General features: G+C 35.9%; 1 protein-coding gene and 1 pseudogene across 2 annotated transcripts; both read right to left on the reverse strand.

Annotated features, from left to right (window-relative positions):
• Positions 1–26913: 26913 nt before the first annotated feature.
• On the reverse strand, positions 26914–121293 carry LOC149578446 (Regulator of chromosome condensation (RCC1) family protein). Of its 2 annotated transcripts, XM_089829177.1 has the most exons (5): positions 120965–121293; positions 120694–120894; positions 64768–64803; positions 64493–64620; positions 26914–28458 (listed from the first exon to the last, which is right to left on the reverse strand). In XM_089829177.1, exons 1-5 carry the CDS (start codon positions 121014–121016, stop codon positions 27031–27033), a joined length of 1845 nt encoding a protein of 614 aa, XP_089685303.1. In that variant the 5' UTR covers positions 121017–121293; the 3' UTR covers positions 26914–27030. The 2 variants fall into 2 exon arrangements, with proteins under 2 accessions (XP_089685303.1, XP_089685308.1); XM_089829182.1 differs by lacking the exon at positions 120694–120894 and having other exon boundaries at positions 120965–121196.
• LOC149578447 (pentatricopeptide repeat-containing protein At2g13600-like) lies at positions 84335–86860 on the reverse strand (annotated as a pseudogene).
• Positions 121294–135762: the final 14469 nt, after the last annotated feature.

Here is a 135762-nt window from a genome sequence, read left to right on the forward strand (position 1 = left end):
TCATTTAGGATTGTGCAAATGATTAGGGGATGGGTTAGGCTTGGGTTAGGATTAGATTAGGGATGTTAGAGATGTGCAAGTGGATGGTATTGATGAGGGTGGGTGAGTTAGTGGCTAAGCTTAGTTAATATGAGTGGATGGGGTGGATTAGGCCAAATGGAGGATTAAGGATAGGTTAGGGGCTATTAGATTTTGAGGGCTTTATTTATTGAATAGATTTATTTAATAAATGGGGATTCTTGGAATTAGATAGGAGAATAGGATTAATTGATAAATAATGGGTTATTTGATTTATCAATTAGGACTATAGGTGATTAATTAAATTAATCAGCTAGGGGATGGAAAAGGATTAATTAAATAAGAATTTAATTAATGATGCCTTTAGAGATAGCTAAATAGGATTACCGAAGTGGTGTAATCAGATTTAGGTGTCTACATTTTGCCCCTCTTTGACATAGTGTTGAGACAACACTATTTCAATCAAAGTTTGAATATAAATGACATGAGGAAGATGTTTTAGCAACAAAGTTACCCCAGTCTCAGATAAGAAGAGGAGAGACTAGACTATGAGATGCCCCCTCAAGAAGGCAGCGGAGAGAGAAGATGAGGCTAGATGGCTTCTTGAAAAGCAAAAGAATTTGAGACGAGCAGAGACGCAGATTGGCAAAGAGAAGGAGCTGAATTAGCTCAAACTCTCACTACAGGAGAATGATAACAGGAGGTTAGATTCACAAAAGGAAGCAAGCTTAAGAAATTCTAGGATTGGGGGGAGGATGAAGGAGTGGAGCACTATAAAAGGAAACCAAGAGGAGGGGATGGACGATGGGAAGATAAAGCTGATGCAATAGGATTTCAAAGAGTCGGATTGATGGAAGATGGGTTGCGGAGATCCCGAGGACTAGGATTATGGATCTTGAAAGATGAGGTGTGGTGGATTGATGGAAGAGGGATTTTGGAGATCCCTAGGACGAGGATTGTGGATCTTCGAAAGATGAGGCTTGATGGATTGATTTGATGGGTGGATCCATAAGACTAAGATTGTGGATCCCTAAAGCTAAGAGTGATGATTGATTCTGAGAGATAACTGATGCACAAGTGGGGGTGGGAGAGATGGATGTTGGATATGGATGGGGGATAATGGAGATGAAGGGAATCCATTGAAGCATTTTGAGCAGGGGGATACTTTAAAGAGAAGTACCACCACATAGTTGAGCGCTAGATTTAATATAGGAATGTTAGTTAATTGCCAGGTTACCAAGAACAGCAAGGCCTATTCACCAACTTTCTAGAGGACTGACGAACTGACTCAAAACAAACACACAAGGATTGCCTCAGCATCGCACACGAATCCCAAAGGAAGCAATGTGGAACTAACACTGGGTAACCCACAAGCAGAAAAGAAAAACAAACAAAAGACCTAATCAAGACCTTACACTCGAATTGCCCCATTCACAGCACACCATGATATAAAAGATCGTGGCGATTGTGAGGAGAGAACAACCCAAATCACTTGGAAGAGATACGTTAAGAACCAAACTTGAAATCTTGAATAGAAAATAAATTGAAAGAAAATGTAAATCCATAAAAAAGTTAACCTTTTTCCAAAGAGATCGATAGGACTGGATACTGACGGACCAAGATCAGATGAGAGGAAGGACGCATCCTACAAGGATCTATCAATAATATCAAGGACTAGGATGAGCTGGGCAAGTAGAACTCTTTAGGACAACATTTTGATGACAAGGGATCTCGTACAAGGATTCGCTAAAGCACTTAACCAAGAGAACTGCAATTTGTGATCAAGCAAGAACTAATGCAAAGAAATGAGAGGTATACAATGGGACCAAGATAAGGACCAATGGGAAAGGAATAGATAGCTGATAGATCCAAGGATGTACAAGGGATTATCGGACAAAAGCATAGCATGATAGGATAGCGACAGGAAAGATAAAGATGAAGAGATAGTGGATGAAAGATTTGGGATGAGAAGATAGTGGATAAAAAGCTCGAGAGGAGAATATAGAAGAAAAGTGTGGGATAAGGAGATAGAGGGGATGAAAAGCTCGAAAGGAGAAGATGGTTTGTGAAAGCTTAAGATAGTGGGAGTAAGAAGGCTTAGGATGAGAAGAGAGCAGATGAAAAGCTTAGGATGAGAGGATAGCGAATGGAAGCACAGGATGAGGGATAGCTGAGGGCTAGATACCAATGACAAGGGATGTACCAAGTGATGGAAAGATGGAGGCAATGTTGGGAGATGCAAGGATAGATGAAAAAGGGAACAATTGATAGAGGGATTTGGGTAGAGGAATGCAAAAAGATAAGGATTGATGGAAAGATGGACATGACACAATCTCCAAGGAATAGAGTGCCCCCAGTTATAATATGCTATTCAAGAGAATTTTTTATGAGGGATGCGGTAGGACTGAATATTGGTCAACAAGAGGATGAGGGAGATAGGATGGAAGCTAGGATGTGAAAGGTTAATGAGGTAGAGGATAAGGAGGATGGGTGGATTAGGGATAGGTGGATACAAACTTTGATGGAAAATGGATGTCAAAGGGATGACCAAAAGCATGTATCTAGTGGTGGACGTTATTTCTATCAAGATCCAAAGGAGGATGGTGGGTGAAATGGATAGTATGTGGTTGGTATGGTGGGATGAGATGAGGATGATGGGTGATGGAACGTGCCCCCAAGTGTATAGAGCATTTGGATGGAGGAATTACGCATGACACTTGTTTTCCAAGTTTTCATCATGGTACTTATCCATGGTGCTTGAATTGCCAAGTTTTCACCAATGGATTTTTTTTTTGTTTTTGTATTTTTTTTGACTTTTTTGATGCATTTTCACTCATAGATGTTGGTAGGATGGATGGAAAAGGATTGAATTGAACAAGTGGAATGGTGGGTGGGAGTTTGGCTGATAATGGATGGGAAGACATAAGATAGGTGGGTAAAAGGATGAGGAATTTGGAAAGATCATCATTGGCACACACCTTGAGAGGTGATAAAGTAGTGGGAAAGATCATCATTGGCACACACCTTGAGAGGTGATAAAGTAGTGGGAAAGATGGTATTGAACGAGGTTGAGGAGAAAATGGAGGAAGAGAAAGATAAGGACTAAAAGTAGAGTTGGAAGATGGAGGATGGGAAATTTAGGATAAGAAGTATATGGACTAAGAGTGGATTGGGGGGATGAAGGATGCATATATGGGGATTTGGATAAAGGTTAAATGGATGAGGCTTTTTGAGTAGCATGAATGGATGCCAATTGAGATTTTTCTTTGAGATGCATTTCTTTTATGAGCATCTTGGGTATCCACATGATTTTTGACTTTTTTAGCTTGGGATGTTGTGGCCTCTTGACCTTTTCTTGGATTTGGATCAAATGCTTCTCTTCTAGAACATGTATTTTAGAAGGGACATGTCGATACTTGGATTTTTGTGGATTTTTGGATTTATGATTTTTTATTTTGGCATCCAATATGCTTCTATTAGCCATGGGATGGGAACAAGAGCATGGAGGAGATGGAGGGATAATGGGTGGAGTGATAGGGTTTAAAGGTTGGAAGGGATTCAAGGGTGAGTGCCTTTGATGATCTAGTTGGTGGATTTGAGGGGATGGAAGGATAGATTGGAACATAGGACATGGATGGACATAATTGCACAAAATGGATGGAGGGAGTGAAGGATGTGGGCCCAAAATAGATGGAAACGGGGAAGGAGTAGGTCCCAAGATAGATGGAGGAGATAAAGGATTCATATTAGGTATATAGGGACCCAAAATGGATGGAAAGGGTTTGGGATGTAGATAAGGGATATATGGACCCAAAATGGATGGTTGAAAAGAAGTAGGATAAGGGGCCAAAATAGATGTAGAACAAGATGGATGGGAACTTTGGGGTGAAGATGGAAGAACTTGGGACCATGTAGGAATAGCGGGGATAACAACATCTAGAGATACACTTTTATTTCTTTCTTCAATATGATGTTCATTATTTGGAACACAAGATGTGAGTCCATTATTAGCTAAAGGAGTTGAAGCTTCATATATGATAGTTAGTTCTTCTTCAACGGATCTATCATCATGGATTATGGGAGATGTATGATCATGGAGTAGAGGGGATGGAAGGACATGATCTTGATTTGGATGGGTTGATGGAAATGGATCTTGAGATGGAGAAGGTGTGATGGTGGGATTCAGATATGGAGGGGATGGTAAAAGTGGATCATGTAGGGGAATAAGTGGGATGGTGGGATTTTCTATTATGTCAAGGGATATTTCAACATGCTTTTGGACAAGATTTTGACATGAATGGATGGGAGTAGATGGTATGCTAGGAGAAGTATGGATGGTCTTTTTAAGTGAGGTAGATGGATGGGTAGGAGTTTCTTCAATGGGGATGAGCTGATGGGGGAGGCACTCATTAGGTTCATTATATGGGATTTGGGTAATGCTAGGAGGAGGATATGTGGATGGGATTTGGAGGGATTAGATGGATGGGAGGTAGGAGATGGAAGGGGTTTGATAAGTGGGGTGGATGCGATAGGGATGGTAGCAATAGGACGAGGTAAGAGGAGTGATAGGGGTGGGAGAGGGAGTTGCTTTGGGCTTCCTTGTAAAATTCCTTGGAGACAAGTGTCTTGGACTAGGAGGAGCAAGGGGATTGAGGTGATGTGTTGTATTACTAGGATTGGTTGGAGGATTTGGAAAGGGGTTTTGGACTAGGGATGTAGCTACTAGAATTGTTCTGGAATGGTGGAGGTTGGGAGATGAAGGTAGAGGAAGATGGAGATATGACTGATGTATAAGAGGAATATGTGGGCTTGTAAGAGTCATTTATGGCTTTGTGGGAGCATTTATGGCTTGTTGGTTGGGATAGTTTGAGGGGATAGACTTTGGCTTGGCTTAGGAAAGTCTTCAACTCATTTAGGATTGTGCAAATGATTAGGGGATGGGTTAGGCTTGGGTTAGGATTAGATTAGGGATGTTAGAGATGTGCAAGTGGATGGTATTGATGAGGGTGGGTGAGTTAGTGGCTAAGCTTAGTTGGTATGTGTGGATGGGGTGGATTAGGCTAAATGGAGGATTAAGACTAGGTTAGGGGCTACTAGATTTTGAGGGCTTTATTTATTGAATAGATTTATTTAATAAATGGGGATTCTTGGAATTAGATAGGAGAATAGGATTAATTGATAAATAATGGGTTATTTGATTTATCAATTAGGACTATAGGTGATTAATTAAATTAATTAGCTAGAGGATGGAAAAGGATTAATTAAATAAGAATTTAATTAATGATGCCTTTAGAGATAGCTAAATAGGATTACTGAAGTGGTGTAATCAGATTTAGGTGTCTACAAAAGTCAATACTTTGGGGTTAGCAAAACCTTAGAACTAGTTCAAAGATTCTATTATTGGCCAAAAATAATCAAAGATGTAACTAAGTATGTTGAACAGTGCATGGTATGCATGAAAGCTAGAGGAGGGATGAGCAATGTAGGTCTTTATCATCCCTTACTAGTCCCTAATAGGCCATGGGAGTGTGTGAGAATAGGCTTCATAGTAGAACTTCCCAAGACCAAACAAGGCTATGATAGTATCTATGTGGTTGTTGATAGGTGCAACAAGATGGGGCACTTCATCCCATGTAAAACAACCAATGGTGCAAGCCATATTGTCCATTTTTTTCTTAAAAGAGGTTGTGAGGATTCATGGCCTTCCATTAAGCATAGTTTCAGATAGAGATGTGAAATTTATGAGTCACTTTTGGAAGACTTTGTGGGGTAGAATTGGCACAAATTTGTCATTTGGATCAGCATATCATCCTCAAATTGATGGTCACACTAAGGTGGTCAATAGGGTGCTAGGTAATCTCTTAAGATGCCTAACTAAGGAGTATGGGAAAACTTGGGATGTCATCATTCCCCAAGTAGAGTATGCCTACAATGAATAGGAATAGAACCACAGGTAGAAGCCCCTTTGAAATTTTCTATGGCATGCATCTTAGAGGTGTGTGTGAGTTGAGGGATCTAGGAGGAATGGAGCATAGGAGTGGACAAGCTAAGTATTTTTCCCAAACCATGAAAGAGATACAAGAACAAGTCAAAAATACTATTCAAGACAATACCCAAAAGCTAAAAGCCAAGGTAGATGAAAAGAGAAAGGACATACAATTCTCCATCGAGGATTATGTCATGGTACACTTAAACAAGACAAGGTTAAAAAAGGTGTACCCACTAAGTTGCAAAGGAAGAGAGTAGGACTTGCAAGATCATGGAAAAATGTAGAGCAAATGCATACAAGGTGGATTTACCATTAGATTTGGGCATATCTCCAGTTTTTAATGTGCAAGACTTGGTTCTATTTAAAGGAACATTGCCCATTGATGCTACCAATAGTCAAGCACTTCAAGATGACTTGGAACCTACAGTAGTGCCTTCCACCAACAAGTTGAATGTTGAAAAGATCTTAGCTGACTCAAGAGTCAAGAAATCTACTATAAACAAAGTGTACATGGAGCACCTTCTCAAGTGGAAAGGAAAACCAAACTTAAAAGCCACATGGATCCGGCTGGGGAAGATTTCAACAAGCTAGGCATCAGTAAAGACCTACTATCCATGGGAGTGACATGGTTTTTTTCTATGGGGGAGTATGGTCTAGGAGCACCTAGGTGGTTCCATGAAGAACTAGGGTTCCCTTTGATTTTATTTTCTTTTAGTGGTACTAGCTAGACCACTAGGTGAATAATAGGGTTTGTCTAGTCCTCAAGTGAGGTTGTCTAGGCTAAGTTTCTCATAGTTGCTAAATGTTGCTCAATTAGGCTATTTAGAGCATTTTTAGGTTTTGAAGGCTAGAATGGTCAAAAAGTGTTTGAGGGGCCTTATTATATGTTTTATAACCATTTAATCCCCAGTGCATAGTTTTACATCATTTGGAGAAAGTCTGAGAGTCAAATGCTCAAAATTGTCAATGTTGTCATTGACAACATTTTGACAACTTTTCTTGCAATTGAGCAAATTTTCAATTGGAGCCTTCTAACTGTCTAAAATTTAGGAGTGCTCATAGAAAGCCTATATGAGGCCATTCAAAAGCTATCTCATGAAATTAAATCAAATTGTATTCATGCTTCATGGACATGCAAATTGTCCCAAGACAAAAAATGCAACACAATCTCCACATCGCATCTCCTAATTTTAGAGTTTGATTTCATCCAAATATTACATTTAGTGGTCATTTTATAAATGCATTACATTTCCATGACTCACACACTACACAACATTAGATCATGTCCCAAGTGAACTTGTTTCAATGTAAATAAATCCATATTAGGGACACCTCGATGTTATTGAAATCAAGTATCCTAACAAAAACAAAACAAAACATTAGATTATTGATTTTTGTCAAACATGGTATTTTATATGTCAAACTCTACAAAAGAATATTGCAATATAGTGTAAAATATTTTAAAATCGATCAAAAAAGGGAAGATTTGAAGCCTACATACTATAAAATGTGAGCATGTGTAGATAGAAGTATTCTAAGTGGATATTAAATATGTACAAGGAGTTGAACAAAAGAGATGGGAAGCATACATGGTGAGTCTAAGCCAATTAAGGAGCTTTAAAAAGTATCTTGCCTAATAATGGAAAGATAATAATGAATTGCTAAAGGTCCCCTACAAGTGACTAATAAATGTCATGAAGATTGGAGTAGTACACTAAGAGATATTCTAGAGACTTTACTATTGATCTAACCAAGCCCTTGGATGCAATTGATGTGCTCTAATGTTACATTTTTATAGTTTTGTTTAAAATACATCCATAACACCTATCTAAACAACTAGAGGCAATCCTTTATCAAGGAAAACAATATCATTGAGTGCCTTTTTTATCCACACAAATATTAGGTCTACTAATCGTGATGCTTCATGGTCTACTTACAAAAAAAATATCAACAAATGTTCAATTTGATTGCAAATAAATAAATTATGAAGTTTATAAGTAAAAAGAAAATGTTCCATCGGGCATGTTAGAGATGTGAGATGTGAAATTGAATCTAAATGAAAGGACAACAAAAAAATACAATAGAAATCAAACTCCAAATGAACTCATAAACTCTTACCTTTTAATTGAGTTCAATGTCATTTATATCGAGGAAAAATGGAATTGTAGGTGTTTGATGTTCATTAACGTGGCATCTACTTGATCGATTTCATATACTAATAATGGAGTAATCTCCAATTTATAGAATTTTGAGAATAAAATTAAATGTTAGAAATTCAATCTTGGATCATGAGTAAGATTTACAAATGTTGGAAGTGACAAGTAGCAATCAACCTAAGAATCGAATAGAGGTAATTAGGTAGTTAACTCATTTGATTAGTGAGGTGATAATTATTTGATTTACTAATTAATTTATGATATTGGATTAGCTAACTCAATTAACTTGTCAATGGATTTGATTGCTGGGTTAAATAAATAAATTATTTAATTAACTACTCTAATTAGATAATCAAATCCACGAGAGATAATTTAAGATTCAAATTTATTTAACTTTGGATAATATTAAAACATTTAGTAGAAAATTATTATTTTAAGTCTAATTTTGAAAAAAAAATGTTACTAAATATAAGTGTGATAAAATAATGAGCTAAATTATTTTGATGGATTAAGAATTGGTAAGTGCATTAAATATTAACATGAGATGATATTATACAAATGAGTGTCCGCAATAGATTCAAAATTAGACTTTGATGGATTTTTTTTTGTGTTCAACCAATTAATAGATTCCCTCGTGTATTTGAAAACAACTATATCCGATGTTTTATTTGGGGTGAATGCATTTAGTCAATTCACACTTTAGTCGGGACAAATTCAATGGCCCACTACAAAACATGTGCTTTAATACATGAGGAACATAATTATTAATTGAGAAACATTGCTTTAATGTTATGTTGTCGTGTGGATTCAAAGTAGGTGATGTTAGTGCTAACAACATTTCAATTTTTCGTTTTAGCTTGCAGTCGAGTATGATATACATTGATTCACAAAGTAGCAACCATTAGTAATATAAAACATAGATAAAAACTATATATCTACTTTTGAGGTTGTTTGGCTTTGCAAGTCGATAAAAAAAATTTATTGACCACATACTGGATAAACGAAATTCCACTAACTCTATCAAAATATATTGTTTTGTGAACGAAATTCCACTAACTCTATCAAAATATATTGTTTTGTGATTGCTCCTAATGTATGCACATTTAGTATCATTTCTTCAAAGACAAAATTCATAAAATAGTAATACTTCTTCAATATGTCTATTGTATCATTAAGTTTTAGACTTAGTTTTTAATGTGCTCCCTCACATGATTAAGTTGTAGGCATTTAGTTCTCCAATATGTTGTTAAGTTGTAGGCATTTAGTTTTCCTATATGTTCCCTCAAATGGTTAAGTTCTAAGCATTTAATTCTTCAATATTTTTTCTTAAATGGTTTAGTTGTACACATTTAGTTCTCCAATATGTGAGACGAAGGAAGTTTATTGTGCTCAAAGAGAGACTTAGTTTCACATAAAACACGCCCTTTCTTTTGTAGAAACACACCTTCAAATAGAAAGGTTTAGCTTCTCGATTGTGTGTGTTGGTAGTTGTTCTCGTTTAGGTGGGTACTGAAAAACAACTTTAAAAAAAAAAATTAGTTAGGGAACTAATGTTTTCGCTAGGGGCACTTATTATTAATTTCAAATAGAAAAATTAATCATTTTATAAGGTTTGAAGATGTATTATTTTAGAAAGCTAATTTTGTTCAATAATTCCCATTTTTCTATTAGTCAATGGGCATTTTTCTGGGGGTAATTTTTTTTCCCTAATTGTGAAAAATCGAGAGAAGAAGGTAGCCAGATAAACTTTTTAATAAATAAACTAACAAGTGTCTGCCATAAACTATCCCATCCTTATGATCATTTATTGTATGTTTTTCCAGACTAATGTGATCAAATTTCTTTTGGGGTTGGTTGTTTGTAATGACATGAAGATGTGGCCAAAATCAAACAAAATTCCATGTAAAACATATAATGGACAAAGCGTTGTAGACTATATGATGTGTTCTCACTCATCCATCACCAAGGTAATTGATTTCAGGATTGAATGATGTCCTATGGAACTAAATTCAAACCATATGCCCCTCTTTATTAATAAATACAATGTGAGAGTTAGAAGGTTGAAACACGATCAGGTCCAAGATGACAGCACAAGAGGACATAAAGAGGGCAAAATTCTTATAAATGGTGAGAATAAAGAGTTATTTTGCATCGCCCTTGAATAGCCGATCCAATTGATCCATGACAACACGAATCACAATGTTGGCAAGGACAAGAAAGAACGCATCAGCGACAACTCAATGATCACCCTAATTCAAAGAAAATTAAAGGGTTGTAAGAGAACAAGAAAAAACAAGAGCACCTCAAGCACTTTTCCAACTAATCCATGGTATGACGAAGAATGCAAGGCTGCAAAAACAAACCTTAAAGGGAGAAAGGATAACAAGGCAAACAAAAGAGAATACAAATAGCTAATCGAATCCAAAAAAGATGAATATGTGATTAATCGAAGGAAGGAATTAATCTTGTTAGGAAAGCATAATCCTAAGGTTTTTTCGAGGAAGCTACAACAAGTTAGAAAACAATTAGAAAAAAAATTTACAGATTCTCAATGGCTGGAATACGCAAAAATATTATATAAGACCAGAGGACGAAATTTCACTTCCCACAATCAACAACTTGGTTGAATTATTTTCTGATGAAGACATTAACCTAGGGATAAGGAGGTTAGCGAGTGGCAAAGCTCAAAATATTGAGGGGTTGTGGGCTGAATTTTTTAAGTGGGGCGCAGATTTGTTGGCTCCGCACATCAAGAGCATCTTTAATAAGGTCACACAAGGTTGTTTTCCCGCTAATTGGACAACCAGCGTAGTTATCCCTCTTCATAGGAGTGGGGACATCAATCACCCTTCCAATTACCACACCATCATGGTGAACCCTCTTTTGGGCAAGGTTTGTAGGAGTATTTTAAAGCGTAGCATCAATGGTTGGGCAGAAAAAGAGGAAAAAAGAGCTAAAGGGTAGGCGGGTTTTATACCAAAACACTCCATTGATCATTGCACTACTCTAAGATATCTCATTGAGAGAGTGTTGGAGAAGCAAGGTGAGGAGGCTTTTTGTCGCTTTGTTGACTTTAAGAGACCTTTCAATACAATCCTTAGGGATAAACTATGGAATAGAATGGAAGAATTGGAAGTCCCAATGGAGTATAGGGTTGATGTTTATAAGCTTTATGAATAGCTTAAAGCAAAACTCAAAACCAAAATGGGCATCAGAGTGCTTTGGCAACAATGTGGGGGTCAAACAAGGTTGTTCGTTGTCCCCTACCTTGTTTGGCCTCTATAATGACAAGAAGGAGGATTGGCTAAACAAATGTTGGAAGTGACAAGTAGCAATCAACCTAAGAACCGAATAGAGGTGATTAGGTAATCAACTCATTTGATTAGTGAGGTGATAATTGTTTGATTTACTAATTAATTTAATCTTGGATTAGCCAACTTAATTAACTTGTCAATAGATTTGATTGGTGGGTTAACTAAATTAATTATTTAATTAACTGTTCTAATTAGATAATCAAATCCACGAGAGATACTTTAAGATTCAAATTTATTTAACTTTGGATAATATTAAAATGTTTGGTAGAAAATTATTATTTTAAGTCTAATTAAAAAATAAATATTACTAAACATAAGTGTGATAAAATAATGGACTAAATTATTTTGATAGATTAAGAAGTGGTAAGTGCATTAAATATTAACATGAAATGATATTATAGAAATGTTTGTCCATGATGGATTCAAAATTAGAGTTTGATGGAATTTTTTCTGTGCTCAACCAATTAATAGATTCCCTCATGTATTTGAAAACTACTCAATCTGATGTTTTCTTTGGGGTGAATGCATTTAGTCAATTCACACTTGAGTCGAGACAAATTCAATGCCCCACTATAAAACATGTGCTTTAATACATGAGCAACATATTTATTGACTGAGAAACATGTGCTTAAATGTTGTGTCACTATGTGGATTCAAAGTAGGCGATGGTAGTGCTAAGAACACTTCAGTTTTTTGTTTTAGCTTGGAGTCAAATATGATATATATTGATTCACAAAGTAGCATCCATTAGTTTTTGGGGGGAGCTACACTAAGTTAGAAAATGTGTTGAAAACAAATTTATGGATTCTCAATGGCTGGAATACACAAAAATACTATATGAGAGACCAGAGGGTGAAGTTTCACTTCCCACAATTAGCATCTCGGTTGAATTATTTTCTGATGAAGACATTAACCTAGGTGATAAGGAGGTTAGCGAGCAACAAAGCTCAAGATATTGATGGGTTGTGGGCTGAATTTTTTAAGTTGGGGGTAGATTTGTTGGCTTCGCACATCAAAAGCATCTTTAATAAGGTCACACAAGGTTGTTTTCCCACTGATTGGACCACCAATGTAGTTATCCCTCTTCATAAGAGTGGAGATGTCAACAAACCTTCCAATTACCGCACCATCAACAACCCTTCCAATTACCATACCATCATGGTGAACCCTCTTTTGGGCAAGCTTTACGGGAGTATGTTAGAGCGTAGAATTAGTGGTTGGGCAGAAAAAGAGGAAAAAAGAGCTAAAGGGTAGGCAAGTTTCAGACCAAAATACTCCACCATTGATCATTGCATTACTCTAAGATATATCATTGAGAGAGTGTGGGAAAAGTAGGGAGAGGAGGCTTTTTGTTGCTTTGTTGACTTTAAGAAAGCTTTTGATACCATCCCTAGAGATAAACTATGGAATAGAATGGAAGAATTGGAAGTCTCAATGGAGTATAGGGTTGTTGTTTATAAGCTTTATGAATAGGTTAAAGAAAAAGTCGGAACCAAAGAGGACATGTCAGAGTGCTTTGGCAGCAATGTGGGGGTCAAACAAGGTTGTTCATTATCCCCTACATTGTTTGGCCTCTATATTGACAAGCTAGAGGATTGGCTAAACAAAGCTAATGGAGAAGGAATTCAACTAACTAATTATGTGATTAGGTTGCTTCTTTATGATAATAACCTTATCCTCATTGCTAAAATGGCCCGTGGGCTAAGGGAACATTTGAGTAATTTAGAAACCTTTTGAACAGAAGTGGGGATGGAAGTCAACACCTCTAAGACTAAGATCATGGTCTTTTCCTTAAAGAAAAGAAAACAACAACTTACCTTCATATTTAAGGGCAACGCTTTAGAAATTGTAGAAGAATACAAGTATTTGGGGATCAATTTTCGTTATCGGCTAGGTTGGGAGACATGCAGATCAAAAAGAATACAGGGGGGTGGAAGGCCTCTTACCTTCTTCAGAATAGATGCAAGAAAACGGATTTATGGGATTGGAAGACTAGGAAAATCCTCTTTGAGTTCTCGTTGATTCCAGTTGTTTGTTACGACAACGAGTATGTGGGAGCAGCATATCAAACCACAAATGGTGACAAATAGAAAGAATACAAAAACATTTCATTTCCACTAACCTCAAAGTCAAGTCAACAATTCCCTACAAGATTTTTTTGGTGAAGGCAGGCATGTTCCCAGTGGAGGCCTCGACAATTATTCAAAAAAAGTGGGTAAAATGGATGCACATTGCTGGCCTGGAATGGTGGTTGACGAGGAGCTAGATCGTCAAAAGAGGACATGGAAGAAAAAAAACAACAAATGGTTCAACAAATGAAACGTTGATTACCAAGAGTGCTTGGAAACCAACTTAGAAATTTAAAAAAGGGTTGTAGAAAAAATCATGTTTGTCATGTGGACAAATCATATAGGTAGAAAAAAAGATTACCATGTCAAAGAATTTAACCCTGCATGCAAGCATGGTGACAAAGAATACTTAGGAGCCGAGATCAAAGGAAAGGCAAAAAATTTAATTGCCCAATTGAGGTTTGGTTCACACCATTTGAGATGTGAAACTAGCAGATGGAAAGTTCTTAAAGAAGAGTGGGAGGGCAGAATTTGTAGGTTTTGCAACAGGGAGTGGTGGAAACGGAATGGCATTATGTGAAAGATTGCACCACATTTGATGATATATGTAGCCAGTACAAGGAAGCTTTACAGGTGAACATCATAAAAGAGCTTTTTGAAGGGCTAAGATTTCACGAGGGGGTCATCTTACTTATGTAGATCCACAACAAAAGGGATAGTCTAGAGAAATCTCAGCAGATGGATTAATGGGTTTTCTTTTGGTCCCTTAGACCGTTGGTCTCGTGGACGTCATTAAAAATCTTTCATTTCATTCATAATGCAATTGCTATTGCGAGCAGACATCTCTAGTAATTTTCAAGGCCATTGCGGAGTTCAGAAGCCAAGCATTTGAATAGGAAGCACAGTAAAATGCAAGTTTCAACTTGTATTTACCTATTCAATATGGTTTTTACAATTTGTAAATATTTTGGTGGACGCCACTGCTTGCAATAAACAATCTTCCCAAATTTTTATAGAGGTTCTTATGGACTATTTCTTACAACTTTTGTTAAAGTCTAGGGTTTCCATCTGTAGAACCATTTTCCTTAACTAATTTTCATTTTATTTTCTTTGTCCATTTGAAGGGGTGGTAACCCTGTATAGAACCAATGGTCAATGCCATTCTCCATGTTTAATTTATTTGCAATGTTTAATTTATTTTATTCTCCATGAATTTAGTTTGCTTGGAACCATCCTAATATTGCTATTCTTCCATACAAAAATTGCAATGTATGTACACTACAATTTCTTCCTTGAGCTTTGACAAGGGCGAGCAGGTTGCCAATGGCAGCTTCATTATCTATTATCAACTGCAATAGTCTATTACAGAGATGGAGAATGGTTGGGTGTCCTGCAAACGTGTATCCATTTCAAAGCCATCGCTGGAGGGAAGAAAACCCACGCCCATATTCGCTATGTTGGAAGAAAGCGATGTGTTTGACAAAATGGCTAGCCTAGAACCACAATTCCTACATAATAGCTCTTTGGCAACACCCATATGCTTTGTCCCCAATTTTGACATTAGCAATTTTCTATTTCAGTTTATTAGTACATGAAGTAAAATACACAAAATAATGAAATAGCTTTGGAGTGAAGAGAGTTTTCCTTCTGAAACACATAAAATATCAAATCCTATTCATGAGATACGGTTTGTCCAAATTATCCAACAATTTGTGAACCCCAAAACCTTATTGACATGGCTAAAATTGTTGCTTTTACTGTCGAGAGAACCTGGCAAGTGTTCTACAGCCACTGAGATTCAAACTGTGACCGAGTAGATTAGGGTCACTTTCAAATTTCTAGCAGGGATTACCAATCTAATGGGTAGAGGACTTTAGGCTAAGGCAAGCATATATACATATATACATATTTTTGGTTTGTTGATGCAAATTGTGTTGCTCAAATCTAACCAGGGTTACAGTGTTCTTAGGGTGTAATTGCCGGTGCTTTTCTCCAGATTTCTTATGGTTTCTAAGGGGTAGGCATACCATTTCTGCACAGATTTTCTATTATCATTTTTTGATAGCCCATTGCTTATGGCAGGTTTGTAAGCAGTACTGCTGGAGATTGGCACAACAAGCAGGTGGGCAGGGTTGTTGATCTCAAATCATGTTACCCTAAGTTGTGAATTTGATTCCGTGTTCTATTATCAATACATACTTTTAAAAATGCCCCAGTGCCACAGTGACTACTCACAAGGCAAAGGAAACTAAAACTCAGGTTCAAGGGAACTTTGTACATGCAAGCTTCACACACATGTTGGGGTTGGGCACACTATATTAGTGTAATATAATTGGTCTAAATTCTTAACGTATTTCACTCCAGCAATTAGTTTTGACAGAAATCAATGTCTAGCTCTTTAATTTTATTAATGGCACTGCTAAACTTGAAAATGTGTTAGAATACACAATGTTGAACTTGTGTACATTTACGTTATGCTCTATTTCTACTAAAAAGCAGTTGTTGAAAACATGAAAACATTTCAACTTTAGTGGATTAATTGAATGTGTTTAATATATTCACCATTCAGTAACAACGATATCATAGAAAATATTTCATTTTGTACTTTCCAAACACTACGACATAACTAGCAAAACAGTATCTTGACTCTTCATTTCCTTATTCCATGCTAATTATTTCTGCTATTCATTACAAAGAATCTGTATGTATGCTATAAGACACAATAACCCCACTTTATATTCACCACAGAAGGCAAGGACTCAAGCTTAAACAGAGCTCTTGTTTTACTAGCTTTCTATGCATTCACAAAGCTCTTGTTTTACTAGCTTTCTATATATTCACCACAGAAGGCAGGGACTCAAGCTCAAACAGAACTCTTGTTTTACTAACTTTCTATATATTCATAGAAAATTTGAATTCATGAAAGAAATTTTTATTTTTTTTCAAAATAAACGCTTCACCTTTTGTTTTATATATTGTTTTTTCTACTACACTGTTGTAAGCCTAAAACATTAAATACCTATAAAAAAGATCTTGGGGGCATACATAAGTAACATAAATAATATAGAACATGGAATAAGAATGACTGGTGTAACATAGTTTCAATTTAGGAATGGTAATTTTCGTTTTGCTTTGCTCTTTTCATTTTGTGTTTTTCAATATTATGTGTTTGAAATTATTACTCAGTTTTGCTAATTTTTGACAAAAGTTGAGATTATTTTTCTGCAATACAATTGCTAACCATAGTCTGTACTTCAATAGGTATTTGTGATGAAAATTTATGACTTCAAGTTAAAAAGTGAACATGATCAATATGACTGCCCTGACTATTTGATAATGCAAGATTTTTTGCCAATGACATCGTGAGTGATGTGATCTGTTATATGATATGAATCATGGATATTGTATAAGAACATTTTGTCTGGATGAGTCTGTGGAATTTTACAGCTGTAGCTGCTTAAAGATCTAGCTAGGAAATGAAGAACAATACTTGAAAAATAAAAATATATAGAAGAAAACAAGAGCTGCACAAAACAAAAAAATTATTGATTTGTAATGTCCCCATCTTTTTAGCAACTCGGTGTAGTTCTTAGCCTTTACATTCTCCAAAGGCTAAGTGGAGAAATAAGGAGAAATTGATTAAATTAATTTCTTATAAAGTTGTTAAATAAATTTAAATTAAAGGGTGACTTTATATTTAATTAATTTAATTTTTTAGAAGCATAATTAATTATTGTATTGCAAGGGAGAAGCTTCTAGAAAGTGCATTGATTATTGGAAAGGGGGAAGCCTCTAGTAATTTAATTTTCTAAAAGCACAATTAATTATTGTATTGTAAGGGAGAATCTTGTAGAGGGTGCATTAATTATTGGAAAGGGGGAAGCTTTTAGATAATGCAATTAATTGATATTTCATTTCCTTCTAGAAAGGTGAAGGAAATGAATAAATAGGGGTGAGAGACTCATTGTTTGCATTGGATTATTGTGAATTGCATTTGATAAGAACTTGAATGTGTGAGTTATAAATTTGTTTTTGGCATTAGAGGATGTCTATCCTCTCTTGTGACATTCTATACGTCATTCCCATGGAGTTTGGCCTTTGGAATTCATTGCTATCAACTCATTAACACAGCTTGAATGCATTTACAGCTACAGGTAGATTGGGTGTAATTATTGGTTCAGTTTTTGGGCATTTCTAGGGTGCCCATTACAGTGGTATCAGAGCGATTTCCTGCCATCCTATAGGGTAGGAAAATATTAATTATTGTCAGATTTTCTATTGCATTTGGAGTGACTAGTACTCTAGTATTTTCTAGCCATGGACAAACATAGGAGGACTGATAGTTCTAGAAGTCGGTGGAGTAATGAGGAAATTGGTGTGAAGATGAATGCTTTGTAGGAGAGTATGGAGAAACTTCAGCTTCATCAACAGAAATTGAGGGAGAGCTTTTCGGATCTAGAGACAATTGAAAGTGCAGCGAGGTATATGGTTTCTACTTTTAGAAGGCGGAGATCGGTGTTGCAAGGAAGGAAGTTTGAGTTTTCCACAACAAGAGTCCCTGATGCAAATGTACCTATATTTAGTACGACACATGCTAGCCCCATCTGCAGTGTTGACAGTGGACTTACTTCACAAGGACATGCGGTTGTGTCAGTGGCAACAGAGGATAACGACACTAAGTTTCAACAGGTTGAGGTTCCCAGAGCTCTTGTAGAGATAGTTGATGTAGTTGCTTTTAGCTCTCTCGAGGACAAGATTATTATTGAAGATTTGTATGTGAGATCTCATGGTGTTTCTACAGTGCAGGAGGCAATTGCTTCTTCAGGTGGGATCAAGACAAGTATAGAGCCACCCAGCTATGATGTTGGTGATGTGGGTGTTTCATAGAGTAGATGTGGGTTTACGCTCTAGTATTATTGATTCACAATCTGGCATTGAGGTCAGGAGTCCACATATGAGGCTTTGTCAGGGGATGGCGATGCAGCAATAGTGGAATTAGGAGAATGTGAGGATATTGTCATATCAGTAGCCACTTTTATGTCAGTTTAACCATCCAACAAGGAGTTTAGCAGTATGCATGCAATTGTTGATGTGTGTTCTAATGATGGTGCACATATTGATGATTATGAGTTTTCATCAACTACAGATTCGGTTTAGTTTTCTATTGCGGCAGTTAGTGTTATTCCTATGTCCATATATTTTGATGTGCTACACCTATTGTTGATATAGTTAGCATGAATGCATATGGTTTACCTGTAGCTACATCTTTTTTAATGCATGTTAGTGATGATCAAAATTCATATCCAATATATATAATGTAGGTGGATACAGGGAAGAAGAGGTTTCATAGATCTTCTATGGAGTTGCCTTCTAGTGACATTCTGACTTCTACAACATCAGCACAAGTTTTGGGTGCTAGGTTGCAGGACATATGGTTGGTTCTGATGATGTTGGTTTGCAGTTCGTTTAATGTCCACATGAATTTCACATACTACTTCATTTGGGATCCGGGTGGAGGTTGAAGTTCATTGTATTGCTGGATTGCTTGAGGACAAGCAATTTCAAGGAGGGCAGACTGTAATTTCCCTATCTTTTTAGCAACTCAATGGAGTTATTAGCCTTTACATTCTCCAAAGACTAAGTGGAGAGATAAGGAGAAATTGATTAAATTAATTTCTTATAAAGTCATTAAATAAATTAAAATTAAAAGGTAACTTTATATTTAATTAATTTAATTTTCTAGAAGCACAATTAATTATTGTATTGCAAAGGAGATACTTCTAGAAAGTGCATTAATTATTGGAAAGGGGGAAGCTTCTAGAGAATGCAATTAATTAATATTTTATTTACCTCTAGAAGGGTGAAGGAAAAGAATAAATAGGGGTAAGAGCCTCATTGTTTAGCATCAGATTATTGTGATATTGCATTTGAGAAGAACTTGGATGTGTGAGTTACAGATTTGTTCTTGGCATTAGAGGATGTCTATCCTCTTTTGTGACATTCTAGACATTATTCCCTTGGGTTTTGGCCTTTGGGATTCATTGCTATCAACTCATTTAAAGGCAACTTGGACTCATTTCCAACTACAGGCAGATTGGGTGTAATTATTGGTTTAGTTCTTGGGCATTTCCAAGGTGCCCATTACATGATTACATTGTGCTCAATGATTCAAAACTTAGATTTACAATGAACAAATAATAAGAGGAGCATGAATTATACAATAAATGCATACAATTCCTGAAGAGAGCTCCATAGCTAGTGTAACATGCAACTGAATCATTACACCCTAATTAGCATGTGATTGTAGTCTCACCGTAATGGCCGCATAGTAACTTCAGAACTAAACTTGAGGTAACAACCTCCCTTGAATCTAAGGAAAGAAATAAACTAATGCAAGGAAAGAGGGAAAAATTGGTGGGAACAAAATCCCTAACTCTCGCCTTCCATCAATTTTCACTGATAGAGATGCAAAAGAAAGTCTTTTGTGACATAAAAATTGTGGACATTTGTTAAATGGTAAGTGCCACAATGTTGAATGAAAGAGATTCCTTTGAAATCAATATGAAGATTAGGATCAATGAACAGATGGCAAACAAAGGCAAAACATCTGACACTCGAAGATAGAAAAGAAAATAATCTACATATGCGCCCTCAAACAATGAATAGATGGCACACAAAGACAAAAGATCTACTAGTCAAGGATGCAAATGACAAATGAATTTGTACAAATAATCCCAACACTACTCAACTATGCAAGAACAAAATGCTAGTTGATAATATTAGTGTCAATTATCAAAGAAAAAATGATCAAATATGAAAACCAAGGAAGCATTAGCACAAAGAGGCACAGTCCACTAAGATAGTTGCCAAAAAGGAAGATAAGGCAAGGCACATAAGAGCATGACCTTGGTTTATTTGTGAGGTAGAATTTGGTAACCTTTATTGCCATGATTGATCGATACAAATGTCTACTTGTGAACTAAAGCAGAATCTATGGCTTCCACTCAAAATAATCATATGACATAAAAAGAGAAAAGGCACTCCATTCTTTACAGCTATGATCTTTTGTACCTACAAAAACTTTGATTGTGCCTCTACTTCCTAGCAACCTTACTTTGACACCATGTAGAATTTTGGAGTCGTAGCTGCTTAAAGATCTAGCTACGAATTGAAAAATAATACTTGCAAAATTTTAAAAATCAGAAGAAAAACAGAGCCGCACAAAAACAAAAATTATGTTGAGTACATTGTGCTCAATGATTCAAAACTTAGATTTACAATGAATAAATAATAATATTAGAAATTATGAAAATAAATGCATGAAATTCCTAAAGAGAGCTCCTTTGTAACATATAGCTGAATCATTACACACTGATTAGCATGCAATTACATTCTCACTATAAACAACGGTCAATCACACCTTAAGTAACTGCAGATTAAAGTTGTGCCAACAGATTCTTAGTTTTAGTTACTCCAATAATAAGAATAACATATTTTACGTTGACGACAATGTGTTTAAATAGCAGTAGTGATCTTCTCATTTTCATTATTTATTTGTAATGATTTCTAGATTAGATTGTGTTGAATTTTTTACCATCAATGTTTCGAATCACACTACATGATTCATCATCAGGATGAAAGAGTAAGAGCTGCAAACTAATAATGGGACAGTTGTATTGTAAATGGATGTTCTATACCACTTTAGAAGAAAATCAGAACAGTTTTAGATAGCATATGGGTGCAAATACATGTTACCCAGTTTTATCTTAAACAAATCGAATAGAATGACATAATGAATCTAGCTATAATGATATTTATGATATGATTCCTCAAGAGCACACGATGGGGGGGAGGGGGGGGGGGCTATGTGGGGTGAATCAGTATAACAACAATTTTGCCAATTTAAAACTTTAATCCAAACAATAACTTCAAATGCTGAAATAAACAATTATGCACATGAACACAATAACACAATGATTTACATGGAAACCCAATGCGGGAGAAAACTACAGCAAAATAATTGCTTTATATATAAATTGTTCTTTTACAATGATTTGTAGGCTCCAACTTACTAGAGGCTACAATCTCTATGTTTATGAGCATCAACTCACTACAAGCTCCAACTCCCACACATCTCAAGCACCAACCTACTGGAAGCTCCTACCCCTACTATCGTCTTCATGAGTACCAACCCATTATACACAAATTGTTTTCCCACCTTGGCAATGTTGCTTACTCAATTGGCGATGGACATTTTGCTTGCACAATTTCTCTTCTTTTAATCTACAATTTATATATCTATTAGATCCATACTCACATCTACAAAAGTTCTTCCTTATATTCTATTTAATAGAAAAATAACTTTCTTCATTTACTCTTGCATACATAACATATATATCAGATTTAATAAATCTGAATATATATTTTTTATTATTTCCTTATTTCTGATATATCTTTCTTACTATACTTTTTCTCCTAATTCACTTCTCACACATCTCTGTTCTTTTATTCTTAGTTTTACTCTTCTCTTTACTCTATTTACTCATCTTCACTTGAACTTTTTCTTATCACCGCTCATACACACCACTCTCAATTCTTCATTTCCCTTATATCATTGAAATGACATATTTTGTCTTCTCTTTATATCTTCAATTTCAAAGAGGTGTGATGTTTCAAAATGAAACTTTGTTTCTCTTGCTAATGATATTGATATATTCATAATAAATCTAATCATGCCTTTTTCATATTTTTATTATTATTTAAATGCTTATCATGCTCTTCTAACAATTTAACATCTTCCTTTGTGCACTCGGATACATTTGCCAGATTTATGTGGGTCTGTATTGACCATAAGTGTCACAGTCAAAGAGATTTTATTTTTTTGCCTACTTGGTATTTCCCGTCAGCTTCCTCCCATTATGCTATTCATCGTACCGAGGACGATGACCCATTTGTTGACCTTTACGAGACTATTTCTCAGTTTGCTGCTCTTGGTGACATTATTATTCTCAGGAATTTCAATGCGAGAACTAAGGAACTCCAGACTCCGCTTTATGATCGTAGCTTGGATCCCATTTGCTCCACTGAGATTGATCCGACTTCCTTTGAGCTTCTACAACATTCTGAGGATGCTCTTGGGCGGTTATCTATGTATAGCAGACATTTGTTGCAGCTTTGTGAGTCTTCCGGTCTAGTGATCTTGAACGGTCTTTCTTGCTTTTCTAGATTACTATTTTTCACTTGTTGGCCTCATGGTGGTGGTGCTAGTGTCGTTGATTATGTCCTCGCCTGTCCCTCTTTCATTTCTTGTATTCACAATGTCACCATTATGCGTTTTCCTCTTGCGGAACATGCTCTCCTCAGTATTCACCTTCGCCTCTCCCCTCGTCTTTCACCCACTCTCTCAGCCCCTCATCCTTCTTCTATCACTGCTCACTCACCCACTTGCTTTCATTTTCTCGAAGGTGATTGTGAGCATAGGCCTCTTCTCGCGCACGTTGTTGGTATGCATAGGCCTCTTCTCTGCTCAGTTCGATTGGGATTGATATTGGCTGCCTCCCCCACTTTCAATTCTCATTGGATGCCTCGATTCATCTTCTTCCCTCTTGACAGGAGTTGAATGAGCATGCTAGACTTGACATCTATAGACAGTACATTGCCTCTACTTGGGTTAACCTTCCTAGTGGGTTACACCCACGGATGTCCTTTTACGTGAAGCAATTTTTGGAGATGTTTGATGCTATTATTGTTCGTCCTAGCTACCTTTCCCGAAGGTGGTCTCATGCCCTGCATATCTTGTTGGGGTCCTTTAGAGTTGGTTCTCACCGTCTTTAGGTTCAAACTGACCATCATATTGATAGTGGAGAGCAAATCTGTAGGCTTTGTACTTTGAGTGAGGTGGAGACTAAGACTCACTTCATTTTTCGTTGCCCCATTTATTATGAGATCAAAGGGAGATTTTTCTATCTCTTCCGAGAGTGCTTCTCTCTCTATGATTTTTTCAGCTACTATAATCAATATTGTCTTGCACTTTATCTTCGAGAGGCCACTATGCTTCGTGACAGCACGATCCAGTCATTGCTTTTGTATAGGCACTCATCTACTCAGCTCATTACTACTTTTTTCACACCATTATCTCCTTTGCGTGGTGTGAAAAGGCCTTCTAGCTCCACTAGATCTACCAGGCATTCCAAATGCATCAAATCCCGGGACGGGCTCTTTACACCAGCAACACTCCTCTAGGAGTGGCCACAAACAGAGCAGGGCCTTTACTCATCGGCATGCATATCATTCAGTAACTGATTTCTTTTCGCTTAGAAAAGACTCTTAGTCTCTCTCATGGCCTCCTCTCTGGTTGTTTGTTTGCTTCTTCTTTTTTTTGTTTGTATTTATTTTCGGACACCTTTGTGTGCTCCTGATGTTATCAGACTCATTGGTGTAATCCTCCAGTCCCATAGACCTTTTATTGGTCTTTTGTTAGACATTAATATCATTATCTTATCTTATCTTATCTGATCTTTTGAATGTTAATCTTTCTCAACCAATCGAGTCTTTTAACCAACATAATTGCAACTCTATCCACAGTGATATACTTGTCTTAATTAAATTTTGACGTCTGACGTGGCTTAGGCTTGGACTTCATCACTTTGTTTCTTCCTGAGCCTTATACGTAGTGCACTCTGGTTTCTCGTTGTCCAAGTTGTAATCATAGCCTCATCGTCTTTGAAGAAAAGACAGATACAAACTCCTTGTTTATCACTGCTTTAAATCTCCATGTACTGGCCGCACAATCTCTGACATACAGTAGCTCATTATCTTTTTCTCATGTATAACTTTGTCGTTACTTGTGAATCCGCTTTTTGATATAGTCGACCATTTCATTGTGTTCTCTTTTCGCAGTTCTGTAAGTGGTTTGCTTATTTGTCCACTCTCCATTTATTTTTGGCTATGCGTATGCTGCTGACTCATTCATGAACTTTCTGCTTATGGTAATCGCCCCTTCATCATCTCGTTCAGACACATCTTCAATGTGATGTGAAATATGTGTTCAACAATTAATGTTGACGTGTTCGCTGCTGTTTATAAGACTGATGTGATCATCATCATTTGTTCGATGCCTGACAACTAATTTATAGGACCATCTTTTAATACTTAGCTCCATATGTTGCTATACACAATGTTGTTATGATATTATTCAAAATACTGTGTAGTTGCTGCTGTAAGAATATTGAACTGTAGGTGGACTTTGTATATACCCCTTTATTTTGATAAATTTCTTTAATTACTCCCGATGGCTCTTGTTACACCTCGACTTCTGCTGCAATACATACTTTGTTTCATTACATCTGCTTGAATGCTGCCCTCCGCAGATGCAATAAACCAATTATGTTAGCTTTCAGACTTTGAGCATTTGGTAGACAAATAAATTGCTGTATACAGTGTCTTCATTTCTTTGGGGATACCAATATCTCCACTGACATGCACAAATATATGCTTCCAGAAATTCACAACGCAGCAGACTTGCTCATATGCATAGTAGCACCAATATTACCATTCATCATATTATTGGGCTTGTTGCAGCATTTATAGACTTTCCATGTGGACTGTAACCATTGATCAACATATATCTTCAGACTTGTTTATCGCTGCATGCTGATATGTATTCATTTCATACTGACATGATTGTCACTCTGCCACTTATCCTTGCCATAAAACTCTAACACGCACATGTCTCCGTTTGTTTAATGTCACTGATAATAAATTCTGTGTGTTATTATGATATAAAATAAGTCACTAACTTCTGTAGGCTCGTTGCTTTGGTCACACTTTTGTCTTTGGCTTATATTGACTTCTTATTTATGTCTGTTATAGCTATACAACATCACTGCCATTTTTGAATTTTTCCCTTCAACACACAATTAGTCCATGCTTTCATATATATGTATTTTTTAATTAGTTCTTACTTGTTCTGTCATTATTGCCATTTCATATTCTCTTCTTATTATCATTTGATTTACTTATATCTTCGTAATACCTTTGACATTGATGATGTTGTCACTTGCAATTTGTTCAATTTTGTCCATGCTTCTGAAACCCTTTGACATCAATGACAATATTTTCATCAATTCCTTCAGTAGAGGCAATGCTAAGTTCATACGCCTACACCTCCAAATTTTATGTTTTCCTTGCTGATCTTCATGTCCCAGGACAAGAACAGCAGATAAATAATCATAGCGAGATGAATTTTTATTTTTGAGAATACATAGGTTTTGAGTAATTTCCTCATGACAGTTCTTATAAGAAGGCCATCATACGGATGGTGAAATCTCCTTGGCCATTTTTGGTTGCAAAATCATTATCAACCTGGATGGAAAGCATTAAATTTGCAGCATAGGAGACTAGGCAAAAACTCCATTTTATATATAATTAAAGTACATAAATGTATCTGTTGCAATCAAAGGTTATGTTTTTGTCTTAAAATAGTACATTAAAACAAGAGAATATGAGAAAACCCAAAAACTGACTTGAGATGGAAGCAACCAGGAATACAAGGAAATTATAAAAGAAACTCAAAAATAGTATAGTAAGGAGGTCATTCCGGAGTTCAGGGATAAACACTAAAAATAGATACCGTTAAACAAAGTGTCAGCATGCAGGGGCAAGGAAATATAGATGCAACCTCAGGGTAGGTATTCAGCATCATTTATATTTAAATTTGAACAGTTAAATCTCAGTTCTAGTTTTGAACTTTCACCTTTCAGTTGCAAATAGCTTTTTGATTTTGAAGGAAAATTCTAAGGAATCACTGAAAAACGGACAGCACATAGGTTTCGTAGTTATAAAGAATAAGCATGGTAAATTAAGGAGGCTCGTGTTTAATCACTTCCCTGTGTATTTTTTAAAAGAAGCTGATTAGGACATTTAAACAAATACATTCTCAATAGGTAATTTGATTGTTTAAAATCTTTGCATTCATTAAATGCCCTAATTATTGTAAAATTTCCGTGTAAGCAATGCAATTTGAATTTAGTATAAGAACATTTCATGATGAGAAAAAAGGCACTCAGAAACTTATTGTGGAAGGGCATAAAACATAATCACAATAAAAGCACTAAAAAGGCTCAGAACCATCAAGAATGGATGTCAAGGACATTTGAAAATTGCAGCGATGCTATGTAGAAGCCAGCTCTGAAGTATGAAAAGGTCACTGTTTACAAGGAAAAATCAAGGTTACTTCCAGATGGAAGGTATTGTATAAGTGAGAAGAAACACAAAATGTGAACGTATAAAGTAGACAAAATGGTAGAAATTAGAATGGTATGATATGGACGGTTTATAGGCAAGCAGCATGCTGTCCAATAAATAAATGAAAGAAAAGTAAATGTCTCATTGTCATTGGAAGATCTATATTAATACATTGCAAATAAGTATCATCCACTTTTCGATACAAGCACCATTCAAGCATGTTACAGTTCAGTATAGAATCAGAACGGTATGCTTTTGTTATTATCGGCTGACCCTGAGCTGAATGAATTCAAACATTGACGAGTCCACTCATTTATCTTCCTTTTCATTATGATATCTTTCACCTTGGAACGCATAGTCCTATAGAAAGCTTCCATGTGAATAAGCTCACTATTGCTAGCCAACTCCATGGTTTTATCCCATTCTTCCTGAATATCGAGTGCATTATGCTTATTGACCATCTGCATCATAATATGACCAGGGTGATGATTACCAAAAACAGAACAATGTAAAATGTTTGCATAGTGCTCCACTGTTCTTAGCTTATCCCTTAGAAACTGTACTTCCTCCTCTGCTAGAGACAATCTATTCCCCACTTCCATCAGCCTGAATTTAGCCAAATATGCATGTTCATCTAGGTCGGTGTCATCTTCTGTTTTTGTTAGCTTTTCCATCATCTCTTTTTCATCCCCCTCTATAAGCCCCTCATTGACATCCACTTTGTGCACTGCAGTTGGTGGTGGCCAGATAACCTCGCAAGGAACTAGACTATCCAGTGTGTTTCCTCTGCCTAAAATACCATTCTGTCCACGACCCCATGCCCAAAGCTTGAAACCATTATCTGAAAGTAGAACAGTATGAGCAGCACCACAACCCACTTCAACAGGAGCACATATTAACAAATTATCTGAGCTCTCATCTACTAGTTTCAAAGGATAAAGTGCATCTCCACCACCCACACCTGGTGGTCCAATGTTAGGGCAAAGACCAAGACCCCTCTCCATTCCCCAGACCCAACCATCACCTAGTTCTGAGAAGACACAGGTATGGAATAATCCACACTCAACCAGCTTGAGTGAGACAGGTTTTGGCAATCGATCAACATATTCAGGAAACAGCTTGTTCTCAGTAGTTCCATGTCCAAGTTGGCCATTCTCACCAAGTCCAAATGTCCAACATAAGCTACCTTCCCCACTTGAGCATATATTACTGTACTGAGAAGCTTCAACTGATTCAGAACAAAGGACTGCATACTGATTTAGTGATGTAAGCACAGCACTGTGAAATGCCCCACAGGCGATGGCAAATGGCTTTCCAGTATATGGCTGATTGAAAGCTGTCAAGGGTTGAGGAATTAATCTACCTTCTTTATAACCTAAACCTAGTTGACCATGTGTATTACTGCCCCAAGCATAGCATATTAGATGCTCTTCTGTGATGGTTGATCCATGATTAACTAAGGCCAATACATGTTCATTACCACAAGCTACTTTAGAAACAGAATAGCCTTGAAAACCTTGAACAGGTTGTGGGGTAGAAACAAGAGAAAGATGAAATGTCTCATTCTTGTTTTCATTTGACAGCATAGGACAGCGTCCCCACATCCAAAGGATCCCATGTTGATCAATTGCAAGTGACATCATTCCTCCTGCCTTGATGGCAATAGCCTGCAAACTTATAGTCAATCATCATTTAGTGGTACAAGATATTACATCATGCAATCAATAATATGGCATTTTCTATGTTTTTTAAAGACGTTATAATTATCAGCTCTCAACCAACATCAAACAGAATAAGAATATTCTTTGAGCAAATTTTTGGACATGCTTAAATCAAAACACATAACAAAATGACTGAAAGTAGATGATCCAATATATCTGAACATAAGCACGCCAAGAAACTACAAAAAGATAACATGTTGCAGATTTAAATTGAAAAAGATCAAAGCACACTTACGACTTCATCAAATTCCATTCTCTACTGCACCATCTATGTTTACCATGGATTGGCTAATGTGATTAAGTACTGCATCATTAACCACGTTTGAATAAAGCTTCTGTTTAAAAATAGGTCATATGTGAAATGTTTGCATAACACATGGCGCAGAGTTCTAAAGCAACAATAGCACAAAAGCAATGTAGGGATGCACGCACCCAAATACAGTAATACCCATTATATGGTTCAAGACATGGATGGCTCTTAAGGGAAAATGTTACTAATGAATTTGGTATAAAATTATTTCTTCAGACTGTGTAGTTATCATTTTACTACACTTTATCTGTTGAACTCATTTATTAAATATTATTCGTCTCTCTATGTATATTTGTATATCCATGTTAGTCTAATCAGTGGATATATTCTTGGATATTGTCTTGCCAACAACAATTATCCTTACAGAATCACACCAAGTTTAGACTCATGGTATTGCGAACCAGGGCACATTATACCCCCTAGATCTGGCAGGGAAATCAGGAATATGTTTGAGGTACAACTGGGATTCCCCCATCCCAAAATATGGTTGACATCAACAGGAATGCTTTTCAATAGACTACAAAGGAAGAGAACATTTATAGTAAGAAATGCCAAATGTAAATTGAACATATTCAGATAACAATAACAGACAATACTTGCAAAATGTTACAGATCTGAATACATTTCAATGTTTCCATCGTAAATTTTTCAAAATTTGGAGTTCAAAGCTTCAATTACCAGCCTTAGGCTATGATGAACATATCAGAAAACTAAAAATGCATCCAGGGCTCAACTGGCTTGTGTTTAATCACTGAATGCAAGTGCTCATCGACCTTCCTTGGGTTCATCACTGAATGGCACTTCATTTTACAATTTCTTAACCCTAGGCAATTTGTCTCCCATCTTCTTGTTCTCTTAAAAATATTCAAAAATAAATCTCTCCAAGAGGTAAGAATATTCCTCCAAATAAAGCGGATGAAGCCATAGATGGACCGATTTCTCATGCAGCCAATTACTGAGTAACCTATGACAAGTAGAGAACTGTGTTGTGCTCAAATTTGAATTCTCAAAATTGAGACAACCCATGCGAAATTCAATCCATATTCATAATTTTCTCCATAAGATAGATGATCTGAGATCAAATTGCAAATGTAATGGGATACTCCATGCCTTGGCCTTAGTTTCACATCCTTCAGATGTCATTTTCAGAGGTTTCCATCAAGCTTTCCTTTGTTTTTCTTGCAAAATCAGAGGCTTTTCTCTCCTGACTGCAAGTGCTCGATTTTGGAAACATTTAGTCTTTCTTTATTTTTCTTGATTGTTTTGTTTAATTTTAGTTTTGTTTTTGTCCTTGATCTATTGCTTTTTGAATTTCACTCATTCTTGTAGGACTAATTTCGAGCTGTACTCTAAGAGATAATAACAAATTAAGCTACCTGCAAGTGGGGTTTTTAAACCGGACTGCAAGTCATTGTTCTTTGTTCAAAAGCCCACGACATGGAATCAAAAGACCACCAAGGCCTCTTAAGTTGTTTATTTAGGCTTTTTCTGAGTCAACTAGTTTTGGGAAGCATTCACTCGTAATCGGAAGATAAAAGTCCACCATTGCATTTGAAATAATATTTTTGAAGAGAAATCATTTTTTTTAATAAAGATGTTATAATGCAAGTGGGGTTTCAAAGCCTGCATGACTTCTACATGACAAAAAATGCTTGCAAAGGTGCATATAAAACCCACCTATTCTCTTAAAACGTTGTCTTTCAAGTTGATTGCAAGCGTTTTAAGGAAAAGTCTATGTAGATGAGCTTTTAAAGCCTGACTACATACAGTGATTACAACATTTCCAAATTTCGTTGTAAAGATGTGTTCAAAGCCCACCTTTTTCTCTAGAATGACATTTTTAAAAGGAATTGCGAGGTGGTTTAAAACATTGTCCATATCTCCCACCTTTTTCTCTAGAATGACATTTTTAAAAGGAATTGTGAGGTGTTATAAAACATTGTCCATATCTAGTCGGACTTCAAAATCCCAACTACATGATATGAATTTGAGCCCATCACTTGTAATGACTATTAAAAACATGTTTCCGTTTCCATTAAAATGTTGGACTTTTTAGAAATAGTTTTCAATGCTGAAACATGTGTAGAAGGGCTTGCAAACCCCATCAACAACTTAGGCGTCCGGTGTTTTGAACATTGCAAGGCATTTTAAATATGGTTTTTATACTTACAACATTAATTACGAATCTTGTCTTGGGTACTTACAAGCGATTTTGAAAGAGCAAAAGCATTCTAAGTTGAAACGTTGCATATAAACTCTGATTTTGCGCAAGAATGATTCAATTCTTTTCCAGATCACAGCTTGTATTAATTAATCCAAACCCCATGCTAATTTTATCTCTATTGCAAGTTGACTTGCAATTGCATGCTGAAACTACATTTGGGACTTTGAATGAGTCATGGAAGTGTTCCTATCTTCTTGCATTTCAATTCTCATGCTTGGCCATTTGTCAAGAGGCTATCATGGACTAAGATTGAATGAATCTTGGAAGTGTTCCTATCTTCTTGCATTTCAATTCTCATGCTTGGCCATTTGTCACGAGGCTATCATGGACTAAGATTGAACGATTCTTGGAACTGTTCCTATCTTCTTGCATTTCAATTCTCATGCTTGGCCATTTGTCAATAGGCTATCATGGACTAAGAATGCATTGATTTTTTTAGAAGATTTAATCAATTTTGTTTGTCCAGACTCCATATAGCTGCAATTTGAGGATCTTTTCCCAATTTCGAATCAGCAGAGATTTGGGGGGTTTTTCTCAAGCTTAATGTAATATTCTGAATGTGAGTTTAACAATCAAAATGCTGAATATGTGTATGTATTTATTGTTGAAAGGAATTTCGTCAAACAATTGTTAACAATTTGAATATACCTCTATTCTAGCATTAAAGAAAACTTCACCAGCTCTAATCACAAGTCCAGAATTTGTATTTGGAAATTTTATCAAAGGTCCACGAATATCACGTATTTCTAACAATTAATAAAAGTTCAGAATACAACACTACTGCTCAGAATTTTCTCTAACTCAGAATCGATGACTGTAACCGTTAATAGTTTAAGGAGTCAAAACACATATATTCAGTCTGACACCTTGCATTTGTCACATTCATTACTTCACAAAGACAGCAACAGTCAACCTTTAACATAAATGGAGTGTAATATCAGTGTGGAAGTTTATGTCAACACAATAGGAAGTTAAAGAATTTCTGACCTGTGTTGGCATGCCGTCCAGAATAGGTATGAAGCTGGCCGAACATTCCACCATCCAATATAATCACTGCTGGAATCGATTGCAATGCACAAAGTGTCCACGCACGCTGAGAACAACCGGCCTCATGACCACCCTGCTTGACATAGTATCCAGCCAGTCACATTTTTCTTTTAAACCAGCCCGCGGCACCACAGAATCTTACTCACGTCCTCCCAAACCGCCTGTAAAAATCAGATGTGTGCTATTGCTAAAACCTCAGCAAATCCTGATTGTGCATAACGTGTAGAGTTCCCATCCTAAGTCGCAACTCCCAAAAATCTCCCACGTGGGTCTGTTAGAATGAAGTGTAGCTGTTCCAGATGTGCCGACCAATGAAAAATAAAGACAGTGACCTCCACGCAGACTTTCCTTGGGTTATTACACTAGGAACCAGACTTTTTAATAAACCGCTTTTATCACTGGAAATTCGAAATACCAAGGGATCTCAGAATATGCAATGACTAACTTGTTCGGTATTCCTTACCTCCCAATAACTCACTTTACTGGAGTGCTTCTACCTTGCCAATTCTCTGCCCAACCTGTATAGTGTTGAATAGAAGGAAGATTGCGATGACGTCCAACTTCCTTAGAAAACTTCAAACTTGAGGGTTTTCGTCCTCAAGGTTCAACCAATCACATTTAAGCAACCAAAACTCGCAATATTTCTTTCATAAATTCTTGTATGTTCTCTAATCCTAAAACAAACTCTCATTTATAACCTCGAAGTGAGAGAAAACACAAGGAGCAAAGAATGTGGGATTAAAACTTCATTTTTGTCCTATAGTCACTTAAAGCCATTTTATAAAGTAAATAGTTTTATAACATTAAAATGACTTAATTCCATGCACTTTAATTTGCCATGCAAAAAGAGGGGTAAAAATTTATTAAGACAGAAAGAAATACAACAAGGAGAGCTCAACAAGGAGCTCGATCCTGAGCAACAAGATCATCAAATTCTTGCACCATCTCAAAGGACAGTTGCCCCCTATCCCTAATATTCCAACCCGGATCATGACTAGAAGCCCATTTGGCTAAACAATCAGCAGGTCTATTCCATTCTCGCGGAATATACTTGAACCTAATGAACTGAAAAGAGGAAGAGAAGAAAAGAATCTGCTTAACAACAGTGACCAACTGCCAACTAACATCCTCAAGCTCTTGCGAAGAAAGCATGTTCACCACCACCTGGGAATCAGACTCACAAATAATCTTACTCCATCCCCACAAGCAACACTGTTCCACAGCATATAAAATAGCCTGAGCTTCCATGAGATTGTTAGTGTAATCACCCTTATGAATTGAGAAGAAAAATTTAACATTCTCAGAACTACAACGAGCCACTTCGCCAATACCATCAGTGTTAATTTTCAGAACTCCACAGGGAGGAGGAGTCCAGTGCCCATCCCGGTTAACCCGACCCTTCCTTTGATGGTGAAGCTGCCTGGACATAGAAGGAAACCTATGAGCCGCAACCCCATCCTGCAGATGAAAATTGAGGCAATTACAGATAGCAAGATCAACCGGATCCATACCCCCATCAAGTTCACACTTCACAAGAATAGTTTCCTGGAGAGAATGTGATATTTTCCACCAAAGATGCAAAACACCAAGCCGAACATCTTGGAATATGCGACGATTCCTCTCCAACCAGATATGCCAAAGCATGAAAGATGGGCCAGCAATCCAAGCAGCATGGAGAGAAGAAGACTTGGAGGGAGCACTACCCAAGCGAGCCCAGAACTCAGGCAAAGAGGAAGCATGCCGACAAGAGCAACCCCAAGCGCTCCACCAAAGATGCCATATCTGAGTAGAATAGGAGCAATGGAAGAACAGATGGGAGACAGACTCCTCTCCATTACCACACAAAACACAATAAGAGGGGCCCTGAAATCCACGTTTACAAAGATTATCCCAGGTAAGACAACGGTTGTGAGCCACTAGCCACAAGAAAAAATTGCACTTGGACCAAGAAACTTTATTCCAGACTTGCTTCCACCAAGGGACCTCAGCATCCCCAAATAATTGTCTAGTTATCTCCTGATACCCAGCAGAGACATGATATTTACCAGACAAGGTACCGCCCCAAGCCAATACATCTGGACCAAGCAAAGAGGAACACTCTCTAGAGGCCAGAATTTGAGAAAGCTCCTGACGATCCATGTCTGTACCTCCAGGAGGCCAATCAGAGGAATGCTTCCATCTATAACCAACAACAGGTCCCAATTGATAAGGAGTCTTGTAATGAGCCACTTTATCCCATCCAGCGGCAAGAAAAGAGTCACAAAGAGGCTGAAGATGAGGGTATATGGATAAAATGGAAGGGAATCCATCCCAAGCATCAGACCAAAACAAAGCCTGAGAACCTCCTTTACATATCCAGAACAGACCCCTCTTCACCAACATCGCACCTGTCTTCAAAGTATGCCAAACCATTGAGCCACAACCTTCAAGAGGAAGTGCAGAAACAGACCAAGGATCAACACCATGAAAATATTTATGAGTGATAATACGAGCCCAAAGTTGATGTTGTCCAGAGCACCATCGCCAATAAAGTTTAGCAGCCAAAGCTTGTCTACTCAATAGAGCAGAACGAAGACCAAGACCACCCTCCTTTTTAGGCCTACAAACAGTTGCCCAATTAACCAAGCTCCATTTAGTACTACGCAAATTACCACTCCAAAGGAATTGTCGAGAAAGAGCATCAAACTCTTTGAGAAAGTAAATAGGTGCAGCATGAACCATGCTTCTATAAGTAGGAAGAGCTTGGATAACAGTTTGAAGAAGAGTAACCCGGGCAGCAGTACAAAGCCATCTATGAGTCCAATGATTTACCTTATCCTGAAGCTTGGTAATCAAATTTTGCCAGAAGAGACGTGGCTGCCTGGAAACAGCAATAGGAATGCCAAGATAAGTCAAAGGAAGTGAACCTATCTGAAACCGTAGGATACCAACAATCCTGTGCTGAATAGAATCAGGAGTGTTAAAAAAGTAAATGAAAGATTTGTGCTCATTAACTTTCTGGCCTGAAGCTGCCAAATAAACGTCCAAAGCATGTCGAAAGGCTTCAGCTTCCTTGATCCTAGCAAGACCGGCAAGAGCAGAATCATCAACAAATTGAAGATGGGAAAGAGAAGGTAAGCCATTACCCCACCGCCAGCCTTGAATAGAATTCTGGGACACCTGATGCTTAATGAATCTGCCCAAGCCTTCAGCCATGATGATGAATAGATATGGGGAGAGAGGGTCACCCTGGCGAAGGCCTCTAGAAGCACCAAATAGTTGTGAAGGTTGACCATTAATAAGAATAGAAAAAGAGGCAGAAGTAACGCAACTCATAATCCAACTCACCCAGTCAGAGCTAAATCCAAAAGAAAGAAGAATACTCCTTAGGAAGCTCCATTTAACTCTATCGTAGGCCTTAGCCATATCCAGCTTAACAAACATGGCTCTCTCCCTTGAAGTAGCCATAGAGTGAATAGCCTCAGTAGCAATAACCACCCCATCCAAAATTTGTCTTCCAGCAACAAAACCACCTTGTTCTTCTGAGATAATAATAGGAAGCCACATTTTCAGTCTCTCAGCAATCAGCTTAGTAATAACTTTGTAGACCACATTACATAAGGCAATTGGTCTAAAAAATTCCAATTGATTAGCACCCTCTCTCTTAGGAATAAGAGTCAAGAATGTAGAGTTCAAAGCTCGAAGCATCTGCTTGCTAGCATAGGATTCTTTAACCACCTCCAACAAATCATGATTAATGATGTCCCAAAATTCCTGAAAGAATTCAACTGGAAAACCATCAAGACCAGGAGCCTTCCCCTTAGGCATGCCAAAGACCACCGCCTCCAGCTCTTCGAAAGAGATAGGACGCATGAGATAATCATTCATTTCCTGAGTGATAAGGGAAGGAATACAGGACAAAATAATATTTTCTTCATTATCAGCAGGAGGAGAGTCCTCAGAGAAGAGGATAGAGAAGTACGAAATAGCCTCCTGGAACAAAGCTGGCAAGGAATTCAGTTGGATACCTTGAGAATTAACCAAAGAAGAGATAGTGCTCTGATTCCGGCGAGATTGCACTGTTTTATGGAAAAAGGCAGTGTTTCGATCACCTTCCTGGAGCCAATCAACTCGAGCCTTTTGCTTCCAAAAAATTTCCTCTCGAAGTTCCCATTCTTCTAGAGCTCTAGAAGCAAGGGATTCAGCCTGGCCAAGATCCTCCGAGAAACCTCGATCTCTAATCTCCCTTGTGATGACATCAAGATTTTCTTGAGCAAGCCTCTTCATAAAGTGAAGATTCCCAAAGCATTCCCTATTCCATATCTTGAGCTGCCTTTTAACATATTGAAGCCTTTTAGAAAATGAGAACATTGCAGTACCATATGCAGGGGCACCATCTTTCCACCAACAAAAAACAAAATCATGAAGAGAGGTGTCACGAAGCCACATCAACTGGAACTTAAAAGGAGGATGCTTCGGAACATAAGCCCCTATAGCGGAAAATTTGATTGGCCAATGATCTGAACCCCTCCAATCAAGGATTTCTGAAGAGATAGTACGGGTGCCACTAAGCCAAAAGCAAGAAACAAGAAATCTATCCAGGCGTTCTGAGATAGCAGCAACACCAGTCCTGCGATTATTCCAAGTATAGAGGCCATTAGAAGGCTTAACATCAGAGAGATGCAAAAGAGATATGTGTTGCCGAAGAAGAGCAAAAGAAGGCCCCAATCTAGCCAAACCACCATGCTTCTCTTCTAGACTTAAAACTGAATTGAAGTCCCTTGCTAACACCCAAGGATGATAAGGATGACAATTTCTAACATATTGAATATGTTCCCAAAGTTCCTCCTTTCCCACAAGATCAACAGGTGCATACACATTAGTAACCATGATTACCTCTCTTGAGTCTAGAGCAGAAGCTACCATAGAGAGAGCTGAGCGAGAAGACATCCAGCCAAGAGGAGAAATTTTTTGAGGATCCCAAAATATAGCTAAACCACCAGCACTGCCTGTTGCCCCAACACACTGGCATTGGCCACGAGACCAAATACTAGAGGCATGTTGGACCATAGACTCCACAGAGAGCTTAGTCTCTTGGATACAAAAAACATCAGGACTATGATCAACCACCAAGTTATGAATAGCCCTTTGTCTAGGGATGCTATTCAACCCCCTTACATTCCATGAGAGAATAATCATCATTGGGTAGATTTGGAAAAATGAGAATCCAAAGGTTTCACTGAACCAGACTCAATCAATATATCTCCTGTGAGTTTAATCTTCTCTTGGTCTGTTTTGCGCCCACTCCTTAGAGGGGGAGAAGAAGAAGCCCGCTTAAAGGGTCGAGGCAGCAACCCCAAGGGGAGAGGAGATCCCTTGCCCTTACCTGATGGTAGCACATCCTTAACCAAGTCAGCCAAAACAACATCATCATCTTCCAACACTGCAGGAGTCACCAGAGCCGCTGTCACAGGAGCTATAGGAACCTCACAATTTTGATATACTACAACTTGAGATGCCCCACAAACATCATTCGGAACAGATCTCTCATCTGGGCAAGCTGGATCAGAAGAGATAGGAGGAGGAATACCCTCCTCTAGAACCATACTATCTAGCACCTCAAAATGGTTAAAACCTGAATCAGATAATCTTTCTTTCAAAGGCCTCTTTTGACCACGTCCCTTAGCTCAAGGACGAACAGGGGTAAATCCATCCTTATCCTGCATTGGAGCCTTACCCTTACCTGTAGCATCTTGTGGATTCATCCCCTTGGTAGTATTAACCATTTGAGATTGTCCTTTCCCTGTAGTATCTGCCAAACCACCAGCATTTCCAGCTGTAGACCGATCCACTCCTTTGAAACTCGAGTTACGGGGGCACTGCCGCAGTAAATGACCATACTCATGACAAATCCGGCAACGGAAAGGGAGGGATTCATAATCCAACTACTGCACCCAAGAAGAATCCCCCAGACAAATTTCCAAAGAATCTGGTAATGGGTTATTCAAATTAATTTCAACACAAATTCTAGCAAAAGAAATAACCTTTTTATCGAGGGTTTGATGTGCGATCGCAGCTGGCTTCCCCAACAAAGCAGCAATTTGTCGAAGGATGTCTTCACACCAAAATTCCAAGGGAAGACGAGGCAAGCGAACCCAAACTGGCACTGTTGAAGGGAGATCCTCAGCAGAATTAAAACCTGAATGCCAAGGTTTGACAAATAACCCCACATTGTTGTAGAAATAAGGGCCTCCTTCAAAAACACGATCACGATCAGACATGCAAGAGAATACAACAAAAAAATAACTATTCCCTGCCAACATAATCTCCATATCGCCTTCCACCTGCCAAGAGCGGCGGATCCATGCCTCAAGAGCGAATAGGGAAATCCGGATTCCAAGAAATTTGCATATCAAAGCATGCTTGGTCCAATAATCAATGTCCTCCATTACAGCCGTTGGAGGAATAACCAGAACAGGGCGATCATGGCTACGCGGAAGACAACCATTAACTTTTTTCAGCTTGGAGCTCTCCCCTGAATAAAACGATTCAGATTGCATTGCATGCATAGTTGGAGAAGAACCATCTGTTCTCACCAACGGAGAAGAAATCCCAGGCCCTGCCATGCAAACAAAAAAACCCCCAATCCAAAATTGACTGCAGAAGATCTCCAAAAACACCGACGCAAATTATGTCCAGTAGCTAACAATCCAAACAGAACAGAAAAATAGTAAAGATCAAACACCAAGAACAGGCTAGGGGAAAAACCCTAGCCCAGCCGGCAGCCAACGCTTCTCAGAGACTCCATCACCATAACCAACCTTCAAAAATATCTCCATGCACTTTAATAAAGTTCTGAAGAAAATTAAATTAAATTTACATTGTGACTGGTAGGCATCCTGTTAGATAATGTCATTAATCTATCCAAATGTGGAGATAGATTAAACCAGCGCCCAAAATACTAGTGCTAAGAAGGGGACATGACACTTAAAGTCTTCTTCTTCATTGCATTTTGATTCTCAACAAGAGGTATGAGTTATTGCTTTTGTTCTTTAATTTGAAGAGTTTTGCATGAAGATTTTTCCTCTTTTTTATGCAAAAACATCGAGGGTTTTGAGTCTTTATTTTTGCTTTGTTTGCATCTTTACAAATCATTTTCAGATTTGTCGAGTTTTGTTTGAGAATATCGTTTTCAAAAACATTACAAGCTCTTCCCTCTTCCCCCAAAGAAAGAACTTCAAGAATGTTTTTTTCCCCGCTAGAAAATAGAATTCAAAACCCTGTTTGTGAGTTTATTTTGCCCAAAAAAGTTTAGTTTTTCCTTTACTTGCAAGAGGTCTTTGAAACCCCACTTACAAGTGTCTTCCAAGCACAAATGAAGTTTCTTTCCAACCTGCAAGTGGGCTTAAAAAACCCATTTGCAGGCAGAAAATCTTTCCAATATGTTTCCACCAAACCTAAACACATCAATCATTGAGCATCCTGTAGCAGCATGTGTTGATCCCACAAGTCTCAACTGCATGAAGATTGTGAAATATAAAGTGGTGTCATTGATTGGCAACTAGTCGGAGGAAGAAGACAACACAAGGTATTATGGTCACCGATAGAAGACTAAACCGGTATGCACGTATATACACTACACTACCACCAATAGACGAGAAAAAGGTAGTTGATATAGATCATCAACAAAGTGAGTCACCATGGATGTGGCAAGAGAGAGAGAGAAACGGCAGAATGGATGTGACAGAAGGAAGAGTGAAACTCCAGAAGCAGGCAAGGATGAAGCCTACTATTGGTTCATAGATAGACTAGCGGGGCTACCAATCTAGACCCTCGAAGTAGGGGTCACAGGTTTCCTTTGAGTGGATCAAACATGGAATTCAAAATTTGAATTTGAAATCGAGCGGGATAATTTTGTTATGGGTAACTGTGCCCTAACATTGTAGAATGAATATAAGCGCTCAGAACACAAAGAAGTTGTTAAATAGAAGGTTGTTGAATAGAAGGTTGTTGCCATCAGAACATGAACTGCTAGAGAAGAAGCCAAAAGAGAGAAGAGTGTGTGGGGCAACACACAAAGATGATCAAAGTGCAAGCGAATAAAGTAATTGTAGAGAAAGAAGATACAACAAGAAGTTGTTTTAGTACAACCAAATGGAGAGGTGAGACCGAAGAACTCACAAAGTAAACGAGGAGATCAGTACATCTTCGAGCATTAACGGTGGAGATCTACAAGACAAGCCAGTGCCACATTTCAGGTCTTATACATTTGATTACTTTCTTATCATTCAATCTAGTTGTAGCTCTTAACAACGCAAGGTTCAGTAACAAGTTTTTTGTAAAATCCTCTAACAAGGCACCTCTCAAAAGGAGATTTGTAAACCCTTTAACAAGGTAGCTTTCACAGGCTCCCATAACCCTGACAAGTTATACACATTTTTAATAAGATGTGTTTCTTGAGGGAACCGTTGTAGCTCTTAAAAGGGCAATCCTTTACATGCAGTATAAGGGCAAGTGGGTATATAATCCCCACCGTGGTTCTCGTCCTCTAATTGAGGGTTTCAACATATAAATCTCTGTGTCAACTTGATGAATGCTTTTGTGCGTGAATACTTGCTTCTACTTCACTGCATTTATCTTTGTTTTGGTTGTTAAGTGGTTTATTTAGTTTGTTTAGAGCAATTAAGGGAGTCAATGGTTTTGAAGTCGGTCTGATTCACCCCCCCTCTTAGTACTGGTTGGGACCAACAACGAAGGCCGATAATGGATGAAGTAGTAGGAGTTGTGTCTTTGTCAAACATTGAGTTTATTTTCATCATGCATTCTATAATTTTGTTATTGACAAATGACATGTAATTGGGAAACAAGTTATAATTGCAAGTGACCTCTTCACCTATAAAGTCATTCCATGTAATCAAATTGCAAGTCAAATACATTAGGACTTGCAATTTGAATAAGTCAAAGTTAGCTAGAGAATAGGTCAAAGTTTGTTGGGTTTCTCCCACCTTTCTCACTCAACCCCTCACCTATTTATAGAAGGGAGCCTCACTGTAATTTTTATCTTTTGGGAAGGCAAGAAAACTCTACCAGTTTATAAATGCATTTTAAGACTTTGAGTTTGGATGTAAATAAAATTGCTTTCAACAAAAAAGGTTGGTTGTTTTGAGACTTTATGCCAATCCAAACTGTTATGTGTAAACATTTTCTTTAATTGATTGTGAGTTTGATGCTTTTGATCAAAAGGGATTTGAACTCAATATTGCTGACTTTAAGCTACGTATTGTGTTTTGAGTTATAATTTGGTTTTGAATTTGGTCTTGCAGAATCTGGGATTCACATAGGATGCTCAAGCAACAGAATAGCTTGCAAACTTTTAGTTGCTTCACTTTGTTCGTTTGTGCATGCAAGGTAGAATACATGTTGGAGACTTTGAGTTTGAGCTGCATACATGTCATTCTTGCTCTCAAAATCTCATATTGAGCCATGGAAAGACTTTGAGCTTTCATAAATTTGTTAGTTACATAAAATGTTGGTAGACTGAAGATTATTCTTACATCTAATCTTTGGTTTATCAGAAATTTTGACCCAACAGATACTTCGTAAGTAAATTACACTATTGCTTTAAGATTGTGTTGTAATAGTAACATCTATTTTGGAATGAGAGAACAGAATGAATGTCTCTGCATAAATTATTTTAGCGTAAATAATAGTTATGCATTTTGTTGATTCCAGTAGCTATAAGAGGGGGGGGTCTTCCTTTCCTAAGAATTAGGAGAGACCGTACCTCACATGTTGTGGTTGGAACCACTGTCTTCCAACTGATACTAAAAAGTTATCGGTTGCAAAACATCCACAGTTTTCTAAGTTGTGGTCATAGTGACTTGCAAAATTTCCACCCAAGAAACTGTTGTATGAAACATATTACTTCACCCTCATGCATCCTCCACCATAATTTGTCTGAGGCAATTGTAAATCTTCCTTAATGTAGATTAACTCTAGAATCCACTACCAAACCACAAGCTGCAGTACAGGGAAAGGATTCAAATCACAACTCAGAGAACAATTGCACAAGAAAACAAAAAATGATGTGCTTAATGCAATTCTTAGAAGTACAAGAACAACCCATCATAAAGTCAGCCCCACTACAACAATGGACGTGTTATTTGAAGCATAGTCGAAAAACTCGGACTCGGCAGTAACTCTGTTGGCCTAATTGTTTGAAAAACTTGGAATTACCAAAAACTCGACAAAAAAATTGATAATAAATCGGCACTTTTATTGAACATTTAAAATGTATTTACATAAATTAGCATATAAATTTTATAATCACAAATTATATGTAAAACTATAAAAGTATTGACATATATGTCAATTATATGTAAATATATTTGGACAGTTTATATTATTGATTTATTTTGGCAATACATATATTGTTAATGTTTTTACATAAATTTAGTATATATGTAAATTATATATATATATATATATACTATTGATGCTTTTTTAAGAATATAAGTAATCTTCTTCCACAATATATTTTAATTAAAGTAATATACATCAATAGTTTTTAATTATTTTAATCAACTTCCTCAACCATATAAAATGTATTGTCATATACATCAATTGTATGTAAATGTATGTAAAATGTATTTACTTTTAAAAGCACCAATGATGTATAATTCAAAATTATATTAATTATATTCAACTAATTTATTAATAAACATTGCCAGGTGTTCTATTTTTAAAATTTCTCAACTCTTGCCAACTCAAGAAAAATGTAAGCCCTCAGACAGATTGTCACTGGGAAAATTTAAACCCATCAGCAATTATTATTACCAAACTGGAAACCCTAACGCAGAAAACATCTATTTCGTCCTTGAGTTGACTTGATTCAACATTTTTTGGGAGATAAAAATCATTTGATATGGCGATTTGCTCTAAAAATTTCGCAGCGATTTTTTATTAAACTCACCGCCGAGTTTTGGAGCGATTAAATCAGCATCCATTTCCACCTGCGATATATCGCGACTTTGGCAATTTATCGCCAATATTTTTAACTATGCTAGAACAGTTTAGAAACTTGGAGTCCTTAAAAACTCATCAGACCCAAATGTTTCACCAACTTAAGGACTGGGAAAAAAACCTAGCAATTTTTTCAAACACTGAAAAGAGTGTAAATTTGTGATAACCGAAGCATGCAAATTACAGATGTCCTTCATATATAGATTTTTTTTAAATTACATTTCAATACACATCATGGATCACAAACCAAATTCAATACATAGCTTCAAATTTCAATATAAATGAAAATTACAAAGTATAATTTCAACGTTCATAATCTATATATTTTTTCTACATCTAAGGCTCTTGTATGGCTGTGTTTGTTCTCAAACTAGAGGGTAGTATTGTAGCTTCTTATTAAGGAACAATATCATCCTCAACAGGAGCTGCAAACATACTATCATAATGTGAATGTGATGACCTCCCCCACTAATGCCTCTCATTTTATCTCTTAAATTTTTTTATCTACTACCTCCCTCTCTGAATCAGCTATATCATCAGCAGTAAACATGGGATCCACATTCTCGGCAATCCAATCTGAATATGGATCAATGTCATCGAGGTGGAATGCCCTATGTATCTCTTGTGCTTCCATCTTTGCATGCAACTGAAGGTTGTAATGCATAACAAGGCAATCTAAGTGTTCTTGAGCCAACTTGTTGCATTTTGTGGGAATAGCCTCAAAAACACTCCAACTGTGCTCACAAATTAAAGCACTACAAAGCTGGATAAAATGCAGCTGGCAAGCTTTTTAAGATTAGATGTTGCACCAAAATCTTCCTACAACAAATCTGCTAAGACAATATCTATAACTTTGTAAGAATTTTGGCAAACTTAAACAATACATGAAAATGAAGAATATGTGTTTCTATACCTCATTGCAGAAAGGATATCCCTGGAATGCAAAAACATAAAAAAAAAAAACCTTCCCTCCGAGCCTTTATAAATTTGTAAGTCATCTGAATGATGCCAAGGTTTTTATCAAGGACCATACTCATCATACATGTGTTGAGGGCCTGAGGCAATCCATAACTTCTTCATCAGCTTTGAATGAATAGAAGAAGATAAACTTAGTGGCTCATAGTATGAATATGTTAGTGGAGTCATCAGTTCCACCTCTAGTCATTTGACCCACTCAAAGGCTTCTATCGTGTTTGACCCACTCAAGAAGTGCTGGACCAAAAATCATAACTTTGATTTGATTTGTAGCAAGTATTTCACTGATATACAGCATTTGCTTCCTCAATTTAATCTAAGGAAAACTTGATTCTCCCAGGAGCTATGACCATTCCAAGCAAAACCTTTGATTATACATTTGGTGTTCTATGTAAAACGTTGAAATTTATGCCTGCGTGATTGTCTTGACTATAGAATTATTACCTATCTCCTGAAAATGGAACTATTGGGAAAAATTCATGACCTGTAATATCTGGGTGATTAAGTAAAACACATAAGTTCCTACCGTAGTTGAGTGATTGGGCAGAACCTATTAATACCAATTGTTATTGGATGATATGGTAACATCAGAAATCTTTAAATGTCCATGATCGTTAGATGTTCAACTAAAGATCCAATGAACTTCTAAGATAACCTACTAACCAAAATCTTTGAGAGCACATGATGTCTGTGATAGTGGTTACATAGCCATGAACCCTACGCTTGCTAGTAGATATCACAAGACATATGGTGATAAAAACGATTAAATGAATAAAGTACTTCATGACTATTGTGCTATAGTATTTGCTAATTCGATTTGACAGGAATGATGAAGAAAATTTTGATTTCTTAATTAGTTGTCCTTGGGGTTATGAATCTCCAAGGACAGCAACCTGCTGGACATGATTTGGTAATGGTTTCAATTCATCTAATACCCAATCGGTTATGACTGACTAATGTTAACCTTGCTCCAATTTTCTGATTCATAGAGAAGATATCCATTATAGTTTTACCAAACCTAACTCCCAAAATACAGGATTCAATATCCATGCTAATGGCAGTGCACATGTGAGCTATCATCTCATCGTCTTACCCATGCAAATAAATTTAGGGAAAAGAATTCGGAGTTTTAGAAAGACGAGTATAGAAATAACCACAAAATCAAGTATGAATTTTGTGATCCTCCTTTTCCAATGCCACTTTCCTCATTATCCTCTACTTATGCATTTTTTCCTTAAGATTTTTCTCATTATTGTCCTCTCTGTTTGTTTTCTCATTTTTAGGTTCATAAAAGTGGGAATATCTTGTGCATAAATATGTTTAGGATTGATTTTAGGAGTTGTGGAATGCAAAGTTTGATGTATTTTTTGTTACTTCTTTTCAATAAACTTCTTACTGCTTGTCAAAGGGGTTCTAGAAAAATCAAAATGTCCCTGACCTTGAATGGGGGACTTGGGATACGGATGTCCCTATAGACGCAATAACTAGTCATCCTTGTGAAACTCTTGGTTGCAGAGACAATTAAAAATATTCACTGCATTCAAACTCTTCCCTTTTCTACTTGACCACTGAAGATGTTGAAATGTGTTTCACACTAAAAGCAACACATGCACAGAATATTTTACTAACACAAGTGACGAGATGACCATGAAATCTATAACCTTTTTGAAGCATATTATATAGATTATGGCAAAATCATATTTGAGGAGAGGAATAAATCATTCCCTAGGTGATCTTCAATCGTCAAAAGAAGAATATCATATTCAAAGTTAAAACAAGCAACCTTAAGCAAAATGGAAGCTTAACTTTACCAGCAATTAGTTGAATTTATTTGTCATTGAGTACCCAGAATCATTTCAGACCTTCCATACCAATTATGGTGCTTATTTGGTTAATTTTTATTTTCTTCTATTGCCACCAACCCTCTTTTCTGCATTTTTTTCCAGGCATTCTTCAAATCTAATATAGAACAATCCTGATCAAAATGTAATGTCCAAAATTTTACATCTTCTCATTCTGCTACTGTTCGCCAGTTTATAGGGTTTCCTAAGCATTCCAATTTCGCAAGGAGTGTGATTTTGGGTGAGTTTAGATTTCAGCTTCAGAAGGATTCATCAATAATTGCTATTTATAGTAAGTGCTTGCATGGCATGGATCTTTCTATCTTTAATTGGGGTTGTTGTAATCTCCCCTACTCTAATGTTGTCAACTAACATATCATTATGCATCAAATCTTATTTCAAGAATTGATGAACAATATTTAATAATTAATATATATAAGTCAAATTTCTTTCCTACTCTTGAGGAATATGTAAATTATTAGGTTATAGGGCGCTAGACACCAATCTACAAGGAAGCTTCCTCAAGGCATTGGAATTTCATGTTCGAACCCATCTCGGAATCTCCTCAAGGCATTGGAAACAAATGTTCTTACCCATCTCAGAATCTTCCTCAAGGCATTGGAAATGTATGTCCTTACCCATCTCGGAATGTTTCCTATCTTGTGAGGTTTCACTCTGCATCTCCCATATTGGTGAGGACATATCATTTTAACTTAAAGCATATCACAAAAGGCAGATCAATATTTCATATCTCTTTATAGTGCAACTTATAAATTATTATGATATATTTGTATATCCTCAAGATATGTGTTCATATTCATTTTATTTATAATCATATTATGTATTTATTTATATTGATATCTATTCATATATATATATAATAATCATACCATAACCAAAATAACAAATTAATCTACCTTAGTAGGCGGGTCCCTTCCATATCCATACGCCTATGTTACTTACTTGTCTAGTCTTGGGATTGCTCCCTCCTCTTGTGACATCCACGTCACCTTTCTCACGGTGACCTTTGTATTTGTCCTCTTACTTGCAAAATGAGCTTCACCCCCGTCAGTCTTTGCTCAGTCTTTGTATCGAGTACAATTTGTGCAGTCTGTTCTTGTTCCGTGTGTACCTTCCTTCATAGCACGATCGTGCTTTTTGCTTAGCCCATAGATCCTCCTTATCCTCTTTTGTCCAATCACGATGTTTTCACATTATACTTTGTCACCCTATTTAAATACTTCATTACATGATTCCAAGGTACATGCCCTTTGACAAGTGAGCCCCATAGCGGTATATTACATTTGTTTAGAATTTTATGTTTTGTATATATTATTATTGTTAATAATATGGATTTGTTTTTGATTAAGTAAAAGAGATTTTTTACAGGGGTTCTAGAAACCCACCAGTTAACAAAAAAAAACTACTTAAAGTTAAAGTCTAGTATCAAAGCAACAGAAAAACAACAAGCCATACCCAGCCATCAAAACTAGACAAAATACAAACAGCCAAAGCTAGGGTTCAGACAAAAAACTAGGAGCACCGATTAGGGCACCATTTCTTTGACCAGCTCCACCTTCTTGAGCTTCAACTCTCCCATGGCCTCAGCCTCATCAATCTTCAATTGACTATCATCCGGAGAGACCTCCTCTTCCCTCTTCCTATTTTCCGATTTCCTTCTTTTGCTCGGGCTCTCAACCTGCAAAGAATCATCTTCATCATAATATGGATTTGTTATTTGTTATATACTTAATATATTATCGACTCATTTAGGATGTAGAATTAATATATTCATTTGTTATTTTTACATTTTGTATATCTTATTAATGGAATTGTGTCAATTAGGATATGGACTGAATATGGACATTCCAATCATGATTTTTTCACATTATACTTTTTCACCCTATCTAAATACCTTGTTACCTGATTCCAAGGTATGTGCTCTTTGACGAGTGGGCCCCATAGTGGTATATTACATTTGTTTAGAATTTTATGTTAGTGATGTTTATGTTTTGTATATATCATTATTAATAACATGGATTTGTTGTGTGTTAGGATGGATATATATTTAAGTCAGTTAGGATGTAGAATTAATATATCCATTTGTTATTTTTACATTTTGTATATGTTATTAATGGAATTGAGTCAATAGGAATATAGACTAAATATCACTTAATAATGTTGATAATAATTGTTTAGAATCATTTGATATTGTTCATCTAATTATTCAATTATCATTTAAGGAATATTTATTTGATTAGTGATTGTCTAATACTTAACTCAAGGAGGGGATATTACAGTCCTACCCTCCCAAAATTGCTTGTCCTCAAGCAATTATTATGATAGGTATAGTAAATGCATTATTATTTTGTCTAAACTTTGATTTGAACCCATAATTTGTTTACATTATAATGAGCCAATTAAGGTCATTTATGAAGTGCAAATATATCTTCTAATTGAAGAGATCTATGCTTTGGTCCCCATTCTCGTTATATCTAAAACACCACTTTTTCCTCTCAATCTCTCTTCTGTGACAAATGTGCCATGTTTCCAAGGTTCTTGGCATTTGTAGCATAAATTGTTTTTCCTAAGTTCATTTTTAAACATTAGGCTCTTGTCATTTCTTTCCTCCCTATGGAAGGTTCTAGTACGATCATTTGAAAACTTATTGTTTGAAGATGATTCCACATTCAAAGTTGTTTCTATTGCATCTTCAAAGGTGGCAGGTTTGAAAGCAGCTGTCAGTCCTTTTATACTCTTTTAATCCATCCACAAATAAATGGGATAATGTTTCCTCATCCAACCCTATAACTCCTGTAGAAATTCTTTGAAACCTTCAAACATATTCATTTACTATCCTTGTTTGAATCTGTTGAGTTAATCTTTTAAAGTCTTTTTGCAAATGATGATCAAATCATTTAATTAGCTTTTGGGAACTCATAAGATGTTATGTTGTCATATCCTTGGCTACAGGTTCCATGGTGCCAACTGCCACCAATCATAGGCATCATCTTCCAAATGCAAGATGGCAAATTGGATTGCATCTTCTTCAATCATGGGATTAAGGGTTAAGTGTTTAATTTGAATAATCACCCTTGCCAGTGATTCTATTAGGTCCATCAAAGTTGGGAAAGGTGACTTTAGTTAATTTTTCTTGTAAGTCCTGGTTAGAGAATTCTTTTTTCTCCCTGAGAAGTTTCTAGCCTTTTTGTCTTCACAATACTCTCTAAAAGATATATCTAGTTATGTTCAGGATGTAATTTTGAATACATTTATGCCAATTCCGCTGTGTTATGCTACTCTCTTTTTCCCTAGGAGTTTCCTTTCACAATAGGAATGATAATTTCTTAGCTTTGGGTATTGTTGTTCTACTATTATTTTCAGAATGATTGGTAGGTGCATCTATTGGAATTTCTAAGATCATTTATTGAATTGTTCATTTTTCTTATGGCTTTCATGAAAGTCTAGGCTCGATCATTTTGTTCTATCAATGTTTTGGTTGTCATTTTCATGAACCTTTTGAATTCGTTATTCATTGATCCTCCCATTGTGTTCTTTTGTTTCTTTTTTTCACTTTCTAATGCTCTTTTGTCTCTTTGGTCTTTTTGCATTAACAGGATGGCAAGATGACTGCTCTGATTCCAACTTTAATGTCCCCTACTTTCCTGTTGTCAACTAACATACATCATTATGTATCAAATCAGTCTTATTTCAAGAATTGATTAACAATAATTTAATAATTAATACAAAGTCAAGTTTCTTTCCAGCTCTTGAGAAATATGTACATTATCAGGTTATAGGGCAATAGACACCAACCGACAAGTAGGCTTCCTCAAGGTATTGGGACTTCATGTTAATACTCACCTTGGAATCTCCTCAAGGCATTGGAAACAAATGTTCTTACCCATCTCGAAATCTTCCTCAAGGCATTGGAAATCTGTGTTACCCATCACGAAATCTTTCCTATCTTGTGAGGTTTTACTCTGCATCTCCCATATCAGCGAGGACATATCATTTTAACTTAAAGCATATAACAAAAGGCAGATCAATATTTTGTATCTCAATATAGTACAACTTATAAATTATTATATATGTGTTCATGTTCATTTTATTAATAATCATATTAGGTACTATATTGATATCTATTCATATGTATATATAATAATCATACCACAACCAAAATAACAAATTAACATTACCTTAGTAGGCCGGGTCCTTTCCATGTCTGTGCGCCTACGTTACTTGTTTAGTCTTGGGATTGCTCCCTCCTCTTGTGACGTCCACGTCACCTTCCTCAGGGTGACCTTTGTATTTGTCCTCTTGCAAAATGAACTTCACCACCATTGGTCTTTGCTCAGTCTTCATGTCGAGTACAGTTTGTGCAGTTTGTTCTTGTTCCACATGTACCTTCCTTGATGGTGAGGTTGTGCTTTTTGCTTAGCTCATAGATCCCCCTTATCCTCTTTCGTCCAATCATGATGTTTTCACATTATACTTTGTAACCCTATTTTAATACTTCAATATGTGATTCCAAGGTACATGCCCTTTGATGAGTAGGCACCATGGCAATATATTACATTTGTTTAGAATTTTATATTTGTTATTTTTATGTATTGTATATATAATTATTAATAATATGGATTTGTTATTTGTTATAGACTTAATCTATTATTGAGTGAGTCAAGATGTAGAATTATTATATTCATTTATTATTTAACATTTTGTATATGTTATTAATGGAATTGAGTCGATTAGGATATGAACTAAATATCACTTAATAATTAATAATGTTTTGATTAAGTAAAAACAAGTTTTAAAGGACCTGAAGCCTTTTACAAAGTATTAGACATAAATAGCTAAGAAGCCTGCGATGAACTGTGCATCAACACTAGAGAAACAAAACAAACTAAGACAAAAGCCTTAAAACAACAAATAGGGAAAAAAAAAACAGCAAAAAAAGGTAGCAAAAAGACAGCACCAGGATAACTACAAGGTGTTTAGTAAATCAGCAGCCTGATTTGCCAGGACATTCATGTTCACTGCAGAGGCCTTCAGGTGATCAATTTCTTTGTCTTCCACAACCTCTGATTTCTTTGAATTTTCTCTGGTACATTTACTGGGCCTATCCTTAGACCCATGAATTCCCCCCTAAATCTAGATTGTTCAATAGAGTTTTGATGCTGTCCGCAACAGTCTTCAAAATGGAGCAGCTCTGGTCCACAAGTTCTTTAACAATCTTTTTCCATATTGTCCACTCTTTTACCCATGGCATCCATCTTATTCTTCATATCCTTAATCATTTGTTCATTATCTTTGTTCTTCACTCCAGAGGTGGGACTCTCTTCATTAAATTTTTGACCTCCTCAGCATTACCAATAACCTTAGAGAGTTTGTCAATATGCTGACCGAGATTCCTCTCCTCTCTAGCAATCTTGCTAAGTTGCTCGAAGTCCCTCCTGATATCCTGCATTTGATCCTTCAAACTGGTTATATCCTTTTTCATCACACCCGGGTTTCCAATCATCCCCTTCATAATTAATAATCTTAATTTACAATATTTGTTTAGTATAATTTGATATTGTTCATCTAATTATTCAATTATCATTTAAGGAATATTTTAGTTGATTAGTGATTCTCTCATAATTAACTTGAGGAGGGGATATTACAGTTGTTCTTTTTAGTTCCCAAAGAAAACTGCTATTTATAGTAAGTGCTTGCAAGTTGCTACTCTTTTTGGGTTTTTTTGGGTTTGTTCTATGTGTTCTCTAAATAACATTGTCATCTCTATAATTTCTTGCATGGTGCTAACCTTTCTGGGGATTTTTGGGCTTGTTCTCTTTCTTATTTTAAGAACACCACTATTTATAGTAAGTTCTTGCATGGTACTAATTTTTGGGGTTTCCTTAATTTGTTCTCTTTGGTTCTTAGCAGTTACATAGGGGCGTATCCCCCTTGGACCCTCGAGTTCCCAATGTGGGGACATCACAAGGGATGGGGAAGGGGTATACCCCCACCACTGTCATTCCACCACCACTATGATGTCGAGAAATCGAAACAACAAGACGTCCCCAGAATGGACATGAGAATGCCTAAGCATACCTCAACCATCTCAAGAATGTCTACATCCCTTATCGACAAACGGCCATAAAAGAGATTTTTTTTAAATGTTGCATGTTTTAAATTTTGTTCCAGCATGCCAATTTTGGGAAACATCTTTTACAGCTTAGTTAATTCTTGGACCTGGTGGTTCTTAATGGATTGTCTTGCTTCCCTGGATCAAACTTATTCGCATGTAGACCTAATGGTGGTAGTGCTAACGTGGTGGATTATGCTCTTTCTCGACAATCCTTCACCCCCTTCATTAACCAATTCTCTATTTCCCTCCTCTCTTTGGCCAACCATGCTTTTTTTTGTCTCTTTGTCCCCTTCACCAACTCGTTCCTAGCACCCCCCCTTCCCCCTAGCACCCCTGACCCCACTTCTCTCGTCGTTTTTTTTATGACAGTTATCTCAATATGTTTCCCTTTTATCTTAAGCAATTTCTCCCCCCATCTCCTCTTCTCCATTTTTGAGTGTGTCGCCACCACACTTTCTTATCTAGTCAAATTCCATTTGGAAGGTTGCCATGTCTTTCCCTCATGCCTCCACCCCTAGCTCCCCCTCCCAATCCTAAGAACACTTGTCCTATGAATAAATGCTATTATGAGGAATGTAAGGCTCTCATCAAATACTACATTCAACCTTCTTGTCCAATCACCCTTCATACACCTCCCTTTGGTGCTCTCACCGTTGGCTCCTGCACCATAAGAAATGCCACCACATTTCCTAGCGTAAACATTCCCTTCTTGCCTACCTCCACCGTTTTCCCTAGCCCTTATGGTGTACCCTCTTCCCCCTCCATGCCTTCTTGCCCCTGTTCTTGATCACGAAATTTCCCATACTCGTAAGCTTTATGACATCCTTGGCTAGCAACCTTTCCAAGTTACACCCCTCTCTCATTGACACTTTTCTCCTACACCACCATCAGGGACGCAGTTAGAACTATGCATTCTAGTAGGCTTGTTGATGAGGAGGGTTTTCAAGCCAAGTTCTTCAAATATGACATTACAACTTTGGGGTCCTACTTGGCTAATCTCTTCAACCAGGTTGTTTATATGGTTTCTCCCCTCTTGGTCACATCACCTCATTCATTCAATTGACAAGGCAGGTCCTACATTGAATCCCAATAATTACAAGACTATCATGGTTGGGCACACCACCTTCAAGCTATATGCCACGACTCTTCATATTCTTCTTTCAAGGGGGTTGGATCACAATTATATCCATACCAAGGGGCAGAGCTAGTTTTAGACACGATTATTAGACTATGGATCACATCTTAACTCTCTAGGGCATTATTGAGGAGGCATGTCATCGCCTTCTTTCAAAGAATTCGGGATATTGGTATCTTTGAGAGTCTTCTATCAGCTATCATGAGACTTTGCGAGATAGTTTTGGGTCATCTCAAGACCCTTTCTGGAATTTTTGACCTTATCAAGAGCACTATCAGGGTTAAGTAGGGTTTCCTCTTGTTGCCTACCCTCTTTGGTATCTATATTGACGATCTTGAGAGGTATCTTCAAGACCACACTCATCCCGATGATGGTTGTCTTCTTCACTAGGTTATGATCTCCATTCTTCTACTCGCAAATGATGTCGTTTCTTTTAGCTTCCTCCCCTAAGGGTTTACAGCGACAACTAGACCGTCTCGCATCTTTTTGTGAGTTATGGCATTTGATAGTTAATTTAGGGAAAACCAAAGTGATGGTCTTCAATGCTCTTGAGACATCTAACCTCCATTTCTTCTTCAAGGGGTTAGAAGTGGAGAATTCGTCCTCTTACACGTATCTAGAGGTCAAGTTTTCTCAGCCTCATTTTACAATGAAAACTGCCCTTACAACCATAGATCAATAAGGGTTATCGTGCGTTGACCCTCCTTGAGCAATAGTGCTTCAGGCACCATTTTCAAGACTATGTCCAAGATGGCACTCATGGATACACTTCACAAACCTACTATCCTCTATGGTTCAGTTGTGTGGGGTATTTTGTTGGACTCTGATTAGGCTTATGCCAGGCGGGTTTTGATTCTCATCCTTCATCATAGTATCTAGTGCAAGCAATCCACCCTAAACAACATTATTCTTGCACAATTTGGGGCTCATCCCTTCAAGCTTGAGGCCATCTTTGATCTAGTTTGGTACCGTCACCACCTCCAACGCTTTGTTAATTCATCGGAGGGTCATCAAAGATAGCCATACCTGGCCTATCTCTCCTCAGAGCTTATAGTTGATTATGCTCTCCCATCCGGTCAAGCCTGCAATTGGTTTGTTGAGACTTTTGCCTTTCTGGGCTCTATTGGAATTGAGATAGATCGCCTCCCCCCTTCCAAAACTTGCTTGATGCACCCCCAAATCTTCTTTTTCCTCCACAAGAGCTGAATAGGTACATTTGAGTGACATTTACAAACAGTTTGTTCACACTATTTGGGCTAACCCCCACAGGAGCCTTTTCCCTAAGATGGAATTTTATGCAAAGCACTTTTTGGAGTTGAAGGATGGACTCATTGTTCGTCCTATTGGTTCCCAAAACCGTAGATTAGAATCCTATGAGCCTTGCCTGCTCAATGCTGGGACATCTAATCAGTTGTGGTCAACTTGGCAGGATCAATCAATTCGATTTAGATCCTCTGCGCTTTTGGCTCTGCAAAACCAAGGCCTGTACACTTGATCCTGGACAACAAACTTGGATCCAAGACGTTTATAGCAGATAGATTTCAATGCAAATACAATTTTCCAAAAATGGCAAGATTTTAAGGAAACTTCTAGATTGCCAATGGTGAGTATTAATCTTGAAATACGATTACTTTAATGAACTTGAGAATGCTGAAATAAGATTGAAAGTGAATTACTAAAACAAATAAATATCAAACCCTTAAAAGAAAAAGATTAGAATATTGCCAGCATATAGATTGAGAAATATGAGTGAGTTAATGATCAGTGCTGAAATTTAAAAAGGTGATAGAGTCAAAACTATATGTTTTCACATATAACTTTATGAGATTATGTATATTAAATCTATAAACAATTCAATTATAAGGATGCATCAAATTATTTCGTTTTATGTGTATTTAAACCAGTCTATGATGTTTTAACCCTTATATGGAGAAAATAGATACAAATAAAGAAAACAATAAGAATATTTCAAAATATTTGTATTTGTTGGGTTTAAATAGCAACGAAAATTTGATCTACTTATCCTAATAACAGATTATTAATAAAAATTAAAGATGATCACAAAGGATGAACTATATAGTAATTTAACTCTAAAGCAAATAAAAATCTTACTAATTACACTGTGGAGAAATTCATATTGAAGACACTCAAATGTTGATACTCCACTCAACAAAATTATATCTCACACAATATCGAAATGTATGCCCAATAATTCAACATCCAGGAGCTTGGTTCAAAATTCAATCTTTTCAAGAAAGGAGTTTCAATATCATATATGCTTCAGGAATGCAGAGAGCTTTTGAAAATAAAAATGGTGTTCTGTTTGATTTTACATATCATATATTTGTAGAGGACCAAGAAGGATTGGTTACCTCTCCAAACGTTGCATCTCTTAATCAATAAACAATTTCTAAAAACTTTAATTCTTAAATAAGTATAACCGGCAGTTTAACAAGTAAATGCCCTTATCCTAATAACCATAAAGCCCATATAACTATTTGAATATTCGAACATGTGCCTTCTTTTGTGCATTCATCTGCTATCTAATGCTTTTATTAAAGGGTAAACAACGTGCGAACAAGACAAGAAGGTATCATTTCATGAGAACCATCCCGACCATTAACAACAAGCCTGCAACGTTCGGTATTTATCAAATCGCTGCTTCCAAGACATGATTATCCTTATTTCTACATCTGGTGCTTTTCATATTCATTTCACCGTGTTTTTTTTTGGTAAACTTCATATATCTTTTATTTGGCCTGAGAGACATGGTCTCCATACAGAGTGATATCTTCAGTACCGATGCCTTTGGTTTTGTTGATCACATTGCATTGTCAGGTATAGCAAGTCAACTATCTAGAACCTTCCATTGTGGGTGAAGAAGCCAAGAATTATAACATTTTGTGAAATGATGCCACTGTGATTCGTTCAAAAAACTGGAACTCTAGGCTCCACTCCCGTATAAGCTCCCTTTAACACCTACATTGAACAAAAATGGTTAGACAATTACATAATAACTAAGGAGTGAAGTCATCGCTCATAGCCTGTTAAGGAATGTGATGACAGAAATTTCCACCATCCCGTGTGTTATCTCCAGACCTGCAACAAATATGACAAGACATCAGATGTTAAATATCAATTAAAGCTCCTTAATGATTGGTGGCGACCGATACAAAATTCCTTGCTATTCACTTCTGAAATGAATGTAACTCTGTCATTCCTGTATGTCTTGCTACTATTGTTTCACAGAGGAATATGTGACTTGCTCAACATTGGCTATTGTTGTTGTAGAGGATATCATACGATTAGTTGAAACCATTTTTAATATTCTTGTCTATTCTGAAAGGCACAGTTTTAATTGTTCTTTGCAATTTCTATTGTGCAGCGACACAATATACCAGTATTATTGTTAATTCATAGACATTATCCAGTTGCACAATACCTTTCTTCTTAGCGCTTGACTTCATCACTGCAAAATCATTTCTCTCTAAACTCTTGTCATTTATGTTTGCTTTGTACATGTTTGACAACATATTCAGTGGGTTTCATGGTATACATATTTGATGTTTTGCTTTAACTGCTGTTGTATGTTCTAATATATCACCAACATGTCCATCATACTCTATGCCACAATTTGATTGCTACTGTCATAAAGGCATGCTGCTATTATTTTCTGTGAAGGTCTGAATGCTGGAACCATTCATCATTGTCTTCTAGTAATCCTTCTGATCTTATTGCTGATCTGTCATCAATTTGGACACTTCTTTCGTACCATAGGGAGAAAAAGATTAGGGCACTAAGAAATTAGAGCTCCATCATGTCCTTCCTACCTATCCCTCCACTAGTCTCTCTAGATCCCCCTTGGCTCCTTTTGGGTGGGTCTACATAGGCTCTGTTGCAAGACCAATCACCTTATTGACAGAGAGCACAAGATTTGTCAGCTTTGCAATATTGGGGTTGTTGAGACTAAGCTATTCATCTTTCATTGTCCTCTATACTATGAGATCAGAGGGAGGTTCTACTACCTCTTCAAGGAGATGCAGTCACTCTCCACTTCAAATATACGAACTAGAAGTGCCTTACCCTATATTTTTAGGAAGCCCTTAGGCTTGAGGACCACACACTCCAACACTGTCACCCCGAAACATCTCCGCCAACTTATTACTTCCTTTACAGGGACTAAATTTTGCTCCCGAGGCAAACAGCCAAATTTTGTCCTAACTTTTTCGTGCATTTTATCATCTTGGAAGAGTCTTTGAAAAGCTTTGCAACACCCATAATTCTTCATCCATATATAGTGCTACTTTATCTAGCATAGCAAATATTTCCTCACTATAGTACCTCAAAATAGGGCATATACAAGGAGGTGCAATGGGGTAGTCATCTTTTTCTATCGATGATGAATGCTTGTTTCCACCTTATTGCATAAGTTTTCACTTTCTGTGGGTCATTCTCATGTGTTTGTATGGCAAGTTTTACCTTCACTACGATTGTGTTCATGACATCATAGACATCCCCTAGACAAGGTTGATCTATATCAGCAAAGCGGAGCAAGTCATAATAGGCATGGTGAAATCCAATACAAATTGCACACGAGCCCACCAACTATCATCCAAGACCAATGCCTTGACCTTTTGGGCCCTCACTAAATTCAAAGCCTTCCACACATCTCGTTAGTTGGAAATGATCGTTTGGCTCAATGCCCTTTGCACCTTGACAAGTTGTCTCATAACAATAGTATGAATTGCAAATCACGTCTCAGCAACCTAAGAAAGTTGATAACAATATGTCAATAAATATTAAGCAAAATTATATACAATTCGATAATTGAACATAATAAATAAATTATTAAAATTAAATTTAATAATTACAATTTACCTTAAACTCCAATTCAAAGAATGATCTGAGTATTTATTTTGACATTTGATGGCTCATCACAAACATCTGTATCTCTTCACCCTCTCCATATATTTGTTTCAAGCAATTTATTTGAGCGTCAATTGTCACATGACCAAGTTGAGGGAATGTATAGTGCAAGGTGTCCAAAAATATGCTCATATCGGCCCTTAATCAAAGCACTTGCACCCCTACAATTTTTGGCATTGTTTGTAATCACTTGGACCACAGTCTCACTACCCACCATCTTTATGGCCTCAATGACAATTCTAGAAATGAAATATGAATCTTTCACTTCCCCTTCACAATCAACTACCTTAAAAACATTGCCCCTTTGGGGGACACTAAAATCACATTAATCAATGGTTGGTTTCTTGTATCTTTCCATCCATCAAAAACCATATAAACACCTTAAGTTTTCCAAGAATTTATAATTGGTTGAAGAGATTTCTCTATAGAAGTTTTATCTTTTTGCAATAGAGCGGTACACACGTTTTATACCTGCAACCTATGTAATCAGTCGGTGCTTTATTGATGGTTGTCACCATCTTCTTTCAATATGGTAATTTCACCGACTTGAAAGGAAGACCACTGGCAACTGAAATAGATACAATATGCAATGTTTATGGATGCAATGATTATGTTTAATATGTATGCAATGATGCACATTGCAGATAATGGAAATGTATGAATTAATGCATATTCCAATGCCAATGGAATACAATTACAGACTAAGTCTGCAAATAATATCAAGACCTTCAGGTGACACTATGGTTGTGTCTGATATACTGTTATGATCCACGCACATTCCCTGCTAGCCATCTCTGATATTAATTAATAAATATGCTGCTGATAATGACATGGTCACAGGCAGTATACTGTCTCTGATCTTCTTAATTGTATATTCAATCTGCAATTTATAGAGTCGTCTCTGATGTAGAATTATGGGTATCCTCAATATGTGCTGTGTCCGATATATACTGTTACAATACTTGCGCTTCGACAATATGGAAGGTTGCATCAGCAATGACGCAACTGCTGCTTGCTCAACAAAGCCATAAATCCACGGGAGAGTAAATAAGATATATTCTCAATCGATGATGCAATCAAATGACATGGAATATTAATATATGTCTGAAAGGACATATTTGTAGAGTCCCATCAATTGGTTTACTGTTGAAGTGATTAGTTAACATCACCAATGTTTATTATGAGCACAATGCGATCATTGCTAATTGCACAAGATAAAAAATGATCAAGTGTCAATAATCATCAAGGCTGTATAATTATTATGAGTAATCATGCTGATCATGAATTACTCTTTCTTCCATAAATCGGCAGTGACACCTGATTATGGATTAACAGTCCATCCTTGAATATGATACTTGAGCATCTTGCATCATTGCTGTATGGATAATATCCATGCAGGTTAGAATGATCAGAGCCGCGATCGTTGTAACGTGTATCAATATATACATATACCTAAGGCACCATATATATATCAACCATGGTATGCTGATGTATAATGCAATCATGTAGATGGGCATGGATGAATGTATGTGGGTGCTCATGCATGCATGCATGTACGTACAGGTGTACCCGTATGTAGATGAGTATGCATGAGTGTGTCTGTATATGCAGAGATGTATATATGTAGACGTGTATGCATGCGAGTATGCATGCATATATGTATGTAGATGCATGTGTATGAATAAATGTATTGATGCTCATGTATGTGGGAATGCATCATGGGTGAGTATGCAATGGATGATGTCTCAGAATGCAATTGCAAATGATGGCCTAACTACTATGCAAGTACTATATATACATGAGAAGGTATGTTTTTACTTCCTTGCCATTTTTACATTTGTGTTTTATGAATTCTCAGTTTATAACATGATTAGTGGTGGAAACTCCCTATTCATGCTAATGAAGTGTCCTCCACTCATTTATCAATTGCAGTGATGGTCTTCTCTGGTGTTTTCATATCATTTTATCTTCATTTGTTTATTCCTTTTGCAATTTTTGTCTATTTAAGACTTCACAAAAATTGGGCTACTTAATTGCCAGGATGGGGATATTACAGTTGTACATTTCCCTTTGGCATGTGGGTTTTGCTGGAGTTTCCAATCTGTACTTTGCATGGACTTGAGTAGTTAAATCTGCATTTGGCATTCTTATTGTCCAAGAAATTTAAGTTTTGGTTTTCCTTGAAAAAGATGCGTTGAATGATGTAAGTTCTTTGGAGTCTGCTTGATATCAATGAAGTCTGATTTGAAGAAAGCTGACAAACATTTCCAGAAATTCAATTTTCAGGGCTGCACTTATATTTCATATCATTTTCAGATTTAATGCATGAGGTTTGTGAAGTTTCGATAGTGAACATGAGTATATGCTTCTGGTTCCATTTACCTTTGAATACATTGCAATCTATGTTAAATCTTATTGGAAAGCAAAATCTGAAACAAGTAATTAGCAAACAGTAATCATTTGGTTCCGAAACATTGGCACCACATTTCAAAAGACAATCAGGACTGAACATTTCACAAAAACAACGGAGTTCAGGAAATGACTATCTTCACGATGGTTGCCAATATTAATTTGTTTGCTTAATTTGGACACTAATATAAGTGCTTCTCATTCTATAAATGTAGCCAAATTTTTGTTTGTGCAACCATCGTCCTTCCTACAATTATATACAAATATCCCTTCCCACCATGAATTTTCAATAAGCATTTGAGTTCAAAGATCTACATATAAAAACTAATGATTCCCTCTATGTTCAATTTTATCAATGATCTGCTTAGTTATCAACATTCTTGTTCTTTCTGTTAGTTTTCATGGATTGCTGCAAATGTAGTTGCATTGCCTCTTCAGTATATACTTTCCAAATGGGTGCCATCTCTCTTATATTAGATGAAATATGGATAGACATGTCCCTCCGTGGGACATGTCTATTCGTTAGTACTTAATATAATAGCTTGTTATTTAATACACATATATTTGTATATATATAATTATCACATATATAGTTTATATAATATTATATATGTAATATATCTCATATATCTAATTAAATAAATATATATACATTTGAGATATATATATATCCTTAGTGTGTTTTATGATTTATCCAACTGAAACTACACTAACATTAACACTCCCTCTTAGGGGCGATAAGGTAATATAAGAATATCTTTGATCAGAAGATATTCAACATTTTGATATCACATTTGATATCATGAGTACTGGCCTCCAAAATATCAAATGATATTCACAAATACTCTTGAGTAAAGATATTGGGAGTAATGACCTTTTGAATGTCATCTAATATGACATTCACCGTGTACTCTTTGAGCAATTGCCTCCTAAATGTCAAGTTGCAAGATATTCACCAAGTAGTGTGATTAATGACCTCTTGAATGTCATCTCATATGATATTCACCAAGTACTCTGCGTAATGGCCTCCTAAACATCAATTTGCAAAACATTCACCATGTCCTCAAAATGTTCATAAGGTATGTGCACACACATTCTCATAATGCTTACCATATGAACATCCACCATGCAAAGTACAATCTATCATGATCTATATAGAAAACGTAAGATATCCATCATAGTAGAAAATCAAGTTATTGTAAGATCGTCACCTTTCAGTAACTTCTGCAAATACAAGTGATAATCATTTGGAAGTTGTCACTTCCTCATGATGTACATAGGGGGTAGGCCCCTTAAAATCATATAGTCACACACATAGTATAAGATATCATGATCTATATAGACATCGTAAGATATCCATCATAATAGAAAATTAATTTATTGTAAGATCGTTACCTTTCAATAACCTCTGCAATACAAGTGATAATCATTTGGAAGTTGTCACTTCCTCATGATGTAGACAAGGGGTAGGCTCATTAAAATCATAGTCACACACATGGACTTTCGAACTCCCTCCGAATATCAATCATCTGAGCTCCTCATCCAAAGTTGTCTTTGAAAAAGTGTCAGACTCCCTCTGAATCTGATATCAATCTCCCTTTTCCTGCAAGAACATTCTCAGAGGAAAAGATCAAGGCAAATAGCTCTTATAATACGTATCGAAATACAAATAAGAGAGAGACTACAATGTATAAATAAATGTAACACTCAGAGGAAAAGATCAAGGCAAATAGCTCTTATAATACGTATTGAAATACAAATAAGAGAGAGACTGCAATGTATAAATAAATGTAACACTCAAGGAAAATACTTACCTACACATCAAGATCTTTGATGCAATCTTTTGTACTTCTTGATTTGTCCTCTTGATACTAATATCAATGCTCCCTTTTTTTTTATTGTTGACTTGGAATAAACTCATACCTCTTTGTATTATTGGCAACTTCATTTATTTTGGTTTATCAATGTGTTGAGTAAATGCTGCCTTCAATTTCATGTTAACCTTGCTCATAGATTGTTGCTGCTATGAAAATCATCATTTAAAGAACAACCGTCGCTGCTTATTTGAATATTTACATCTCTTCATGATTTAGACTCCATTGTGACCTTTGTTGTTCTTCATTACAAATGTCCTCGACCAATACAAACTGAGACTTTTGCCACAACCGCAGAATACATATTGACTTCAATTTATCGCCTGAATATACTTCCACAAAATAGGTTATGTTTATGAAGTGTATGGCTAATATCGACTTCCATTCATTCTAATTAGTTTCTAAGGTCACAGCTTTTATTATTGTTGTAAATACTTACTTCCCTTTTTATTCAATCAGTCCTTCCATAAATATATCACGTGTTGTATTGTCTTCCTGCACAATCTCTAACTCGTTGACATCATTATGACATATGCTAACATGGCAGTATATATATTCGTGTTCAATAACTTCAATTTGGTATTAGTATACGCACAGTCATCCAAGAAGAATACCATACAACATCTGTTGTGTATGATTATCGATGTCATCATAAATACTTATCAGACTATGAATTTTGTCTGAAGTATTTTGATTGACGTTATTTTATTACTTAGCAGTTCCTCTGAATCTTCATCACCACTGCTTTTTGTATTTAATCCTTCCAAACTTATTAACATCTGATATATTGAATCTCCTTTCGTTTTACAATCTGCTAATCATGTTTCTTTGATGCAGACTCCACTTATGCTATCTATTGTTTGAAATGTATCTTCTTTTGCATTTGCAATCTAGCTCTGATACCATGTTAGTTTGCATGGATCGCTGCAAATATAATTGCATTGCCTCTTCGGGTATATACTTTCCAAATGGAAGCCATCTCTCTCATATTAGATGAAATATAGATTCATTAGTATTTAATATAATAGTTTGTTATTTAACACACACATATTTGTATATATATAAAAATCACATATATAATTTATATAATATAATATATGTAATATATCTCATTTATCTAATTAAATATATATATATATATATAGTGAGTTTTATCCAACTGAAACTACACTAACATTAACACTTACCCATTCTTCCTCTCCAAGCAGTAATCACTTGTGCTTCTGCCTTTCTTAATGAGATAACAAGAGTTTGTAGGTATAACAAAATATTCTCCAGGAACCAATAGAATCTTTGAACCAGAATAAAAGATTTCAGGTGCACTTAAAAGGCCTTGTAACACAAATACAGTCTTTAAGGATCCAATCAAACTGTTTGGTCACTAATAATGTCTTATGGAAAAATACAAACAAAACAAATCCTTTGTGCATGCTTTCTGTTATTTCTTCAAATAATAATTAGTTTGCAATCTTTACTTTTACATTTGCATGCATGTACCACAAAGGTGACTACTTGTATGAGCTCTGTTGTAATTGTGGCTCGTTTTGTACATCTATTATAGATGTATGTAGTAGAGACACAAAACAAATTTGTATTATCAAGCTTTCTTGGAATAAATTCATTCAAATTTCAAACCATGGTCCTTTTTCTGTACACTAACACCATTTTCTATCATTTTTTATATCTATTATGTTGACGTAAAATAAAGTAACAACTAGCATATGAACAAATGAGTTTTAATGTGATCAAGGCATAAGATAAGATAAGATAAGATAAATTAGTAATGTCCAAAAGGAGACCACAGACGGACCTAAGGGACTAAAAGTACAAACAAAGGCCAGAGGGCAGCAAGACCACCAAACGGTGTCACCGTGTCCAAGAAAAAGAAAACCAACAGAAATATCAAATATTTCAAGTAATTAGCACCAAATGTTTGAAGAAAACAAGATGTTATATTAAAGAGTTACAGTTCATTTCTAAGTATCATTCAGAAGCATGGTGATACAGGAAAAAATAAATGCAGCAATGCCTACCTTGGTCATCTGAAATGTGTATTACAGTGAAAATTTTCAGCCAAGGAAACACACTCACTCATGCCTTACCGTCAATTCCCGTTTAGCCTTGTCTCTTTCTGTATTTGTAGATACAAATTCTGTTGAACCTCCTTCAACAATCTCCTCAACAAGGCATGGGACTGAAGTCATTTCATCTTTGCGACCAAGCTGGCCATCTGTTCATATATCAAGGTTAAAGCCACAAAAGCTAATTTTTATATTTGTAAAGTTCCCATAACATTGGGTTGGGTGTTCTCGACCGCTATTGATAACTTCTTCTCCATGATAACTTAACAAAATACAAATTTGGTAGGAAAGGATACAGACATTGTAACCCCATGACCAAATCAAACCATCATCTGTACAGGAGAAGAACATCACATTAGTCTACAGAAAAAACTATATCACAGCATATTTTGATCACTAGTAACAGTTCTTTCTCCTTTAAATTCAAATCATAAATCAGCCAGAATAGTCATTTTAACATGCAATAAGGCTCAATCAAAATCCAGTACCATCAAGAATGAAAAGACTTATGCAGGTCACATGTAGAAAATTTATATAAATTGACTTGCACTGTCAAAGTTCAATCTGATAAATACATATGGATGAGGCAGGAAAGCCCCACTTCACCACCTAAGGAAATGGAAATTCAAATCTAAAGCGTGGATAATGTGAGAAAGCCCCATTTCCCTTTCTAAGGATATGGAAGTCTCAATTGACGTTTATGTATTACCTTTTTACTCCTATTATAAAACCCATCTTGAATCAAATAAAATATACTAGATATTAGGGTAATAATCTTGAACAATCCAGGTAAAACAAAATCACTTACTAAGCAGCCAAGACTACAGAAGCAATCAGTTCCATTTATCCATCTTAAATAAGATAGCAACCAAACTAATACAGTAAAGATAAATAATAGTGAATTTAAAAGCTCTTGATATCGAAAGAAACAAAATAACTGTCTTAGTAAATGACAATCTGATTTCATAGATTTTCATATCCATAAAGAAGATACAAAATCTCAGAATAACCATTGCATATTTGAACTTGTGAGGTGAAACACCCTTTGTAGCACTCCCATTCTAACAAATGATCAAAGAAGAGGGCAAGGTTAAATAGACAGCATTTCAATTTGTATTGTCTTACTATTGTGTGAAAGCAATCAATAATTGCATGTGGGCATAATGATTTCTAATAATATACCATTTATAGAGGAATAGCTAGTCACTACAGTGATGGCAACTAATTCTTTGCCTTCCCATTTGCACTCTACATGCAAAGAAGGTTAGTGTTAGGAATTAATCTTTACTTGGTTAAGTTAATTTTCTCCTCGTCTCTTGTAGATTCCTAAGGAGTCCCTACATGTCCTTTTCCCTTTTTGAGTTTTCACAAATTATTTTTTTCATTCCGTATATCTGGAATATTCTAAGCTGCCGGTTCACATTTGGGTACTGGTTTGGGTTCACAATTCGGGTTCAAGATTCGTTCAAAAAAAATTTGAGTTGGGCTCAGATTCGTTTTGGGTTCATCCATACAAGAATATATGTTTTATATATATGTGTACATAGATGCAGTAGCAAATAAGTTCTCTTATGCCACTATGCTAATATTATAACAACATACTAAAATATACCACCATATTAATGTCTGTAATGTTCCCTTCGCTAGCTTAAGGAATGAATGCTGGAACCTACAACAATTCGTTGGAACATGATAAAGATGTATATCCAAATCTTAAAACAGGTTTAAAAAGATAAGCTAATTAACTACAAGATCTAGATGCTTTCTCCTACTACCCTTCCTAATCCTTAGGAAAGAGCTTCTCTTAGATCACATAACCCTCTAATGAGAATTAATTCTTGATTAGGCAATCGTCATATGAGGAGTGCTTCCCTAAGGCCTCTGGGATCCCTTAGGCATTACTTGGTAGAGATCCCACCTCTAACCAAGTCTCTTCTCTGACATATGCATATGATTAACCACTACAATATATATTGTCTCTAAGAGATTCTCTATAAATCTCTCTCTAGATTCCAAAAATGGAATTTTGACATTCACAAAGAATGCCCTCTAGTCTCTGCGAGTTCTCTTAAGAGAATCTTGACATTCTTAATGAATGCCCTCTCTACCAAGATCTACTTGGTCTGTATGAGAACTATTAAATTCTCATCCCACATATGATTATTAATCCTTATTTAGTAATCTTTCCATATAATTCATATTTGTTTCTGATACATGTGAATATCAAAGGATGCATACCTCCAATTGCTCTTAAATCTGTAACTGTATATTTCTTCTCAATAAAAATATTATTATTTAATTCTCTCCTCCTCTTTCACAAGATGGTTCTGTATTCTAATCCTTCTTGAGTTCGGTTATTACCTCAGTTGTATTACCTTTTTACTCCTATTACAAAACCCATCTTGAATCAAATAAAATATACTAGATATTAGGATAATAATCTTGAACAATCCAGGTAAAACAAAATCACTTACTAAGCAGCCAAGACTACAGAAGCAATCAGTTCCATTTATCCATCTTAAATAAGATAGCAACCAAACTAATGCAATAAAGATAAGTAATAGTGAATTTAAAAGCTCTTGATATTGAAAGAAACAAAATAACTGTCTTAGTAAATGACAATCTGATTTCATAGATTTTCATATCCATAAAGAAGATACAGAATCTCAGAATAACCATTGCATATTTGATCTTGTGAGGTGAAACACCCTTTGTAGCACTCCCATTCTAACAGATGATCAAAGAAGAGGGCAAGGTTAAATAGACAGCATTTCAATTTGTGTTGTCTTACTATTGTGTGAAAGCAATTGATAATTGCATGTGGGCATAATGATGTCTAATAATATACCATTTATAGAGGAAACTAGCTAGTCATTAAAGTGATGGCAACTAATTCCTTGCCTTCCCATTTGCACTCTACATGCAAAGAAGGTTAGTGTTAGGAATTAATCTTTACTTGGTTAAGTTAATTTTCTCCTCTTGTCTCTTGTAGATTCCTAAGGAGTCCCTACATGTCCTTTTCCCTTTTAGAGTTTTCACAAATCATTTTTTTCATTCCGTATATCTAGAATATTCTAAGTTGCCGGTCCACATTCGGGTATTGATTCGGGTTTGCGACTCGGGTTCAACATTCGTACAAGAAAAATTTGGGTTGGGCTTGGATTCATTTTGGATTCATCCATATGAGAATATATGTTTTATATATGTGTGTACATAAATGCAGTAGCAAATAAGTTCTCTTACGCCACTATGCTAATATTATAACAACATAATAAAATACACCACCATATTAATGTTTGTAATGTTCCCTCCTCTAGCTTAAGGAATGAATGCTGGAACCTACAACAATTTGTTAGTACATGATAAAGATGTATATCCAAATCTTAAAACAGGTTTGAAAAGATAAGCTAATTAACTACAAGATCTCGATGCTTTCTCTTACTACCCTTCCTAATCCTTAGGAAAGAGCTTCTCTCAAATCACTTGACCCTCTAATGAGAATTAATTCTTGATTAGGCAATCGTCATATGAGGAGTGCTTCCCTAAGGCCTCTGGGATCCCTTAGGCATTACTTGGTAGAGATCCCACCTCTAACCAAGTCTCTTCTCTGACATATGCATATGATTAGCCACTACAATATATATTGTCTCTAAGAGATTCTCTATAAATCTCTCTCTAGATTCCAAAAATGGAAATTTGACATTCACAAAGAATGCCCTCTAGTCTCTGCGAGGTCTCTTAAGAGAATCTTGACATTCTTAATGAATGCCCTCTCTACCAAGATCTACTTGGTCTGTATGAGAACTAATAAATTCTCATCCGATGTATGATTATTAATCCTTATTTAGTAATCTTTCTATCTAATTCATATTCGTTTCTGATACATGTGAATATCAAAGGATGCATACCTCAATAAAAATATTACTATTTAATTCTCTCCTCCTCTTTCACAAGATGGTTCTGTAATTTAATCCTTCTTGAGTTTGGTTATTACCCGAATCTCTGAATGCCATCTATGGTTATAAGTTTTGGTTCACCTTATAATGTCACATCACTGATTATGTATCTTCTTCTACCATTTTATACTTATCTCTATCTGTGTTATTGTTCTCCTATGCTGTCTATCGTAAACTCTTATAGTTGTCCCTTATGTAATTCTCTGTTATTAAATATGTTTTTAGTTTCTTATTTCTTATCTGCCGTCACTTTAGTTCTTTGTCGCTGAGTGTTCTTAACCCTTTTTTTTCTGTCTGATGGTCATTGACTGTAGACTCCCTTATATCTATGCAATTCCTTTGTTGATATTCGTTGACACTTCTCCTTCTCACGCTACTGCCTGTGGACAACTTTCTATGCAATTCCTTATTGCTAAGTGTGACAGTGTTTATGTTATATGAAATATGTTGAATGAGGTAATATGTTCTTATGACCAATTCTTGCTCTTGTCATTATCTTGATCACTGCTTACGCTCTTCTCTCCTGCAAGTCTTGTCGCCGTTTAAATGTGCTGTATTTATTTTTATCCCTTGCTTTCCTTCTTCCAATGCTGCTGACGGTGCTTTTAATAATATCTGATCTTGTATCCACCTAGATGTGATTATCTGTCTCCTTATCATGATTGCCAATTTAGGGAATTGGATTTTATATGGTTTGTTTTGTTTTTTATGATCCTTATAGTGATTGTATATTGTATTTCTGATGTTGTCTTTCTGGTTGTATGACTGATTACAATTGCAATAAAAGCTAATATAATCTACAATAATGTATATACATGCCACATTCTTCACTATAATTTGTATATCTTCTTTATATAGCTGTGATCTTTCTGTGTCTACTGCATTGGATATGCAATAGCCTGCAATCTCTGTTCCTAGATTTTGGTTCAACCTTTCTTTTAAATCTTCACCGTGTGAACTACTTTGGTCAATGGCATGGATCTGCTTCATGTCACCGGCTGTATTCCCTGTTTAGTAATGATAAGGGCACATATTCTTTCCTGGATTCTGCTTTTGATGGTGATCCTTGTATACTTTGTTGATTTCTCCTCCCCTCCCCTCATTCTTGATATCAATTAAACTATATATATGTTATGGATGGATAGGTCATGACTCTTGGTCATGACTTTTCAGTAATCAATATAAGCTTACATTTAGCATGGATATTATTAATATATAAATCATATTTTATTTGTATACATATAAGATTTTAGATTTTCTACATGTTATATATAATATAGTAGTTTAATAATTATGTGTGTCTTCTTCATATGGTAGGAATTATATCAGACTCCTTCATTCCTAAGTAGTCTATAATGAAGGATTCGTTGCTACTTTTATAATACATTATAGGTAATATTATTTAGTTATGATATCCTAAAATTATTATTTATTTATCTCGTAATTACAAGTATCTTATTATTCTTTATTTATTATTATTTTTATAAACCTTATATAGGGATATCACAATGTTTCGGTTCAAAAACAATAATGCCAACATTCATAATCAGCCATCATTGATCAATTACCATAAAAAACCATCAAGTAAATCATCATCATTCTGCTGCTGCAACTTAGAAGCACAAAAAGTAATGTTATAGGCCCATTTAAGGCTAAGGTTGTGATTTTTACCACATTGTAAGCTTTCACACATTAAGTATTACACTAGATGATTCAAAGAAAGCGGCTTTGGATCAGACTAGATGAAACCAAGAAAGCAAGCTTTGGATCCAGAATTACCCACGGTAAAGATCTCTTTAGATTTTGTTCAATCCATAGTTTTCTATACATGTTAGGCTATATGCACGAATTATTGTATTACAAACATTTCATAAAAGATGTGTGGCACTTTTATACATCTCGATTCCTCTTCTCAAGTAGCATTGAATTCAAATTAAATTAGATTAGTAACTTGAGTCTAATTTGGCCAAAAATAATTTGAAAAAGTAAACAAAAGGTGTATTTCAACCAAATTCTCCGAAATTCTGTATGGGTTCCTCTGCTGGAAACCAGAGTCGCCCATGTTAAAACTGTAACTTAGATCCTCATACTGTTCTGAATGTGCAGATTGCACAATCCTCTTCTTCTTATGGAATACCATTTTATTGGTTATTAATACCTTGAACCTTTATTGGGCATGATCGGCGATCCTTGGTAAAAGACTGTTTGTTAGCTTTAACATTAACTAGATTAGTTATGTTAGTTAACATTAACTTCTTTCTAGGCGCCGATAATGAGAAGGTGTTTTGGGCCGACCTAGATAGGATCATGTCCCTTTAAGGGACATGTCCTTTAGTTATGGTATACAAGGGGGTGAAGTTGTAGTTAAAGGACACACAATGGAACACCAAGTCTGCTCTTATAAACAACTCTGCCTCAAATCAATACTTGCTGTAGTAAATATATTTCAGAAAAGACAATCATTATTGTTATCCAATTTCAAGATCAAAGTTAAAGGAAGATCAGAACAGCAAGCATAAGAAAAGGTATTACCACAGATCTGATCATTAGAATTTGCAAAAACTTTACATAGTTCCAGAGCTCTGGTAGTCGAACCTAAGCTCTACAAAGTAAATAATCAGACTTGATATATATCTAGCATCATTCTCCTATCTTCAATGGCATACACAATCAAACTTGAGGACAGGAATTATAGGAAAGAACACTTTGATGTCTGGAAATTCAGAATCATGATGATTCTTGAAGAAAATGATGTAAAATAATTTGTTAATTCAACATACAGACAACCTACTGTTGAACCTCATAAAACTATCTGGAGTAAAGGAAATAGGAAATCCATTCAGATCATATTAGATGTAGAGAAAAATGATTTAATACCCGTGCTAACGAAACATCAAACAACATTTGATATGATGAATGCATTACTAAATGCGTATGAGGTTAACAATGCAACTTAGAGTTCTCGCACTAAAAAAGCAACTAAATCATATACAAATAAAGAAGGGAGAATTGATGAATTCTTACTTCCTAAGGGTTGCTAGTCTAAGAGATGACTTTCTAGTATAGAAACCATCATTAATGACACGGAACTAACACTGATGGATATAGATGGATTACCAAATTCATGGGAAACATTTGCACAAGGAGTAAGTGCCAAAGATAATCTTCTTGACTTTAATATACTAAATGGGAAGAATCCAAAAAGGGGGAAAATTGAAAACTGAAGATGAAGAACTTCATGTTCTTAATACAAATTCCTATAAAGGCAAGAAGAAGCACTTCAATAAGAAAAAGGGTAATTAAAAGAATGACAAACCTAAGAAAGATCTATCCAAAATAAAATGTTTCAAATGCGAAAAGTTTGAACACTACAGATCTAATTACCCTGAGAATTCTAAGCAACAAGTGAACTGTACAAACATTACTAGGGAAGAAGATAACTACGATCTTGAGAATCATGTATTGTATTCGACACTATCAAATGAAGTCTCAAGTAAGGCATGGGTGATTGATAGTGGATCATCTCGACATATTACAGGATACAAAGAAGCACTAGACTCCATATCAGAAAGGTTAATGGCGAAGTCACCATCGGTGATAATTCAGCACATTATGTCAAAGGAATTGGAAATTGCACTTTGAAACTAAAGTCGGGTAATTCTTTTCTTCTCAAAGGAGTACTCTATGTAATAGGAATAAAAAGGAATCTAATCTCGGTTACAACACTTGAAGATGATGGACACAATGTTGCATTCATGGACAGCAAAGTCATAACCTGGGATAAGAACTCCTCATTAAAGAAAGCAAAATTGATTGGTCAAAGAAAAGAGTATTTGTGTGAATTAAATTCAAAACCTAGTCGACCTCTTCGAGCCTTAATTCATGAAGCTGCTGATATGAACGAAATATGGCACAAAAGGTTAGGAAATCTAAAATTCAAAACCTTATCAACTATGGAGAAAATGGTTACTAGATTACCTAAACTGAATAAAGATCACTCAAGCATATGCAAAGGATGCGCTTTGGATAAGAACACCAAAAGTTCATTTCATGATAGCACTAGAAAAACTAACAATGTTTTGGAATTAATTCACTCAAATTTATGTGGACCTATGTATGTTCCTTCTCTTTGAGGATTTTGGTACTATATACTTTTTATAGATGACTTCTCTAGGAAAATTTGGATTTATTTCTTAAAATACAAAGAATTAGAAGAAATCCTGAAGAGATTTAAAGAACTTAAAACCTTAACTGAAAACTTATCATGACATAAAATTAGAACTCTTAGGATTAATAATGGAGGGGAATATACCGCAGATTTGTTTAAAAGGTTTTGCAAAGAAACAAGAATTAAAAGGGAGTATATTGTTCCTTATAACCCGCAACAAAACGGGGTAAGCAGTTTGGCTTAGGAAGTTACTTGTGGGACTATTTGGTCAAGCCATGAATCCTACGATTATTCATTGTGATAATCAGAGTTCCATCAAGCTTTCTGTGAATCTAGTTTTCCATGACAGGTCCAAGCATATCGAAATTACTTACCATTATGTAAGAGATATGGTAGACAAGAATACTGTAGAATTGGAATACATTTGCACTACAAATCAGACAACAAAAATTCTCACCAAACCTCTCTCTCGAGTGAAGATAGATCACTTCAAGAAAAGACTTGGTATGGTTGAATTGTAATTCATTTGTATTCTTTAAATTATTAATAAAATAATTTTATTCTTAGGCTATTGACTGTTATGGGCTCTACCATTTGTATTCATTATTTTAAAGGCAACAATCTTTGAGATAATGAACACTTGTATGAACGACATTATGAGAGATGACGATCTCTTAGATAATGTGCTAAACAGTAGAGTTCTACTGTAAGATCTAGATGAGTTCAAGATCACATGGTGATGTAGACATTGCTATGTCATAAGTCACAATTTGGATAACAGAAGAATTTTATTATTCTCTAGAGTTTATCCTGTGTTCTAGCAGATCTTAACTCGGGATCATGTTGTGATATAGGAATACCAGTACCTATGAGTCACAACTTGGATAAATGAAAAATTTAATTATTCTCTGGATTTTTCCTGTATATTATATTCTTTGCAATACTGTTATCACTAGTATTACTGATATGTCATATCACAGGTTTGGTAATATGACATAGTAGATTCAGATACATATAGAGTATCATTCTATGTTTATTCATCATAATTGATGATGCTAGATATGTTATCTCTCAATATGATTATCAAGTTAAGCGGGAGTGTTAAAACTGTAACTTAAATCCTCATACTATTCTAAATGTGCAAATCACACAATCCTCTTCTTCTTATGGAATACCATTTTATTGGTTATTAATACCTTGCACCTTTATTGGGCATGATCAGCGATCTTTTATAAAAGACTGTTTGCTAGGTTTAACATTAACTAGATTAGTTATGTTAGTTAACATTTAACTTCTTATTTCTAGGCGTCGATAACGAGAAGGTGTTTTGGGCCAACCTAGATAGGGTCATGTCTCTTTAAGGGACATGCCCTTTGGTTATGGTATATAAGGGGGGTGAAGTTGTAGTTAAAGGACACACAATTGAACACCAAGTCTGCTCCTACAAACAACTCTGCCTCAAATCGATCACTAGGCAGATGGGTTGAGAACCAAGCAATTTGAAACAAGATACATCTGTGGGACCCACATGAGCTATTTAAATTAATTAATTGAGAAACATATAATAATTGAGTTAAAATATAATACATACCTTTAGAAATTGTTTATTAATTTTTATCTTATCATTATAATAAACACTTACATACGAACACAAATATAAAAATGAAATGGCACCAATAAATTATAATAATATAATCTAATGATGTCACCTCATCAATAGACTTATCTGAACGTATATAAGAACGTATTATAATAATAAAATAAAGTCTATAATTCTTCAACTCCTTAATTATTTTCCCTCTATTTCTCTTCTTTTCAAATCGAATTAATGTTTGAATTTGAATGGATTTCTTTCTTTGAAACCAATGGGAGCCAAGAAGTCATGGCTTGCTCTTTAAATGGAAGTCGTGAGGGAGGCAGCAAAGAGACCTATTCTTTCATTCACCCGTCTACCTTTTTAGAAGATCGGCCTTCCTTTAACTTAAGCCATGTATGAAGTTCGGCATTGATTTATTTTATGCTTGATGGCCTTAACGTTGAGTCTTATTCTTGAAATGATTTTTCTACATATCTCAACTTGACTTTTTACTACATTTCTTATTTCATCAGCCTTCCATTTCTACAGCGTTCATTGCTCTTTTAACATTTTTGGCATTGAATCCACATAAACCCATGAGCCAAAGTTCCTTCCATTTACTTCTAGTTTATGCATCCAATTTGCAATGGTTATTCTGCTATAAGAACTCAGACTTTGGAGTAAGTATGCATTGATACATCTTTAACAAAAGAGTAGAAGATTCCAATTCAAAATTTCAGGGAACTCAAGCATATCCAATGATTATATCAGGTCATGTATGACATTTTCCATATTATTTTATTTACCTTTCAAAGCAGCCAATCAGGCATCTAAGATATTTATCGTTTCAAATTTATTTTCAAGAACTAATATGAGATGCTACTTATTCAATGCCCTTATTATCAGTCCTTTTTCCTTAAACTTTCGTAATAAATTAGATACAACCCTTATGGAAGCGTATTTCCAAATGCATTGAAGTCTGGAATAAAATATACTATCCAACGATATTTTCCAAATAGTCTCAAGAACCTAATCTTCTAGTCACAGTTGTGATAAGCATACTAAGCAATGAATCTATGCATAGAACGGATTGCAGCAAGTTTCAATATTTATCATGATGATATCTTGTTGATATCTTGTTTGAAATTACAAATTGAACTTCTTTAAATTAGCCTTGTTCATGACAAGTGATAACCAAGTAACAATGGTATGGATCCATAAATCATTTTGCCACTAAATAATAGAATCAATTTTGAAATCTTTAAGAGAACATAATCATGTAATCACAGATTGTGAAATGATGGATGCATATAATCTTCTTGTATAATTGACAGAACCGGTTTTTTTGAGAATTCTAAACATTTGGGACTCACCTGGTTGTGTAGCCAAGGAAATGGGTGATGAGGTGAGAGAAAGAAATCTGCAATAACATGAAACAGTAATCAGTTATGAAATATCAATGTTTATCATTTTTTTTTATATGAATTATTTAACAGCTTATGCATGATCCTGTTAATGTAACTCTTGTTGTCGAGTCGGGTGGTGTAGATACCAGGATCGCTCGGTAGATGGCAAATGTTCCAAGTCCAAATTTCGGGTAGGGAGGGTCTTTCTCGTTAGAAATTGTGTGGGGAATAAGTTAAGGTCCGAGGTTGGGTGGTTAAGCCCCTGACAATGTTTTCCCCCTCCCCAAGTTGTCAGACGTACAACAGACAAAGATAAGCTATACATTCAACTGTTGTCGAAAACTAGTATTGTTACTTTGATGATGTACATGCAAGATGAAGGTAAGAATAATTGAGTTTTATTATCATTACAGTTACTTTACACTTAGTTGCAAGAGATAGATTTATCTGATGGATTGCTATCTCAATCTTTTATTTATATGAATAGTGAATATGAGCATTTCTTTTAATCTTAAGTAGTTGCCACAATAAAGCAAATGGAAGTAAAGGAATGATACAGTGATAATTGGAGCCCTAAATGATACCATGGTATCTAAAACCCTAATTGATTTAGTGTTATTTGAAGCCCTAATTGATACAGTGGTATCTAATGCCCTATATGATCCTATGGTAATTGAAGCCCTAAGTGATACAGTGGTATCTGAAGCCCTAAATGATCCAATGGTAATCGATGCCCTAATTCTATATAGTGGTATTTAATGGTAATCAACATTTGATTTTGATATAGCGATATTGGTTGGAAGTCGTTATATGATATTGTTATGGTAGTATTTGTGGACTAATCTGGGTGATTGCAGAAACATCCCTACAATGATTTATCGATTCAAATTTCATGGTATGTGGATTTTAATTTCTATAGTAAATTCATTGATGATGTTTTAAGTTCTTAGTTAAGAAATTTTGTTTAATTGTTTTTAACAGTAAATCTCTTTCACATGAACATGACTATTATAACTGTCTTCCTATGAAATTGAAGTAATAATTGTATTTCGTTGAGTTGTTGGTTGTTAAATTAGACCTGGGAAAATGGGATGTTACAACAAGCATAAAAAAAGGTATTGCCACAGATCTGATCATTAGAATTTGCAGAAACTTGACAGCCCAAAAGTCTTCTGAATTCTATCAGGGTTTCTCTTAGAGAATTCCTAGCGAAATTTGCTCTCTGTAGCAGACGAACCACGAATTCCTAGGTCCAAGAGAGAGTCTGGTAATTTAAGGAATATTGATTTTCCTCCTTGTAAGAATTATGACACATTGCACCCTGATAATAAACTAGCATTTGCACCAAAAGGAGGTGCAATGTGTAAATAATCTGCAAATTATATTTGAATAGACTAATATAAAACCTTCTTTGTACTGGAGTTGAAGTTGATCAATTCAGAATGATATATTTAACCACCTTAGTGAGATACAAATTCTGCAATAAATAATATATATTCTGCTATATACTTGAATAAGGCAGAGGATGCTAAAGGAGCAAACTTTTTCTATGTTTTGTGTGTCCTTTATCCACATCCCTATCTCATATATAGGACACCCAAGAGTCATGGCCTAGGAAAGGACATAACTCTTCCTAGGTTGGCCTCACAAACCAAATGGCAATTTTAACCCAAATCGCCATCTCATAAATAATCAGAATTAGTAACTATACTAACATACAATAGTATATTTAGAACAAATCGTATGCTCTAAAGAGACGTTGATTAGGCAAATGCCATAAGATATTTAAATAGGTTAAATCCTTCAAAGGATATTAATGCTTTGCTAGACCCGTAAGGCCAGCACTTCAAACCATTACATTATCTCAGTTATTTTAGGATTAACACTTTCTCTTAACTTGATAATCATAATGAGAGATAATCATATCTAGTAACATCAATTACGATGAATAAGCAAAGATTGATACTCTATATCTATCTGAATCTTCTAAGCATGTGGTATCACTGAACACATGATACAATGTCATATTTACCGTACCTGTGATATGACTTATCACTTATGATAACAGAATTTGCATGAAATGCAATATACAGGATAAAATATGGAGAGTAATGAATTCTTCATTTATCCAAGTTGTGACTCATAGGTACTGGCATTCCTATATCATAACATGATCCTGAGTTAAGATCTAGCAAACCACAGGATAAAATTTGAAGAATAATAAAGTTCTTCTTTTATTCAAATTGTGACTCATAGACATAACAATGTGATCTTGAACTCATTTAGATCTGTCAGTAGAACTCTACTGTCTAGTACATTATGTAAGAGATCGTCGTCTCTCATAATGTCTTTTATACAAGTGTTCATTATCTCAAAGATCGTCACCTCTTAAATAATGAGTTCAAATGGTGAAGCCCATAACAGTCAATAGCCTAACAATAAAATTATTTTATTAATAATTTGAAGAATACAAACTTTATAATTCAACCATACCAAGTATTTTTCTGAAGTGATCTATCTTCACTCGAGAGAGAGGTTTGGTAAGAATATCTATTGTCTGATCTACAATACAAATGTATTCTAACTTTACAGTAAGCCAAACTGCTTCCCGAGAGGCCATCGCTGCTGCAATGTATTTGGTTTCTATGGAACTTTGTGCTACTGAAGCTTGTTTTCTGCGTATCCATGATATCATTGTTGATCCTAAATTGTAACAGCATCCGGAAGTACTTTTTTTATCCTTAACACTTCCACCCCAATCTGAGTCTATGAATCCATGTAAATCCAAGTCAACTTTCTCGTATTTAAGCCCAAGGTTAAAGGTGCCTTGTAAGTATCTCATAATGTGTTTAACTGCAACTAGGTGAATCTCCTTTGGCTCACACATAAACTGACTTAAGGCATTAACAGCATAGCAAATATCAGGTCTTGTATGAATTTCCCAAACATCATTCTTCATAATAGATTGGTATTCTCCTATCATAGCATCTTTCCAAGTTGTATGTTTAATAGCATCTGAAAAATTGGTTGGTTCTAATTTAGACAAATCATTCATGTATGTTGTATAACTAGAAAATCTTTTGGGTCTTTTGTTTTCTCTAACTGTTCCGGATGTTGCAACGAAGCCTTGTAAGGCTTCCTCTACTGTCTTAATGGCCCAAAGTGGTCTTTTCTTAGAATTTTGAGTTTCTTTAAGATTAAGATTTTGAATTCCATCTTCAATTTCTTCAGTGTTCTCCCTCTGAGACTTAGATTCAGTATTTTCTCCAAAACTAAATAAAGGAGAGGGCTCTCCAGAACTTAGGGCTCTTTTGAAAGCTAAATCTTCTTCAAAAATTACATCCCTACTAAGTTCAATATTTTTCTGACTAGGTATGAAAATCCTATATGCTTTAGATGTTTCACTATACCCGACAAAAATACCTTTCCTCTTGGAGGGTTCTAACATAGTTCTCCTTTCTTTTGGAACATGTATGTATACTAGGCGCCCAAAAATCCTAAGATGACTTAGGTTTAACCTTAGTAAAGACTTCTTCAGGAGTTTTATCTCTTAGGTAGGAGTGAGGACTTTTTTTTTGAATATAGACAACAGTACAAGAGGCTTCTGCCCAAAGATAATATTCTAGATTTTGATCAAATATCATAGCCCTTGTAGCTTCTATTATTGTCCTATTCTTCCTTTCTGCTACCCCGTTTTGTTGAGGGTTATAAGGAACGGTATACTCTGTCTTAATTCCTGTTTCTTTACAAAACTCTTTAAACAAATCTAAGGTATATTTACACCCCCCCATTTTCAGTCCTAAGAGTTTTAATTTTGAGTCCTGATAAGTTTTCAGTTAAGTTTTTGAATTCTTTAAATCTCCTAAGGATTTCACTTGATTCTTTACACTTTAAAAACTAAATCCATGTTTTCCTAGAGAAGTCATCTATGAAAAGTATATAGTACAAGAATCCTCCAAGAGAAGGAACAGACATGGTTCCACATAAATCTAAGTGGATCAATTCCAAAACATTGTTAGTTTTCCTAGTACTTTCATGAAATGGACTTTTGGCATTCTTATCTAGAGCGCATCCCTTGCATATGCTTGAGTGATCTTTATTCAGCTTAGGTAAACCAGTAACCATCTTCTTCATAGTTGATAGGGTTTTGAAATTTAGATGTCCTAATCTTCTGTGCCACATTTTGTTTATATCAGCAACTTCATGACTTAAGGCTTGAATAGGTTGGCAAGATTTTGCATTTAGCTCATACAAGTATCCCTTTCTTTTACCAATCAACTTTTCTTTCTTAAAGGAGGAGTTCTTAGACCAAGTCAATACTTTACCATCCATGAATGCAACATTATATCCATCATCTTCAAGGGTTGTAACCGAGATTAGATTCCTTTTTATTCTTGGTACATAGACTACTCCTTTGAGTTGTAGAGTACTACCTGTCTTCAGTTTCAAGGTGCAATTTCCAATTCCTTTGATGGACAGTGCTGAATTATCACCGACTGTGACTTCGCCATCAACTTCTTCTAATATGGAGTCTAGTGCTTCTTTGTAACCTGTAATATGTCGAGACGATCCACTATCAATCACCCATGCCTTACTAGAGACTTCATTTGATAGTGCCAAATACAATACACGATTCTCAGGATCATAGTTATCTTCTTTACTAGTAATATTTGTACAGTTTACTTGTTGTTTAGAATTCTCAAGGCAATTAGATCTATAGTGTCCAATTTTTTCACATTTGAAGCATTTTATTTTGGATAGATCTATCTTAGGTTTGGCATTCTTTTGATTACCCTTTTTCTTCTTGAAGTGCTTCTTCTTGCCTTTACAGGAATTTGTGTTAAGAACATAAAGTTCTTCATCTTCAGTTTTCAACTTTCCTTTTTTCTTAAGTTTTCTTGATTCTTCCTGAAGACAATCTCCCTTAAGTATATTTTAGTCAGGAAGATTGTCTCTAGCACTTATTCCTTGTGCAAAAGTTTTCCATGAATCTAGTAATCCATCTATAGCCATCAATGTTAATTCTTTGTCATCAATTATTGTTCCTATACCTGCAAGTTCATCTCTTAGACTGACAACCCTTAGAAAGTACAAATTCATTGATTCCCCTTTCTTTATTTGTATATGATTCAGTTGTCTTTACAGTGCAAGGACTCTAGTTGCATTGTTGACCTCATAAGCATGTAATAATGCTTTCATCATTTCAAATGTTGTTTTATGTTTCGTTAGCATGAGTACTATTTCATTTTTGACTCTATCTAATATGGTTTGCATGGCTTTCCTATTTCCTTTACTCCAAATAGTCTTATGAGGTTCAATAGTAGGTTGTTTGGATGCTGAGTCAACAAATTGTTTTAAATCATTTTCTTCAAGAATAATCATGATTTTAAATTTCCAAGCCTCAAAATGTTCTTTCCTATCAAACCTGTCCTCGGGTCTAATTGTGTATGCCATTGAGGATAGGAGAATGATGCTAGATATGATAAGTCTGATTATTTAATTTGCAGAGCCTAAGGTTCAACTATCAGAGCTCTGATACCATGTAAATAATCTGCAAATTCTATTTGAACAGACTGATATAAAACCTTCTTTGTACTGGAGTTGAAGTTGATCAATTCAGAATTATATATTTGACCTTCTTAGTGAGATAAAAATTCTGCAATAAATAATATATATTCTGCTATATACTTGAATGAGGCAGAGGATGCTAAAGGAGCAGACCTGTTCTATGTTTTGTGTGTCCTTTATCCACATCCCTATCTCATATATATAGGGCACCCAAGAGTCATGTCCTAGGAAAGGCCATAATTCTTCCTAGGTCGGCCCCACAAACCAAATAGCAATTTTAACCCAAATCACCGTCTCATACATAATCAGAATTAGTTAGTAACTATACTAACATACAATATTATATTTAGAACAAATCATATGCTCTAAAGAGTCGCCGATCAGGCAAATGCCATAAGATATTTAAATAGGTTAAATCCTTCAAAGGATATCAATGCTCTGCTAGACCCTTAAGGCCAGCACTTCAGACCATTATATTATCTGAGTTATTTTAGGATTAACAAAACGATTATGTCAATAGAAAGATATACTACAGGTATCATATTAGACTATAAAGGAGCAATCAAGAATAAAATTTCTCATTTTCTTTTCTTTTTTTGTGAATGTGAAGAACCAAAAGTTTTAAAATTAAATTTTATTTGGTAAGTTGGGCATAGTCCACTGGTAAGGAATTGTTCTTGTGGTGTCTAGAAATAGGATAAGTATACAAAACAAATTGAAAATGATTTTAATGTCATTCAAAAGAAGCTAGCAAGATAGGCTTTGAACTCTATAGCTTGTCTTGTATTTACTATTTAGGCATAACATTTAACTTGGTAGATTAAACTAAAAATGTTCCCATCTACAACCCCTATACATGTAGAATACATTAGGAGAACGGTAATTTTCTCCATTTCCCATTGTGCCAATCAAAACTACTACAAATCAAAACTTTTGTGACTATTGACGAATGACTCTAGGTTGCCATCAAAGGTTGTGAGGTCTGACTTTACCCCTTGCCAACTGCATTTGCTTAAAGTTTCTCAAGCTTTTTAACAGAACCATTCTGTGCATAGGCTCCAATCATTGCCCTTCATGACACCAATTCTTTTTGAACATTTGGTTGAACTTTACACATGCCTTATCAATGTTTCCACATATTGTTAAACAGTTCTCTGAAATTGAAATCAGTAGATCGTCTCGCAAAACTGAACCAGGGATCCGTGCACTTACAAAAGAAGAATGATTATTCAATATAGACAAACTCTCTGAAATTGAAACCGATAAGTTATCCCATGAAAATGTACCCAGGATCTATTCACTGATAAAAAAGAAACTGATTATTCAGGCGATCATTTCAGGCAGGAAAGTGAATAGAGTTCCCAAGATCAGTACAAAATAAACTTTGGTTTTGCTCCAGTAATTAATTAGAACACTAATGGGAGTATTACCCATATCGCCATGTGTAACTGAGCTGGTGAAAACATATTCTTCACAAGCACAGCTATAGGCAACATCTTTGCATCATCAAAACTATCTAAATCAAAATGAAAAGAGTGAAACATAATAACCCTTAGATACCGGATTCATGACCTCGAGGCTGGATCTGGATTCAGATCCAATCCGGATCCGGGTCCGTGGCTGGATTCTTCCAGAATTTTATTTTTATTTTTGAAAAAACAAATTTCGATTATTTTCTTATAATCATAATGGATTTGATCCATAGATTCATACTATGAAATGATTTAATATCATAGACTCATACTTTGAAATGATTTAGTTTTAGAATTATGTAAAGTTCTCTCATTTTTTAGTATATATAATGCATATATATATATATATATATACACACACACACACACACACACACACGAATCAAAATTGGGAAAACAAAAATTACGAATCCACAGATCTGATTCACATGCCCGAATCGGATTCATTTCACAAATCGGTAACTAAGTTAAATAACCATATTACATCCTACTCAACAAAAATAAAATAATACATGCCTTCAAAAAAAACACATAGGAAGACAAATAGTAAATAAAAAATGAAAAATACATCATATAGTTTACTGAATCATAATCAAGTTATAATTGCAAATAAGTGAAAATAAAAATGTTAAAAGTTTCTCACGCAAACCCATGTAAACAGACAAAAAAGATACACCATATCGATTGCAAGAAGTCCAAACCATCATATAAAGCAGGTTAAGAAATATGGAGGAAAACTGAAAAAAATTCACAGGTGTGACATGAATAAGAAGTTTGAATCAACATTGATGAGTAGATGGTTTAATTTAGGTTTCCAAAAGCTTCAATGAATGTTGAAGACTATATAGTTGAATTTCACTACTTACAAAAAAAAAAAAAGAATGAAACAAAAGCTTGCAATGGTCAACATAGAACAAGGTAAAACTTCCTAATTATATTGCTCAATACTTTTATGTTCCATTTCAACCTCATGGTGAAGCTCAGAAGTAGACTTAGTCTGTCAATAGACCAAAGCTTTTCCAACCCATCCACTCTAGAAATATCAATTATCCTTTAGCTAATAACTCCCCAAAGGTTCTAAGTCCTCAAATGAATAAACTACAAAAGCATACAAACATCATCATTTATGATTAACTAAACAACCAAAAATTGGAATTGGCAAGGCCTACTCGAATCGCAAATCACCTATGAATCGCCTATGAATCGGCTACGAATCAGCAAGGTCAAAAAAGCCTTGATATTCAAAGATTTTAAAATTGGTGATTTTTGGCAATTTTTTACCAACTTGCCAATTTTTGGGGCCAATTTTGCCGATTTCTGGTGATTTTTGACAAAAATCGTTGATTCAAGCGATTTTTGGCACAAAAATCGGCGAGCCGAGTCATCGACTCACCATGAATCGCATGCCTTAAGTTAGATCATGTGAATCGCGGTGATTCACATTACTCTATGATTAACATAGACCTTTGCAATGAAACCTGTAGAATGCTATTGATTAAGTGAACAACCTAACTCATTGAATAAAGGATTTTTTTTTTTCTCAAAGTAGAGTGTTGGTAAACATGAATATGGTAGCTACTTACAATGGTGGTTGAGAATGTGCCCCTTCTTCTCCTCTTAAACATTACAGAACATGAATTTTATTAGTGGAACATGTGCACCTGAACGTGGAGTACAGTTCACATGGTTTTGTATGTAGTCTATAAATGAATCCTTTTCAACAAATGTAAATAGCTAGCTGTTTTCTTGGTCCATTTCCTTTGATAATATTTCTAAAATTGGCTACATCCGCCCACCTAATATGTGCAGCAAACATGTTTGCAACTAGTATGCAAGTTCCCACACATTATGTATCTAACTGAAGCCTGCAGTCTGCTACACATTTTTCTAGATCATATTTTCTATGGACTTTGCAGGCACCAAGCAAGGTTCCCCAAAGAACGGTATCATGTTTGAATGGTATTTTCTTTATAACTTCTTCTGTTTCATCCAGCTGTCCAGCTCGACCAAGAAGATCAATCATGCAACCATAATGTTATATTATTGGTTTGACCCCATTATCTTTACTTATAGAATTGAAATGGTACCACACTTCATCCACTAACACTGCATTGCTACACGCAAAGAGAACGCCAACAAACATAATAGAATCTGGCTTCATCCCTTTTTGTGGCATTTGTTCAAAGAGCTAGAGTGCTTTTATAGCCCGTGGATTGCATTTTAGTCCAAGTCACGACATCTACTTTAGACATTAAGTCAAACACTTGTACAGCATTTTCTATGCTTCCACATTTGGAATACATTGAAATAACAAAAATTTCCAACTCATATCCAACCTTAATGACAAGGGCATGCACTTGTCTTCCTGTTTACAGAACTTCTACATTAGCACATGCAATAGGGGCAGTGGAAAGAGTGACCTCATTAAGCTTAATTCTCAATCTTTTATGCAAGCTTTAAGGCTTCTTCATGGTAGCCCTTCTCCACATATCCCATACTATTTGTAGTCCATCAAACCACATCTTTGACAGTCATCTCATCAACCATTTGATGAGCGTCATTTATCCTCCCACATTTGGCATATGTTGCAGTACGAGGATTACCTATGGATCAAATGACACAAGTAAATTTCTGATGAAATGGGCATGGAATTGTTTCCCTTGTTCAAGGGCAGCTAGGCTTCCACATGTGCTGACATCAATTTAAGAAGTGAACTCATTTGGCTTTATGTCCATCTTAAGCATTTGTCCAGAAAGTTGCAAAGCCTCTTTACCATATCTACCTTGTGTAAGTCCAATAATCATTGTCATCCAAGACACTACATCTTGTTCTGACATTTCATCAAAAAGTTTCTTTGCACCCTTAATTCTTCCAATTTTTAGATACATTGTTGCTAGAGATTTCCCAACAAATACATTTGTTTCAAAACCCATTTTGATGTAAGTGGCATGAAGGCACTTCCCCTATTAGAAATTGGTCATATCCAAGCATGCCCTCAATAGGCTGTAACTAATAAATGGATTTGGCTCTCTCCATCCAATTCATCAAACTAAACATTTTAAGCGCTTCTCTTCCATCCTGCCATTGTATGTATCTTGTAATTATAGTCATCCATGTAAAGTCATCATGTTCCAACATTCTATCAAATATTTGGTGTGTATCCATTCTCCCGCATTTTACATGCATGTCCACGATGGCATTACCAACAAATGTGTTGGACTCGAGGGCAAATTAAACCACATGCGGATGCACTTGTTCCCCACTTTCACCCAAGTCTGCATATGTAGGGGAGCAGATGGATTGTGTAATGTTCCCAACAGCACTTAGAACGTCAACGAGTAGGATGTGCCAAAATTTATCCATACGGCAAGACTTTGATGTAGCTTGGTGCTGGCCAAACAGACCATACGAGCTAATAGAAAGGTTGTACAGCGTAGGACAGAATAGTTGTATGGCATATACAAGATGGTTGTACAGTGTAAGTAGAAATAGTTGTACAATGTGAATAGTCTAGTCGTATGGTGTGTGCAGACTGGCGGTACAGTGTGGACAGACTTGACCATACGGTGTGAAGCGAATGGTCGTACAGAATGAGGAAGGCAAGGTTGTACTTAGAATAAGGTGTTCAAAGGGTTAGTGTGAAATGATTCCAGACTGAGTAGAGGTGCACCAAATAGTTGCCAAATACACATATGAATGCCAAACATGAAACATATAACAATTTGTTGTTGAAATGAAGAATTATATTTGCATAAAAGATGGCACTCTGATCTGCAAGATTCAAGTAGAGTAATCCAACTGCAATTTGCAATTACAATAAACAGAATTAAATCACATACTAAGAAAAAACTTAGCCAGCAGACATGAATACCTGACGGATAAACTCCCAAAGTGCACAAACAGAGTCAATGACAAATCCTACACCTACGACATAAAATAAAAGATGGGTTTGAGATATCTTAAATCAATCACTCCCAAATACAAAGTTTTAATATTTTATTTATTTTATGACGGGAATATTACAATCCTCCCGTCTCGAAAATTGCTTGTCCCCGAGCAATTGCAGCGCCAAATGCTCCATGATTTGTTCACCTTCCCAAGGAGTGTCGCCAAGTGGTAGATTTTTCCAACATACCAGGAACTCTTTTACGACACAGTTTCTTAGTTTCCTTTCTCGGACATCAACGATCTCGGTCGGTTCCAAGACTAGTTTCCCTTCTTCATTCAAAGGTGGCAGGTACATCCGTCACTGTTTTGGGAGTGATCAACACTCTAGCTTTCCAGCTATGGGCAGATACAAGAGGCCTAGTAGCTCTGGGAGTTGGTGGAGTAGTGAGGAAGATAGCGGGAAAATAAATGCCTTGAGAGAGAGTGTGTAGAAACTTAAGCTTCATCAACAGAGATTGGCTAAGAGACTATCAGATCCAGAGACGGTTGATAGGGCAGCAAGGTATATGGTATCTTCTTTTAGGAGATGAGCACCGAGGATGCAGGGAAGAAGGCTTGAGTTCTCACCGATTGGCATTGAGGCAAATGTACCTTCATTTAGTACGACACCCACTAGACCTATCCATAGTTCTGATGGACTTTCCACACAAAGACATGTGAATGTGTCAATGCCATTGGTGGACAATAGCACTGAGTGTTAACAAGTTGAGGATTCCAGAGTTGTTGCTACAAATAGTGCAAGTGTTAATGGGGCAATAGTTACCGCTGACTGTTCTGACTCTCTCGAGGAGGGGATTGTTATTGGAGATTTGTATGTCAGTTGTCACAGTGTTGCTCCTTTGCAAGAGGCAATTGCTCCCTCGGGTGGGACTGAAGCATGTATGGAATCACCCAGTTGTGTTGTTGGTGATTTGGGTGTTACAGTGAAGGCAATAGATGTAGGTTCATGCTCTAGAGTTGTTGATTCATGGCATGAAATAGACTAATGTGTACAGAGTCAGGTGACAGCAGTTGAGACTCCATTAGAAGATTTGGATGCAAATAGTATGGACACATCTGATGATCTATTTAAGGATGCTATGAGCAACACGGGGTCTGATATTCCTTGCTATATATTAGGAGATGACTTTGAGGAGGTTTTGGATGAATCCCAGGATCGGGATTTATAAGGACTTTTTGTTGAGGGAGAAGTAGAGTCATGCGAGGAGTATGACACAGCAAGGGCTTCCGCTTCTTTAGATAGGGTGTTGGTTGAGATACCGAGTAGTTGTATCATAGTTGCAGATGTGTGTGAGGATGGTAGCACACGTGCGATGACCGATCTTTTGGTAAGCAGCTCTGATTCAGTTTTCTATCACAGTGCAGTTAGCGAGACAAAGAACTTACATAGGAGTCGAGGGTTACAGATGCATTATTGATGGACATAATGTCATTGATATCAAAGGCATTTGAGAGACCAAAGAAGATATTGTAATTGATATGAAACACACTCAAGTCGGATTGTTGAAAAGATATACATAATAATACATTAGTGTTCAAAGTGACAAATCTGCAGAGATAAAGGTGCAAAAGTTTCTTAAGTGATAAGATCATTAATAATTGAGAAGATCATAATATACAGAGAACAATCTATATAGTAGGGTACATATCTCTGTTCTCAGAATATGCAAATATCGGGTCTTATTTTGTGAGGTGTCCAGAAACAAACAAATGGGAAGAATCAATGATGAACAGACAGTTATAACATTGAATACAATGAATCCAAATCAAAGAAAATCTAACAAAGACAATGTTCATGCCTAGTGCTTTGGATTGATCCCTCAGCATATACTATGCCAAAGGGGATGTTTCTATTTATCGTCAAAACCAGACAACATGGATCAACAAGTCTTAAAAAATGGAGTATTGTATAATAAAACCAAGCAGGGATCTTCAGATGTTGATAACTTTTCATACAGCATTTCCAACAAAATGTCCAAAAAATTATGTTTGATTTGGTAGAAGTAAACATCAAAGCAGTAAGGAAAATACAAAACTATTCGCAGTCAAAGAATGTTAATATGATATATATCTTCAACAGTGGTTTATTCTGAACAATAATATTGAAGCAGCTACACATATAGAAGCAGCGAAGGAGTATGGAAGTAACCAGTCAACTCTACATATAGAAATATAATTTATAAAAATGAGTTCTGTAAACGTAAATAAATGGTAAAGACTATGAATATGAAGTATAAGTAAACAACAAAATCATTATAAGGAAGTTATACAGCAAGAATGATTACACATGTGCATACCGGTCATGATCGACGACGGCATCCTGACCATACAAAGACACCCAACTACAGTATGTATCATGGAAGACTTAATATACAGCAAGCAAAGCAGCGATCTGGGGAACATTCACCTTGAATAAAGAACCGAATTTCAAGCAGTAGTAAAACAAACAGCAGTAGTTCCAACGTCACCATTGGAAGTAGCCGCACTTGGAGAGTATGACGAAAAAGACCACAAACACTATGGTTTTTGGAGATCAAAATATATCCATGCCATGTGTGAACAGGTTGAAACAGTGAATAGGCAATTCCAAGAAATGTATACAGCGAAGTCAAACTGAGACTATGGTTGACAATACAAGAAACAGCAATATATGGAGTGTGCGACCTTGGTTTGGCAAGATACCAAGAGCAGCGATATTTGAAACAAGCATTCCAACATAGACGAATATACATACCGTTGGGACTAACCAGTTACTAAAAGCTTACATCGATTGATAAACCTTGACAGGAACTCAATAAGGCAGCAACATAATTTAAATGGTTCCAGTGTGAATGAGACAAGCGATTCGGTGTAGCATAACGACACAGGCAAAGTGCGATGAGAAGTGGAAATCGTTGATTAATTGAATACATTAAATAATAGGAATCACATGCAGCAATCTATATAGAAAAGAAATGAAGATATTCAAATCTTCATCAAACATAACAGAAGCATAAGAATTGAGCAAACTGAAGATATTCATGTCCAAAACAAATATAATAAGTAATTACTTCATCGATTTTGGAAACTGACGTAGGTATACAGTATCAATGTGGCAAAGTGATAGCGTCCAGGGCATAAGTTAAAATAGTGCCATCGTGGACAGCCAGCATTCCACGTCACATAAGGGGTATGCATGACAGTATGCGACTTTGATTTGAGAAATACATCGATGTATAAAAGAAGAGTCTTTAAGGCATTGAAGATTTTGGAAAACCAAATCTCGGAGCTTTACAGCAAAAATAAGAAAATATCAGGAGTTCTATCCTTGCTAAAGAAAGCGAAAATATTCATGTCAGATATTTACAGCAGCAGTAATTAGAAGACAAGCATCTATTAAATCAGTTAATATTATAATAGTGATGACTCAGCAAACTATTTTAGTTAAACTAAAACAGGAATTATTATAAAAAGAAAAGGTGTGATTTACATTATTTAGGTGTGACTTCTGACAACAGAAGAAAAAGATATTATTATAATATTTCTGGTGGAGGACGTGTCCATCCTTATGAAAAGACATATCTATTTAAAAGGTAAAACTTTGTAAGATATAAATGTGACTTGTGTTAAAGTTAAAATGAGTGACCAAGAGATGTGAGTGAAGAGTTAAAGGAAGATATGTAAAATTGAATCTGATTTATACATATACGTCAGAGCATGTGCTGTGAATAAAGTGAATAATATAAGAACAAAACAAATATAAAGAAAGGAGAAGTACATGTGGTGGGTAAGGAAAAGTGTGAAAGATATCAACAATATACATAGGAACTAAAAATATATTTATTCAGATATATATAAATAAGCAGATATAAAAGAGGAATGGGCATTCATTTCAAGTATATCATAAAACGATAAAAAAATGGAACGGGGATGAGATAAAACGAATAAATATATTCAAATTTATTAAATCTAATAATATATATGTGTAGTATGTGTTTCTAAAGAATTAAAAGATATATACGCAAGGTTTGCAGATTTATTAAAGAAAAATATAGGAGTATATACTTTTGGAGAAGAGCATTTGTGGAACAAAATCTCCATCATCAGTTAAAGATAGCAATATTGTCAAGGTGGAAAAGGAGTTTATGTGCAGTGGGTTGGTGCTCACAAAGAAACTGTGTAATGTCCCCTTTTTAACATTCATAGCATGATGTTGTCGTTAGCCTATTTCCCCACGGTCCTGTAGGCTAACCAGGACATTAAAGGGACTTAGAGGCCATTTGGCTTAGATAGTTTCAGTTGCAGGTCTTTCTGAGGGGTTTTGAGGCAACTTTGGGAATACTTACTATTTATAGTAAGTCATCTTGGATATGGTCGGACATCCAATGGCAGCAGTATGTCGATGGTAATTGTTTAAAATCGGCAAGAAGACTTGTTTATCATTGATAAGATTTGTTATGCATTGATAAAGCTATTTTATAAAGTTAAATTTAAATATTTAACTTTATTAATGCATAGACTATAGTTTGTGGGAAATATTTAAATTAAATGAGTCCCCTTTATTTTATAACACATTGGAGACATAAGTTACATAAAGGGGAGTGATGTTTTATCCCACATTGAGAAAACGAAGGATGGAGCCCTTGTGAAAACACTATAAAAGAAATGGAAGAGCTTCTTTTTAGCATGGTTGGAAATATCAAAGAAATTGGAGAATTTTTTGGAGGTTATGTCTCAATAGTTTGAAGGACGAAATCCCTTCAAGCTAAAAATCTTGACGCCATTAAAAGATATGGTCTTGAGATTCAACAGGGTAGCAATCCGATTGGGGTTATTACACACTGGGGGTTGGTGCTTCTAGTAGGTCGGAGCCTGTGAAGTGTGGGAGTTGGAGCTTCCAATGAGTCAGTACTCATAAACATAAGGGTTGGAGCCTCTAGTAGGTCAAAGCCTAAAAATTATTGTAAAAGAATAGATTAATATAAAAGTAATTATTTTACTGTGGCTTTCTCCCGCATTGGGTTTCCATGTAAAACATTGTGTTAGTGTGGTCATGTGCATAATTGTGTATTTCAGCATTTGAAGCTAATTGTTTGGATAGAAGTTTTAAATTGGCAAACTTATTGTTATACTGATTCACCCCCCTCTAAGTATAATCGTGTGCTCTTCAATTATGTGACTTGTCGGTTGAAGGTGAGTGATTGTGACATCTCTTCAGCTTTTGAGCATTTTGACACAACTTGTCGAATGCTAGCGACATATAGTTGGGGTGTCCTATGTTAGATGAGCATGGTGATAGTAGTCTTTCCCTAACAAAGATTCATATGTTTTGAGAGGTTGTCATAATCTTGAAGAATAACTATTCACAATTAGTTGTTGACAGGGATTACCTTCTAGAGTGGGGTAGCACCTATTATGAGGCATTGTTAGGGAAAGAGGAGGTGGTTGAGCTCACCCAGGAGCTTAAGGTGACTATGGACTCTCTTCAGTGTACTCAGTTGGCTCTTCAAGAGTCACAGTGGCATTTGGATAAGGTAACCTTGGAGTTGGAGCATGTTCGGTTCACACAAGCTACAAATCCCGTTTAGTTGCATATCGTGGTGGTTGGTGGTAGGTTTACTTCCACAATTGGGCATGAGGGACACAATGATGTGGCAGTCACATCCTTCTAGGGTATGGGTGCAATAGGCATGGAGAAGGCGAGAGCATTAGTGGAGACGAGCTCTCATGGTGATTTGCTTCCATCTGCTGGAAGTGAATCTATTTCTTCATCTCATACAGTTGGTAGCATTGGACAATTCGTAGTGCCACGTTTTCAAAGGGATCAATTGTGGATCATGGGGAAGTAGGTTGATGGTTCCACATATAATTTCTACTGCACAGAGTCTTTCGTGGAGTATCTTTTAGAGAGTTTTGATGTGCAGGAGGATTCATACAGAGTGTCTGAGGGTACTCTCGTGCTATTCGGAGGTTGGTGGGAAAGATTGTAGAGACTTTGTCTACGATGCTTCCTTGCAAGGATCTTGTGGTCGAGTTTGCTGAGAGAGTTGCCTAGGATCCTGCCCGACCAGTAGTTCAGACTTAGAGGTTAGAGTTGTCTCTTGATTCCCAATTTGATATTGATGAGCCCTTGACAAAGATTGGGAGTTTTTATCGGCATTACACTATGAGGAGTGCTCATCACTTCTCTTTTGACCCACAAATAGAGGATTTGGTTTCATGTCGATGTGAGTTGGCTCTAGTTTCATACCATCCATTATGGGATGGGTTAGCACCATCTTTTGCAAATGGGATTGGCAACTTGTAATATTCTTGCCCTTATTTGACAAGGAATTTAGATTTTTATTGACATTTTGTTTAACAGTTTGTGGGCAGCCTAGGGTAATAGCTCATATACCACTGTAAGGAACCAAACTTGTACAGTAGTAACCTAACTAATCCGACTTAATACATGTAGCGAGTGTGAATGACTTTTGACACTGTCCCCACTTTCACCTTTTTAGAATATGGCAAAGTTCACAAAGAAACACCCACAACTACTCAAAGTGCATTTAACCAACTGTTTGATTTCTTCAAGTTTCAATCCAAACATAGTTTATGAGACCAAATAATTTAGGGACGTCACACACATAAATTCATAATATGGATAATAATCTGAACATATATATGTATAAATCAAATTGCAGAACAAGAACACTGGCACCTGATTTTTGCCGTGGACGTAAGACTCTCACACAGCCATAACATGGAAGTGAATGTTGTTAACTGCCAATACTCATGCCAGACTCCAGACGTTATGATGCCGCCATGTATGGTGTGTTTGTTCATACGATCATTAGTCGGAATAACGTCCCTGTCTACTGCTAACGTCACCAGGTTACTGCTGTCACCAATCATACCCATGACATTATACAATCATACACTATATACCCGAGTTCTCTCCACGCTGCAGACTCAACACTTGACTCCCTTTGCTGCCCTGTTAAAGACTATCGGCACCTCTCATTACTACCTTGCTGACTCGAGACCAAGGCTCACGTGGATGGTATGACATCTCTTTCCATCGTCCTTTGTAATGACTGTTGTCTAAACCTGCGGCCTACTATGTGAATTCATGGGCATGTCAACACCTTGGCGTGCATGTAGACCACAAGTGGCTTACCCCACATACCTGTCAACCTCTTCACTAGTGCTTCCCAGCGGTGATGATTTTCAATGACTGTTCCCCTCACTTCCACGTTAGAAAGTCTGCCCTTGTTTATACACACAGTACTGACACTACTCTGGTGATGGTATACTGTTGCTAACTAAACCTAGTTCTAATGCCTATATGGTTACCATTAAACACAAAATCGTTGTCTACAGTAAATGGCTTACTTGAATGTCATTCACAGCTTACTAAGGCACAACTTTAATGTGCTATTTCTAGTGATGAATGAGCCTTTGACAAGTTGTTGGGGCTATGTCTAGCTCCTCCACTAACTCAAGGGGTTTCCTCCTTAAGATAGCTAGTCACACTTAAGTAACCGATATTGTTTTCAAAATATAGATAGATTTCGTGGTGTCAATCCCAATGTAGCTCCACGCTTTATAACCTCGATTTGAGAGAAGACACAAACAACTAGGCAATGTGGGATAAAAAGCCAAATTCGTCTTTGTCATAAAGTGACTTTTAATCATAAAGTAACTTTATATTTGCACTTTATAATATTAAAGTGACTATTATTATAAGTTACTTTATAATTTTATAATAACATTAAAATATTTAAATAAATCACTTAAAGTCACTTGAACTTTAATATCTCTTGAAATACTTTCTGATTGCCATGTCGTCTGAAATAGGAATCTCTCCTCATAATTCCCCACGTGACCAAATACACTTTCTAAAAATAGAAAGGGTCCATCTCTATTACTCTTGACTTACCATGCATAGTAAGTATGGCAAATGGAGTCCAAATGATAACCAACAAAGGCCAAATCCATAAATCCCTGAATGTTGGAGATGTATCAATCCTCAAAAGACCTTTTAACCATCCTCCTTAGCCTATGAGGATCACAATAATAGGCTAATTCCTGATACTCTGATGTTGGCAACAAAGGGGACATAACAGTCCTCCCTTCTCGAGATTGCTTGCCCTCAAGCAATCTAGAAATCACACTGAACTCCAACCTCCACCTGGATCCCAAATGAAGTAGTATGTGACACCCCTATCAACATTGAACCAACTGCATACCACTAACATCATCAGGAGCAACAACATAACCTGATGTATAGCACTCAAAACTTGTGCTAACGACGTAGGAGTTTGAATATCACCAGAAGAATACCCCACAAGAAATATCTTCATCCTTGTCCCCACCCATATAATATAAACTGTATTGGAATCTTGATCAACAATCCCTTGAAGAGAGGTAGCTATAGGAGAACCATATGTACTCGTACCAACTGTATCAACCATAACTGTTGCCACAAGAACATTACCAACAGCCACAACACAAAACTGAATCTTTGCAAATGGCAAAAATTGAGCTCAACTCAACTCAGGTGAGTGATCAACATTAGCCTCAAACAACGGATTGTCATAAGACAATGTTGCATCCATGTCAAAAGTAGGACTATCCATGAAGTGAACATCAACACTTTGTTGATCGATAGTATAACATGACTCTATCACTACATCGCTGACCTCATCAACAATAACAATTGTACTATCATCAGTGCACACATATACAACCGCTTGCATACTGCTAAACTCCTCATTGGATGGCTCAACCGACATAGAAGTGGCTGCTAATATGACAGTATCCTCACATGCTCCTACTCCCACTATCGCTGCATCGCCATCAAATACATGATCTGGGGAACTCATGCCAGCAATTGCATCATTTGACTTAACCTGACATAAATCCTCATCACATTCCACCTCAATTGTGCCTAATTCATGCAATGTCTCATAGGAAATGTCTTGCAACTCTAAAGTCGTAACTGTATCATCACATTTCGCTCTTAGAAAAAGTGATATCATTCTTTGCTCAAATCTCGGCTTTGAAATCAGTTGGGTCATATGTTTGTGATTTTGATTCAGCCCATTCACTAACACATCCAATTGTTTCATAATACCCTGTATCTCAAAATCTCCCTCCATTGGCGGAGAAGTACGCCATCCACCGATGTAATGAATATCAAACCTTCTATCACCATCCATAACATTGAAAACCAAGTCCTCTACCTTTGGGTCACAAGAAAAGTGATGAACACTTCTCACAGTGTATTGCCAATATAAACTCCCAATCTTTGTCAAGGGCTCATCATTATCAAACTGGAAATCAGAAGATGGCTCTAATCTTTGACTCTGAGCTATTGGTCAAGCAGGACCCTGGCCAACCCTCTCAGCAAGCCCAACCAAAAAATCCCTCTTGGGAAGCATTGTAGCCAAGGTCTCTACAATCTTCCTCACCAATTGTCGAATAGCACAAGAGCCCCGGGTGAGAGCACCCTTAGATATACTGTATGAAACCTCCCACAAATCCGAGCTCTCAAGTAAATACTCCATGAATGACTCAATACAGTAGAAATTATATGTGGAAGCATCAATCTGCTCCCCCGCAATCCACAGCTGATCTCTCTGAAAATGTGACAATGCCAACTGTCCAATGCTACCAGTTGTATGAAAAGAAGAAATAGATTCACTTCCAATAGAAGAAAGCAAATCACCATGAGAAACTATCTCCATTGATGCTCTCACCTCCTCTGTACATACTACACTCATATCCTAGAGGAATGTGTTCGCCACATCATCATGTTCCTCATCCTCAACCGTAGAAGCAAACTCACCACCAACCACAATATCTAGCTGAACAGGGTGTGGGGTTGGTGTTGATTGTACCCGTTCTAACTCAGTAAGCTCATCCAACTGTGGTTGTGACTCTTAAAGAGCCAATTGAGTATACTGAAGAGAGTCTACCGTCACCTCAAGCTCTTGGGTGAGCTCAACCACCTCCTCTTTCCCTAACATCTCATAGCAGGTGCTACCCCACTAGAGAAGGTAATCTCTATCATCAACTAACTGAGAGTAACTATGCTTCAAGATCCTAACAACCTCTAGAAGTGCATGAACCTCTGCTAGGGAAAGACTACTATCACTGTGCTCATCTGACACAGGAGCACCCTAACCAGATGTAGCTAGCATATGACAAATAGCATCATAATGATCAAGAGATGAAGAAATGTCACTATCACTTAGCTTCAACTAATAAGTGACATGGTTCCTTTGTAACCCCTCACTCCTATACAAGCTCTTTGTCTCACTAACTGCACAGTGATAGGAAATTGAATCAGAATTGTCCACCACAAGATCACTCATACATGTGTTATCGTCCTTGCACAACTTTGCATCCGAGATACAACTACTATGTACCTCAAATAACTCCTCTGAAGAAATAGAAGCCCTCGTAATATCAATCTCCCCACATCTCTCAACTTCCACCTCAATAGTAAGATTGTGTAAACATTGATCCTAGGACTCATCCAAAACCTCCTCAGAGTCATCACCCAATATTTGACAAGGGGTACCATACCCGGTCTAACTCATAGCATCATCCAACAAATCATCAGAGGTGTCCATACTGTTTGCATGCCCATCACCTAATAGAGCCTCAACTGTCGTCACCTAACTCTGCACACGACTCTTTGCCAGGCTGTGAATCAATAACGCTAGAGCATAAATCCACATCTACTGACTTTGTTGTAACCCCCAAATCACTGGCATCACGGCTAGGTGACTCAATACATGCATCGGTCCCACCTAAGAAAGCAATTGCCTCCTGCACTGGAGCAACACTATGATAACTCACATACAAATCTCCAATAATAATTCCCTCTGCAAGAGAGCCTAAAGTATCAGTAGTGACAACTGCATCAACTATCCCTACACTAATTGCAACAACTCTAGGGGCCTCAACGTGTTGAAGCTTAGTGTCGCTATCCACCAAGGGTACTGACACATCTACGGATCTCTGTGAAATGGGTCCATCATCAACACTGCAGATAGAACTAGCAGGTGTCGTACCAAATACAGGTACATTTGCATCATGGACACCTGTTGAGGAAAACTCAAGCTTCCTTCCCTGAGATCTCAATGTCTACTTTCTAAAGGCAGAAACCAAATACCTCCCTATCTTCTCAATTGTCTCTAGATCCGACAAGCTCTCCACCAACCTCTATTGATGAAGCTTAAGTTTTTCCATACTCTCTTGCAAGGCATTCATTTTCATGTTAAATTCCTCACTACTCCACCATCTTCTAGAATTACCAGTCCTCCTATGTCTGTCCATAGGAAGAAAAGAAAAAACTGGAGTGTTGGTCACTCCAAATACAACAGCAAAATTGAGAATAAAATAACTTTCCTACCCTACAGGATGGCAAGAAACTAGGCTCTGATACCACTGTAAATTTCCTGCCCTTATTTGACAAGGAAATTATATTTTTATTAATGACATTTTGTCGAACAGTTTGTGGGCAGCCTGGTGTAATGGCTCATATACCACTGTAAAGAACCAAACTTGTACAGCAGTAACCTAACTAATCAGACTTAAATACATGTAGCGAATGTGAATGACTTTTGACACTGTCCCTACTTTCACCTTTTTACAATATGGCAGAGTTCACAAAGAAATACCTACAACTACTTAAAGTGCATTCAACCAACTGGTTGATTTCTTCAAGTTTCAATCCAAACATAGTTTATGATACCAAATAAGTTAGGGACGTCAAACACATAAATTCATAATATGGATAACAATTTGAACGTATATATGTATAAATCAAATTGCAGAACGAGAACACTGGCACCTGAAATCTGTCATGGAGGGAAGACTGCCACACAGCCATCACATCGAAGTGAATGTTGTTAATTGCCAATACTCATGCTGGACTCTAGGCGTTATGATGTCGCCGTGTATGGTGTGTTTGTTTATACGATCATACCCGGAATAATGTCCCAGTCTGCTGCTAATGTCACCATGTTACTGTTGTCACCAATCATACCCGTGACACTATACAATCATACACTATACACCCGAGTTCTCTCCACGTTGCAGACTCAACACTTGACTCCCTTTGCTGCCCTGTTAAAGACTGTCAGCACCTCTCATCTCTACCTTGCTAACTCGAGACCAAGGCTCATGTGGATGGTATGACCTATCTATCCACCATCCTTTGTAATGGCTATTGTCTAAACTTGTGGCCTACAATGTGAATTCATGGGCCTGTCAACACCTTGGCGTGCCTATAGACCACCCATGGCTTACCCCATGTACTTGTCAACCTCTTCACTAGTGCTTCCCGGCGGTGATGATTTTCAATGATTACTCCCCTCACTTCCACGTTAGAAGGTATGCCCTTGTTTATAAACATAGTATTGACACTACTCTATTGATGATATACTGCTGCTTACTGAACCCAGTTCTGATGCCTATATGGATACCATTAAACACAGAATCATTGTCTAATGTAAATGACTTACTTGAATGTCATCCATAGCTTACTAAGGCACAACTTTAATGTGCTACGTTTGGTGATGAATGAGCCTTTGAGGAGTTGTTGGGGCTACATCCAACTCCTCCACTAACTCAAGGGGTTTCGTCCTTAAGATAGCTAGTCACACTTAAGCAACTGATATTGTTTTCAAAATATAGATAGATTTCATGGTGTCAATCCCAATGTAGCTCCACACTTCATAACCACGATATGAGGAAAGACATAAACAACTACGCAATGTGGGATAAAAGGTCAAATTCGTCTTTTAATCACTTAAGTTACTTTTGTCATAAAGTGACTTCAATCATAAAGTAACTTTATATTTGCACTTTATAATATTAAAGTGACTTTATTATTATAAGTTACTTTATAACTTTATAATAACATTAAAATATTTAAATAAATCACTTAAGTCACTTGAACATTAATATCTTGAAATACTTATCGGATTGCCATGCTGTCTAAAATAGGAATCTCTCCTCATTATTCCCCATGTGACCAAATACACTTACTAAAAATAGAAAGGGTCCATCTCTATTACTCTTCACTTACTATACAAAGTATGGCAAATGGAGTCCAAATGATATCTAACGAAGGCGAAATCCATAAATCCCTGAATGCTAGAGATGTATCAATCCTCAAAAGACCCTCTAACCATCCTCCTTAGCCTACGAGGATCACAATAATAGGCTAATCCCTGAAACTCTGATGCTGGCAACAAATGGGGACATTACACAACTGCAAGTTGGACTACTTGCAGTATCCACACACCCAAGACAGTTTATTAGATGTTGGAGTTGGTGATAGTGATTCAAGCACTTATGGTAGTTATCATCTCCATAGTGCACTTGGGTGTGTGTCAATTTGATAAGGACTTAAATGTTGACAGAGGGTATTTCAATTGGATTGAGTTCCAATGAGCTATAGCCTCAATCAACACCTACAGTTAGTTTCCAAATGATTTTGTCATTGATATCAGTTATTGGGGTATTGATGCTACAGAATTTGCCTGTAGATTGCAGGGATAGTACGCAGTTCTACCCTTGGGATCTGGGTGGACTATGATGTTCATTTTGCTTCGAGATTGTTAGGGGACAAGCAATCTTAGGGAGGGAGGACTGTAATGTCTCCATTTTTAGCAAGCTCCTGTAGTTGGCTTGGTCAGTTCACCATCATGACCCTCGTGAGGTGACAGTGGGATTTAAGGATCTCAATTGTGGGGTTATAGGCTTTCCCATAGCCTATGGTGTGTTTTGGCTTTGTTTGAGGGAATTACTATTTATAGTGAGTCAAACTATTGGTTCTAATGAGCTCAGTTGAGTTAGAGGAGTTGAGTGATGCTCTCAGTTTTTATTTGAGGATTCTAGTTTGGGCTCCAAGAATCTTGGAGGGAGTGTCTATTTATAGCAACCATCAAGTTCATTCATCATTTTTCTTCATCAGGATAACTCTGTTGTTGTCAAATTTCTATTCAGATGCTTCTTCAATTGTTTTCACAAGACTAGTGTATTATTATTATTCATCTAAATGCTCTTATTGCTATTTTTGTTGGTGTTGTATGTTGGTATTATGCATAAGCATCTTGGGTTGCGTTGCTATCCTACATGTTTGCTGAGTTTCTTAGTTGTTACTGAGTTGCAATGTCTTGCATTGTCGAGTTCTCTATGTTTGTTGAGTTCACAGTTGTTGCCGAATTATCTTTTGGTTGCCGAGTGGTTGTCGAGTGTTGCCAAGTTCCTTTGGTTGCTGACTGTTGCCAAGTTTGCCGAGTTGCAGCATTTTTTTTTGGTCCTTTGTGTGCCGAGTTGTCTGTGTGCGGTTTCCTGTTGGAGGTAACATTTGCATTTAATTTTGTATTAGGAATTTGCTGAGAGCCGACTTGTGGCTTGTTTTAGCATCTAATAGAAGGGTTTATTTTGTTGCATTTGCAACAGGCTGACTTCTGGCTGTACATGCATTTAATGGGGTCTTTGGTAGAGTCTTGGGGTATGAAGTTAGAGGGAAGTAGCGAGAAGGAGCCAAAGCTAAGTCGAAATGCAAAGTTTGATCATTGTGGATCGAAACTGAATTGTAATGTTGGTTGTAACCCAAAAGGCCTTACAGTTGGGCATGTATTTGATATTTTGATGAATCTATAAAGCATTTGCTCCTCTATCTCTTGTGTTTTGCTGTTATTGTGTTTTTTTCGTTGTGTTTACTCTCGTAGGCGGTTTGGATAGCTAGGAGTGCCTTTGGCCCTAGTTATTTCATCCCTCCCTGCGTCAGGTGGTATTAGAAAAGAGAATCGTCCTTGTGGAGATTGGATCGTGTAGAACCCTAAGTGAATTTGGTTGTAGGGTTGCAGCTCTGCGGATTTGACCTATAACTTGCAGAGGGTTACGATCTTGCAAGAACTTGATTGTAAAGATGGTTTGAGGTAGAGGAAATGTTGACCATGTCGTATTAGATACATTGAGGCAAAATGCAGCTAGATTAGATGTTGTGGAGACAACCCAGAGGAGAGGAGCGCATTTTGATGATGTGAGTGATGATGAAGCAGCAGCACCAAACACTAATCCAGAACCTGAAGAAGATCAAAATGAGGCAAGATTGTTAAGAGTATTATCTAGGGCAAATTCAAAACCTATTGTAGAAGTTGTTCCTTATGATGGAAAATTGAATACCAATGTTGTGTTGGATTGGATCTCTAAAATGGAGTTCTTTGAGAATGAAAACACTCCTGATAATAGGATGGTGAAAATTGCAATTACTAGGTTGAAAGGACATGCCTCACTGTAGTGGGAGCATTTGCAAACTGATAGACAAAGGAGAGGAAAGGAGAAGATTAGGACTTGGCCAAAGATGGTGAACAAAGTAAAGAACAAGTTCCTTCTTGTTGATTACCAAGTTAGCTTATTGAGAAAGATGCAATATTTGAGACAAAGAGACATGACTGTGAAGGAGTATACTGAGGAATTCTTAAGTTGGACATCAAATCTGGACATGTGGATGATGATGTTGAGAAAATTGCAAGGTACATAAATGGATTAAGATCTGGAATTCAAGATGAAATAAGTTTTGTGAAATTGGAAAGTGTGGAAGAAGCATATCAATATGCCTTGAAAGCTGAGGAGATCTTGACAAAGAAGCATGAACAAAGACAAAGAGGTAGAGGTGGTAGATTCCAGAGAGGCAGAGGCAGATCGTATGGAGAAGACGATAGATCTAATAGTTCTGTACAAGATAAGGGCAAATCTAAATGGCAGAATGATGACAAAGACAAGACCGAGTGGAAAGGTGGTGATTCTTACTAAGGAGGTATTGGTTCTTACTGAGGAAGAGGTAATTCTTATTCTAGAGGTGGTTTTTGTGGTAATTCTTTCAAATGTGGTAAAGAGGGGCATAGATCTTTTGAGTGTAGATCCTCTAAAAGTGCGCAAAGTAACAAAAATGCTGTGATTCAAGGAGACACTAAGGGTTCACCAAGTGGACCTAAGGCTGGAGAAAATCTGATGGTAAGAAGAACTCTATTAAGTAAGAGAAGCGATGAGGAACTTGTCCTAAGGAGAAGTTGGCTAGAAAATGTTGCAAGGTAATCATTGACAGTGGAAGTTCTACAAATTTGGCATCAAAAGAATTGGTTACAAAGTTGCAGTTGCAAAGGTTGGAGCATCCTAAACCTTATCATGTTTCATGGATTAAAGATGAGTATAAGATATTGGTAAGTGAACAATATATTGTGAAGTTTAATTCTATGTGATATAATGCCTATGAATTGTTGTCATATTCTATTGGGTAGACCTTGGCAATATGATAGCCATGCTATACATGATGGAAGATTGAATTAATATACTCTTTAGGTGAATGGGAAAAAGCAAATATTTTTGCCTTTGATTGGAAGTCCAAATAAGGTTAATTGTACTACTGTGAAAATTTGCATGGTTAATGGAAAGCAATTTGAAAAGGAAATGAAGAAAAATCAAATCTGTTTTGTCATAATTCCTAGGAGACCGAGTTGTGCCAGTAGTAACCGAGTATCAGAAAACAGTGCTAACCGAGTGCCAGTTAGTAGCGACCGAGTGACAGAAGGTAATAGTAATCGAGTGACAACAGAAACAAGTAGTATTGACTGAGCGCCAAAAGAAATCACAAAATTGCTGAATGAGTATAAAGATATTGTTGCAAAGGATATTTCTGATGGTTTACCTCCAATGAGAAGTATAAGTCATTGCATGGATCTGATTCCTGGAGCTAGTTTGTCGAATAAAGCATCATATAGATTGACACCTACTGAAAATGAAGAACTTAACAAACAAGTGCATGAGTTGTTACACAAGGGTTTGATCAAAGAAAGTTTGAGCCCATGTGTTGTACCTGTCGTACTAGTACCGAAGAAGAATGGAGAATGGAGAATGTGTACTGATTTCAAAGCTATCAACAAGATTACAGTGAAATATAGGTTTCCTATGACGAGAATGGATGGCATAATGGATTTTTTGAGTGGAGCAAAGTATTTTACCAAGATTGATTTGAAGAGTGGCTATCATCAGATTAGAATCAGAGAAGGTGATGAATGGAAGAGTGCTTTCGAGACAAAAGATGGTTTGTATGAATGGTTTGACTAAGCACCTAGTACTTTCATGAAGTTGATGAATGAGGTTCTCAAGAGATTTTTAAGTAACTTTGTGATTATTTATTTGGATGATATTCTGATATTCAGAAAGACTAAGAAAGAACATCTTGAGCATGTTAGACAAGTATTGCAGAGATTGAAAGAGGAGAAATTGCTGATTAATTTGAAGAAGTGTTCTTTTATGCAAGAAGAGATTGTGTATTTGGGATTTGTGATTTCAGCTGATGGTTTGAAGATGGATCCTAAGAAGGTTAAAGCAATTTTGGAGTGGCCTACACCTGAGAATGTGGGTGAGGTAAGATCATTTCATGGTTTGGCTAGTTTTTAAAACAAGTTTATAAGGAATTTCAGTTTTGTTTGTAATGCTATGACTGAAACAATGAGGAGATAAAAAGGAATTCAAAAGGACACATGGCGCTGATAATAGTTTTGAGACTTTAAAACAAAAGGTTGTTGAGTTACCTGTATTGCATTCGTTTGATTTCAATAAGGTATTTCAAGTTGAATGTGATGCAAGTGGTAGTGCAATAGGAGTTGTATTAAGTCAAGAAGGTAAACATGTTGCTTTCTTTAGTGAGAAATTGAATGATACTAAAAGTATTGTGTATAATCAAGAGTTTTATGCTATTGTTCAAACCTTGAAGAAGTGGAGACATTATTTGATTCCTAAGGAGTTTGTGTTGTATACTGATCATAAAGCCTTACAATACTTGGGAAGTCAACATAAGTTGAATCAAAGGCATATGAAGTGGGTTGAGTACTTGCAGAGTTTCACATTTGTGATTAAGCATAAGAGTGGAGTCACTAACCAAGTTGTTGATGCATTGAGTAGAAGACGTTCTTGTTGACCGAGATGAAGGTTGAAGTACTTGGTTTTGATGAGATGAAGGAGTTGTATGATACTGATCCTGATTTTTCTAAGATGTGGAGAGAGTGCAGAGCACCTAGTTTGACAGAACAACCAAGTAAGTTTGATGAATATTTTATTCAAGAAGGTATGTTGTTTAAGGGTATTCAATTGTGTATTCCTAAGAGTTATATGAGGTTGAATTTAATTGAAGAAAAGGGTAGTGGTGGATTGGCTGGACATTTTGGAATTGATAAAACATTGAGTCTGCTGAAAGATAAGTATTATTGGCCACAAATGTATAAGGATGTTCAGAATTTTGTAGAGAGTTGTGGAGTTTGTCAAGTTGCAAAAGGAGTAAGTCAAAATATTGGTTTGTATACACCTATTTTTGTTCTTGAGAAACCTTGGAGTGACATCAGTATGGATTTTGTTCTTGGATTGCCTAAGATAGTGAAAGGGTATGACTATATTGTTGTTATGGATAGATTTTCTAAGATGGCTCATTTCATACCTTTTAAGAAGACATCACATGCCGAGCATGTTGCTGAAAATTTCTTCAAAGAGATTGTTAGATTGCATGGATTACCTAGAAGTATAATTTATGATAGAGACAATAAATTTGTTGGTTATTTTTAGAAGATTTTGTGGAAGATGGGTACTGAATTGAAGTTTAGTTCTACATTCTATCCATGGACAGATGGACAAACAGAGGTTTTAAATAGAAGCTTGGGTAGTTTGCTAAGATGTTTAGTTGGAGACAAGCCACATAATTGGGAGATGGTATTAGCACAAGTTGAGTATGCATATAACAATTCTGTGAACAGGAGTATAGGGAAAACACCTTTTGTGATTGTCACTGGAATGCAGCCTAAAGAGATATCAAATTTAAAAGGATGTTGTTGGTAAAGAGAAGAGAAGTGCTACAAGAGAAGAGTTTGTTGATTTTATGAAGTCTTTGCATGAGGAAGTAAAGTTAAGATTGGAACAAACTAATCTAAAGTACAAGGAGAATGCTGATAAGTCTAGAAGACATCATGTTTTTGAAGTTGGCGATGAGGTGATGGTTCATTTGAAGAAAGGAAGATTTCTAGTTGGAATATACAGTAAGTTGAGAAGTTTGGACCTTGTAAGATCTTTAGGAAGTTTGATAGTGGTGATGCTTATGAAGTTGAGTTCCCTGATGACATGGATATATCTCCTATATTCAATGTTGCTGATTTGTATAAGTATCATGAGTCAGATGATGAAGTGGTTGTGTCAAATAATTATTATAGGAAGTAGATTGAAGAAGTTGAACAGATACTGGATCAGAAAGTTGGTAAGAGCACAAGAGGAAAAGATTACTATGAGTATTTGGTAAAGTAGAAGAATAGGCCAGTTGAAGATGCTACATGGATTTCCCAATCTGAGTTGGATTCAACTCGGGTTGTGACATCTCAATGATTCAAGGGAACCATTTCTTTCAACCCCAGTTGTTTGATACAGAAGCATCTTAGGTTGCATTGCTATCCTGCATGTTTGTCGAGTTTCTTAGTTGTTGTGAGTTGCAATGTCTTGCATTGCCGAGTTCTCTATGTTTGCCAAGTTCATAGTTGTTGCCAAATTATCGTTTGGTTTTCAAGTGGTTGTCGAGTGTTGCCGAGTTCCTTTAGTTGCCAAGTGTTGCCGAGTTCGCCAAGTTGCAACATTTTGTTTGGTCCTTTGTGTGTTGAGTTGTCTATGTGCGATTTTTGTTGGAGCCGACCTTTGCATTTGATTTTGCGTTAGGAATTTGCTGAAAGTCAAATTGTGGTTTGTTTTAGCATTTAATATAAGGGTTTATTTTGTTGTATTTGCAACAGGCCGACTTGTGGCCGTGCATGCATTTAATGGAGTCTTGGGTAGAGTCTTGGGGTATGAACTTAGAGAGAAGTAGCGAAGAGCAGAAGCTAAGTTGAAATGCGAAGTTTGATCATTGTGAATCAAATTTGAATTGTAATGTTGGTCGTAACCCAGAAGGCCTTATAGTTGGGCATGTATTTGATATTTTGATGAATCTATAAAGCATTTGCTCCTCTATCTCCTGTGTTTTGTTGTTATTGTGTTGTTTTCCGTTGTGTTTACTCTCGCAGGCGGTTTGGATAGCTGAGAGTGCCTTTGACCTTGTTATTTCATCCCTCCCTGCATCATGGTCACCTCAATATCATAGCTCGTTAGAACCGAGATGAAAATTTTTAAATCGTGGGCCCAAGAAACAATGGCCTTGTGTGTCAGAATATTATGTTATGATGGAAAGGGTCATCTCTGGAGCCAAAAGCAATTAATAAATTATATTATAATGACACTTCATTATATTTTAATGTTGTGTGAAGGAAGCTTCTTAAGTGAAGTTCATTTGGAAAACTTGTACCATTTGGAGATTATAAATATGAGCCCATTTGATCGGAAAGACATCCGACTAAATATCATTTTTCTCTTGTTGTCTTTGTGACACTTCTGAAGTTTTGAAATCTTGTGCCCTTGCTAAAGTTAAGGGTTTGGGATCTACAACTGAAGTTAAGGGTCTGAGATCTACAGCTGAAGTATTGTAGATTCAATTTTGAGTTCTCATTCCGACGATTGCATTTGCAATTGTGTTGAGGTATACAATTGCTTTCTTCTCCTACTGTTGTTTGTTATGGCTAGGGAGAAATCTCTATTGACTGAATTTGTTAAGGGTTTGGGAGATTCTTTAACATTTGCAGTTTACATCAGAAGTTCCATTTAGAGGCTACCATTTCTTCCTATTGCAGCGTTTGGTATTTTTAAGCATTGCGGACGTCAAGCACCACATGGGAAATCTGAAGCAGCACATGCATTTTCTCTAACCTGTGATTTATCTAGTAGGCTGAATTTTTTTTCTGGGGTTTGGAACAGTGATCCATGTTGCATAATTTTGGATTGTCATTGCCCAACAACACCTAGCATTGCATTGGGCTGCCAGGCATTCATTTGGATTTGCGGTTAAAAAGGAAAGGAGTGCAAACCAGTTCTAGGGCCACGTTTTTTGCGTATCTACAAATATATAACATTCTACAAGCTGCAATTTGATCATTGAGGATAGATGTTCACACTATTGGCTGCAATCTGGCCATTGGGGTTAATAAATTTGCTCTTGCATACAGGTTCAAATTTATATTAAGATTTGAATGTTATTATTGTACTTTCTCAAATAGATATTTAAATAATTGGAACTAGTCCATCTGAAGCTCCTTTCAATCTATGTTCTATTTATTTCTAGCATTGCATATTATTTGTGTTCAAATTCTCTCAGTCGTATATATGCTCATATATCAACACAAAAAGGGGAAAAACATAAAAATTGCAAAAACAATTATTTGGATTCCACCAACATTACAGTTGGAGACTAGATTGGGTTATTACAGAGTTCATACAGTGAGGATGTATGGTGGATAAGGTACAAAGGGAGTGTTTGTTGTGTGCGTCAGATTGGGTTAGGCATGATGGAGCCTTAATTTTAGTCTCCATTTTTATGAAGGGTGAGCAAAGATGGGAAGACTCCTTATATGGAAGAAAAGCAATTGAGGGAAAAACACAATCACACTTGAATTTGATCCTATTATTCAATAGTCAAAGATTATGTACAAAGATCTTAAAGCTTGAGTATATTATCAAAACAATTTAGATATTACTAACTCCTTGAGAGTTCAAGCATAGTTTGCTTAATTCATACAATACAATCAATACTCTAAGTATCTCATAGATACTAAATAAAAGATAGAGATGATAACAATGATCAAGCACTGATCATCTGCCCAGTATCTAAACAGATATATAATTTTGCTGAAGCAAAAGTACAATGATCAAATTGAGATGCAATAATTATAGTTGCAGTATAGTCATCTCGAGTATCATTGATGAAAAATACTCCTCAAAGTCAAAAGAATGCAGTGACCTTTTCTATGCTGAAGTTGCACTCTAGCTTTTCCAATGCCCAAAATCATCTCTATAAATTAAATCATCAGTGTTAAGTACCAGAATTTGCACCCAATACTGAACTGAATGAGTTCAATGATCCCGGTATAACATGGGAATCACTTCAATGTGGGACATGCAGTTCGGGGCAGCAAGCAAGCAAGATTGGAGCAATGCAACATAACCAGTCATTACAGGCAATGACTAGTGCCCTATGACCCTCTCATTCTATGCTCTTTCTTTCATGTTTATGCCCTTTCATAGAATAGAGATAGATATTAGTTGATTTGAAGGTTACTCTCACAGCCAATTGTGTGAGAGAAATTTACTTTCAATATTTTATTTCATCCCATCCATTGTAAATATCATTTGTATCTATTTCTTGATGAATAATACAAGGACATTCTTGTGTGAAATGAATGGCATTCATGCACTTTCTTTGTCCTCATGCTTAAATTTTACACATGTGCAAAATTTCAATAACAGTCAATAAATTAGTGATAGTTGTCAGTGAAGAGAGAGCGTAAAGTTGCAATTACAATCTCGTATCTAACCGTCCAAGCACTTATCATTAAGACAGATCATTTATGGAAAATAATACACTCAACATACATCGATACATTTAGTGGCTTGGGTCTAAGGAGATTAATACTCAAGAACATTCGTCAGATTATTTGACAAAAGCCTTATACGTATATGTAGATCTCGATTTCAAGTATTTGGAAGAAGCCGGCACAAGTAAAATATACAAAACCATATGGATGGTGCATGCAAAGGCAAAGGCAGAAATATATAGTTAAATGTGCATCCAGGCATCGAAGGCTAGAAAGAATGCTCTCCAATCATTGATTATCGAGGCTCCTCTTGGTGTGCCCAATGAAACACTACCCTAGAAAGGATATTCTCAAATTGGAGCTTTTCAAAATCTTAAGAAACCTTCAGTCCAATACAACACTAGCACCACAGCTCTAGTAGACTCTCTCCCGCATTGAATGATGGCTGCAGCAAACAGACGTATAGAGGATATGATTTAAGTGATGCATTTTGAAGATCCATAGAATGGAACTGAAAGAGTAGAATGAACGATAACACCCTACAAGCATGGATATTCACCAGAAATAAAGCATGCATATTGTGCACTAGAATTATCAAGCATGGAACCAAAGCATGGCAATCGAATCATTTCATCCACATATGGAGCAACTTAAGACAGCACATTAAATAAACAAGGAATGCACCCTTCCGAGACAATAGAATATACATGTCACTTCTGAATGTTTGGGAATCCTCACGCACAAAATTAATAAGAGAGAAGCCACCATAAGCTCTATACAAAAGAGTCATTGAATATATGTGTATAAAATTTGAACCAAATTTTGGATCTTGCAGACACTGTTGAGAGTTTGATATGTACACAGATTTCAGTTCCAAAGGATCATGTGCATGAGTATGGAAACTTAACCAACTATCTCTCATGAAGCCACCTGAACGTGGAGTTTGTATTTCGATTGCCAATCATTTGCATAATTCTTGTCTAATGTGATTTGGCGTTCATTACAGGTTTAAATAACGTGCAAATAGAAAAAAGCCCATATGGATCTAGAACATGAATATTACAAGCATAAACTTGATCATTTATGAAGGATATGAACGGCAGATATCCATAAAGCGAATCGTTTTGGATTCCCTACCAACATTTAGTTAATATATTCAGTGCTGAGAAGATTTACGGATATGAGTTGTGCACAAATGCCTGAATTAATTGGCTATTTTACCATGTATAAGAAGTAGTTTACATTATATATTCATTACATATAATTAGATAGTTACAACTGGTTAGTTGTTTTTCACGAAGAGGCATGTTGTTTTGAAGAGACTCGTACCTTTTCACTTGTTATAAATATGAGGGGAGACAATTCATATCATATACAATTTCCTAAAAAAAAAATTACATTTATATGCACATTTGATATATTATGCTCTCATTGGTAAAGAAATGGACTTCTTGAACTAAATCTTTGGATGTTCAATTATTGAATATATTTTTCATGAAATTCCGGAGTCAAACTGCATTTGATGGATCATCCGTAAGGAGTGTCTCTAGTGCACTTTTATTTCCAGCATATTCTGTAAGCATAATTATTTATTTTAAATTCTAGAGTTGAAATATTATTAGGTTGTGTCCTTTATAGTTTTTTTTTAAAATTCTATAAATGATTTATATGATAGATAAGTGGATAGGGTCAATTATAGCATTTTAAGTTTGATTATCATAGATATTGTGAAATACTAAATTGTTTCCTTATCTGTGTCTATTTTGTCTCCTAACCATAACAGTTAAAGAGCATTCCAAACTAGTTTATTATTACGTATATATATTTGATCTATCACGTCTTGATTACTAAATTGTTTATGGTTAAGGTACATAGAACTTTATAAAGTTGCACGTAATAACTTATAATATTGACTCTATTTGCCCTTCAATTCTGGCATTGGTCTTTATATTATTCATGATTCAAAATCCATATGTTGGCAATTAATTCATATCTTTTCTTTGAAGAATTAATGTATTCATTTTTTGTGATAATTCATGATTATTCTTTATTTAAAAACACTCATATTTGTATAATCATTTACTTTTGTTCTTAAATCATAATTTGCAAGTGTAAACTTTTCTGTAATCCTTGCCACTCAAGAAACTTTTATTTCATTCTACTTTAAGTATCTTGGGCTCAAGTGAATTGTTTAGGACTAGGTATTCCCGCCTTGGCCCTGCAGAGCCAGAAGTACAGGGGATTTGGATTGCATCGATCAATCTCGTCACGTTGGCCGTACTAGTTGGATATCCCAACATCGAGTTGGCAAGACTCATAGGATTCCAATCCACGGTTTTGAGAACCAAGAAGGCATACGGATGGTTGTAGGTAAAAGGCAATCCGATAGTATAGAGTGGAGGAAGTGGTATATGGGGGTAGATGGTTGTGCAGTGATAGGATGTTCCAGGATGTTATCCCATACCAAGATAAAGAATATCAACCTATGAGTGCCAAACACCAATGATGTCGAAGGCAATTATTGAATGTATTTGCCACCATATAGATTTATAGTTGCAAACATAAATGGTGCTCCAAATGTATCAAATCCGAAGCAAAGTATACCAACAAACCCATTGAAACAACACAATACAAGTAGGGGAGACCTTTCACTTCCGAAATGGCCAATAAGTAGAACTCCCAACAAAATTCGCTATACAAATAAACAAATCAAGTCACAAACCAAAAATATCCTACATGTTGGTCATAAATACCCCATTGGAGGGAAACTCCAGAGTTGCACAAGTGCCGACACGATAACGCACACCTATGACCAAAATAAAAGATGGACTCGAGATATACATAAACCAATTAGCACCCCAAATACAAATATTTTATTTTGTGATTTTAGACCCCCTTTATCAATATGAGTGGTGAATATGGCACTTTTCTATAAAGAGAAAGACTATCCATTCCTATGGTTGCATGAAATACATAATAACAAAATAATAAGGTAGGGCAATGTTAGATGCGTGCAGGTATCTTAGTTGAATGGTCATATTTCTATGTATGTTACATAGGGACTATGGGCCTTGCAAAAATAAAAACTTTTCTATGAGCATGGGTATGAATATGGGTATGTGGTTAGGGTAGTTCAATGCATGTAGAGCTGCTTTGCTCTTCTTAGTTCCTCAAAAATTTGGAGATTTTATTGAAAGCAGGAAAATTTGAGCTAGAATGACTCTACTGTACTTGGACAGCACTTAGGGAAAACAAAGAAACACCTATCCTACCCTAGATTTACCAGCAGTGAAAACCGGTCAAACAAAACCGCTAACAGACTGTGAGAAATAGCTCCCCTTTCTCCTTAACCCAAAATGACAAGCATGCTTATTGACAGCCACAAAGAGATGAAACAATGACATAATCTTGACCATTTGCTGAAACATTTTTTTCTTGATAGACCGTACTTACTTGGTCAAGCTGGTTGAAAACACTTTTGTTTCGGGATGGATCAGCTATAGGCCACACTCCTACAGCAACAACATCTGATGAGAAGTTAATATTAGGTGTGTGCACACCAACTCCTCCTTCATCGGACTTCATATTTGCCAAATGCCTGATAGGGCAACCTCTAGAGCAAACAAACTTGGAATTTTATTTGCTGATTAGTTGCTCATGATTGATTATTTCAGGATGATGGCCTCCTGCTGCAGTATTTTGTTGATGATTAAAATCACCTATTTCAAGTACACCAAGCTGACGTAGTGGCTGGTCTGTTATTTCATCAGGCTGCTCATACACCATTATGCTTGTTGAGGACGGCTTTGTATCTATCTCTGAGCAGAACTTTTCTAGATCGTCCTAGAATTGGTCCTCGTCCTAAACTTTTTCGTCTTTTTGCTTAGTAGATGTATTCTAAGCAGCATGAGGGATTAAGGGAACCTCTTGAAGCAAAGGAAGCAAACTGGTATCTAATTTATCTTGAACAATCCCTTAATCTTCCAAATCTGGAAAACATAAAATTTGTGCCATCTCATCTCCTTCATTTGGTTGCAAAAATTTGGGTATGATTTCTTCTTCAACAAGACAACGCAGCTCATTGAATAGATCAACTTCTATCTCAGCTGTAGCCTTTTGCTAACATTTTCCTTCTTTTCCTTCACGAAGAGCCTCTTCAAGTAGACCGACTTCCATCTGATGAGCCTTCTTGTTCTTCGTGAATTCATTAACTAGGAGTTCCATTTTCTCACTATGCTCCTCTAGCTCCTTATCATGAAATTCTTCATGAGCTCTTAATGGTTGTAAACACTTGATCTTGAGCTCTTGTTGCTGCATGCTAAATTCTTGTTGCTCTCCCATGTAGAAAACCTCTTCTGTAGGCTCAAGGTATGCATTTTCATGCTGCCAGTATGCGTTAGCAGGGGTGGGTGGGTGGAAAGCATGTAGGACTTGCTGGGTATTTGCTGGAAAAGGACCATTCTGCATGAAATTAGCAATAGAACTGCTTGTGTAAGGTTGACAAAAAGATGTATACGAAATTGCTTCATCAAAATGAGGATAATAAGCCATTGTAAACACTTGATCTACTCAAAACCAGTAAATTTTTCTCAGATCACCAGATATGCAAAAATGACCTCTCAAAGGTCTGAAACTTGCTAACAGTATATCAAAACCAGCAAGAAAGCAAAAATAATTCTGATCTATCCCACCGGGCATGCCAAAAGTGTTATGTACCAGAATTTGCACCCGATACTGAACTGAATGAGTTCAGTAATCCTAGTATAACATGGGAATCACTTCGATGTGGGACATGCAGTTTGGGCAGCACACAAGCGAGATTGGAGCAATGCAACATGACCAGTCATTATAGGCAATGACTGATGCCCTATGACCCTCTCATTCTATGCTCTTTCTTTCATGTTTATGCACTTTTGTAGAATAGAGATAGATATTAGTAGATTTGAAGGTTACTCTCACAGCCAATTGTGTGAGAGAAATTTACTTTCAGTATTTCATTTCATCCTCCATTGTAAATATCATTTGTATCAATCTTTTGATGAATAATACAAGGACATTCTTGTGTGAAATGAATGGCATTCGTGCACATTCTTTGTCCTCATACTTAAATTTCACACATGCGCAAAATTTCAGTAACAGCAATATAAGATATAAAGACGTAAAAGAGTAATACGTGAACATTGCATTGAATTGGAACATCGAATATTGAACATAAATAGTTGAATCAACAATAGTCAACACTGGGATGTCCCATCTGGTGGCGCCACTGGGGACGGGGGAACGGAGTCCCCAACTCCCATGTGTGTCCCCATCTCTAGGACGTGGGGCAAAAGGGGGGGATGCATCCCTATGTTACTGTGGATAATTCTAAAGCTTATTAATAGTATCAAATTTCCACAATCCGTTACTAATGAGAGTATGCTTCTGGATTTGATTGCGTATGTTTTTTTATCATCAACGTTTCAGATCACACTCTGTGATCCATCATCAGGATGAGAGAAGGATGAAAGATAATTCTAAAGCTTGTTGTAAAATAAAAATTATTGCCAAAAAAGGGATATGTTACAATACCTATTTGAGCAGCCACGAAAAAAAGCTAGAGAAGTGATCAGAATGAGATACTTCTCTCAGCGGGTGTAAACATAAGTGAACCACAACTGTGAACTTTAGAATTTTCTAAAAGATGTTTGGGCCAAATTACTCACTTCCTCTTTTCACAACCAAACACAGAGACAGAATTTGACTTGCATTTCCCGCCCCCTATCTTGAAAAGGTACAACTTTTTTAAAATAAAATAAAAAATAATGCATTTGGAAGGTGAAAAGCCAGATTATACATTTAGCATCCTCCAAACAACTTTCCATGCAAATTATGGAAGCACTAACCAGAGACATGGAGAAACTTCTTAATATAACGGAATTTTATTTTGGTTTTAGTTATATTTATTCTGGAATAATTTCAATACTCCTCTCAGTATAATTGAACTGCAAATACAAGAAAAAAGAGATAAGATCCTTTTAGTTAAATTTGAAAAAAAAGATCCAAATAAACAATACATTTGACTGCATGTAACAATGAATGAAATAACTTCCAAGGTGGCTGCATGTTAATTTGCTCCACAAGACTCTATGTTCTACAAGAGGAGAAAATTTAGATAATGAAGACACATGTGCATCTTTAATGAGATATATTAGTTTTTTCAGCACCCTAGAAGAAAAACTGTTATTTGAGAACTCCAGTGCTAGGACAGTTAATAATCAATAATTACAGCTGAGTAACAGTGAAAAGGGGGAAGATAATCCTTTATGGTTGGAGAAAGGCAGAGGTCAATCTTCAAAAAGAGACTCCCAAGATGGTAATGGGGATGTCTTGCATTTTGGAACTGTCAGCATGTCCAGTATCAGGTCTAGTGGCAGTGAAATAGATAAGGCTGCCCACTAGTTGCCTGAATGCCTACTCATTCTCCATTGGCCAATCTAATTTAGCTAAAATCTTTGACTCTTCTCCATAGGCACAGATATGATTTTGCATCTTGCATCCGAAATTTGTCCAACAAACTGTTGGCATAATTTGACTGAGATATGAAAATGGAAGAAATTGTCTACCAAACTTCTACACCGAGACAATAATTGAGAAGTCCCAAAATTGTCATCTCAAATTTCTGGCACAAATTTTGTTTGGCCTGCTCAACCAACTGTGATGCACTACCATTAATGATCAAATCATCAACTTAAATGACAAGAATAAGAATCTCATTACTAGCACTCTTGACATACAAATTAGAATCGGGATTGCGCTAAAACCCTTAATCAATCTTGATGTACCATACAGGTGGTGCCTGTTTGAGACCATAGAGAGCTTTTACCAATTTGCAGACCTGATATTCTCTCTCTGAAACCATAAAACCTAGAGGTTGTATCATACAAACCTCATGCTATAAATCACCATTTAAAAAAACACTATTGTCATCCATCTAATGGGGGTGCCAAACAAACTGAGCTTCCTTATGTCCTGCTGCAAAATCTTGTTGCAAAGATCAGAGAATGTCAAGGCAACACTAGCAAAAGTGATATTGAGCATCTCTACGAAGATCTCGTAGGATCGGAGCAAGCTTTTTAGCGTGATCACTACAATATCTCCTTCCTCCATCTTGTGGCCAATAGCCTCTAAAAGGTCATTTAGGTCCTTGATTTTCAGCAGATGTACCTGAAGAGATGTCTTCTCATGATCTCATCCATCATAATAGAAAACTACAAATTCTTTAGAAAGAAAGCATAGCTCCTAGTGGAAGTCTCACAAAGATCCTTTAAGAGGTCCCTGATTTCTTTAGTTGTTTTAATGTAAAGCACCCAGGAGAGTTGATCATCTGTAGCTGGAAGTTTGAGTAACATAGCAGCTTCCTAATAATGTTCATCCCATTTATCCTGATTTGTCTGAACTATCATAGGACGGGTTTTTGTACCCAAAACAATCTTAGCAAGACAACAATATTCAAATATCATCATCATGCACTACTTCTAGGTGTTGTGATTGTGGCCATTCAATCATTCATTTCCTTCCATCATAATGTTGGTCAAAAAGGCCATGACTAAAATTGGGGTTGTTGGTCAACCTAGTGAAGACACAGAAATCAATGCATATAGAACACTGGAAAAGAAAATGAAAGAACCTACAAAAAAAATGTGAAAAAAATTGAAACATTAGAAAACCCAAAAAAATCATATTATGGTTTGCCTAGTAGAAATTTTGAAAAAAACATTAAGAGGCAGATAAAACTCCCAAAAAATTCTTGAGAAGGGGCAGCAAAAATCTTGACAGTCAAATGGGTCAATGATGTGGCCGAAAGACACAGAAACTTGCGGACTTTGCAAGTTGTGTTAAGCACCAAAAACAGCGACCAAGAAAATTGTGGTTTCAAAAAAGAAAAATGTTGTGTTTTACATGGAGAAAGTTCCACCCAAAAATTGCTTACGCAAAAATTGTGGGCCTTGGCTTTGTTTGTTTGTGCTGAGTTGGAAATCAAAGATGTTGAAAGAGTCCAAAAACAAGAAACATTGACTGGGAAAAAATGCCAGAATAAAACAAAAAACAACAGCTCTATCTAATGTGGATGTCAAGAGAAAAAAATAAAGCGATAAAAACGAGAGCTCTATCACCTAAGATGCGGACTTACAAAGTTGCAAAAGATGCTAGAATTGATGACACAAAAATTGCGTACAGGTACAACTCTGAAAAGAGATGCACATGCATTTTCTGCTACAAACCTTAGCCCACAATTGGGACCCAAAGATGCACTAAATCCTAACCAAGTTTGAACTAGATTGCATAAAAAATTAATTTCAAATTTCTCCTTAAGAAAAATTTGCCCAAAAACCCTAACCACTCTGATACCATGAAATTGTTAAAAATTGAATAATTATTATATTAATTATGAACTCTTATATAGAGTTTACAAATGCTTATTATAGCGTGAGCAAAAAAGAAAAGTTGTCTAAATACAAATAATATCTAAATAAAGAACTAAATATGCAAACTAAAATAAGAAAGCCTAAATGACCATTAACTAAGGTTCTAAAAGAACATTCTAAATGTAGGAAGAATGTAAGACACTAAAAAATTAAAAATATTCTAATAATTATTTATGCTTTTGATTAATTGGCAATCAATGTGTATATTTAGCGAAGTTAGAATCATTTACTTTGGGCTTAAAATGAACATCAGTTAGATGGAGTTAAGAATGGAATTAGTCTCCTCACTGTTTAGTTTCGAGTTCTTGCTAGCTTAGCCTCTGGCAATTTGTGGATGTTGTTTGAATTGCTATAGAGCAGTCTCATGAACGTGTGTTCTTCGTTCCAAGTATGCGATTTGGTTATCATGGAACCTTTGGAAGTGCTTGTTAGTCTTCTGCTTGCGCACGATCACGATCATGTGATGATTGTGATTTATTCTTTGCATGTTTATATCTTGCTTGAGTTTTTGGTTATGTGATGCACATAGTTACATGATGTTTATTCCATGTTTCAAAAAATATATATTGTTAAGTGCATAGTTAACCCCCTTTGTTCCAAGGGTTCCTTGCAAGGCATTACAACCTATGTATTGAATTCAAACATTGCATTAATTGGTCTTTCAAGAGGTTCACACATAAACATAATTTTCTTTAACAATTGATTTTCCTTTACTAAGATGTGTCTATAACCCCAAGTGTGCACCTATATATTGAATTCAACTTTTGCATTAAATTTGTCCATGAAAAAATGTGCATCTATAATCTGTGATTTTTTAACATATATTTTTCCTTTACTAAGATGTGCAGCTATCACCAAGTCTGCACTTTTGTATGTGAAGAGTCAGGGATTTGAATCAAATAATCTTTTACTTATTAAATTTTAATTATCACAATGAAGCAATCACAAAACTCACATAAGAAACATAGAATTTTATGTGAAAACCCTTATAAGAGATAGCCACGGCAAAATATTGCTCATATAGAAACCTTCTTACAAATTTCCTAAGCAAAAACCCACTGGAGACACCGATTCCCACCACTGAGCATCCAACCCAGCAAGAGACGCCAATGTCTCCTAATGAGAGGCTACAACCAGCCAATCTCTCCTAATGAGAGGCTCCAACCTCCAATCCCCTCAATTTGAATTAGACAATCTTTTTCTTAGCACTCTCATCCTGATGATGGATCATTGAGTATGATCCGAAACGTTGATGCAAAAAAAAAAAAAACTCTCACACAATCTTACCCAGAAGCATAAATCTTATTATCATGGATTGTGGAAATCTGTTATCTTTAATCTTTTTCTTATTAAACTTTAATAATCACAATGAAGCAATCACAAAACACACATAAGAAACATAAAATTTTATGTTAAAACACTTATGAGAGATAACCACGGCAAAATATTGCTCATATAAAAACCTGCTTACAAATTTCATAAGAAGAAACCCACTGGAGACACTGATCCCCACCTCTAAGCACCAACCCAGCAAGAGACGCCAATCTCTCCTAATGAGAGGCACCAACCTCCCAAATCTCCTTAGTTAGAAGGCACCGACCTCCAAATAAATGAATGATAATCATTTGAAACTTACTGGATCAGCTCTTGTTTTCCTTTACGAATTTGCTCATGACTTCATCAAAAACTGCCTTAATACCTCATCCCAAATCTAAAATATATCTACTCGCAACTCTAAAATATCTACAATAATTTTCCTTGCAATCTCCTCATAAATGTACCTTATATTCGATCTTAGGTCAAATAAAGATAGAAATGATATTTGTTAATTGCTTGCATTCTTCTCCTCCAATCTTCTTGTATATATACCTTCAGTTTGCCTCTTTAAAGAAAAGTTAGCCACATGTAGGGGAAACATTTATATGCATTTGGTCTTGGTTCTACTGTTATTTCGTGGAAATCCAAGAAGCAACCTATTGCATTTCTTTCTACTGCAGAGGTTGAATACAAATCTGCTGCTTGTGACGGCTGTTTGGTTGGGGAGAGTGTTACAAAATCTACAACACCTTCAAGATGGTCTCACAATGTTAAATTATGACAATCAAAGTACTAGTCAAATGAGTAAAAATTCAATGTTCCATCGCAGGGGAAAATTTGTATGCATTTGGTCTTGGCTCTACAGTCATTTCTTGAAGATCCAAGAAGCAACTTATTGCATGTCTTTCTACTGCAGAGGTTGAATACAAATCTGCTGCTTGTCAGGCTGTTTGGTTGAGGAGAATGTTACAAAATCTAATATGGTCTCATGAAGTTATATTGTGACAGTCAAAGTACAATTCAAATGAGAAAATATTCAATGTTTTATTGCAGGACTAAACACATTGACATCCGCCACCATTACACTTGTGACTTGGTTCATGAAGGCTTGGTTGAACTTGTATATTGTCTTATTGCAATACAAATTGCTAATATTTTCACAAATCCCCTTGCTGTGATCATTTCCAAACAATTTGGAATTTACTTGGTGTTCTTCTCAACGTTCATTATGGGGAGAAAATGAATAGTGGACATTACAATTTGTATTTTTTTAAACAAATTTCATTATGGGTTAGAATGAAACATAATAAACTCTCTTAAAGTTAGTTGTTGTCAGTTAGGAGGTAGTTATTTAATTCAGTGTTGTCAAGAGTTTGTATAAATAAACTTTCTTCCTCATAATCAAATGAATGATTTCTGGAGTCTTTATTATCTGACCTTATGTTGATAATCAGCGGATCATCGTATATGTTTTGTTGCTTGTAGTGTTCAATAAAGTAATTATTTAGGACAAAATATTGGCCCTGACGACACGTATATAAAATTTTACAGTCAACAGCACAAGTAGAAACATTCTGATATCTCCATGAATACCATGTTGTTATTCTGAGAGTGTTTCCAGCCGAAGGTACTCATGCTCAACTCAGACTTCAGGACTCATACAGCAAAAATATAAGCCCCGACAAATTGTATCCGTGTATTAGTGTATGGACGTTGGTGGCAAATGAAATTCAAGACTTTAGAATTCGCAGGATAAATTGATGAAGCAATCGGCATTCACATTGCTAGCGTATGAAATTCGAGGCTATTGAATTTGCAGGATAAATTGATGAAGCAATGAATGAAAGTAGTAGTACCGGACAGAGCAAGGTTGTGGTATGCCCCTGCTGCAATCGCCACAATTTTGACATTGTCGGAAACAACGCTAGCATAGCCCGATTGATCTCCATGTATATGCATCTTTATTGGAATGTTGACAGGTACAAGCTCATCTCTATCTTCCCCAGTCCCTAAGCGCCCAAACATACCCTTTCCCCATGCATATATGCGTCCATCCTCTGCCACCCAATACTACTATCAATATTAACCATATTTTACACCGAAAGCAATGGATTGTTCTATAATTACCTGTTAATAGCAAGTTGTGGCACTCTCCAGCTGCGATATGTACAGCTTTCATTGCTGGCTCCGTCTTCAACACCGCCTCACTCGTCGCTCGCGGAACTTAAATCACAGCTGCTACAGTTCCATCTGCAAATACTTCCAACAGGCAAGCACGCGTACGCTCGAATTCCCTCGCATAATACTTTTAGTTTCATCCCTTCTGTTTATCGGGACATCTTTGCTCGGCTTTCAGGATGCATCTGGATATGACAGAATCCTTTTTGTGACATTTGCACACCCATGTCAATTTCTCGGGACTTTTCTTTTTTTTTTGTTTTTATTTGTTTTTGTTTTCTTTTGGGATTTTTTATTGTGTTTTTTAGTGGGTGCTTCAGTTTTATTAGCCGCTAGGCTAGTTATGTGGGAACATGCCAATGGAAAATTGTAATGATTTACTACAAAGTACGAAACTTTGGGCAAATTCAATTTGTTTTCATTAATAAATGCATATCTTACACGTAATTAAAGGTAACTAAATGAATCAAGTTTATTAAATTATAACTAAACTACAATATGTCCTCTCACACATCATTGTAGGACGGAATGGGAAAATTGTTATTTAAGGGTCTGTTTGGTTCGTGGAATTTAAAAAACCCGGATTTCTACAAGCTTTGGTTTAGCTAAATCAAGGTTTTGTATATCTTCATTCCGATTTTTGAGATTTTACTGAAACCGTTTGTTTCACTCGAAGATGCGTTTGAAGACACATTTTTATGCGTAAGCTTGGAATTGAAGGTAAATTTCAAAAATTAGTCCAATCTATTGTTTTTACACTCCTTAAAAAACAAAACCAAGTTTTGATTTTCAATTCTTACTTTTTTTAAGAAGTCGCAAAACTTGGTTTTGAGGCAAAATTGGAAGTCGCATATGCTAATTCCATTTTGCAAATTTTGAAACAAACGCACAAATTTTCAAATCCGAGTTTTGAAAAAGCCACTTCCTGTCATCTTCCAGGAACCAAACAAACCCTAAAAGAATTTCGGCAATAATTATGACCGTTGGAAGAGTTGATCAGGTTCTCCAAAAGATGGGAATGGGAGACATATGTTGTCATAAATAATAATAAATCAACTAGGAACACACAGTCTTTCAAATATATATGTTGGAAGAATTATAAACTTTTCCATGTCACTGGTTTGTTACAACTAAACTATAGAGTTGTTAACAAAGCATTAGTTCAACTCAATTAATCAATAGCTTTGCACTCATTGATCAATCATAGATAAACGTGTTTCTTAATTACATATTTCTAAAGTTTCTATAAATATATATTAATTAGAAATATTATATAAATGAATTATTTGAATTATGATTGGCTCAATCAATTTGGTCTTATAAGACCCTTTTTTTCGGAGCCATACTCCATATTCTTTTTTTTTCGGCAAGATTTTAGAATTATAATCTTAAAATTAAATTTACATATTTTACAGACTATTTATCTAATTTTTTCATCAATGCTTCAATTAATATGTGATTTATTTTAATTAAAATATTTAATTCTTCTGAGTGACACAAATTATATTATATTTTGAAATTTTATTTCTATATTTCAACTTTTCAATTTAATGAATATAATCTATTTCTTAAATTCATTTATAATTTTTTTCTTATTTTACAAAAAAAGCATCTCAACTCAATTCAAATTAAATTTAAAATAAAATATTATTTTAAAATCTATTCTTTTATAATCCATTTTATAATATTAAAATTAGATATTATATAATAGAAAAATTATTATTATTCCTCTATTTTTTAGTCTATGATTTTATTTCTATTACAATTATTTTACGGCAAGTGCATGCCACTATGTGGCTCTTGTTTTCCTTAGCACACATGTTGGAAGTCATCTATATATAGAGGCCATGAAATACTTTTTTGTTAGCAATAATATCAATAAAAAATTCTCCTTGCTCATTCTATTGTAGCAATTTTCTGTTGCTGAATACATGTTCTATCTCTTTGATCTGTTGCTATTATTTTTCAGATTTATTTATATTTTTTCAACATGGTATCAGATTGAATATGGTCCTTGGGTTGTGGTATGCTTTTTCTTTTGTGATGTATTGATGCATGTTAATCTGATTGAGTGGTATCAAATTTTTGAGGTGCCAAGCAACTATTAAATAGATTTGCTGGAAAAAAAATTCAAACTCTTAATTTGGGTTCTGATAGGTTTGACAAAGATGGTGTTGTGTTATGCCATGAAGGTGAGATTATAAAACTGGTTGAAGATTATGATATAGTGTAAGGCTTTCAAGACATCAGCAATATACAAGAAGAGAAAATCTATGAAAAGACGAAAGGAAAAAATAACTTGTATTAAATCCTAGAAGCATCCCCCTTGTGTATGTAAAGTAAGACTTTGGAAGACAATGTGAACATTTGTCAAGGTATAATGAACACGAAGTTTATTTTTGGTTATGCATTTTTTTTCAATTTTAAATGTTCTTCTAAAAATACATTTGAATGGTAGAAAAGAGATGATAGGAGAAATGCTTGATCTAATAAGATTTAATTATATAAGTTATTTTAGATCTTTTTATTTGTTTATAAATTTTAAGATATTGAATGTGGAAGGATGTAGCTTTTGGAGCAAAGTGTTGGTGCTAAATGTATCACAGATTACAAGGAGAAATATGATATTGTCACCGTCAATATAGTTAGCTATGATTGTTAATGTGGAATAAATAAACTATTTTAACTATTGGAAATTTAAGGAAAGTGTTGTTTGTGGATTAATTAAAATGGGGAAGCAAGATTAAAAGGGTGTTGAAAGAGAATGCAAAATTATTTATTGAGATAAATAATTTACAAGAAGAATTTAAAAAGGTGAAGAAAGATAATATAAGTTTAATTTGTTAAAAGAATTCTTTGAAAGAAGTGACAAAGTTAAGAAATGATGTGGGAGTAGAAAGGTGTAAATTTTTTAATGAGATTAATGTTTATATAGATGCAAATGAAAAGCTAGAACAAAAATTAAAGTTGGTTGATGATATTAAGAAGATAAATGAAGAATTAAAGGCCCCAACCCCCATTCAATTGTAGGGCATGTAGAAATTAGGGATGTGAAGCCAATTTAGTGAAAGGAAATGGCTGGTTAACGACATTACTTCGCCTCACCAACCAATAGTTACCGTAGGTCATATCTCAATCTACCTTATATATAGACGTAATAATGCCAAGCTAAGCCCTATAGAATAGTAGGCAAGACTATCAGATTTTTTGATTGGGAAGGGTGGTGCCCTGCAGGGCTCGCCCCTACTAGGGCTCTCCAAATCTAATCCCCTACTATTCTATTGGGCACTCAGTCAGAGAAAATGAAGAAATTAGAAGAGGAGAATGGTGTGTTTAAAGATGAAGTAAATCAATCACTTACTTTGAGAAATGCACGCTTGAAGACAAAATTAGTATGTGACATTTCATGTAGTACAAATGATTTGGATTCAACACTAGATAAGTGTGATTTTGCTGAATTTTTTTGTGATAAAGAATGTAAGAAAGAATTTGAAAATAAGAATGTTGATTGGAATATCATGAAGAAAGTGGGTTACAGAGGTAAAGGATTGGGTAAACATGAATAAGGAATTAGAGAGCCTATTGAATTAACAATGAGATCAAAGTATGAAGGACTATGATATACAGCAGATAAAAGAAATGATGATATTGGTTCAAGAAAATTTGTTCAATGTAAATGAAGGATTTGAGCAATACAAATCCACAAAACCTGAAGAACAACTGCATGCAAGAACTTGTCACAGAGAAGAAAAGACAAAAAAGAGGCAAGGGTTTGGCCCTAAAAATATGGAAAAATATATTATCAGACTGAAGGAATGAATGAAATTTACAATTGATCAATCCTTATAGAAGGAGATTGTAAAACCTAAAAGGAAAACCCTAAGAGGTAAATGAAATTTAATAATTACTATTTAATTATTAAATGGAAATGTATTTGCATAAAGTGAGAACTTAAGAAGGGAGTAAAGGTAATTTAATAAATTAAATTAAATTAACCATTTACTCTAACACCCCCCCCCCTTAAGATGATCAACAATGCAGCTACAAATAATGTATGAAAAAGAAAGGAAACTACAATGGTAAAAGACAACTTGGGTTCTGGCAACAAGAAGTGATGAGGTACCCAATCACAACCAAATCTCTATGAAATAGAGAAATAGAAAAAACCCAGTGGGAAAATCCCTTCTCCAAAAAGAGATAGAAAGAAAAAGTACAAATGATATGTCTCAAGAGACTCTCTCAAAACCATAAGTACAATGAAACCCCCCATAATAGAAGCTTGAGATTCCATAGCCCCCTAGAATTGTAGAACTCTTGTGCCGATGAATAGACCAATGTGGCTCCAATATGAAAGAAACAAAGGCAGTGGACAAGGAGGATGAAACCACTGAATGTAAGGTGAAGCTAAAAGTCCTAGATGATCCTCAAAAGAGAATGCATGAGAATCTTGAAATGGAATCTCCAATGGAGGTGGATAATAGGTGTGTTGAATCTGTCATCTAAGAGGAGATGTATGTCCTCTAATATATCCCCAACAACTCCACTAGGAGGCTCGATGATTGGAGTTGCAATGTGGGGCAATGTTGAAGAGTAATCCTGTGCAATAGATGGAATATGAATAGGAGGTGGAGTTGTAGAAATCACAACACTAGTCTCAAGAACAACACATAAGTTCAAGTGACCTAACTTCACCCCAGTAATCTCTTGTGAAGAAGGAGATTGAGTCTCCAATAGTGGAGATGTTGGACCAAAATGAGAGAAAGAGTATAAGTGGGAAGAATGATCAACAGTCCCTATAGCAACAATATTGGATGTCTCACTATCTCTAATGTGCACTAAAACTTGTGCAAACTCAACTATCTTCCTTGTCCCACTATGTGTAATATGATAAATAGAGAGAAGGTTCGAGGACAAAGATGAAACACATAATACATCATGAAATGTACCATCATCAATGTTAATAGAACCTTTCCCATATATAGTCATAATAGTGTTGTTCCCCATGAAAATGTGTGTAGGAGAAGCCTCAAAAGAAGAGAACAAATCCTGAGAAGATGTCATATGGTGTGAAGCACCTGAATCCAATAACCATCTAGAAGAATGTGAAGTAGTAGTTGCACATAGTGCATGACCCTTTCCTATATCTTTACCATCTAACTAAAATGATGATGATGATGAAGATCTGTGAGAAGTAAAAGGAATATCAATGTTGCTCCTCTAAAGGAGAGTTATCAAATTTGCTGGGTGAATATTTTACAACTAACAATTTTGGGTAAAATTCAGTCACAAAATAGGATGACCAGCTACAGCGTGTGAGATAGATCTCTCCTACCTTAAAGGGAAGGCTCCCCATTCTCATTGTTCCTTAGATCAACTCAAGGTAAGTAAAAAGTTGAGATATTTTATAAGCGGTGTTACCAATATTCTTTCCTCTTAGCTTTCAGGAAAGAATCCACTTATCCACGGAGCAAGTAACGAGCAAGATGAAACCTCAAACTATACTTCTATCTAAATTTGTAAATGGTAATACTAATAAACCAACACTAACTCAAAGGCTAGCTGCTAGTGTACCAGTTTGGATCTAAGTCTTGTTTTAACCTATTCTATAAGAATAACCTCTATCATTGGGGCATAAAGACTTCCAAAAGTTGGGAATTCTTACTATTTTTTGTGAATTTGAGATGGTAATACAAGCTGTAGTCAAAGCTCCTAGTCTATGCATTGCTACAACCACTCCTAGTCAAAGCTTTGACTTCAATTGCTTCTTAAATCAGTATGTTGTATTATTGAATACATAATAATAACATGAATTAAAGACAATAGGAACAAATTACAATCAAAGCTTCTAATTTTCTCTATCACAATTGCTTCCAGTCAAAGCTTCGAATCCAATTGCTTATTTTATGCACTCTTCTCCCAAATTCGTAGTACACAATCAAAGTTATGCTTGCACAAGTCTAGCAGAGCTTTCTTGCATACAAAAAAAGATGATTTTTACAATAGGGGGCACTCGTTTATATAGGAAAAGAAGTTGAGAAAAAGATGGAGGAAAAAGTAGGAGCAACTCAACCAACTTTGACCCAGTCTAACTATAAGAGAAATTATTGGGTTATATGCAACTACACATGTAACTCGTATTACATGTAATTACACATTTTCATGTAATACATCCTCTTCAATAAAAAACATGAAAGAAGAAGAAAAAGAAAGATGGAAGAGAATTGAAACAAGCATAGGGATTGTTCTAAAGGACCTTGTACTTGGCAATGCAACCCCAGATTATAACAAGATCAGGAGTTCCTATATTTTGTGCCACTACATTCACCTTGATAACCATGATGTTACATCTTTTGATAGCCTCTAACTTCCTTTGATGAATTGTCTGTTGTCATTTGAAAACTTGACGTGTTCAAGCTTTTCTTGCTCAAGTTCTCATGAATTCTCCTTTATAGATTGGCACATTTTGGAAAAACCTTCTTGATGGTGTATGGATGTAAACTCAAAATAACTTTCCACCAGCACCTTTAACTTTTCTTTTCTTTAAAAAAACAAAAAAAAACAAAGTGCTCAACACATTCCCACATGAAGTCAGGTTCTTGGACAACCATTAGGAAAATGGAGACCAAATGAATTATTTCTTCTTGAGGATCAAGCATATCTTCTCGACGGGATGTCTCTGATCTTTGAAGAAGTTTTGACACATCTTGAAGAGTGCTTTGCAACGTGAAGATGAAAACATCTTCCAATGAGATTAGATTCATGAAAACCTCTAGATTTTAGTTACAATGATGAATCCATGAGGAGTGGATATTCAAAGTATGGATTATATACTTATGAAACACATGTGATTGTTGGAAATGAACTAGAAAGCATATGCAATTTGGATGGAAAGGGCCAAAGTCAGACTTGGAAATATAGATTGCATGTGGGCAATGATGGGATTTCGTGGGTATGGGCGAGAATGTGGCAATGATGGGATTTCATGGGTATGGGCGAGAATGTAAGTTAGGATGCATATGGATGTGTGGAAATGGAAACTTTGATGTTTAAAAGTGTAATCTTTACCAAAATTAGGTTCTCAAGATGCAATTACTTGTAAAGGGATTTACATGTAATCATGACTTGACGCAAACATGGAATGAAAAGTGAGATTGCATGTAAATATGGATGAAAGGTGAGTTTACATGCAATTGCATATAAAAGGAATGTATGCAATATGCATTGAGAAAATGAATCAAAGTGAGCTTTTATAAGCATCTTTGAGGAAAAGTAAAGTCTAAGTGCATGAGAATACATGCACGTGACAAAAAGATACTTTTCAATCAAAAACGGGTTTTAAAGATGTGATTACATGTAAATGAATTTTCATGTAATTGAATGCAGAATATGAGATGGCTGAAAATGGGATTACATGTACATACAGATGATAGATGGAAATACATTAAATCACATGTGGAAAGTGTGATGCAAAGTTTTATGACATCGAATGGAATGAAGATGGAACGAAATGATGTGATTGCATGGAGAATGAAGGATGAAATGTAATGAGATATGTCCAAGTTCTTGGGAAGGAACTTGCAATTTCCTCACAATGAAGAACAACCAAAATGCAAACATGCAAAACACGAAGACAAACTTGAAATAAAAAATGTACCTTTGGTAAAAGACTCAAACTTATCAACAAGCAAGCTACTTATTCGAATTTGGAGTTTGGGAAAAAACCAAAAACATGAAAATGAACCATTTCATCATTATTAAAGGAAAAATACACTTTTCATGGCATCTAAATCAACAAGTGTAAATCATTAAGCTAAAACACGCATAGAATCAACAAGATAACCACAAATTAATTAGCAAGACAGAAAATGTCCACTTACATGATGATTGTGTGCCAAAATGAAGGAGAAATAAGCTCCAATGTTGAAAAACTTTCAAACAAACTTGGATTTATTCAACCTTGCAAAGAGGAATTCAAATGAGCACCCAATGAGGTGTTTTCTATGCACAATGCCAAAAATGTGCCCTAAAAATGCTCCCAACTTCAATGTTTTTAGCAAAAGATGAAAGAAAAAAACTCATTTTTGATAAAAGTGATTCCAGAAGGCCATTACATGTTTCATTTTTCACCTTTGAATGCAAAAATGTGCCCTCCAATATCTTTTAGAATGGTTAAGACTCCAAAACAACTCCTTAGTGGGCAAAAATGTGTATTTTGAAGCCCCAAAATTGGACATTCCTCCTCAAAACATGGCTTCAAATGGAGCTAAAAACACACATTTTTGGCAAAAAGCCAACATTTTTGTATGAAAAGGATTGGATTTGCAAAAATGTCACTAAAGAGGAAGATTAGAAGATATCTTATGAAGAAATCCACGATTTCTATGCAAAAACATGTTCTTGGGAAAAACTTGCATGGAGTTTTTCAAAAATGGGTTCATGAAGGTCAAATGCATATGTTTGAGAGAAAAATGCACCTTTTGGAGGTGTTATCATATATTAAAAATGCAACATAGAGCAAAACACATCTTTTAGAGCCCATTACATGTTTTAAAAACATGTAATGGGCTCTCCCAAGGAAAAAATGCACCTTTTAGGTGCATATGGATGTTTTAAAAACATGCTTTTTGCCCAAAAATGGGTTTTGGGGATGCAATTACATGTCTTTGGTGCAAAATGCACCTTTTGGTGCAAAGACACTTTTAAGTTACTTTCAAATGCAACCCAAGGCAATAACTCACCTTTTTGATGCATATGCATATAACATTTGTAGCTCAACCTTATGATGTCATTGTACATTTAAGTGATCAACTTAAGCACATGATAGTTTAATTTTGATAAAATATTACTTAAGTGGGACATAAATTATATTTACATTATCATATTAACAATATATTGTGTCAATATCATTTAATAAGTAATATTTACTAGAGCATTTGATTTAAATATAAAAAACTAAATTGAACTATATAGTTAATATAGTCACTTAAGTGAAAAATTAAAAAGACAATTCAACTTAAAAATATAATATAAAGTGCACTATAGTTACTTTAAGTGAAAATCAAAATGATAAAGTAACTCAAAAGCATAACATAAAGTGAATTTATGTCATACTTCTCAAAAAGTGGAAGTCAAATAAAAAATACAACATGATATTTTTTATTCATGTTGTTGCATTAAAAAGGTCCACTTTTTGGGCACTAAAATGGTCATATCTTTTGACTGACAACTCGGATTAAGCCATAAGATATAACAAATCAAAGTGAAAGCTGAAAACAATGACTTGAGCAAAACTAAAGGACTAAAAACCAACAAACACACATTGAAAAATGAAGAAAAGGGCATTGAAGGCCTCACAAATCAAGCATAGCATCAACAATCATAAAAATGAAAAAGAATTGACGAAAGCCTTGAGTAAAATGATTCATTATATCAATTGGTTTCATTTAATTGATTAATAAAAACTAATTAAATAATGAAATAACCTTGGAGAAATATAAAACTAGCTTGGAAAAGTTTCGTACTGTTACCCACATTTTGCGGTGACAAAATATAGGACAACAGTTGGCTATATATGGGGAATGTTATTCATTTGTTCTTGCAAACAAAGAATGACGTAGAATCTAGTTCTCTAAGTGCCTTTATCCAATCCATTGGGCTATAGAGTCATGCAACCAAAAACTAAACATTCTAACACGACTAAAGCAAAGTGAATCTAATAAAACAAAAATGTGCAAGTGCACTTATTAGAAAATTGAAAAACCTACCTAATTAAAACTAGCCAAAAATGCAAATTTTAGATGAAACCATTTATGAGTTCAACAAAATAGCTACCTTTTTTTAGTAGCTTGCAATACCTTGCATGTTCATATGTAACTTCATATTGATGAATTGCAAACAACTGGAGCAATGATGTCAAGGCCAAGCGTAACATCTCTTGGAAGAAATAGAAGAGAACACCATTTTGAGATGAATCACGTGTATGATTGCTCCAAGAAAGGTCCATGAATTGAACTTGCTCCTCTAGAACTGAACATTCTTTTTTGACATCTTCTTTGATAGTATTTCCATGCTTACGTAAGAATCTCTAGCTTTCCATTAGCCTCTAACCAAGCAAGATGTCGGATTGGACATCTCATTGATCAAACAAATTCTAAATTTTACTTGCTAACTAGAACTTGCTTGACTAGCTCATCTATAACCTCAAGATGCTCAAGAAAATCATGCTTATGTGATTTTAGTAATGACATGACTGCACTACGTAGCTCAACATACTGTTCACAAACTTCTAACTTGGGAAATTCTTTATTGTTTATGAGAAATTCCTTTTCAAGCTCTAGGGTAGAAGATTTATTCAAATTGTTCCCAAGTTCATGACCTTGAGACACAAATACATCATTTTCAGCTTGCTTTGAACTTGTTTGCATGTCCTCTTTAATGACATGATTATTTTGAACATTGGAAGAATTTTTTTCATTCCTCATATTTTCATCGCTAGCCTTCTAAGACTACATGCACCAGATATGAGAGTGGTCAACTTTGTCTTCTTCCTTTTCTCAAAAGAGAATAGCAAGATCACTAGCTTCAGATATAAGATGTTTCATTGTTGTCTTTGCTAATGGTGCTTCTATTGCAAGCTTTTTAGATGGTGAAGCTAACTTTTGTTGATTCCCAATAATAACAGTATGAGGAATAGTTAGAAGAGACCTCCTTTCCACATTTTCATAGAACATGCCTTGAGCTATTTTCTTTTTGAGGGAATCTCATTTGCTAATCTTTGCACCATAGGATCCATCCTTGTACTAGGAGAAAATGAGTTAGAAGAATAATAACTTTCGTCAAACCCACTTGCTTCAATTCTTATCTTCCCAGAAATAATACTATCATCTTCAATTTCAATCGCCAATGTCTGTGCAGTTACAAGAGTAGTTGAGGCTTCTCTCCTTGATAGAAAACTCACTTTAGGGATTTGAGTATTAACAAAGAAACACTTCAAATTGCTAATTGTAGGTTGAGCACCAACTAGAATTCTTTGTGTTGATTTGTTGAAAAGAGAAACAAATTCATGCATAGGCACATGAGATGACTTCTTCAACTGAGCAAGTTGGACCAACAATGCATGGGCATCTTTGGGAGGCCTAAACCTTTCCTCAAAATTGGATATGAGAGTAGCCTAGTTTGTTATAGTACGTGGTGGTAAATGATAAAACTAATCAACAGCCATGCCTTGCAGAGTTTCCATGAACAACCTTACAAACACATGCTCATATTCAATAACATGAACACCACATGCAATGTATAAAGCAAAAATATTCTCATTAGGATGTTTTTTTCACCTAAAAGCTTGGGAAAGTTCTTTCATGAGCCATCAGGAAGATCATGTAGAGGTGGAGCTAGATTCAATAGTCCAAAAGCATTTACCTAAGGACCTTGGGCCATTTACATGTCCTTGGTAAATGTGTGAAACAACTTTAAAAAATACAATGAATATTTACAATGATAAAGGACACAGGCATGCTTCAAATGAAAGTGTGAGGCTCTCAAATGCATATCTAATCCCCAATAGAGTCACCAAAAAATTGTTGGGTGGATATTTTGCAACCGACAGTTTTGGGTAAAATTTCGTCGTAAAATAGGATGACCAGTCACAATGTGTGAGAGAAAGTCTCTCCTACCTTAAAGGGAAGGCTCCCCCTTCTCACCATTCCTTGGATCAACTCAAGGTAAGTAAGAAGTTGAGAGATTTTGTAAGGGGTGTTGCCAATATTCTTTCCTCTTAGCTTTCAGGAAAGAATCCACTTACTCGTGGAGTGAGTAGTGGGCAAGATAAAACTTCAAACTACACTTCTATCTAAAGTTGTAAATGGTGATACCGATAAACCAACACTAACTCAAAGGCTAGCTGAAACTGTACATGTTTGGCTCTAAGTCATGTTTTAACCTATTCTCTAAGAATAACCTATACTGTTGGGCACAAATACTTCCATAAGTAGGCAATTCTAACTAATTTTCATAAATTTGAGAAGGTAATACAAGCTACAGTCAAAGCTCCTAGTCTATGTATTGCCACTACCACTGCCAGTCAAAGCTTTGGCTCTAATTGTTTCTTAAATCACTATGCTATATTATTGAACACACAATAATAACATGAATCAAAAACAACAGACACAAATTATAGTCAAAGCTTCGAATCCAATTTCTTCTTTTATTCACTTTTCTCCCAAATTTGTACTATACAATGAAAGTTATGCTTGCACACGTTTAGCAGAGATTTCCTACATAAAGTGCACTGTAAAAATATAAAAATATAACAAATTCAACTTAAAAAGATAACATAAAGTGCACTATAGTTACTTTAAGTGAAAATCAAAATTATAAAGTAACTAAAAAAAATAACATAAAGTGAATTTATTTCATATTTCTCAAAAAGTGAAAGCCAAATAAAAAATATAACATGATATTTTTAATTTGTGTGGTTGCATAAAAAAGGTCCACTTTTTGGTCACTAAAATGGTCATATCTTTTGACTAACAACTATGATTAAGCCCTAAGATATACCAAATCGAAGGGAAAATTGAAAGCAATGACTTGAGAAAAATCAAAGGACTAAAAACCAATAAACACAAATTCAAAAATGAAGAAAATGATGTTGAAGGCCTCAAAAATCACACATAGGCTCAACAATTAGAAAAATGAAAAAGACTTGATGAAAGCCTTCAGTAAAATGATTCATTATATCAATTGGTGTTGTTTGATTGATCAATACAAACCAATTAAATAATGAAATAAGCTTAGAGAAATATGAAACTAGCTTAGAAATGTTTCATACTGTTACCTACATTTTGTGGTCTGAAAATGCAGGACAACAAAATCTGAAACGTATTTGGCTGAGCCATCTAACTTCTTCTCATAGCAATGTGACTCACATGATTAGGCTTATTATAATAAGCACACTTTAGTCTATCTAGCTTTGATTTATCCCCCTTAGGAGGAGGTGGTCCTGAATCAATCTGAGACTCTATAGGATGTGGCTTTTGTTTCTTCTCCTACTTTCCATAAGATGTCTGAGCTACCAATGCATAAGTTTGTGAGCTTGTGAGAAAATTCAACTAAGAGAGTTTAGCTTTCTCTTGAGTCAAATGATCACAAAAAACTTCAAAGGATGGCATGGTAAATTTAGCATCCAAAGAATTCATGGTGGAATGGAAGGCAGAAGCAAAAATCTAAAAGTTTCCATGAGGTTTAGAAAGAATCGAGTAAATGCACTTAGTGTTAGTCTTGGTTTTCCCACAACCCTGCAATAAATATCTCTATTTTTTTAACTTCATCAAGAAGTCATCAATGGAAGGAAAAGAATATGGTACAAGAGAGGTAAGCTTTGCCTCAATTTGAAGTGCCCTAAACTCATTCACTATACTAAATAAGTTGTCAAGCTTGGTCCACATAGCCAAAGGGGTACTACACCCATCAAGATGAAACTATTGATTATCGAATGCCTGTAAAGAAATCAACCCCATTGATTTTTCCATCTTGTTCCTATGTTGAATGACCTCAAAAGGCCTTTGTAAAATTGGTTGCACTGCGTCTAACCATGACCACAACCCTTTTGACTAGAGACATCGTGTCATTAGGGACTTCCATGTGTGATAGTTATGAGGGGTCATAAGTTCTAGACAAGAAGAGGTTTTGTCCATTGTTTTAAGAAAGTGTTTGAATTTTTTTGATATACTAATATAATAACATTAAATAATTGAATAAATACCCCCCATAATGCAAATAATCGAACCCCAATTGTTATAAGGAATGCATATACAAGAAAAGAGAAAAAATCTTTAGTTTGAGAATCACATGTACCTTTGAAAAATACAGATAAAAATAATAAATAATCTAGATAGTTTGCAAGAATAGCTTTCCAGCGCTTCTTCCAGATTGTAGAATAGACCTAAAACAAGCAAGTTATGCCCCCCAAAAGATAGAAAACATCATCTGACTTCAAGCAAACAAACATGTACCAAACTGGAAAAAATTAAAAAAATACCTTCACTAGCGTGTTCATCTTGGAATCAACTTTTTGACGATATTTTGTTTTCCAGTGCCTTTGTATGCTCAAGTTAAAGCTGAAAATTTGCCATGTAATCCAAAAGGCAAAATTTAAAAAAATGAATAACCCCTTTAGCCCAAAAAAATAGCCCCCTAGGTGCTCATAGGACCGTAGGATGGCATGGAAAGAGCTAGCAACTCAAAGGTTGTGCAATGGTAGTGTTTTTCAAATGGCTGAGGAGGATTGGTAGTGCTCGAGCGATGGTGAGCCGTAAGCGCTGTGTGGGGTGGCGTGTTGGTTGCAAGCAAAGCACGACTGGCCTGGGAGCGGTTGTCGAGTGATGTGTTTTGTTTAAAACACAAATTTCAAATTTCAAATTTTTTTGGCAAAAAAATGTATTGAAATACATGGTAGGGTTGTATAACCCTGGTATGCAACAAAAATTGCCTCCCAGGTCAACATTCTCCAAATTCAATGAATTTTATGTGAAAATAGGCGTTTTGACATGCTCTAAATCCAACCATGATTTCTGTTTGGACTCAAAGAGCTGAAATATTTAGAGAGCCCCTATTTGCACAAAAAATACCAAAAAAATAGTAAAATCTAATCCAACAAACCCTTGTTCCCACTTTCTTCAAAAACTGAACAAGCTATAACAGACCTAACTCATATACCATGAAGGATTTGAGCTATACAAATCCACAAAACC

This window comes from Cupressus sempervirens, chromosome 1 (genome assembly GCF_028749045.1).
Source record: "Cupressus sempervirens isolate cs-2001-9-10 chromosome 1, ASM2874904v1, whole genome shotgun sequence".
Taxonomy (NCBI): Eukaryota; Viridiplantae; Streptophyta; class Pinopsida; order Cupressales; family Cupressaceae; genus Cupressus; species Cupressus sempervirens.

Excerpts from the sequence above, each read along its gene's own strand:
- LOC149578446 (XM_089829177.1), bottom strand. The coding sequence starts at position 121,016 with ATGAAAGCTGTACATATCGCAGCTGGAGAGTGCCACAACTTGCTATTA. Across the intron at positions 64,804-120,693 it reads CCACAACCTTGCTCTGTCCG|ATGATGGTTTGATTTGGTCA; the intron begins GTACTACTACTT and ends TCTCCTGTACAG. Across the intron at positions 28,459-64,492 it reads AGGCTAAACGGGAATTGACG|GCTATTGCCATCAAGGCAGG; the intron begins GTAAGGCATGAG and ends ATAAGTTTGCAG.